The 143367-nt window shown below is 44.5% G+C and overlaps 6 protein-coding genes across 10 annotated transcripts; 2 read left to right on the top strand and 4 right to left on the bottom strand.

The window, feature by feature from the left end:
• Positions 1 to 14974: 14974 nt before the first annotated feature.
• On the bottom strand, positions 14975 to 55771 carry fnbp1a (formin binding protein 1a). 3 transcript variants are annotated; one of them, XM_086257950.1, is made up of 18 exons: positions 55527 to 55771; positions 52111 to 52226; positions 51763 to 51813; positions 50985 to 51132; positions 41367 to 41429; positions 41150 to 41245; positions 40938 to 40952; positions 40726 to 40854; positions 40502 to 40648; positions 36392 to 36568; positions 36096 to 36302; positions 35285 to 35299; positions 35092 to 35201; positions 22498 to 22630; positions 19983 to 20128; positions 19739 to 19875; positions 19045 to 19203; positions 14975 to 15950 (listed from the first exon to the last, which is right to left on the bottom strand). In XM_086257950.1, exons 1-18 carry the CDS (start codon positions 55554 to 55556, stop codon positions 15922 to 15924), a joined length of 1908 nt encoding a protein of 635 aa, XP_086114076.1. In that variant the 5' UTR covers positions 55557 to 55771; the 3' UTR covers positions 14975 to 15921. The 3 variants fall into 3 exon arrangements, with proteins under 3 accessions (XP_086114076.1, XP_086114078.1, XP_086114077.1); XM_086257952.1 differs by having other exon boundaries at positions 36105 to 36302; XM_086257951.1 differs by having other exon boundaries at positions 51763 to 51810.
• Positions 55772 to 73566: 17795 nt separating this feature from the next.
• med27 (mediator complex subunit 27) lies at positions 73567 to 79973 on the bottom strand. Its single transcript, XM_086257949.1, has 8 exons — positions 79660 to 79973; positions 78688 to 78832; positions 74546 to 74676; positions 74329 to 74422; positions 74132 to 74239; positions 74012 to 74053; positions 73859 to 73936; positions 73567 to 73774 (listed from the first exon to the last, which is right to left on the bottom strand). Exons 1-8 carry the CDS (start codon positions 79971 to 79973, stop codon positions 73640 to 73642), a joined length of 1047 nt encoding a protein of 348 aa, XP_086114075.1. The 3' UTR covers positions 73567 to 73639.
• A 4283-nt stretch (positions 79974 to 84256) lies between these two features.
• Positions 84257 to 108273, top strand: LOC147318266 (uncharacterized). Of its 3 annotated transcripts, none has more exons than XM_086257948.1 (14): positions 84257 to 84406; positions 85687 to 86053; positions 89514 to 89772; positions 90049 to 90194; positions 90296 to 90534; positions 91295 to 91467; positions 91552 to 91575; positions 93584 to 95197; positions 95730 to 95816; positions 96016 to 96090; positions 103697 to 103864; positions 105203 to 105346; positions 105424 to 105513; positions 105598 to 108273. In XM_086257948.1, the coding sequence occupies exons 2-14, from the start codon at positions 85841 to 85843 to the stop codon at positions 105726 to 105728; spliced, it is 3363 nt and encodes a 1120-aa protein (XP_086114074.1). In that variant the 5' UTR covers positions 84257 to 84406; positions 85687 to 85840; the 3' UTR covers positions 105729 to 108273. The 3 variants fall into 3 exon arrangements, with proteins under 3 accessions (XP_086114074.1, XP_086114073.1, XP_086114072.1); XM_086257947.1 differs by having other exon boundaries at positions 92951 to 95197; positions 95733 to 95816; XM_086257946.1 differs by having other exon boundaries at positions 92951 to 95197.
• A 9175-nt stretch (positions 108274 to 117448) lies between these two features.
• Positions 117449 to 121619, top strand: endog (endonuclease G). The gene is made up of 6 exons (XM_086257944.1): positions 117449 to 117655; positions 120142 to 120335; positions 120653 to 120794; positions 120876 to 120985; positions 121061 to 121142; positions 121222 to 121619. The coding sequence occupies exons 1-6, from the start codon at positions 117488 to 117490 to the stop codon at positions 121420 to 121422; spliced, it is 897 nt and encodes a 298-aa protein (XP_086114070.1). The 5' UTR covers positions 117449 to 117487; the 3' UTR covers positions 121423 to 121619.
• On the bottom strand, positions 120405 to 131846 carry LOC147318264 (uncharacterized). Its single transcript, XM_086257943.1, has 11 exons — positions 130609 to 131846; positions 129225 to 130298; positions 128878 to 129002; positions 128614 to 128799; positions 123690 to 123768; positions 123478 to 123602; positions 122974 to 123163; positions 122793 to 122882; positions 122596 to 122661; positions 122429 to 122514; positions 120405 to 121858 (listed from the first exon to the last, which is right to left on the bottom strand). Exons 1-11 carry the CDS (start codon positions 130674 to 130676, stop codon positions 121695 to 121697), a joined length of 2253 nt encoding a protein of 750 aa, XP_086114069.1. The 5' UTR covers positions 130677 to 131846; the 3' UTR covers positions 120405 to 121694.
• A 797-nt stretch (positions 131847 to 132643) lies between these two features.
• LOC147318263 (uncharacterized) lies at positions 132644 to 139721 on the bottom strand. Its single transcript, XM_086257945.1, has 4 exons — positions 139588 to 139721; positions 137824 to 138206; positions 137010 to 137207; positions 132644 to 135526 (listed from the first exon to the last, which is right to left on the bottom strand). Exons 2-4 carry the CDS (start codon positions 138148 to 138150, stop codon positions 135299 to 135301), a joined length of 753 nt encoding a protein of 250 aa, XP_086114071.1. The 5' UTR covers positions 138151 to 138206; positions 139588 to 139721; the 3' UTR covers positions 132644 to 135298.
• Between the last annotated feature and the right edge of the window lie 3646 nt (positions 139722 to 143367).

The following is a 143367-nucleotide window of genomic DNA, read 5'->3' as shown; positions in this document are numbered from 1 at the left end:
GGTCTTCCTTTCCTGGGGCATCCGCATGTGAGACAGTTTCATTGTAGAGCTTGATGGTTTCTGCGACTGCACTTCGGGACACATTCGGAGTTTTAGCAGTTTTCCAGACTGACTGACCTTCAGTTCTTAAAGTAATGATGGGCTGTTGTTTCTCTTTACTTAGCTGATTGGTTCTTGCCATAATATGAATTCTAACAGTTGTCAAATAGGGCTGTCAGCTGTGCACCAACCTGACTTCTGCACAACACAACAGATGGACCCATTAAGAAGGCAAGAAACTCCACCAATGGACCCCGACAGGCACACCTGTGAGGTGAAACCATCTCAGGTGACTATCATGAAGCTCACTGAGAGAAGGCCGAGGATTTGCAGCACTGTCAACAAAGAAAAAGGTGTAATCTAAAATGTAAGACATGTTTAGAGTTATCAATGCTTTCTTTGCTACATAGTTCCATATATCTTGCTTCATATATTTGATGTCTTCAATTTGTATCTACAATGTAGAAAGTAGCAAAAATAAAGAAAAGAAATCAAATGAGAAGGTGTGTCCAAAACTTTGACTTGTAGTGTATACATATACATACTCACATATATTTATATCTAAGCTATCTAAATAATATTTCTTCTACCTTGTGTATGTTTTGTGTATGTGTATGTTAATCACAACAACAGTTGCTCCAAGGTGCTTTATATTGTAAGGTAGACCCTACCTTGGCTGTAGCTCAGGTGGCAGAGCAGATCGGCTACTAATCAGAAGGTCGGTGGTTCGATCCCAGGCTGCCTCCTGGCTGCATGCCAAATAACCTTGGGCAAGATACTAACCCCGTGTTTGCCTACTGGTGGTGGTCAGAGGGCCCGGTGGCGCCAGTGTCCGGCAGCCTTGCCTCTGTCAGTGCGCCCCAGGGCAGCTGTGGCTACAATGTAGCTTGCCATTGCCAGTGTGTGAATGTGAATGGGTGAATGACTGAATGTAGTGTGAAGTGCTTTGGGGTCCTTAGGGACTGAGTAAAGTGCTATACAAATACAGGCCATTTACAATAATACATACAGAGAAAAACCCAACAACACTGATGTAAGAGCCAATTAAAGGTTAATTTTATTGGTACTGGTAAAATGATTAGAGGACAAATATATATGTTTGATGTTAAGAGTATAATTCTAGTTGATTTTAAAATACTGTTTGTTAAATGTATAGAATAGAGAAGTGCAACATTCTAAAGCGCTTTTTAGTATTTTGGGCTTCCGGCGCACTGTAGTTACGTAGTTGAGGAGTTGGATAAGCTGGAAGCGACACAGTTTTTTGACCGAGTCTTGCCATGTAAACTAAAAGTGTCAATAAACATATTGTTTGCAAGAAGGATACTTGGACTTGCTCGCGTTTCAATGCATGTTGCCGGACTGACTCCTAACGGCGGTACAGAAAAGTGAAATAGAGACGGAGTGCCGCCGCTACATAAGTCAAAAAACTAGCTTCACTGACATGTGGAGGATCGGCTGCACGGCGCTCGGACGGAAGGGAGCAGCCTAACGGAAAGTAAGAGGCACTGCTTAAGGATGCTGGCACCAAACCGGATAATTCTTTGGATTATTCTGTAGAAGAAGGTAACAAACTCTCTTATTACTTCGTGCAGTAAGAAGAAAAATACGTTTTTCGGAGGCTTGTTAAGTCTGGTGGAAAACGAAAGTGAAACTTAACTGCGTGCTATCGTCAAACCCGATCTCTTTTTTCTTTCTTTGTCTGTGGGACTGCATGTTGTAAAACAAGATTTGATGCGGTCTATGCGGAGTTTTTGGCATGTTATGAAGATGGTTTACACTATGTCTATTAAAGATTCTAAGCAGAAGACAAATAGTGCATGCTACTTGAGCCAATAAACCCCTGCAACTTATAAGATGGCGGAGGAAAGAGAGGTGGGAAGAACATGCAAGTTAACAGAGAAAGCTTTGGAAGAAAAAGTACACAGATGGATTGCCTTAAGAAGACGAACATTAGGAACAATCACAGGCAAAATAAAGGAGATAAAGATAATGATGAGTGATGCTCAGAACCTTCAAAATGTGAATGAAGTAATGGAAAGTGACTTTGCATTGGCTCTGAATGAGTTTCACGGTCACAATAACCAGGTTAAGAGCCTTTTGTCTGAAGAAGAAAAAATATTTGACCAGGACAATTGGTTTGAGCCCAAAATGACATCTATAAGAGAGTTTATGCAAACAACAAAGAAATGGATCGCAGAGGATCATAAGCATATGATTCCAAATGAAGCTGAGCAGCAGGAGCACATTACAGATGACTTGGAAGAAGCTGTTAACCCAGATGACAGCGCATCACAGGTTGGAGCTAGAAAGGATGCACTTCACAGCTCGCGTGGGTCTCAAGTCAGCCGAGCATCTACAACATCTAGAGTTTCCTCCACTCGTGCTAAACAGGAGGCAGAACACGCAGCCTTGCTGGAACGAGCCGCAGCATTGAAGAAAAGGCAAGAACTTGAGTTGGAGTTGGCCAGGATTAGGCAACATCTTGAGCTGGAAACAGCAAGAGTCAAAGCGGAAAAGGAAGAGTTAGAGTTGGAGACTGCATTAGCGGAAAGTCAAGCAAAATTAAAGGTGCTCAAAGAATATGAAAGATCTGAAGATGGTCTGAGCAGTTATGTGTCAATACAAAGATCGCAAGGTCGAGGAGTTAAAAAGGAAAGAGTTGGCATAATGCTCCCACAACAAGCTGATGTGAGTAGTCACGCTAATTCACAAGTGCAAAACTCACAGGTACCACTACTGTCTCATTCAGTCTCCACTCATGGGCTTAATGCTCACGTTGACAGAAGTGATGATCTATTGTCAGTCATGCAGAAACAGAATGTAATCACTGAGTTACTTGTGAAACAGCAGCAGTTGGCTCAGTTGCCATCAAAGGACATTCCTGTTTTTAAAGGTGATGCACTACAGTATAAGGCCTTCATAAGAGCCTTCGAACATGCAATAGAGCAAAAGACTGATAACGATCAAGATAAGCTGTATTTTTTGGAACAGTTCACTGCTGGCGAACCACAGGAGCTAATTCGCAGTTGTGTACACATGACTCCTAGCAAAGGTTACCGTGAGGCCAGATGGTTGCTACATAAGCACTATGGAGATGAGCTAAGGATCGCAAGCGCATTCATTGAGAAAGCACTCAAATGGCCACAAGTGAAAAATGACGATGCAAAGGCATTAAATGCCTATGCTATGTTCCTGACTGGCTGTCGCAACACCATGGAGGATGTTGAATTTTTGGAAGAGATGGATAATCCAACCAATCTACGCACAGTGATATCCAAGCTGCCCTACAAAACCAGAGAACGTTGGCGCGTAGAAGCATTTGAACTCCAAGAAAAGAGGGGCAAAAGAGCAAGATTTGCAGATTTGGTGAACTTTATAGACCGCCAGGCTAAAATAGCTATGGATCCACTCTTTGGTAATATCCCAGACAACCGTGCAGCGACAAGTGGAAAGACTGACCAAAAGGAAAAATATCCAGCAAAGAAGGAGTTTCGAGGAAGCAGTTTTGCCACCAACATTTCCGCCGAGAACAAAAGACTGCAAAAAACAAACGTTAAAACTGAGAATTCAATCAAGACAGTGAGTGCCTTTGAGAAGCCATGTTTGTATTGTCAGCAGCCTCACACTCTTGCTTCTTGTGGCAAGATTAAGAATCAACCACACAAAGAACGTGTGGATTTCTTAAAGTCAAAGGGACTCTGTTTTGGATGTTTGGTTTATGGGCATCTCAGCAAGTTCTGCAAGCGCAGAATGGAATGTAAAGAGTGTTCACTAAAGCACCCAGACATTCTGCACATGGGGAAAAAAGAAAGTTCTGTGGAAGCAGAAAGGAAGGATGTTACTGATGGTAATGAGGCACCTTGTGCTCAAGTTCCTGTCAGTCAAGAGACTTGTGGGCTTACAGGGGCCGGAGAAGAGGAGTGTGTGCTCTCTATAGTACCAGTCAAGATTAAATCTAAAATGAGTGATAAATATATAGAGACATATGCCTTTTTGGACCCGGGAAGCACGGCAACATTCTGCACGGAAGATCTACAAAGGAAACTGAATGTTAAAGGAAAGCCTACACGGATACTTCTAAGTACCATGAGTCAAGAAAAACCAGGAGAACAGAAACTCATGAGCAGTTTTGTTATATCAGACCTGGAAGTGTGTGGGTTGGAAGATTCCAAGTTCGTTGACTTACCCAAGGTGTTCACTCACACTAGTATACCTGTGAGTAGTGGAAACATACCCAAGCAGTCAGACATCCAGAAGTGGCCTTATCTACATGAAGTGAGGCTACCAGAGATAGAGGCTAATGTAGACCTGCTTATAGGAGCCAACTGTGCAAAAGCAATGGAGCCATGGCGTGTCATTAATGGACAAAATGGAGGTCCTTATGCAGTGAAGACCACCACTGGTTGGGTTGTGAATGGACCCATAAGAAAAGAACTAAATGACTCAGAAAACAAAGAACCACATTTCTCAGTGAGCCGAATCTCCTTAGTAGAAGTTGAGAAGCTACTGGTCCAACAGTATAACATCGATTTTTCAGAACGTAATTATGATGACAAAGAGGAAATGTCACAAGAAGACAAACAGTTTCTACGAGCAGTAGAAAAGACAACGACCTTCGAAAATGGACACTATAACATTGGATTGCCACTTAAGAATGAGAATCTTCAAATGCCAAACAACCATTGTGTTGCGGAGCAGCGGATAGCATGTTTGTTCAGGAAGTTTAAGAAGAATCCTCAGTTTTTTGAAGATTATAAGTGCTTCATGGAAAACATCATCACCAGGGGCTATGCAGTTCCAGTGCCAGACCACCAGTTGAGCCGTGACGACAACAGAGTGTTCTATATACCACACCATGGGGTGTATCACCCGAAGAAGAGAAAGTTACGGGTCGTGTTCGACTGTACGGCTTCATACCAGGATATGTCTCTAAACAAGGAGTTACTGCAGGGACCGGATCTGACTAACACACTGGTGGGTGTTCTTTTAAGATTCCGTGAAGAGCCAGTAGCGCTGATGGCAGACATTGAATCAATGTTTTACCAAGTCAATGTACCAGAAAGGGATGCTGATCTTCTTCGTTTTCTCTGGTGGCCAGATGGCAAGCTGGATGAGCCCATGAAGGAATATAGGATGATGGTGCACCTCTTTGGAGCTACTTCCTCACCAAGTGTCGCCTCATATGCGCTAAGAAGAACGGCAGAAGATCACAAGGAAGAAGCATCTCCAGAAGCTGTTCAGACAGTCCTGTGCAACTTCTACGTAGATGACTGTCTTAAAAGTGTAGCTACAGAAGAGGCTGCAGTGAAATTAGTCAGTGATCTTTGTGCTCTGTGTACCAGTGGAGGGTTTACATCAGGGGTGCCCAATCCCAGTCCCCGAGAGCTACCGTCCTGCAGCTTTTAGATGCATCCTTGTTCCCAAACACATGAATCAAATGAATGGCTTGTTATCAGGCCTTTGCCAAACATGATGGCATGCTGAAGAGATCAAACCATTTGATTCAGCTGTGTTGGAGTAGGGATGCATCTAAAAGCTGCAGGATAGTAGCTCTCGAGGACCGGGATTGGGCACCCCTGGTTTACATTAACAAAATGGACAAGTAACAGTAGGAAAGTGTTGATGTCAATTCCTGAAGAACACAGAGCCAACGAGGTGAAAGATCTGGATCTTAGGCATGACACTTTGCCAGTTGAGAGAACTCTAGGTGTACAGTGGAACACAGAAACAGATAACTTCACTTACACTATAAGGTTGCAAGACAAGCCAATGACACGAAGAGGCATTTTGTCAGTCATTAATTCAATTTATGACCCTCTTGGCTTTCTAGCACCAGTCATCTTGCCTGTAAAGCTTTTGTTGAAAGATCTCTGTAAAGAGCAGCATGGTTGGGACAAGGAGATCAATGAAAAGCATGCAAAAATTTGGAAAAAATGGAAAGAAGACATTGTACTCCTCTCCAACTTCCATGTGAGTAGATGCCTAAAGCCTACAGGTTTCGGATGCACTGTTGTTGCGCAGTTGCACCATTTTTCCGATGCTTCAGATTACGCATATGGAACTGTCTCTTACCTGTTGATGGAAAATAGACAAGGCAAGAGACATTGTGCCTTTCTCATTGGGAAATCCAGAGTTTCTCCGCTCAAGCAAGTCACAATTCCTAGGCTTGAGCTGACTGCAGCAGTGATTTCAGTGAGGATGGACAGATTACTGCGACAAGAACTTCAAGTTCCTCTGCAACAATCAGTCTTTTGGACGGACAGCACAACTGTGCTTATGTAACCACGGTAACCTCTGACCCCACTTCCGCCAGTCCCTTTATTGTGGCGGGAATGAATCCTGTATAAGTTCCGGGTCAATCAGCTGCATGTCCCTGCTCCTCTGGCTGCTGTTGTCCCTGTGGTTGGCGTACTTGTCAGATCACGACAAATTTTGCACTACAGGCCAGTTGACAGCGTGCAATAACCCGGCCGATTCATTCATCTTTACACTACCTCACACTCGACTCAACGGTGAGTTATTTGTTTGTTTTGTTTTGTCACAATTAATGTACATGCGGAGCCGCGATCGCACATCCTACAATGCCGGTAAGCTAATGCTAGGCTAGCGACAGTAAGTGCAATTACTAGTGTCATCTATTGAATATTGTTGTTTTTGTTTATTCCATTATGGCCTAATGTTGATTTAACGTATCTAGAGTTGAATGAGTGATTTGATTTTTGTAGTTTTGTCCGTTTTGGATGTTTTTTGTTACTTTTCTGATGAAATGCCGAAACGGCCTATGAGATTTTGCATTGAGTTAAATTCCATTTACATTATTGAATCTGTTGCGCAACACCTGTGATTAAATGAGTTTTGTAAATATATTTGATTAACTTTGGATAATATTTATTAGCTTTAACGCTGATATACTTTGATGGGACCCATGAGAATGTCTTTCTATAATAGTATTTAGAATGACATTCATTATAAGAGATGATGGTTTATTGATTGTTGTATGAAACGTGGCATTGATTACTTGACTTTGTTATTTATGGATTTATGTATTTATTTTGTCACAGCAGTAGAATGCTGTTTCATTTTCTTCTGTGAATGATAATTTCTGTTTTTTGACCTTGTTTAGGTCAGGTTTTTTTTGTTCTCCCGCGATCAGCCCTGATCAGCGCGAGATGGCGAGCCACCCGACCACCGCTACGTTGCGGTAGGAATTGTGAACCTATGGACTGAATCACAAATTGTTGACAATGACCTATCACAGGTCCATGGAACTAAACTAAACCACATACTGGACTACACCTCATCCCACCTCCTTTTGGAACCTACTAAGCTGTGTTGTATTGTCAACATTATTTTTGTTTGTGATATATATGCATATGTTTTTATTTCTTTTGTACATCCGTCTATACACTTCTCATAACAAACATAATATATATATATTTGAGCTCTACTTTTGTTTCCTGTGTTTTATTCACACCCTCAGGCTCCATAGTCGAATCTTATTCTGATAGCTCATTGTCTATGAGGCTGCAGTCAGGCGCCCTGGTCCTTTAACCGCGTTACACTTAGATACATTGATAGCGAAACATCTCGCTTCAAAACATTTGTTGCAAATAGAGTTTCACTGATTCGAGAAGCAACCAAGCCATCGCAATGGAAGTATGTGACATCGGCAGAAAATCCTGCAGATCAAGCAAGCAGAGGCTTAAAAGCAAAAGATCTGTTGGAAGGAGGTTCATGGAATCACGGGCCGAACTATCTTCTAGATGAAAACGAATGGCCAGAACAGCCAGTGAGAAAGAAGGAAAACCTTCAAAATGATCCAGAAGTCAAGACTTCAGCAACGGTTAATAATACTGACAGTTGAGGAAGGCATGGAACCAATGAAACGTGTGATAGACTACTATTCGGACTGGAATAAACTGAAAAGAGCAGTAGCCTGGATAGTGAAGCTAAGGAAGGTGCTGTGGATGTTAAAAGAAGAAAGAAAACAGTACTCAAAAATAGTCCAGAAAAACGAAAATGATCCTGAAAAGCAAAAGTTAAAGTTGCAAGGGCACATGAGGACATTTAAATCTGCAATGGGACAGAAAGCGCTTGCTTTGGAGGATCTTGAGGCTGCCGAATCAGTAATTGTTCGTTTCAGCCAGAAACAACATCATGGAGAGGAGATCAAAATCCTACAGAAGGGAGGACAGCTCAGTTGTAACAGCCAGCTGTTCAAATTAGACCCAGTTCTTCGGGATGGGATGCTGAGAGTTGGCGGCAGACTCAATAAATCAGGCTTGCCAGAAAATGCTAAACAACCAGCAATTCTTTCTAAACACAGCAAAATCTCTGAAATCATTTTGAGAGACATCCATCAACGAACTGGTCACTGCGGTCGCAATTATGTGCTGGCGCAATTGCGATGCAGATATTGGATTCCTCAAGCCAATTCGGCAATTAGAAAGATAATCAACAAATGTCAAACTTGCCGTAGGATTTCTGGAAGGGTTGGTGAGCAGAAGATGGCAGACTTACCTGAAGACCGTCTTCTACCAGACAAACCTCCGTTTACAAACACTGGTGTCGACTACTTTGGCCCATTTGATGTCAAGCGGGGCCGGGGTACTGTCAAAAGATATGGTGTCATGTTTACCTGCCTCACTCTCAGAGCTGTGCATATTGAAGTTGCAGACAGTCTTGACGCAGACTCCTGTATCAACGCGATTCGACGTTTCATCTGCAGAAGAGGTCAAGTTACCATCATGAGGTCAGATAACGGCACAAACTTTGTGGCAGCGGAAAGGGAGTTGAGGGAAGCCATTCAAAGACTGGATAACGACAAAATAGAAAGAGTCCTACAACCAAAAGGTATAAAGTGGATTTTTAACAGCCCGGCTGCTTCACATCAAGGTGGAGTTTGGGAGAGACAAATTCGAACAGTGCGTCGAATTCTCAGCGCTCTCTTGAAGGAACAAGTGCCAAATGAAGATTGTCTTCATACAATAATGTGTGAGATTGAAAGCATCATTAATGGCAGACCTCTCACAAGCGTCTCAGAAGACATAAATGACGTTGAAGCTTTAACGCCGAGCCATCTGTTGCTGCTTAAGTCACAGCCCCTCATGCCTCCAGGTGTCTTCAACAAAAATGATGCATACACCAGAAAAAGATGGAGACAGGTTCAATATCTAGCAGATTTGTTTTGGACCAGATGGACTCGTGAATATCTTCCACTTCTGCAGGAGCGCCAGAAGTGGCTGAAACCAAGAAGAAACTTCGTGGTCGGAGATCTTGTGCTGCTGGTGGACAGTTCTTCTCCACGCAACTCCTGGCTCATGGGGAGAGTGGTTGAGACGCTGCCAGACTCAAGTGGAACAGTCCGAAGATTGAAAGTAAAAACTAAAAGCAACATCCTGGAAAGACCTGTTAACAAGTTGTGTCTTCTGGAGGAGGCTTCATCCGAGCGATGAAGAGAAAGAATGTTTGTTCATGGACATTACAATTAGGTTGGCTCTTAATGATTAATGTGTAAGTTAGTAATTGTTTAGTTCTCTCGCCTAACCAATTAGGGGCCGGATGATGTAAGAGCCAATAGCTAGGTTTCATTTGACGTAGACGTGACGTCGACGTAAAGCGCGAAATTTGACTGGCGGTCGGAAGTGAAAAAGATAAGCGCAAAATCACAGACAGACAGTACGCAAAATGCCTATGTCCTGTTGTGTTTACGGATGCTCCAGTAGGTCGACCAGAGAAACTGATAAACGGTATTTTAGGGTACCAAAAATAGCCCAACGAAGAGGAGAAAAATGGAAAATTCTAACCGAAAAACGTAGGAAAAAATGGATTTTAAATTTACGTTTACAGTCGGGAGGAGCAGAGTCTGCCAATGCCCGTGTCTGCAGCGACCACTTCGTCAGAGGTAATGTTATGTTTGCAAACGAACTTATTAGCATTAGGTTGTCGTTAAATTCTCGTTTACTTAGTGCTTTTAAGTTAGTAGTCTAATATTGACTTGATTGGGACTATAGGCTGCCCAAGTGCTTTGGATGACGAAGAGTCGGAGGACTGGGCTCCGACGGTCAATCTCGGCTACGAACGAAAACCCAGATCGGAATCAGTTCTCAAACGAGAGAAAAGAATGAAGCTTAAGGCAGAACAGCATCGATGTGCAGAGGCGATTTTGGATATGCAACAGACGGCTGAGAGCCCGGATTTGAGCCTAGTGACAGTCGAGAACAGGCTACTAACCCTGCCATACAATTGCAATGAGCTGCAATCACTTCTCCATCCTCCTTTGCAATTACCCAAGTCTTCAGAGGTGTCTCGTTAGACCGCTGAGAATGGTTTACCTTGAAACAAACAACTGTCACTCTAACGAAGTCCTAAGGATGTGGCATGTTTGTTGACGTTAAAGCCGCTACCGCTAACTGTTAGCGTGTTTAAGATAAAGCAATATAAGAACAAACACTCACCCTTGCAAACACCAAACTGTATCCATCACGGAGACGTTTTGTTCCAAGGTTGTGGACCCACCCGCTGACAAAAAAATTGTACGCCTCCAGACTCTTGAAAGCTTTCATTTGCTGCCTAGTGTAGTAAGAAGTCTGGAGGACCAAGTAGTTGGTGATATCCACAGCCTCGATAGTAGGCAAATCCTTTACTTCTGTGGTGTATTCGGATATTTTCAAAGAATACGGATCACGTCCGATATATTTTTTAACTATCTGTTTATATCTCTCCCGAGAAACGGGGTCTAAAGTTGCACAATAGCTGCTCTCCTGACTCTCCACAGTGTCCTCCATGTTTACTTCCGCCCTCCACTCAAAAATCGCGCTGCCTCCGCACGTCATCAGAACCACGTGACCGCAACCCAACTGTTAAAGGTTAATTTTATTGGTACTGGTAAAATGATTAGAGGACAAATATATATGTTTGATGTTAAGAGTATAATTCTAGTTGATTTTAAAATACTGTTTGTTAAATGTATAGAATAGAGAAGTGCAACATTCTAAAGCGCTTTTTAGTATTTTGGGCTTCCGGCGCACTGTAGTTACGTAGTTGAGGAGTTGGATAAGCTGGAAGCGACACAGTTTTTTGACCGAGTCTTGCCATGTAAACTAAAAGTGTCAATAAACATATTGTTTGCAAGAAGGATACTTGGACTTGCTCGCGTTTCAATGCATGTTGCCGGACTGACTCCTAACGGCGGTACAGAAGAGTGAAATAGGGACGGAGTGCCGCCGCTACAACTGGGAAGGAGAAACTCCCTTTAAACAGGAGAGCCAGAGATTAATAACAAGAGTGATTCAGTGCAGAGAGGTCTATTAACACATAGTGACTGAAGAAACACCCAGTGCATCATGGGAATCCCCCAGCAGCCTACACCTATTGCAGCATAACTAAGGGAGGATTCAGGGTCACCTGGTCCAGCCCTAACTACATGCTTTAGCAAAAAGGAAAGTTTGAAGCCTAATCTTGAAAGTAGAGATAGTGTCTGTCTCCTGAATCCAAACTGGAAGCTGGTTCCACAGAAGAGGGGCCTGAAAACTGAAGGCTCTGCCTCCCATTCTACTTAAATCAGATGGCTCGATCATGACTTTAGCATCTTCAGTGTATCAATGATTTCATTTTAGATTTTATTCACATTGCCTTCTCATCAGTTACCAAAAACATAAAGCTTAGAGATAGGACTTCTTTGAGCAGTCTTGCATAGTATTGTTTGTAGGTATGCTGCGTGTATTTATTTACTCCTGCCCTGCCGTCTACTTTGCTACTGTACAGTGTGAATTTCACATATCTGGGAATAATAAAGACTATCTTATTGTATCAATCATCAGCTGTTGTTGTAATTATTTTATTGATATTGTTTCAGTGAGTCTCTTATGATGGCTGAGTGAAAATACTTCCCCCTGCTGGTTAAAGTCAAGTACTAGACACGAATAAAGACAGTTTTATTCTGATTAATTCTAAAATGATTCTTTTTCAACTCATATTTAAACTCTGAGAAACCCTGATATCAGCATTATTAGTCATTATTCATCATCACTAAGACATGATTGATACTTCTGATTCATCTGATCTGTTTCTTTTTTTAATTTCACCTTAATTTTACTGACCTCTTAACTTGCTGACTTTCATATTGAATAGATAACTAATGGGTTATAGGTTTTTGTGAAGGTGTTCTATTATTGTGTTTCCTGGAAATAAAAATAAACAACTGGCAGTCTGATTGGAAAGCTCTTTTTTTATTGATCATTTCAGTTTGCTGTGTCTGTGCTTCATACCATGGATAGTCAATAACTGATCAGATTTGATTGGCATTTGTTTTATCAGGTCAGCAGATTATTTACTTGCTGCTTCCACCATTCTTGCTCCTCTGGTCTCCATAATGATACAAGTAATGGAAGTTGGCTCGCATGTGCTGGGTTTCCATGGAAACCATCACTCTGCTCCTGTCTACAGATGTGTTAAAACCATGATGGCGAAACATCCCGCTCTGCAGCATTAGCTCCAAAATCTGACGGGATGTCGCTGCAAAGCAAGTCTGGAACACAGAGACGTTTAAATAACCTCAAAACAACAGTCGCCTCAAGGTGCTTTATATTGTAAGGTCGACCCTACAATAATAGACACAGAGAAAAACCCAACAATCATATGACCCCCTATGAGCAAGCACTTTGGTGACAGTGGGAAGGAAAAAAACCTCAGGCAGAACCAGGCTCAGGGAGGGGCGGGGCCATCTGCTGTGATTGGTTGGGGTGAGAGAAGGAAGACAGGATAAAGACATGCTGTGGAAGAGAGACAGAGCAGGGAGTGCAATGCAGAGAGGTCTATTAACACATAGTGACTGAAGAAGAAACACCCAGTGCATCATGGGAATCCCCCAGCAGCCTCCGTCTATTGCAGCATAACTAAGGGAGGATTCAGGGTCACCTGGTCCAGCCCTAACTATATGCTTTAGCAAAAAGGAAAGTTTGAAGCCTAATCTTGAAAGTAGAGATAGTGTCTGTCTCCTGAATCCAAACTGGAAGCTGGTTCCACAGAAGAGGGGCCTGAAAACTGAAGGCTCTCCCTCCCATTCTACTTAAATCAGACGGCTCGATCATGACTTTAGCATCTTCAGTGTATCAATGATTTCATTTTAGATTTTATTCACATTGCCTTCTCATCAGTTACCAAAAACATACCATAATTTTTCCAGGTGAACATTTAAAATGTATTATATAGGGGCTTTATTTCTTTCTGTCTCTGTCTGTTAAACTCAGTATATTTCAGGTTAGATTCTTGGTGTGAAAGTGTAAATAATGTAAGTAGAAGCATATCTAACTGTATCTGCAGCTCACCACGTTAGATAAAAGAAAAACAAAAAAATCAATCAATCAAAATTTATTTATATAGCACATTTTAAAGACCGAAGTACACCAAAGTGCTTTCCAGTAAAATCATGATACAGATTTTAAAAAATCACAATATAAAATATAAATTACAGATATAAATAAAATAAATAAAATATAAAATAATTACATAATCTAAATGCAAAGCCAGATGTAAATTACCCTAGTTAGCCTTGAATGCCAGGTTAAACAAATACGTTTTTAGATGTGATTTAAAAGACTGAATGGAATCTGATACGCGAATATGAAGAGGAAGAATATTCCATAACCTGGGTGCGGCAACGGCAAAGGCACGGCCTCCTCTGGTCTTCAGCCGAGACCTAGGTTGCACTAAGAGCAGTTGGCCCGATGATCTTAGTGCCCTCTGAGGGCTATACAGACAGAGGAGATCAGCTAGGTAGTCAGGTGCCATATTGTTTAGGATTTTATAAGTAAACAATAAAATTTTAAAATCAATTCGATATTTAATAGGAAGGTTGCCGGAGGTTTCTTCCTGTTAAAAGGGAGTTTTTCCTTCCCACTGTCGCCAGAGTGCTTGCTCATAGGGGCTCATATGATTGTTGGGTTTTTCTCTGTATCTACTGTACAATATAAAGCACCTTGAGACGACTTTTGTTGTGATTTGGCACTGTATAAATAAAACTGAATTGAATTGAATCAAGTTTTAGCGTTATTTTGAAACGAGTATTGTTTATACAGAGTTTGTAATTGCAGAAAAATACTCCATCCGTTTTGGGCAAGTCATTTTTGAGGAGGAAGCTCAGAAAACCCTTTGGTGCTCAACAGGTAAAGAGATGATTCCTTTGAAACTGATCAGTCTCGTTAGTGGGTTTGAATGGAAAGGCTCTGCCTGAAATGGAACAGCATACATTTATCCATCCTTTTGCCACTGACTGTCTATATTTTAAAGCACGGACATGCGATATTGCAAACACAACATGTTTTCACATAAGTTAGATCCAACTTCAGTTCAAAGCAGATTATTACAGCTTCAGTGATTTAAGCTGACAATCCCAGCGCTCCTGTCTGGCTCTCTGAAGGTCCTGACAGCAGCAATCCCACCACAGTTTCTCCAAACTTCCACACTACTCACTGTTTTACTTTGTTAGGTCACGGTCTCCTGTTTAAGGTCAGGTCTTTCCCTGATTACACTCACACATAATTACTGTCCTTTTACATTTCCTGAAGGAAACATTGGATTATAATCTCCTCCTGCACTTTGTATTTGGCTTTAAGGAATCTTCTATAGAACATCTAAAGTCTGTGTCTTTACCTGAGGAACATCGACAGGTTCCAGAGGAAGAAGTGCTGTTAATCAGCTGATTAAAGTACCTGCTGATGTCATTAGATGTAAATCTGTTGATCTGTTGGGTGGTCATGTCACTTACGACTGAGCATACCACAGACGAGTTTTTCCTCTTTTTCCTCTTCTGTCTGATTTAAAAACTTTGCAGGAGAGTCTCAGTGTCCAGGTCAGAGTTTACAGGGGTCAGAGGTCACACACCTCAGAAGCTGACAAGTGTGAGCAGTCTGAATGAAGACAAGTGGCACACTGATTCTGAGTGTACTTTATTTTGAAAGTTTAACATACGGGAAATTGAAAAGAGCATGATCAGCAGACTCACATCTCAATAAAAAAAGAAAAACTAAAACAATAAATAACTGATCAGTATTTCACTATAAAATAAAAAAAAAGGTTCACATTTTACACAGTCAATAACATCATCATCAATGGGTGGGCTAATAGGAGGGGCTGGGTTGTTACTGCCTGTGGTGGGGCTAATATTGGCAGGGCGATAGGGGGCAGGGCTACTCCTGCAGCTACAATTTGTATTTACATGCAGTCGACTTGTCTGTTTAAATGTCACTTTAGAGACCACGCCCACAGTGATTTCACAATAACCGTGGTGACCACAACATAGTCGATCATTCAGCTGATCAATAAAGTCCTCACATGAAGAGTTTGAAGAACAAAGTTCAAATATCAGAAATACATCTTCATCTTTTCCACAAACACAAGTCAGCGTTCAGTTATACATCAGAAATGTTTGGAACGGTGAATCATTTCTTACTACAATCATCTCCTCTGATTTATTAACTGATTGGTTTCTCCTTGATCTCCGATTTGTTTGTGATTGGGTTCTAATTGGTCTCTGACTGGGTTTTCATTGATGTGACTGGTTTCACATGGATCTCAGATGGTTTCTAATTGATCTGACTGGGTTGCATTGGCTCTCCAAATGGTTCTGGATCTGACTGGCTACTCATGGATCTGTGATCCGATTTCCCATTGATCTCTGATTGGTTTCTCATGGATCTTTGATTAGGTTCTGAGGTTTTTGTCTCTCAAAAAAAAAAGAAGAAGAAGAAAGCAGTCTTCCAGCTGACTGGTTGGTTGAGATCCTGAAAAACAACACTGTTCAATGAAAAATTGTTACCAGACCTCCTCTGAGCTCTTACATCACTTCCTGTGGAGAGACGTCTTCACTGGTCGAGTAACTCGCTAGACTAGCCGACTATTCTGCACAAAGCCTATAGGACAGACAGAGAGGGAGAGTGGAGAGAGAGAGAGACAGGTGGACAGGCAGGCAGATACGTTAGAACAGACAGAGTGAGACAGACTGCTGCTGAGAACGTCAGCTAACCCTAACACCACCATTTTATAGCAATAGTAATTAAAGCTGCAAGCAGCGATGGGAGGGCCCTCGCACCCCGCCCCGCTGAGCCATGCTGAAAACCTCCTATACCCACCAGGTGAAAACAGAGAATCCGACATAACCATATGTCACACTGTATATAGCATGCGTGGGAAACACAGACTAAACTTTCACCCAGATTGGATGATGGTTCTATCCTACTGCGTATTTCCTGTTCCCAGTAGCCGAAACTCTAAATATAGCTGACAAATAGCATATCACTGTGTTCAAGCCTAGACTATCATCATGCCTGTGAAGGTTGGGAGAAACTGGAAAACGTATCCTGGAGTTACAGCAGCGTTGTGCTTTGTGGTGAATGATAAAAACCCGGTGTGCTGCCATGACTGCAGCACTTCACAACAACTAAAAAGCTTCACAGTTTAACATCACCAGATCTTTTGATTCCACTCACCAAAGATCCCGTTGATCTGATCAGGGCCCTAGAAGGAGTTTGTTAAAGTACGAGGCCTGAAAATGGCAAACTTCCTGTTTGATTTAGAGTTGTATATATTGATGTTGCACATGAGGCTGCCAAATTTCAGACTCATACATTAAACATAGTGCAGAGACTGCGTGTTTGAAATTTTGCAGGGGGCGCTGCGGAGCCATTTTCCAACAAGTGTTTAGAGCTACAGACCTGGAAAGCGGACTCACATGGACGTGTGTGCCAAATATCACGAGTGTTCAAGCTTTCCAAGGCCCTCAAAAGCTGCTTCCTGTTTCATAGTGAATCGCGATGGCACCAGATCGCTCGGCTCAATGAAACTCACAATTTTCACAGTGAAACATCTTGAAACATGTCTGTAAGTGATAGCAAGTCTGTGCTTCATGGCGAAACACAAAAATTCACCATGCCGCCAGGGTCATGCCCACTGATGAAAGCTCACAGTTTTCAATGTATCCCAAGATCAACTCCTTAACCCAAAGTGCAGAACATGCAGTTTCCTGTTCCCTGTAGATGGCACTGTGACCAGTTTCAAATATGGCAGCTGAAATATGTTCATTTCAACAAACGAAATAGGCCCAGGTCTGTAGTTTAGACTGACCAAATATTAAGGTGAACCGATAAAATCCCCAGGAGGAGTTGGCAAAAGTGCCAGGAAATTGCCAAAATGGCATCTTCAATTCAAAGTTCCTGTTGGGTTTGGGTTTAATTGGCCCGCAGACTTCTTCGATCATCTCAACATGTTACACGTGTGTACCAAATTTCATTCATGCAGCTCAAACCATGTGCTGGTAGTACTATCCAAGGTGAGCCATTCCCGACTCTCTGTATGTCAAACCAATGAACCATGAACATTTTCGCCAGACCTGACGAACATGCAGAATTTCATTTGTTCTTGAGCAAAGACGTGAAATAATAATAAAGGGAGCAGACACTCGGGCCCTGACAGGAGGTGAACTGAAGTTCCTCTGCTGTTTTTATTCGTCTGAAAATAATCATGTTGATTTAAAAAACAGATTACAGTTTGAACTAAGTTTTTTTTTTTTCAGATCATCGATCAAGTGAGAAAATAATCAGCACATGAACCAATAAAGGTGAACTCTGGCAAGTTTATCAACGATAACATGAACATAAAACGCGAAACATAAAAAACGACAAACAGAACGCACTGAATGAATTGTGTAAACTTCAGCTGACTTCTGGTTTAAGGCATCATCTCAATTCATTAATTACTGTTTCAGCCCAACCCTGGATATCAATATAGTAGACGTATAGCACGATAACATCCTCGCCAGTGCTAACTGGCTAACAGTCCTCTCTGATTGGACGTATCACAAAGATCTGTTTACTCGTTAACAGAGAAGCTGCTGGATTCGAACAGAAAAAGGCAAAACATCTCATCCCCTTTTAAATGAGGTAACTATGACAACTGTGCCGGCGTTTGAGCGCAGTCTTCTCAAAGCCACAACAACCCCACAGTCCTCCCTGGAAAAGCTGCAGTCTGATGATCACTTTCAGTCTGGCTGAATGAGAAAACGACAGTTCGGCCTCCAGCTGCGTCCACACTCGACGCAATTCGCTCATTGTGAATTACAGACACTTCGGGGCCCCGGGTGACTCCTTAGTCACTTAGTATCAATCAGTCGTGTTCTTCACTCACACTGGTAGTCACTTTATTTCCTGACTGGGAGGTAGGAAAAGTTTATCTTGGGTTTAACTCAAGATTCCAGTCGCTTATTTTGCCTGTAGTCGCTTGAAGTCGTGGAACGTCATTTGCTTTCTGCAGCCTGTTTGCCACGCCACTGCGATCGCTTCTAGTGTGGACGTAGTCTAAGCTAAAGGTGTTGTTAAGAGATCCGCTTTCAGATTATTTGTCACGGCAGTAATAACGTAATATAGACAAACTTTAATAATTCATTCTCACTGACATGCCTCCCTGAGCATCCTCAGGAAATCAACTATTGCAGCAGCTGCCAAGGCTATGCTAAAAGCTAAGGCCTGAGGTTATGGTATGCTAGCAGCTAACTTAGCAGAGAGTTGCAAACTTGAATCCTTAAACATGTCATCGTCTGGAATATTAAAACCGAAGTAACCAAACATTTGAAAAAGTCAACGTAAAAACTGAAATCTACAAATGACACTAATCCAGATTACCGATCCTTTTGTTTTTCTCCGTTTCAGACATTACTGTTCAGACTAAATATCTTTCCAAGTTAGCATTAAATTAGCATTACACAAAGAAAACTGATCATCATCGGTGTCTGATGTGAGCCTCAGAGACACACCTGCCCTGGAGTTGTACAGGTGTGTCACACAGCTCAAGTTTGGCACACAGACAGGCAAAGCACAGCAAGGCAGGCTGCTGTTACCATAGGAACTAGCACGGTGACATTCATGAGTCAAAGGTCTGAGGTCATGTGACCCGACCTGGTGTCAGGTGAGGTAATTTAAAGGTCATTGAGAGGTCATATGTAGGTCATGGCACCTTTGGCGCTGCTGTCCAGGAAGACTTTGATGTAAGAGGTTGGCACATATCCCTCCTCCTCCAGGTTCCTGCGCACTCGGGTCCAGCCGTCACCCTTGTCTTCTTCCACCACAGAAAGTAGCTCCCCCTCCAGCATCGACAGAGTGCCCTCATTCTGACCTGAGGATGATCAACAACATGCTGATACCACAGAGAAACAGAAGTGTTTCACCTGGACCACACCAGAGTGGCTCGCCAATCTCACAACCAATCAGAATGGATCATTGCTTGAAAATTAGATCTGCAAAATACACTTTGACTCTAACGTGGAAATCTGAGTCTATCTGAGGAGATTCATCTATCAACGAAGCTTGTTACAGGGAGATAAATGAACTTTTCTGGAGTTTTGGCGCTGGGCTGTTGGATTTCGGTGATTTATATGAAAACATGTTAACTATGTATTAATTGCATTGCATGTATAACTTGTGTGTATCTGGCTGAGGACGAAGCATGGGCTTTATCCTCAGCCCATTTACCTGTCTGCAGGTGTTTCTGCTGCTCAGTGTTTGTTGCTTCTCTCCCAGCCTGCTTCAGCTGCAACTTTCTTTGTTCTAAGAGGTTTCTAACATCCCAAAGGACTGATTGGGTTTATAGTTTGTGACATTTATGAGATTTTACATGTCATTGTAAAGTGGAACGGCTGATGTTTAAATACCTTGAAATGGGTACAGAGACTTGCAGGTTCCAATACTTGGCAATGGTTCCTCATCGTCGAAGTCATCATCAAACTCTGAACTACGAGACTTAAAGTGAAGCTCAGCGCTGTGATCCTCAGTGTAACTGCCATCGGGACTGAGGAGCGTCAGGCAGAGACACAGAGAGGTGAGGAGAGAGACAGGTATGAAAAAAGGAAATCCCAGTAATGATGTCATTAATGGTCAATCATCGTCAGAAACTACCTCTCTCTGCTGGCTGGGCTGCGGTTGTCCAGCTGTTTGAGGCTGGTGCTGCCTGGTGTAGTTGCCTGGGAATTTAACCCACAGCCTCCGCTCTGTCTCCTGGTGCTGTGATCAGACAGCTTGCTGTCGGCCTCTGACAGCCACACCTGTGCGCACACACAGAAACACAATTTACAAAATGCACACGACATTACTGAAGTGCATTTTGGTGTTTTGCACTCAAGCCACTTTGTAACAGCTTCATTACTTTCCCCACAGTAATCGGGTGGGGCTTCCACAGTTTTGTTGTATATGTACAAGGACAGTTAAGGTCTGTTCTACAAAGCAAACAGACACATTGACACACACTGTGACAGGAAGTTGATCAAACTCAGCCCAGGGTGTGTGCTCAGTACAGAATGGATACGCTTTTCTCTCTTCATTTGTTGTTTCATTTCAATTGAATGAAAGCTCTCCGCCACAGCAATATTTTGATACTCAAGAGTTCAGCTTTGGTTGTTTTCACAGTGATCGACACTATCTGGGAGACTGTCAGTGTGGAAAAAGGAAATCTCTTCAGCAGATGGAAACCAAGTCAGAAGGAGGAAAATCATCTTGAGGAAGGAGGAATCCAGCAAACTGTTATGGAAATATAATTAACAAAGCCTACAGACAACAATGAGCTAACACCTTCTAATAAACACGAGCATGGTTGGGAGAGAGACGCCATGGCGTCCATGCTGACGGCAGTCTCTCTGAGGAGCCAGCCCTGGTTCACATACAGGCAGAAAAAAAGCACTCCACACTGCTTACACCCCTCGACCCTCTCCTCTTACAGGGTCACATAAAGACTCCTCTCAACCAGTCATGGGTTTGAAAAAAGAAGGTGGCTGGAGTCTGTGGTAGCCAGTGCAATCCTCTACACCGTTGCATGCTGGGGGAGCAGGCTGAGGGCCGCAGATGCCAACAGACTCAATAAACTGATTTGTAAGGCCAGTAATGTTTGTGGGGATGGAGCTGGACTCCCTTAAGGTGGTATCAGAGAGGCGAATGTTGTCCAAAATAAAGACAATGTTGGATAATCCGTCCCACCCACTCCATGACATGCTGGTCAGTCACAGGAGCTCGTTCAGTGAGAGACTGAGATTACCCATGATGCACCACTGAACGACACAGGAAATCATTCCTGCCTGTGGCCATCTCCCTGTACAACTCCTCCATCTAACACACTGTATATAGCTACACCGTTTTCGCACACACTCCTCTTCTTCTTCTCATTCAGCTATTTATCAATATGTGATATATATATATATATATATATATATATATATATATATATATATATATATATATATATATATACACATATGCATGTATATACATTGTATATATTGTGTCTATTTCTTACTTAGTGTAGTGTCTGTCTTTGTTACTGTTAAGCTGGAGCACTGTAACCAAAATCATTTCCCCTAGGAATCAATAAAGTATTCTGATTCTAATTCTGATTCTTTAAGTTTGTGAAGATCATCAAGGTGGGTTCTTCATCTTCTTCCTCCCAGGTCCCCTTTTGGGTTGCTTCTTCTTCAAATATTGATCATCATATGATGTGAAATAGAGTGCTGACGTCACAAGGACCAACCTACAGGACTAAGCCTAGAGCAAGTGGAACAATGTTTTGGATTCACTGTTGACGGCGTGTTTTATTCTTTTTTCAAACCATCAGTCTTCTCTTCCCAAAATCAGTAACATCCCCAAAGAGTGTCCCATCATCACTGATTTGATAAAGGCCCAGCTGGAATGTTTTAGAGCTTCCTTTACAAATCTGTGTTCCTTTGCTTTCCCTCCTCCGGTGCGACTCCCCTTGTCGGACATGATGGCCTGTGTGGCGGGGCGTGGTCTCATCCTGGGGGCTGGCACGGGTGCTGGAGCTGCCTGGACGTCAGCCACTCCCACGCGGTCGAGGGTGGTGGGTGTGGGTGGTGGCGGTGGCCAGGACCCATGCACGAGACGCTGCCACCAGCTCCCTCCATGTGGCCGCCATTTCAGCCACTATTTGGCCCAGCTCCTCCGCCCGGTACCGCGTCTGCCAAGCCCCCATCCCAGGTTCTAGCACCACTGTGAAATATTCACAGTTTCACGCTCTTCAGCATCTTCAGTAATACCGGCCGAAGCTTTCCCGTCACACACACTAACAACAACAGACCGACAAGACCCAGTTCAGACTTTAAGCCGGCGAGGCGTGATTGCTCAGGTGCGTCCCCCTCCCTTGCTGCTGCCCGTCACAGCCTGATTTTGGAAAGAGGTATTTCGCACTGGAGAAGGCCCCTGAAACCCACATCCTGATTTGCTCTGCTTCAGGTTGTGTTACTTTTGTAATGCTTATTGCTGTTTCTGTTGCTGTCGTGGCAAAACTGAGCCTTTTAACTAGCACATCCTCCTCTGGCTTAGTGAGCTTCCTATCGATAGGTTCTTCACCCACTAATCCAATTTCTAAGTCATAAAATAATGTGTGTACGTGCTATGTGTTTACAGAGACCTGGTTCCTCCTCAGCTCCTCCTCCAGCCTTTGCAGGTTCTGCTTCACTTCATCCAGTCGAGGCTCCAAACTGCTGGCATCGCCCATCTGAGGACTTCGTTCATAAACCTCCCTCATCTTCAACAAAGCGTCCCTGAAATGACACAGAACCATTAACACACATGCACACACACGCACAGAGTCCCCCACCAGGACCAACACCCGTCTCACTAATGAGACAGCACTTTGGATCAGCTCCAGACCCAGTTAGCTCCACCTCTGGCGCCACTAAAAACATGAAACTGCTGAGGTTCGCTGATCCAGGGAACAGGTTCAGTTGAAACTGTGATATCAAACTCCAAAGAGAGCGTTAACTTACCATCAGTTACCATTGTAACAGACTCTGTGAACTTGACCTGCTCACTGAATCGGATCCACCCAATCATAGGCTGCCATGAACCAGATCAGAGTCCAGTTAAAGATTGGGACAGATACAAAACATAACAGGATCATGGATTCACATGGGATCGGGCTGGATCCAGTTCAGCTCTGGTCATTTCCAGGTCATCCTGTCCAGCTCAGTTCTGTTTCTGGTCACAGCGGATTATTTCGATCTCTGTTCCTGATTTAAACGTCTGACACTGAAGCAGCAAAAGTGTGAGCACTAGAAAGTTTGCTCTACAAAACCTGCGCTGGCAAACAGTAGAGGGGCTGTAATCAATTTCAGATCACATTAATGATTAATTGCACTACTGAACAATTAAAAACTATCTCTTAGGTTTATCTTAGATCTCAGGTTTAAATATCTATCCTTTAAATTAAGGGAGGAGACTACGGAGCGCACACATTCCCAGACCTCTGATGTTGAACTTCTACAACTGTGCCATCAGCAGCGTCCTGACGCATGGATTTCTAGTGTGGTTCCCCAGCTGCACCAAGGCCGACCAGCAAGCACTCCAGCGGGTGGTGAAAGAAGCTGGCAGAATTATTGGAACAATTCTGCCAGAGATTAGTAATATCTTCCCCACTCGCTGTCTGAGGAGGGTGCACAGTATCCTGCGGGACCAACATCACCCTGCACGCCACCTTTTCCACCTGCTGCCCTCAGGGAGAAGGTACAGGTCTATACAGGCCAGAACATCCAGACTGGCCAACAGCCTGTATCCACAGGCTGTGAGGCTCCTGAATTCTGCCCCCCTCCCCTCTCTGCCCCCCTCTCACGGACAATAACCTAATCCAACTTCTTAAATAGCACTGAACTGGTTTGCATTGGTGCATTATATCTTTATTCTCTCTCCCCCCTCTTTCTTAAATAGACAACCATCATATCTCACAGTACAATAATATTGAACGGGTTGCATTGTTGCATTTTGTCATGTTTCTCAGGTCTTTGTCTGAATGTCCTATGAACATTACCTGTCTTGTTCTCGTGTTGTTGCTAAGGATTGTCTCATTGCACTGAAGCCACACTGGGTTAAATATTTACACTTGGGTTTTAAGGGGTATTTGTTTTCGGGTTGTACAGAAGCCCCAAACGCAATTTCATTGTTCTTTGACAATGACAATAAATAAATAAATACTTGAAATACTTCTGTTTACAGAAAAAAATTAAAACCCACAGATTCCATTAAAGTGTATCTGATCAATTCATGCAGAAAGTTTGTTCTAAGAACATGACAAGACAATTACTCATGAGCACGCAACATTCAACATTTATTGTGCCATCTTAGTCATCTGAGAAACAGAAAAATCAGTGACATAGCTCATCAGGCTCACAATCCATCAAAACTCATAGGTTGCTCCCTGTGAAACAATAAATTTGAACTTGGTCTTGAGCCCAGTTTGGGTGAAGACAGATTGGGTGATTAAGTTTGAATAAATTCTGACCAATACTCTAGAAGCAGTAGCGATTCTTGTGAATTGTGGACAGCTGGTCAACAGAATCCTCACCATGGCATGAACTCATCAGACTTTCAACAGGATGAGATAAAAACTGTTAAAATTAACAACATAAAGTCTGCATTATTGTAATGTATCAACGGGACACTTGCTATATTAGAAAAATTATTCTTTACATTTGCAAAATGTTTAAACTTCATTGTGCTCAGGCACACCTGTAAGCATAAAACATGAAATATTAAAATAGTACAAAACCTTTACTGTTAAGTGACAGTAAAGATCAGTTTATAACATGTAGACATCAAACTCTTGTATTTGTCTTCATTTACAACTGCAACAAATTCTACAGAACCAATTGCTCTGAAAATGAGTACATGCTTCTGAAACATTTGATAATATGAATATTTCAGAAACATCGTTTGAGTCTGCTCAATTGCAAAACAAAGGAAAAACTACTGACTTGCATGAGATAAGCATGTGCAGAGTCCACCATTGTATTGTTGTTCACATAAGTTTCTTAAACCATGAACAATGGAGTGATTGTCTAATCTGGAATGCAAAGTCTGGTCATTTATTGATATACAAAAGTGAAAATGGGAGCTTGCAAGTATAAAAAAAACAAACAGTAAAATAAAAACTGTCCTTAACACTAAGGCAATTGTATGCTGTGAGCATACAATTACAGTTCTGCATGGCTTTCCGCAAGAGTCTGTTTCTTAGACCATGCACAAGTGAGGAGCACTGCCTTCCACCAATGTTCAATAGGATGTTCTGAATGACTTCAAAGGTGTCCTTAAGTTCCGTTGAATAGTCTATGTTGAGGGCAAAAAGAAGGCCCATCGGCATGGAAATGACACTCGAGACATCCCTCAGATTAGACAGGATTACTGCCGCCTCAATGACAACCAACACATCGATGATGTCTTCTTCTTTCACCATCACAATGCCAACCTTCATCCTCTTAGTAAATGTGTCTTCAATACCCGTCAGCTATGAAAGGGTTCAAAGACAAAAAAATAATATACACAATTACAAATACACAATAGAAGAAGAGCCATACTGATGCTTTGGATGATGCTGATTGGCTTTGGGTAACACTTATTAGTTGTTAAAAAATTTTCAGAATGAGATATGCACCACCATGTTACAAATCCATTTCTTGCTTTAAACAAAGACCATGTTCATAAATAACAGAGCATGTCTTCAATTGCAGAATGCAAACAAAAATGTAAATTTAAATTTACTTATTCGAAATATTGGCTGTGCTCTGAGCCAAATGTGACTGAGAATACATGAAATGTGCAAACTGGAGCTAAACTACAGGATCAGAATGTGGCTCCACAGACAATGCTTCTTTAATCAGTAAGAGTTTATTTTTTCCCCTTATATTAACAGCATGAAAAAAGAGCACATAGACATGGATGGACAGGTTGCATAACTGGCACTGAATATCAGCATCCACCTTTACCCAGCTGTCCAATGACTTTGACTCTCAGTAACCTTTAATTGCTTACCCAGTTTACACAGTCTCTTTTCCAGGGTCCAGGACATTTCACCAAAGTATTGCCCCCCACAGCTGTAGCAGCCACTGCAACCCCTTAAATATCCTAATATCTCTGGCATTACAATATACAATGTGAGAAATCAAACACAAAGCAGAACAGTACAGCAGCGAAATGTCAAAGACCCTGGTGAAGACATGAATAAACACAAGAAACTAAGAATATAAATGCTAGTTTGTCAGTTAGTTTCTCTGAAACCCAGACCAAATCCAATGTCACAGATCTCATAATAACACATTTGGTGAGGAAAAGCATACATGTAAAAATTAATCGCTAGATTCATCAATTAGGAAAATCATCGCTTTGCCCAGCCCTAGTGGGGAGTACAGGCAGAATTTTTTTTAAATGCTTTGAGACTCAAATTTAAGCAAACCATCATCTGAGGCCCATTAGAGAAAACACAAACACACAAAAGCAAATAAACAAAAAGATGCACTTTACCTGCCGTTCAGTGAACAATAAGCTCTGTCTTGAAATATTTTAAAGTAGAATGAGTGTAAAAACAACTCTTATGTGATGTAAAACTTTAGTAAATGTGGGATGTAAAAGAACACTGATTAAAAGTAACAATTTTCTTATTCCTCAGATGTTTACCTTGATGAGCAATATACTGCCTCAAAGTTACACAACAGGCTTTTTACATTAAAGCCAGCAAGTCCATTACATACTCCTTCTGTGACCACATGATCTCTTAAATTAACCTGTAAGGCTTTTTTAGATCTGAAATACTGTCCACATTCTGTGTATGTGCAGGGAAGTGGACAGCAATTTCCACAGAAAAGTGCAAAGTTTGCAAGTCCACCTCATTTAAATGACAAAAACAGATGTGATCATCTAGACCTGTGAAAATAAAGTACCCTGACACTAAAATCGTTATATCATTTGTTCTACAGAGCTATTAAATTACAATATAATCTGTGGTGTTTCCAGTATGAAAAAACCCCCACAAAAGGTAACTTACCATTTGACTCCATTGGCAAGAACAAATGCCCGGCATCAAGTTTGGCTTCACAGATCTAAAATAAGTAAAATAAAAATATATGTTATAATTGTATTGTTGTTGCCATTTATGCTGTTTGCTAATTTTCTGACATATAAACAATGTTAGTTTTGTTACAATACGGGGAATGCAGTTAAATTAAAAGTTAAATTATGCAAACAAACAAAAAATCAGAAACAACCCAAGGGACTTCCAAAAATCAGTGTCTCTGATGCCAATTATTTTATCACTACAACTCTTTTAGTATGGAAACTCACACAATTTGGTCAAACTGATCACAAGAGTTCAAAAGTAAGTTAAAATGGAGCTGTTGTTAAGCATTAAGCATTTCAGGGTAAGAAATAACTGCACAATATAATTACTGCAAGAAATAAACACACTGGAGGACTATCTGATAAAAAAAACTAATATAATGCTGGTCTGTAGATCATATTGTAACGATGGTTAAGTGTTATTGTACAGTGAGATGTTGGTGATCTCTGCACACTGTTGTTGTTCCTTTAAGATTCATGTTTGGTTGTGGTGTACAGGAAGGGGTGGGTGGGACCTGGTTGTTCTGTGTGTGTGCCAGGCTGAAGAGAGGTGGAGTTCGAGAGCGCTTCCCCCTGAGTTAACAACCCGCTGGCTTATGTGCCAAATAAACGGACAAACTGAGACCCCAACCGTCTGGTTCTTGTGAAGGTTACATTGGTGTCAGAAGTGAAGAAAGAAAAAAGAACCCCAGAACGCCCGACACCCTGTTGCTGGCGACGCTTGCCGTTACGAGACGAGGATGTTGCCGGGCAAGATTAAGAAGGAGACGGAGGAGAGGGAGGTTCGTCCGCGCTCGCCCGCCCATGGAGTGAGGGAAACGGCGCTGCGGCTGTCTGCCGAGGCTGGATTTTCTCCAGGTTTGACTAGGCTCGGGAACTGTTCGCACAGCGGCCGCGATTCCGGCGGGAAGGAGTCGACCTCGCTTGGCGCGCCGTCACGTGATGTAAACAAACATGGCGGCGCCCAGCAAGCTGCAGCGAATATAAAAACGCCTAAGTTCAGCGGCAAGACGCCATGGGAAGTGTTTATCGCACAGTTCGAGCTGTTAGCTGTCGCAGCTGGCTGGTCTGAGGAACATAAAGCTCTCCAACTGGCTTTGTGCCTGTGTGAGGATGCAGCTGCATGCCTGCTGCTGCTGACCGAGGAGCAGAGGGGAGATTATAATGCTCTGGTCGGAGCACTTCAGAGGCGCTTCGGGCAGTATAACCAACCAGTGCTGCTGAGGTCGGAGTTCCACAACAGACGCAGATTGCCAGGCGAGCCCCTCCGCATTTTGGCCCATGAAATCGAGTGCCTTTGCCGGAGGGCGTATGACAGCATGCCACCATCAGTGCAAGCGGAGTTAGCTCGGGACCAGTTCCTGCAGGCCCTGAGCCCTAAAGAGCTCCGTATGCAAACTCAGCTTGCTCGGCCAGCCACACTCAGTGCAGCCCTGGAGCTAGCGTTGGAGAGGGAGATGCTTGCAGGATCCTCTGGGGGCGCTGATGACGCACACGTGGTGAGGGCTGTGTCAGCACCTGTGGAACAGATGGAGACGCCAGCGGGCTTGTGCAGTTTGGTACAGGCGGCTTCGCTGCAGTCGCCTTCCCCTCGGGCTGGCCCACACCGCCGACCACAGAGCTGCTGGGGATGTGGACAACCCGGACACCTCATCAGGCAGTGCCCCAAGCTTGCAGCGGTTCAGGGAAACGCCCACGGGCCCGTGTAGGCGGGAGTACACGGGCCTGGGAGAACGACCGCCACCTCCACCCGGTGCGGCCATCGCTGTGGGCTGGACCCAGGTTGGCGGCTTTTGCCATGTTCCAGTGACGATCGCGGGGGTGTCCTGTACGGCCCTGCTGGACACGGGGTCCAATGCAACGCTGGTCCGACCCGATATTGTCCCAACCGGAGCTGCTGTGCAACCGACTAATGTGCAACTTAAGACTGTGACCGGTGATCTGGCCCCAATGAGAGGGAGGGGAGTGTTCCAGTTCAAGGTGGGGGACCTCGGTGTGTCTTATGCTGCCTGGGTGGCTGACGTGCAGGACGCCTGCATCCTTGGGCTGGATTTTTTACGAGCCATTGGCGGTGTACTGGACTTAGGCAAAGGCTTCCTCGTAACCCCTGATGGGAAGAAGGTGCCGCTTATTCCTCCCCCGGTCTGCACAGCATCTGCCGCGGCGTCCACCTCCACCGCAGAGACCGCTGCAGACCCGCCAGCAGAACAGCGAGCGGAGGAGGAGGAGGAGAGGCTCTTAGCAGTGAGGAGTATCTGGTCAAAGAACTGTGAGGGGCTGACTCCACAGCAGCAAGAGAGTCTATGGCAGGTACTAAAAGAGTTTAGTGACATTTTTGCCCTGAAAGAAAGTGATGTTGGCTTGACACACTTGGTAGAGCACGTCATTGAGACCGGGGATGCCCAGCCTATTAAAGTGCGCCCACGCCGCCTGCCCCTGGCTCATCAGGAGGCTGCGGACAGAGAGTTGTGTGAAATGATGAAGGCGGGCATCATAGAGCCATCTGATAGCCCGTGGGCCTCCGCGGTGGTGATGGTGCCTAAGAAAAAAAGTCCTAGGATGCGTTTCTGTGTGGACTACAGACCACTCAACAAAGTGACGAAGGACTCTTACCCCCTTCCCAGGATTGATGAGTCTCTCGACTTAGTAGCCGGGTCCTCCTGGTTCTCCACCCTGGACCTGCGGAGTGGCTACTGGCAGGTGCCACTGTCCCCGGAATCCAGACCGAAGACAGCCTTCTGCACTAACAGGGGACTATGGCAGTTCAAAGTCCTGAGCTTTGGTCTTTGCAATGCTCCTGCGACCTTCGAGAGGCTTATGGACAGTGTGCTGGCTGGCGTCCCACGGCAACGGTGTCTGGTTTACCTGGATGATCTTCTAGTGCACGGGAGCTCCTTTGATGCTGCCCTGGATGCCCTGAGACAAGTGTTGGAGAGGGTGGCAGCTGCAGGCCTGAAGCTGCACCCCGACAAGTGCCACTTCATGAGGAGGGAGGTGGAGTTTCTGGGCCACAAGCTGGGTCGTGAGGGCATCAGCACGTTGGAGGAAAAAATTCACACCATTACCGAGTGGCCCACACCAGCAGACCAGAAACAGCTCAAAAGCTTCCTAGGACTGGCGTCTTATTACAGGAGGTTTGTGAAGGGCTTTTCCTCCATAGCCGCACCACTCTTCCACCTGCTGCAGAAGGACCGTGACTTCATCTGGACCCGGGACTGTCAGCAGGCGTTCGACACCCTCCGCAAATCGCTGACAGAGTCCCCAGTCCTCGCCCCCCCTGACCCCGCCCTGCCTTTTGTCCTGGACACTGACGCAAGTAATGTGGGGCTGGGAGCGGTGTTGTCGCAGGTTGGGCCGGAAGGGGAGAAGGTGGTGGCGTACTTCAGCCGGGTCCTGAACAGGAGTGAGCGGCGCTACTGTGTCACACGACGAGAGCTGTTGGCTGTGGTGGCGGGGGTGAGACACTTTAAGTACTACCTGTGCGGCACAGCATTTGTTATCAGAACTGATCATGCTGCCCTTCAGTGGCTGATGTCTTTCAGGGAGCCAGAGGGACAGGTGGCTCGCTGGCTGGAGGAGCTCCAAGCCTTCAATTTCACTGTGGAGCACAGAGCAGGGACGCACCATTCTAACGCAGACGCCCTCTCTCGTCGCCCATGTGCTGCAGCTGGCTGCCGTTACTGTGAGAAGCGAGAGGAAATAGAGCGGGAACTCACGACAATAGACGGAGCAGCACAGCTCGCCTGCAGGGCTCTTCTGATGGTGGATGCAGCGGAGTGGAGGGCACGGCAGGAACAAGACATGGACCTGCTGCCGGTCCTGCAGTGGCTGGAGAAGGGGGAGCAACCCCTTTGGGATGAGGTCACTGGGTTTTCCATCTGTACCAGGGGGCTATGGGCCAAGTTTGCAGCTCTCAGGCTGAAGGAGGGGGTGTTGGAGCGTGCCTGGAAGGATCCTGCCACGGGGGAGGAGAGGTGGCAGGTTGTGGTGCCAAGGTCGCTGAGGTCAGCTGTGCTGGAAGCCTGCCATGGGAGCACTGGCTCCGGCCACTTTGGGGTCTCCAAGACTCTCCGCCGCCTCCGCCAGGGCTATTACTGGGGTCAACAGCGGAGGGACGTGGAGGACTTTTGCCGCAGCTGTGATGCATGTTCCTCACACAAAGGGCCACAGGACCAGTCCCGGGCTCAGCTTCAGCAGCAACCAGCAGGAGCCCCAATGGAGCGAGTAGCTGTGGACGTCATGGGCCCATTTCCTCGCACAGACAGAGGAAACCGCTATGTTCTTGTGGCCATGGACTATTTTACCAAGTGGCCGGAAGCATACGCCATCCCAGATCAGGAGGCTGAGACGGTCGCTGATGTATTAGTGGAGGGGATGTTCAGCCGCTTTGGAACAGCAGAGACCCTCCACAGTGACCAGGGGCGTAACTTTGAGTCCAAGGTATTTGCTGCCATGTGTGAACGCCTTGGGACTAAGAAAACCCGCACCACCCCACTTCACCCCCAAAGCGATGGGCTGGTGGAAAGGTTTAACAGGACGCTGGCCCAGCAGCTAGCCATCCTTACCTCAGAACACCAACGGGACTGGGATTACCATCTTCCCCTTACCCTCATGGCCTACAGGTCGGCAGTACAGGACTCCACCCAATGTACGCCTGCCCTGCTCATGTTAGGGAGAGAGCTGAGAACTCCTGCAGAGTTGGCTTTTGGGAAGCCCCCGGACGCGCCAGAGGCACCACCGGGCCGGGACTACGCAAGGAAGCTGCAGGACCGGCTGGATTCTGCACATTCCTACGCCCGAGAGCAGCTGGCGAAGGCAGGCCTGCGCCAAAAGAGGAATTACGACATCACCACTAAGGGGAGGCACTTCCATGCTGGGGAGCTGGTGTGGGTCTACAGCCCAAAGAGGAAGAAGGGACGGTGTCCTAAACTGGATAGCAGCTGGGTGGGGCCTTGCAGCGTCCTAGAGCGAGTAGGGGAGGTTGTTTACAGGGTGCAGTTGCCTCCTAGGGGGAGGATAGTAGCGCTGCACAGAGACCGGATGGCCCCCTACAGAGGGCAGTCCCTCCCCTCCTTTCCAGAGGGACGTGTACAGAGCGTCCGTGACCCTGCTCAGAGGGGCCCCCGACCGGGGCTGCGTTCCCCTCCCTCGGACTCTCCACCCCAAAGCCCCGAAGCTCCGCGTCCACCTCAGGGGCTCAGGAGGTCAAGGAGGGAACGTAGGCTACCACCCCGCCTCAGAGACTGTGTCGTTCCCTCGGGGACGAGGAACTTATTGCTGGGGGGGCAGTGTAACGATGGTTAAGTGTTATTGTACAGTGACATGTTGGTGATCTCTGCACACTGTTGTTGTTCCTTTAAGATTCATGTTTGGTTGTGGTGTACAGGAAGGGGTGGGTGGGACCTGGTTGTTCTGTGTGTGTGCCAGGCTGAAGAGAGGTGGAGTTCGAGAGCGCTTCCCCCTGAGTTAACAACCCGCTGGCTTATGTGCCAAATAAATGGACAAACTGAGACCCCAACCGTCTGGTTCTTGTGAACGTTACAATATTTTGTCTCAGTCCTCAATGCACTTTCACAGCTTAGCATGCAGCAGTAAATAACAACTTAAGTGATTACATAGGAGTAAACAGATAACAACAAGCACAGGAGTCCTGCCAAATAGTTCTTTTTGAACCCAGCCAGTTATTGGAAATATTGCCAAAATGAACTTCCACCAAAATACAACAGCCTGTGAACTTCAAAGAAATTTACAAGTACAGAGACAATGTGAAATAAGCTATATTAATTAGCTGAGTTAGCTTGCTAATATCGCAACAGTGGTTGAGTGTACAACCTTAAAGCTAGCGGCACAATACTTTTGATTTGGTCAGTGCTACCCATAAAAAGGCCATATTTCAGTTTATTAGGTTAAGTTTGGTCATGACACACAAGCTGGACCTTGTCGGCTAAAGTTATATTAGCTAAAGCAAAGATTTTGGTAAAAGAAAAAAAACACACATCATGCCATAGATTCAAAACATGTTCCAACTTTTGTAGCTCTCTTTCCTTGTAATTATAACCAATGTTACTCACCTTGAAAGCAGATTCCAAAGAAGACGATTAGAAAATGTCCAAGTAAAGTGAGCATGTCGTTAACCGCCAATTCTCCATGATGCACCTCGATAGCAGTCACATGAGGCAGTTTTGAATCCTGCTGTGCTCAACTTCCCCATATTGTCAAGTTCACATAAGTTGCTGATTTAGCTGGACATGAGTTTTCGAGTCAGCTTTTTTTGGTGTAATTGGGACGTTTTTAACTTGTAATTTTGTGCTATAACAACAACTTCAGTCATCTATCATCAAACTGATATAGAATAATATGTTACAATAACAAACATCTAGAATTACATTTTACAGTGTAATCAAACCTCTGTAACTTTGCTCTGCTTCACTTCAGCAGCATCAGGTCATGTTCACATGTTGATTCATGGTTTTCTGTTGTTTTTGTTCTACTGCAGAATATTGGTTATCTGCTATAAAAAGCCAGGCCAGGAAAATCTGCTTCACGTTTTTCTGTTTTATCCTCAGTGACACAAAGAGATCTGCTGTGATGTTCACACCTCTGATAAAGTCTCACAAGTTTTTTTTATAGATCTAAAAAATATGGAGGTGTGGCACCCCGAGTATTTTGAGCATCAAGAACAAGTCTGAGATGCGTTCCTTGTGTGTTCATGTACAGCGCCCCCCCCATATCATCTTTTTTGCTATTTGTTGTGACACTAGTTTGCATCATAGCACAGAGGGAAAAGCTCATTTGCTCCCACCTGATGTGATGTTTAGGTGGGAGCAAATGGGGCGATATTTAGGTTCGCCAGTAGGTGGCAGTGGCGGTTCAAACGGGTGACTGGCAAAATTATCCCTCACAAAAGTAACGCAGGCCAGTTTTTGTAATGGAAGCCGTCAATAACACTGAACTGTTTTGCTGTGTTTCAGGTGATAGCAATATACAAGCACTACATATATTTATGTAAAGTTTGGAGTGTAATTCTTGTTTTATATGGTAAGTGAATAAGAGAGTTGTTTCAAGTTATTCGTGGGTAACACAAATAACGTTTGTGCGCTAGCTAAGTCACCACCTCATACTGTGACTTGTACTGTAAGAGTGCTGCTGTGATGTGGTGCTGTGTAAATAACACTGAGTTGAACAGAAAATGGAATCAGATCAGTGTGTGTGTCTGTGTGTGCGCGGTGTCTGTGTGTGTGTCCGTGTCTGTGTGTGCGGTGTCTGTGTGTGTGTGTGTGTCCGTGTCTGTGTGCGCGGTGTCTGTGTGTGGGTGTGGGTGTCTCTGTGTGTGTGTGTCTGTGTGTGTGTCTGTGTGTGCGCAGTGTCTGTCCGTGTGTGTGGGTGTCTGTGTGTCTGTGTGTGCGCGGTGTCTGTGTGTGTGTGTGTCTCTGTGTGCGCGGTGTCTGTGTGTGTGTCTGTGTGTGCGCAGTGTCTGTCCGTGTGTGTGGGTGTCTGTGTGTCTGTGTGTGCGCGGTGTCTGTGTGTGTGTGTGTCTCTGTGTGCGCGGTGTCTGTGTGTGTGTCTGTGTGTCTCTGTATGCGCGGTGTCTGTGTGTGTGTGTGTGTGTCTGTGTGTGCGCGGTGTCTGTCCATGTGTGTGTGTCTGTGTGTGTGTGTGTCTGTGTGTGCGTGTCTGTCCGTGTGTGTGGGTGTCTGTGTGTGTGTGTGTCTGTGTGTGTGTGTCTGTCCGTGTGTGTGTGTGTCTGTGTGTGCGCGGTGTCTGTCCATGTGTGTGTGTCTGTGTGTGTGTGTGTCTGTGTGTGCGTGTCTATCCGTGTGTATGGGTGTCTGTGTGTGTGTCTGTGTGCGTGTCTGTCTGTGTGTGAGTGTGAGTCTGTGTGTGTGTCTGTGTGTGCGTGTCTGTGTGTGTGTGTCTGTGTGTGTGTCTGTGTGTGCGTGTCTGTGTGTGCGTGTCTGTGTGTGTGTCTGTGTGTGCGTGTCTGTGTGTGTGTCTGTGTGTGTGTCTGTGTGTGCGTGTCTGTGTGTGCGTGTCTGTGTGTGTGTCTGTGTGTGTGTGTCTGTGTGTGCGTGTCTGTGTGTGTGTCTGTGTGTCTGTGTGTGCGTGTCTGTGTGTGTGTCACCTCTGCTCGCGCTCTCTCTGTATCTCCTGGTTGATGTTAATGATGCGGCCCTGAAGTTTCTTGCGTCTCTGTTCAGGAGGAAGATGGCTGCAGTCGGCCGGACTCGAGCCCTGCAGCATCAACACACTCGTTAAACATCAGTAAGTCGAAGGCTCAAACACACCTGGACGTCTCTGACAGGTGAGATACTGACCAGTTTGAGTGACAGCTGTCCGGTCAAAGAGGCGAGCAGAAAGAAAGACAACAGATGTCATCATGAATGTTCCAGGCGACTATGTGTGCGTGCACAACAGCTTGCACTGCAGCAGTTAGTGTAGGAAACAGTACGTAGTAGACAGTGCCTAACACAATTATTAGTCATAAAAACTCAAACAATTTAGAAATTTGTGATCAATGTGTTTGAAACTATTTTTTATTTTTTTAGAGAAATTGAATCAGTGTTTTAAAGCTGCTAGGGGCGACCGTGGCTCAGGGGGTTGGGAAGCGCATCTGTAACCGGAAGGTTGCCGGTTCGATCCCCGGGCTCTCTGTCCTGGTCGCTGTGTCCTTGGGCAAGACATGTTACCCTACCGTCTACTGGTGTTGGCCAGAGGGGCCGATGGCGCGATATGGCAGCCTCGCTTCTGTCAGCCTGCCCCAGGGCAGCTGTGGCTACAACCGTAGCTGCCTCCACCAGTGAGTGAATGAATAGTGGCATTGTAAAGCGCTTTGGGTGCCTTGAAAAGCGCTATATAAATCCAATCCATTATTATTATTTGGCAATCAAATAAACATCTGAGTGTCATTTGGTTTCTTCATCAATTATAAACATAATAATGATGATGATTATAATATTGTAGCATTAAAATATCACGTAGATTAAAGTGCATGCTGCTGGATTAACCATCACAGAGACATAAATATGACTTTAGTTTGTGGTGTAAACCTCACAGCAGCTTGACTCCAATATGTGTTATAGTATTTAAGATATAACGTAGTATTTCATGTAGTACAGTATGCAGTACATCTTGTACCCCTCTCTTGAGGCTGCGCAGACACTGCTTCCTGGTTCTGTAGCCAGAGGTCATGAGGTCATTCAGCCGCTGTGTGATTGGTTCTCGGGTGGCTGTGGCTGTGGGTGGGGACTGGGGACTGTTGGCCATGCCCCCGGGTGAAGGAGAGGTTGGGGGTGGGGGTGGAGGCTGGCGGGGGGAGGACAGGAGGGTCAGCAACTGAAAGGAGAGAAAAGGACCTGAGTACAGCCAGGTGATTCCTCCAGGTGTGTCTCATCTGCACCTTGTGTGTGTGTGTGCGCGTATACCTTGGTTTTTCGGATGAAGGGCCACAGCTTTCTGCTTTGTCTCCGCTCCTCTGTCCGGTTGTCGAGGTAACTGGATTCAGAGATGCTCCGCCTCATGGTGGCGCTGTAGTCTTCAAATTCGACATCACCCGGGGGGTCGAATCCTGATTTATACACCTCCACCACCTGACGGGTGTCCTGAAAGGACATTCACCACATAACATCAGCTAACCTTTGACCTTTACATCCCATATTGGCGTGTTTATGAAGGCACATTTTGGAGTTCCTTCATTAGAAACATATCTGCAGATGCACACCCTCCCGCACCTCAGTTAGAAGGTTAAAGGTCAAAGTTCATGACAGCAGAGTAAGAAAGCTGGACTTTTGTCAAAGCCGGGAAGGCTCCTAAAGACCGCTGCCTAAGCAAAACCCTGTAGTGATCCCGTACATGTCAGGAGTATCGGAGCAGCTGAGACACACTTTTTCTAAACACGACGTCTCTGTGATTTAAACACTCAAAACACGCTGCGCCAAAAACTGGTCGACCCCAAGGATCATGGTGCACGCTGTTAAGTGCAGGAGGATTGCCAGGATTTATACATCGGGGAAACCAAACAACCTCTGGCGGAGAGGATGGCACAACACCGAAGAGCCACCTCGTCAGGCCTGGACTCTGCAGTCTGTTTACACCTACAGGCCAGTGGACACTCTTTCAAGGATGAGGATGTAACATCCTGGACAGGGAGGAACGCTGGTTTGAGGGCAGAGTCAAGGAGGCCATTTACGTGAAAAGGGAAAGACCAGGGCTAATGCGCACGCAGCGACCGGCAGTGAGTGAGAGCTTGGCATCCTAAGTTTTTACGTTTTTAAGTTCTTATCGTTTCTTTTTGTTTCTATCGCTGGCATGTGTTTTGGTTGAAGGAAGTGACAGTTTTCTTACAAAGTGACGCTCCACAACAGTGAGAACGTCATGGATTCTTTTTTCTTCATTGTGGTTGGATTTCTACTGTGCTGGCTTGTTTCCGATGATGTGGGCGAGGCCGTGAGTCAGCTGAGGATTGTTTGCTCCCGCGACGAGCTGTTACAACTTAACTTACCGTATGATGGTAAGGACCTCACCTCATGTATGCCGGATTTTATACATAGAGACTCTAACAGAACGAGTGAGAAGAGGAAAAGAGGGAGACGTGGAGGTGTTAAATTGCGTCTGAGGAGACAACAGGTCAGTCTGTTTCCCCTGCCGTCTGTTATCCTTGGAAATGTTCAGTCTCTTAGGAACAAGCTGGATGAACTCCAGGGAAACGTCAGGTTCCAGAAAGACTTCAGGGACAGCTGAGTGATGGTTTTTTCCGAGACATGGCCGACGGAGCTGGAGCTGGACCAGGACCAGGACGCCGATTTTTCAGTTGACGGTTTTGGAGCTCCCTTTCGCCGGGATCGGGATGCACGGGTAACAAGGAAATCTCAAGGAGGGGGAGTATGCTTGTATGTGAACAAACGTTACTGTAGCGCTGTGACTGTTAGAGAGTGTATTTGTACACCAGATGTTGAACTTTTATCCGTGTCGCTGCGCCCTTTTTATCTCCCTCGTGAGTTTCCACAACTTTTTATTACCATAGCTTACATTCAGGACTCACCCCGCCTCCACCTGCAGCATCATCTCAGACGTAGTGCAGAAGCTGCAGGCGGTCTCTCCTGACGCCCAAACTTTATAATGGGGGACTTTAACCATGTCTCTCTTGAATCAACTTTGGGCAATCTGTATCAATATGTATCCTGTCCTACCAGACGGGATAAAATGTTGGACCTTTGTTACGGATCGGTGAAGAATGCTTATAAATCCCTCCCGCTTCCTCCTCTGGGATCTTCTGACCATAACTGTGTGCATCTCAGTCTTAAAACGAGAGAAGACAAAGACTAAGGATGTTGACATATGGTCAGAAGAATCTGTGCTTACAGATTGGGAAGTTTTTATTCAGTCTTGTGGAGATGATCTCGACGCTTTGGTGGATGTTACTAGCTCTTATGCAATATTTTGTAAAGACATGATTATACCCCGTAAGCGCGTTAAAGTCTATGTTAACAATAAGCCGTGAGTCACTAAAAGCGTCAAATCCTGTTTAAGGAAAAAGAGACAGGCCTTTAAAGAGGGGGCTGTTACTGATTTTCAGACAGCCACCAAGGACCTGAAAATCGAGCTCTTGAAAGCAAAACAGAACTACAAAAACCTTCTTGAAAGCAAATGTGCTGCAAAAAATTTTGGGTCTGCCTGGACTTGTATGAAAACCATAGCAGGGTTCCAAAATCCCCAGAGCAGCAGTCAGATCATCTTAGATGGTTTTAATTCAGACAGAGATTTGCAAACGCTTTAAACATGTTTTATGCTCGTTTTAGTTCTTCTGATTTCAGCGAGGATATTTCTGAACTGAAACAGAAACTGAGAGATACTCAGTACTTTATCATTGAACTCAGCGATGTTAAAAAGGCCTTTCATACTGTCAATGTGAACAAGAGCCAGGGTCCTGATAATATTAGTGGCCGCCTAATTAAATCTTGTGCTGATAAACTCAGTCCTATATTTCAGGTTATTTTGAATAAATCCTTGCAAACACAACATGTGCCCTCTCTTTGGAAAGAAGCAGTCGTGGTTCCTGTCCCTAAATCTAGTCGTCCAACAATTCTAAACGACTTCAGGCCTGTTGCCCTCACTTCAGTTGTCATGAAAGTCTTTGAAAAAATCATCAGAAATGTGATTATGAAAGAGACTGAACATCAGCTGGATCCAATGCAGTTTGCATATAGGCCCAACAGAGGAGTGGAGGACGCACTTTTGACTTCACTAAATCTGATTCTTAAACATGTACAGAGTAAAGGGACTTTTGCAAGACTTCTTTTCATTGACTTTTCTTCGGCTTTTAATACAAAACAGCCCCATATTTTAATTAAAAGACTTTTAGATCAGTTTCGTTCTTTTATTTTGTCCTTTTGTTTGGTGGCATGGTTCGGTCAGACCTCTGTCACAGAGAAAAACTCTCTGAATCAGATAGTGAGATGGTCCAGTCGTCTGATAGGTGAGCCACAGTCTTGTTTAGCCTCCCTGTACTCCAAGCAGGTACAGAGGATGGCTTTATCAATCCTTAAAAATGGTTCCCATCCTCTAAGGGGTGAATTTCAGCTTCTTTCCTCAGGACGGAGGTTTCTATTTCCGAGATGCAGGACAAAGCGTTATAAAAATAGCTTTGTCCCCGTTGCTGTCACTGAATTAAATAAGAACTGTTTTTGATTCGAAATATTAAATTACTATATATGTGCTACAGGGAGGTTTATATCTTTATTAGGTATGTTTGTTTTTGAAGGGATGCCAAATGCTATCATTTTGTCTGTAAAGCAAATTTACCTTGCCTATGGGTATAAATAAAGTTACCTTGACCTTGATCTCTGTATCCAGGAGGGGGCCTAAGGGTACATCTGTCACCATCTTACAATGCTGTGATTGCAGCCATTCCCCAACTCTCTGTGAATGGTAAATGATCATAAACTGACCTCACAGCCCATTGTTCATTCAGTGCTGCTAGTGTCAGTCATTGTGCAAATGTCCTGTTTATAAGGTTGAAACCTGCAGTCAGCTGAGACTGAAGACGTCATCTGATGATGATGAAACATTTCTCTCACTGAACAGAACCAGATGGACAGAATCAGCCTTTTGAGATTGAACAAGTGTGGCTGTTTGGAAGGAGAAAGCCTCTCCTCTAAGAAGAGCGTGGCAGAATTGGGTTAGGATTGCAAAGCTGCATCAGAACAAAGCACAGGACTTCTGGAACAGACAAAACCAGAGTGGAAGTCGGAGAACCCAGAGACACGTGCAAACTCAGCACACAACCTGGCCAGATGGTGGCGTTAGATATTCCCTTTCCACCCGCCATGCTCGCTGGCGTGTTTCTTGTGAGTTTACTCATCTAACCAAATTCAGTCTGAAGGGTCGATGGACTCAAGGACATCAACACGGTCACATCGGAACTTCTAGGGAGAAAACTAGATATCCAGATGTGCACATGGAAATAACCTTCAGGGCAAATTAGCCTAATCTAAATCAGGTGTTTGGTTCTGTGGGCAAAGTCCCGGGACTCTCACCTTTCTTGGCTGTATGCTTTCAGCAGCTTCCATCATGGCGTCCAGACAGCGGCTCACAACAGGAAGAACTTTTCTCTCAGCCTCGGCCAACGAACGCATCGCCTCCCCAATCCTCTCGATCCGCCGCTCCTCCATGTCCTGGATACGCTGCAGGGCAGAGGCACATGCCTGAGTACACATCGCCACACTCACTGATGACATCACTGCATAACAGGAAGTCCTACCTGGTAAATTACTGGTACCAGTGTGTGGTAGTGCTGGTGCTGATCCTGGTTAAACTGGTTTAAACTTGTCACGTAGTCTTTCCTGGACTCCTCAGCAGCTTGTTGTTTCTGCTGAGCTGTCTGACGAGCCTGAAAACAGAGAAAACTTTCACACCGATGATTGCCAACGGGAGACGACTCAAAATATGCTTATCAGTGAAGAAGAGACGCACCTTCAGCGAGCAGCGCTGTGATGGACGGACAGACAGAGAGAGACACAGGCAGACAGACAGGACTAAGTATGATGTTAGGGATTAAAATGGACCACAATCAGCTGTTTTATTCAACCCCTGGGTCATAGTTGATAAATAACGTCCAATCATATCACTGCAGGGGTGCTCAAGCTTCGCCCACACTCCCCCTGACAAGAGCTTAGTGTTCTGACCTTCTCTCCATCCGTTTTATTGTCCAGGTCGATTTTGTCGGAGACGTGCTGAGCTCGCTCCGCCTCCTTACAGTCACGTTCGAACCGCCGCTTACTCTGAAAAATAAGTAAAAAAAACCAACAAACAAACAAAAATAAACAGTCCGAACAAGTTTCCGCTTCTACAGAGTTTGGGGTGGGGACAGTGTGTTGGTGGGCAGGGGCAAAGGTCACTTACAGACTCCAGCTGTTTCCAGGAGCTCTCAATGTGCTGCTGTGCACGGCGGCCATCTTGGAAATGCTGCGACAATAAAACAGACTGGTCAGACTGGTCGAACCGGTTGAACTGACGAAATCACACTGAGAATAACTGGGTCTGCACTACAAAGCAAATTAAGCACACCCAGTTTGTTTCTCTGTGGCCTGTAGTGATGGAATTTCCGGCTCTTTTTAGAGAACTGGCTGTTTCGGTTCGACTCACTAAAAAGAGCCGGCTCTTTCAGCTCCGAACCAGCTCTTCAGGTTGTTTTGTTGCTTTAATTAATTTATTATTAACAATAATATTTATATATGTTTATATATAAATATATGCGGTGGCCCCTAGAGACAAAACATGCACAAACTCCAAAACACATTTCTAGCATGAACTGAACTTCCAAAACAGAGCTACTAGATCAGTTAAATTACACAATTGAAAGCACGAAAGCATATGTGTATTGTTTATGTATTTATACACAAGCATTCATATATAGTCAAATAATTTAAAAAAAAAAAAATCATTTACCTGTTACTACCACACACCAAATCCGGTCGTTGGTACTTGCTGGCTTGTGTAGCCACTAGGTAACAAAAGCTCAACACTGCCCCCTAGCATCCTGGAGCACTTCTGTTGTCTTTTGTACGTGCTTCAGAGTTTGTATGTGTTTTTACGTGTTTTGGAGTTTTTAAGTGTTTTTACGTGTTTTGGAGTTCGTACGTGATTTGAAGTTTGTATGTGCTTTGTCTGTAGGGGCCACCGTAAATCTCCATCCATCCTCATCCGCTTTATCCGAGGCCGGGTCGCGGGGGCAGCAGCCTAAGCCAAGAGGCCCAGACCTCCCTCTCCCCAGCCACCTCCTCCAGCTTATCCGGGGGAACACCAAGACGTTCCCAGGCCAGCTGAGAGATATAATCTCTCCAGCGTGTCCTGGGTCTGCCCCGGGGCCTCCTCCCGGTGGGACATGCCTGGAACACCTCACCCAGGAGGCGCCCAGGGGGCATCCTTGTCAGATGCCCGAACCACCTCAGCTGGCTCCTTTCGATGTGGAGCAGCAGCTGCTCTACTCTGAGCCCCTCCCGGATGGCCGAACTTCTCACCCTATCTCTAAGGGAGAGGCCAGCCACCCTTCGGAGGAAGCTCATTTCTGCCACTTGTATCCGCGATCTCGTTCTTTCGGTCACTACCCACAGCTTGTGGCCATAGGTGAGGGTAGGGACGTAGATGGACCGGTAAATTGAGAGCTTCGCTTTTACACTCAGCTCCCTCTTCACCACGCGAACAAGACCCTGAGATACTTGAACTCCTCCACTTGGGGCAGGAACTCATCCCCGACCCGGAGTAGGCACTCCACCCTTTTCCGGCTGAGAACCATGGCCTCAGATTTGGAGGTGCTGATCCTCATTCCCGCTGCTTCACACTCGGCTGCGAACTGTTCCAGTGCGAGCTTTTATACTTTTATTTATTCACTCCACATAAAATGTAATAAATAAATCATATAATACAAAAAACAACTATTCACAGTTCAACTTTTAACTATTTAAATTTTCAGCTTTTTCCTTTTACAAATTTAAAGTGAAACAACACAAAACACTGCAAACCACAACACAATTAAATATAAATTAAAATATGAAAACAAAAAGAAGATGCACATTCTCTGTCATATGGACCTGCATGAATAAACTTTCTGAATCCTTTATCATCTGCAACTGAAAATAGTTGTGGATGATTACTATACCTTTCTAATGTGACGTTGTTGTCCCTGGTAGTGATGTGCGGATCGATCCTGAAATATCGATTCCTCCGATACCAAACATTTATCTTCTAGAATCGATTCTCACATTAAAATATCGATATTTTAGTAATTTAGGGTAAATTTGTAGTTTATCATTAACAGAAACACAGTGGAAAGAAATTATAAAATTCAGATTGTCTACATTCAAAGGAACTACTTCCTCTTCCGCCTTTCATAGTCATGTGCGAAATACGGCTGTATAAAAGTCTCGCAGCCCCTTGGCGTGCGCACTCACAACAATGGCTGAGCGTAATTGGAGTCATATGCGGACGTATTTTACCTCCACAAACAGCTGAGACGTGGTTTGCAATACATGTGGCAAAAAAGTGAGGTGTTGTGGCCATACTTGCCAACCTTGAGACCTTAGAATTAGGGAGACATTCAAAATGCATTTTACAGGGTTTATTTATCGGGTAAAATATGTTAAATGTCACCGTTATTATTGGCCGGCCCGGAAACAGCGGGGGTGTCCAAATTCAGAGGCTGCTTCCACCTGAGGACCGGCTTTCGCGGTCTAAAGAAAGCCGGGTAGTACGTCACGAGCTCCCTTGGTGGAGTGAAACTGCCGTCTGCTCCTTGCTATCTAAAATATAACCGGGCGCTGGCATAAACTCTCGACCATCTCACACTTTGTTTAATTAATTTTCTGTTTGACGTTTATTCAGCTGTGTGAAAACCCCGGAGGAACCCTCCCAAGGGATTAATAAAGTTTAATTTAATTTAATCTAATCTAATAACTTTAATCTCAGCCAAACCGATTTACTCACGAACAAATAAAACACTGAAAAAGCCAAACAATAACATTTTGAAGTTATCAAAGTGACTTATATATCATGTTTAACCCGAGTAATGAAAGACCGTGGGGGTTTGTAAACGATGTGTAGGTCGGCTCAGATATTTGAAGTTTACACAGCTACATTCTCACCTGAAAATATGTTAAAAGTTTTCTTGCGAGTGATATTAAAACTAAGTCGCTGCCGCCATTGTTGGAAACTGGAATTGGCTGGGCCGCGCTATGAATTCTGCAATATGGTTTTTCAATTTTGTTGTCCGGGTGGAAAATCGGCAGGGTTGGCATGTATGTTGTGGCAACATCACTAACCCTGTCAAACACCTCAGAGTAAATCATATCACAGAATATGACGAGCGTATGTTGAGGTGAACTGAAGAGGAGGAGAGGGACAGGTGCTGCCAGGGCGAGACAGACGTCTCTCACGGAGTCCTTTACTGCTGCAGGCAGGCAAGGTGTTCAAAATGCGCACAACTTCAGTTTTTTTATTTCTATGTGATGAACTCTGCATTATTAAGTGATAAGAACAAGTAATCTGATGTCCTGTAATCATTATGATGCTATAATTTGAGATACAATAAATAAAATAAGTTTTTGTACAAAGTATCGGTATCGGATCAGTATTGTCGATACCACCCTGAATATTACTTGGTATCGGATCGGAAAGGAAATCAGTGGTATCGCACATCACTAGTCCCTGGCTCTCTTTCTCTCTCTCTCCCTCCCGCTCTGTTCCTGTGCTACTGAGTGTAACTACCGCCCCTCCCCCCTCTACCCAGCGTAAAGCACAAGGCTTGCGTGTGGAGTGAAGCGGAAAAAAGTGCGAGAGAGAGGGTAAGAGAAAGGAAAAAAAAAAAACCCACGGCTCGCGATAAGGAGCCGGCTCGCGCCGTTCACGTCAAAGACCCGGCTCTAAGAGCCATTTCGTTTGCGACCGACCCATCACTAGTGGCCTGGACTCAGGCTGGCAGTGGGATAAACAGTGACACGAAGCGGTCTGCTGCTAAGTTAACCACGGTTTGTTGATCTAGCTACTAGGGGTGCAACGATACTCGTATCGATATTGAACCGTTCGATACAGTGCTTTCGGTTCGGTACGCAATCGAACAATACAATTTTTTAAATTTATTAAATCAACTTTTTTTCTGACGATGCTGTCTGTGTTGAGAGCTCAGTGGATCTGCGTTCGACTACTCCGCCTAGGCTGTACTGTCGAGCGCAGATCCACTGAGCACAGCGCAAGCTAGCAAGACAGAAGCTAAGCTCGTTGCAACATGGCAAATTGAACCTCCCCCACCCTCATTCAGATCTGGCCTTTGGAACTATTTTGGTCTTCATGTGAAGTATGACCCCGTCCAGCCCCACGCACGGGGCGATCCGCGGTAGCTCGTTAACGGAGATTTGCCGTGTTGTGGCGTTAACGTCATTTCAGATTTACGCTGACAGCACTAGTGGGAACACAACGAATATGACTGCACATTTACACCGACATCATCCTAGTGCAAAGACAAGTGGAAGCAGACAAAAACAACAAGCACGCACGCTACAAACTTTACCCGAGTCATTTAGACAGCCGTTAGCACATGATTCTCCTTATGGGGACCTGATATGTTTAATATGCTGCTGAGAATATAGCCCAGAAGAAGCGCGTAGTATAGCTTTTATTTTGAAAGAGCCATTTCTCTGTAATAAACTCTCTTTTCCAAAGATGAGTGATTTCTCCATCAGATAGATTTATTATTTTATCCCTTTGTTGTTTCAGCAACATTAAATTTAAAAACTGAACGCTTGAGTTAAAATATATATTTATAATTTTAATAAATAGCAAATTAAAAAAGCATGAACATTTTTTTGTATCGAAAAAATATCGAACCGTGAATTTTGTGTATCGTTGCACCCCTACTAGCTACAGGAGTGTTCACTTGAAAGGGGCGGTGTTTGTAGCATCTGACCAATCACAAACATCGAACATGTTTACACAGCAGCGCATAAAACACAATATAAACTGCAGTAAATCAGGTGTGTGTGTGTGTGTGGAGGTGCTGCCACTTGGCGTTGACTCTCTCTGCTGTAGAGTGTCACTCTCTGTTCCAACACACAGTGGTGTTTTTGTGTCACCAATTTAATTAAAAACTTATAGATAACTCCTTATTTCACAGTGTAATCTTCACGTCCTTGATCTGAAGCACACTCTTTGTTGATTAACTCGCTAAATGCATCCACAGCATTCCCTCACTGTGTCTGCAGGGTTTTGCTAGCTTAGCTCAGTGGTTCCCAAACTTTTTTTGCTAGGCCTCCCTTCGTTTTACAAGAAAAATGTTCGCGCCCCCTCTTTGCTTCAATGCTTTGTTTTAATGCATGCCTCTGTAGTGCTCACCCACATTTGCGTCTAAAAACAAACAACGTATTTAGGAGCACGTGTGAGAATAAAAACTAAGACAGCATTAAGCCTACACAGCCTCCAATTTTAAACAAGAACACTGATAATACAGCAGTAGTGAAGATGACGCTGTCATAGTTTAACATGGAGCCATGGCCCATCTGCAAAAAGCAAAGAGTGAGCTCAGGTGGAGTGAAAGTTTTGTTTCCTAGCGTCCAAAACAGCAGCTGTTCCTGTAATCACCATTAAAACCTTTACTGGGAAAAAGCTGACAGAAGTCCTTCATCAGCACCTGATCAACAAACTTCAAACATGAAAAAGAAAAATCTCTGTAGCTGCTCCATCCACCACCATTTGCTTTGTTTAAATCGAATAGCACCAAATCACAACAGTTGTCTCAAGGCGCTCAAAGCAGTCTTAGGATGGTCTATAAGACACATTGATGGTTTGGAGAAAGTACTGAAGTTAAATTGGAAAGATCAATTGGCAAAGAAGAGTATAAATAAAAATGGAGAGTCCTCTTCACACACTGAGGTCAGTTATGGTGTTCCACAGGGTTCAGTGCTAGGACCAATTCTGTTTACATTATACATGCTTCCTTTAGGCAGTATCATTAGAAGACATAGCATACATTTACACTGCTATGCTGATGACACCCAGCTCTATCTATCCATGGTGGGGCGATCGTGGCTCAAGAGTTTGGCGTTCGTCTTGTAATCGGAGGGTTGCCGGTTCGAGCCCCAGCTTGGACAGTCTCGGTCGTTGTGTCCTTGGGCAAGACGCTTCACCCGTTGCCTACTGGTGGTGGTCGGAGGGCCCGGTGGCACCAGTGTCCGGCAGCCTCGCCTCTGTCAGTGCGCCCCAGGGTGGCTGTGGCTACAATGTAGCTGCCAGCACCAGTGTGTGAATGTGTGGATGACTGGATGTGTAAAGCGCTTTACTAGTCCCTAAGGACCCCAAAGCGCTTTATACAAATACAGGCCATTTACCATTTACCATGAAGCCAGATAACACAAAGCAATGAGTTAAACTGCAGGAATGTCTTAAAGACCTGGGGCCTGTTCTTCGTACCGCGCTAAGTGAGTTAGCTGGATTTGATTGTTGACGATTTCGCGTGATCTTGGATCGTTCGGTTCTCCGAAGCTCATCCGGGACTTGCTGCCATAGCAACAGAGCCGTAAGCGTAAACCTGCTCGGGAGCAGGCTTACTTTATGTAAACAAGATTAGATCGCGGCCACTCAGGTATGTCCGCTTCATTTATACGAAAACAACAGCGATATTTTACCACTGTTTCACCATAAATAAATATTATCAATGTAACTAAAGATAATGCAGCACTTGATCCTTTTATTGATGTCACACAGATACATACAGGTCATTTCGTAAAAAAAGGGAAATGTACTATTAATCATTCTATTACATGTATTTGATTATTTCAGATGTAATTCATATTTTAGAGTAGTAATAGTAAATTACTTCATGTAATCAAGATGAGAGACCACGGCTATGAAAGCGAAGGTGGATTTGGGAAGTCTGTCGCAGCCATGTCCTGTCCGTATACGCGAGCAGCCCATTGCGGAAGGTGCAAGATTGATAAGGAGAGTTTTCAGAATCCAGCGTATATTGCGGGATAGACAGGATCCTTTAGCTCAGCGCGACAGTGTGCTCATAGAGAGATATCGATATTCCCGTGAGGGTATTATTCACTTAACCAACTTGTTGACGAGGGGGTGCAGGACCACCACCTGTCTTTTTTTGCTCTGCCCTTTTCTTGGTTGCTGTTATAAACAAACAAACAGATTATTTCAGGGTCTCTTTTCAAGAGACTAAAAGCAATATAAGTGATAAATATTACCATTCTGTAAAATATTCTTATATTTCACTTTTACTTGTTCCCATGTTCTAGTGGGTCCTGTCGTGGCTCTAATGTGAAAGAGGATATAATGTAATATAATATAATAAATTTACCCTACCGCCTACTGGTGTTGGCCAGAGGGGCCGATGGCGCGATATGGCAGCCTGACTTCTGTCAGTCTGCCCCAGGGCAGCTGTGGCTACAACCGTAGCTGCCTCCACCAGTGTGTGAATGTGAGAGTGAATGAATAGTGGTATTGTAAAGCGCTTTGGGTGCCTTGAAAAGCGCTATATAAATCCAATCCATTATTATTATTATTATTAAATTACTTACGAGTTTAATTTGTCAGCAACTTTCTGCCAGCCCTCTCTCCTTGCTTTTGCAGCCTTTGCAGTGTTCCCTTGCGTTTTAATTAAACTCTGAAACTCCTGAAATCCCTCAATCAAGAGTTCTTGCTCTGCTGCGGAAAAATACTTTTTGCCAACCAATCAAAGGGTTGCCGATCAATGTTTCTACTATCGATGCGTAGCCCCTGTTAAGCCACCCAGTGATCTCACATTACTTCATCCAGCTATACTAATCGTCAACAACAGGTGTGTTCGGAGAACCGGGATAGTGAGCTCAAAGTTAGCGCGATGATTTGATCTTGGATGTAGTAAGCGAGGTATGAAGAACGGACCCCTGGATGGCCGCTAACTTTCTGCTTCTTAATTCAGATCAAACTGAGGTTATTGTACTCGGCCCTGAATAACGCTAGAAATGTGTTTTGGGGTTTGTACGTGCTTTGTCTCTAGGGGCCACCACATATATTTATATATAAGCATATATAGATAAAACCGCTTTTTTTACATTAGTAATTCCTTTTGTGCATAATTTTATATTATTGTTAATAATAAATTAATTAAAGCAACAAAACAACCTGAAGAGCCAGTTTGGAGCCGAAAGAGCTGGTTCTCTAAAAAGAGCCAGAAATCCCATGACTATTGTACTCGGCCCTGAAAACCTTAGAAATATGGTATCTAAGCAGATTCTTACTCTGGATGGCATTACCTCAGCCTCCAGTAACGCTGTGAGGAACCTTGGAGTCATTTTTGACCAGGACATGTCCTTCAATGCACATATTAAACAAATATGTAAGACTGCTTTCTTCCATTTGCAGTTAATCCAAAATGCTGCTGTGTGTTGTTTATTCGTGATCTCTGAATTTGCATATGCCAATTCACCTGTCCAGGGGCTCGGATGTGATTGGTGGACGGAAGGATCAGCCTGGTGTAACTGGCTCCTGCTGCAGACGTATCCAATAAAGGACAATGGGGTTGGGGGGTGGAAAGTGTTACGTGCACTTTCCCCAGGAAGAGGAAGTCCAGCTTATTAGTCTGTGCCTAATGTCTTTTATTTTAAAGAGAACTTCATAAATCAGCTATGTTAGTGTGACTAAGTTACTATGGTAACTTCATCTTTAATTTAGGGGTGAGAATTTAACGCGTTAATTGCGATTAATTAATTTGAAAAAAATAAGACATTTAATTGCACTTTGCCTTCCAAGGGGAACTTTTGTCAATGCACGATTTGCTGGTATACCGATTACACTGATGCACACAGAAGAAGGAAGTGCGTTGCTAGGACTGACATGCAGTTTAAATGTTTTTTTCCATAAATTAAAAGAGCTTGACTTTATAATATTCATGTCCATATCTATTAATTCATTCTGTCGCCCATTAAAACCCTTTAAATAAAAAAAAAACATTTGTGTTTTGGGTCAAATGTTCTTGTGCAATTAAATGTGATTAATCGAGATTAATTAATTACAAAGCCTCTAATTAATTAGATAATTTTTTTTAATCGAGTCCCACTCCTACATCTGTGTTATTGGCATTGTCGCACATTTAAGTACCATCAGGGTGAGAGAGGGTTAAGGACGAGTTTCTGACCAGGAAGTGACATAAGTTTGGCCCACATGTGGCACATCTGCAGCTCTCGGAATGACGGGACTATGTCAGAGCATGCCTCAGCCATGCTCACCACACGTTGCCAAATGTGGGGTGATGTGTGGGCTCCATGTGGCAGAGCAGCTGGGAGCTGGGTAACTGAGCCGATGTGTCTGATGTTCAGCTTTGGGCAGCACGCTTCCTTCAAACCGCCACATTCTGCTGAGCAGCAGAGAGGGCGGGCTTATGACACGATACCTGGAACTTGGATGTCAGAACTCACAATGTCACTAGCAATGCATCGCAATAACTTTGGTGCATAAAAACACGGTCGGGCACGTTCACGGACAGAGCATCATCACTGCTCTGTGTACGGCTTAGGAGGCAACATACATCCTGCAGAGCCACAGTGTGGACGTGGCCAACCCTGGTGACCATGGGCCTGATTCCAGTCCAGACTGCAATAATCAAACAGTAAATCAGTCACTGAATACCAGTGTCAATATTTCCCTCAGACACATTGTTGGTTTGAAGAAATCATCCTCATCATCAGCTCTCACTTTGACTTAAAGTAAATCAAAGTGAATCAAATTTTACTTCCTAGAGTTTATTTCTATTTTAGTTTGTTTGAACCTTCTGATGAAAATCACAGACACAGGTCACATGATCATCAACATGTATACACACGCTGCAGTGGGTAGAGTGATGTGGAAGCTGCTTCACTGTGTACTGTACCACTGTGACAATAAACCCACTGGACTTGACGAGTGTGTGTGTGTGTGTGTGTGTGTGTGTGTGTGTGTGTGTGTGTGTGTGTGTGTGTGTGTGTGTGTGTGTGCGTGCGCACTCACAGACTTCCTCTCAGTCTTCAGCTCCTGAGTGTATCGTGTCAGCTCGCAGACAATTTGTGCGTTCAGGTTTTCAGCAAGATCTTCTCTCTGGATGGCGAGTTCGTTCAGCTGCTGCAGAGTCGCCGCAAACGCCACAAACCAGGTGTACCTGAAACAACCAGTCGGCTGGCCAGCTCAGCTCACACACACTTCACAGGAAGCACATTTTCACCTCACGGTCAAAGCGCGCGGCCGTAGTTTGATGGTGCATGCGCGTCACTCTCCACCGGAACTCAAACCTGACCCAGACCGAGCACTGCACCCGTGTCCAGCTGACAACCATTTCCTCAGAGTTGCAGGTGCCGACTTTAACCTCGAGTCTGTCAATGTGAGGTGGAGGTCGGTGCCTGATGATGCCAGCAGAACTAACAAGCAGAGATGCGGCGACCACAGAACCCTCCAATCTATGGCTACCACCCTCTGCAGGCAGGGGACACCTCCGCCCCTTGCCTGTGCCTACAAATTTCTGAAGAGGTTCTGAAGAGACTCCGGGAGTGAGTCCATTTACTGTAGGCAGTATGGGCCGATCGACCACTCCTCAGGGAGCACGCTCAGCAAAGTGCAAGTGTTTTCATTGCAAGCAGAAACATCTGAACCAGCATTTTCTGATCAAAACTGCGATTTCACACAACGCGATCGTGTATTTGCCAAAGCTGCGGTTTTCTGCAGCGTTCCTGACTGACCCGTACTACGAAGTTTGACTCGTGGGTGAACTCGGTACAAACAGGTAAAGACTCACCTGCTCTCATCTTCTCTGTTCCTCTTGGGGTGGTACTTCTTCGACAAACTTCTGGAGACACACAGGTGAGACACACAGGTAGTACAGACTTTTGGGGTTTTATTGAAATGAGACATTAAGGTAACACTCAGGTAATCAGTTTTACACACACATCATCTTCACTGTGAGTAAATCCAGGTACTAATGATAAACTGACTGATCAGGTATTGTTATTTATTTGAAGGAGTTTAAAGAGTTGTCTCCAAACCTCCTCACAGTTTGACTTTAACAAATGTGACAAACTAAATTCAGGTTTTCCAGGAGTTTTACATGGTCGTGATGGTTCAGGTCTTGGTTTAAGGACTATACCTGATCTGTTTGGCGTAGCTCAGCTCAATGTCGGCGCGCTCTTTTACAAACTTAGTGTATCTCTCCAGGAAGTCGATCCCCCAGCTCGTGTGTTTCTCCAAGTTATCAAACTGATCCTGAAACAGCAGACTGATGTTAGTGTGACCTTTGACCTCTGACACTCACCTGAAGCACAGCATAAATAACAATTTACTCGCTGGACCCACGTCCTCATTTTATGTTTGACAGCGTTTTAGTAGGTAAAGGTGATGCTTGGGCATGAGCTGAGCTGCGGTTTGGGGAAGGCTTTGAGGCGGACTGGCGACGGCTCCCGGGCCCGGCAGATCCCCACGTACTGAACAGAAGTGAAGAAGTTACAGAATTGAAAAGGGGAGGAGCACGTAAATGAGAATGACAGCTTGCAGAACTGGGGGAACCTGTACAGATGAGGACCGGAAGGAGCATATTTGGAGGCGTGGTCCCACTCCTGAAATTTCGATACATAATCTCCAACAAGTAGTGTTGTGAGTTTGGTCTCACAGGCCCTCAAAGAAATGGGAAAAACAAACATGGACCATCAAATCTGAACTTCCTGATCCTGTGAGCTCACACACAACGGTCATGTCCAAATTCATGGGCTGCATCCTCCCGAGGCCGCATTTGTAGGCCGATTACGTCACAGCGACGCGCCGAAGGCTGTCCAAATTCGTAGACTCCTCCGAATGCAGCCGACTAATGCGTCCTCCTTTTCCCCGAATTTGAAGGATGGGTCGGGTGTAGGGGTGGGTTTTTATAATCGATTCATCGATTAAAATCGATTCTGGCTTGGATAACGTAAAATCGATTCATTAAAATCCTGAATCGATTTTTTAATATAAATTTATTTTGCCCAAAATGCCAGAATCTCAGGTGACATCTCACAAAATTTCAAGAACCACCAAACAGTTAAGACAGTAAATGAGAGAAGGTACACGAATTCTGCACATAGCCTTAAACACACAGCGCGACCCGCGGATCAGAATCAGTTAGATGTCGCCTTTCTCACGGTCGGGGCTGAAAGCCGACAGCTCGCTGACTCTGATCTGTCGGCGGGTCGGCGCTTTGTGTTCACGCCCTTTATGCGCTGATTCTAAAGCTGTTAGTTTGATGTCTCTCCAAACAATATTGACCGAACCAGCAGCAAAAGAAGATCCAAACTACGCTTCACATAAACATCGTCATGAATTCACTCTGACTTTTACTGTTTTGCTTCCACCGTGATGCACAGCTCTCTCTCTCTCTCTGTACTTCAAGATCAGTTTCGCTTTCTTCATTATTCGCTTGCTTGTTACGCACCAGTCTACTGTTGTTTACAGGCTGTCGGCTGCTGTTTTTTTCCCTTTTACATTTTCCGAAAAGAAAACCTCATTTCTGCTGTTCAATACTGAACAAATTTAAACTTTTTAAAATTATTCAAAATGCAAAACGCCGTGTCTCTAATAAAACCGCTGTAACTTCAGAGGTAATGTTCATATGTTGATTAATAATTTTCTTTCGTTTTTGATATATTTTTATAAAATCCCAGGCCAGGAAAACCACTTTCATGTTTTTCTGCGTTTTATCTTCAGCTACTTTGACACAAAAGCATCTGCTGTGACGCTCACACCTGTGATAAAGTCTTGCGTGTGTCAGCTTCCTTTTTATTGATACAAAAATATGTAAATGTACTGATCTGAATTATAATATTTCTGACTGTCAAAATTTCCCAGATTTAAATCGAATCGATTTGGGACCTTGTGAATTGGAATTGAATCGATTCTAGAAATCAGTGACGATACCCAGCCCTAGTCGGGTGTGTCCTTTGTGACCTACCATATCCCAGAATTCATAGCGCGGCCCAGCCAAAGTTTCCAACAATGGCGGCCGCTACTAAGTTTTAAAATTACTCTTATTAATCTTTCTGGGTCACAAAATAAACTTTTAACATATTTTCAGGCGAGAAAGTAGCTGTGTAAACATCAAATATCTGCTCGGTTTATCAAGATATCGCATATTTGCAAAAGCGCTTCGACGTTTTCGGAGACGTCTGTTACCCATCAGCTCCATAGCGAGCCGGGAGCTCGAGGGTCACTGAAGCCGCCGAGAACGTCACAACTCCCGGCACATCATTTTCAGATCACCGCGGACCTTCGCTACTCAGGTTAAACGTGATATATAAGTCACTTAGACAACCTAAAAATGTTATTGTTGGTCTTTTTTCAGTGTTTTATTTGTTCATGAGTAAATCAGTTTGGCTGAGATTAAAGTTATTAGATTAGATTAGATAAAACTTTATTAATCCCCCGGGTGGGTTCCTCCTTGGTTTTTACACAGCTGACTAAACGTCAAAAAGAAATCTGATTAAACAGAAGTATGAGATGGTCGAGAATTTACACCAGTGTCCTGTTATATTTTAGATAGCAAGAAGCAGACGGCCGAGTTTATTAAACTCCACAGAGACAGCGGTGACGCTAATCAGAAGGCTAGACCGTCCAATTTCCCCAGCCGTTTACTTCCGGCCTACCCGACCTTCTGAGGACCCGGCCCACGTAGACCGCGAAGGCCGGGTCCTCAGGAGGATGCAGCCCATGAATTTGGACACGACCAACGCCTTTATCCTGTCTTCCTTCTCTCACCCCAACCAATCACAGCAGATGGCCCCGCCCCTCTCTGAGCCTGGTTCTGCCAGAGGTTTCTTCCTGTTAAAAGGGAGGCTTTTCTTCCCACTGTCGCCAAAGTGCTGCTCATAGGGGGTCATATGATTGTTGGGCTTTTCTCTGTATGTATTATTGTAGGGTCTACTGTACAATATAAAGCACCTTGAGGCGACTGCTGTTGTGATTTGGTGCTGTGTAAATAAAACTGAACTGAACTGAGGCCACTTTATAAAACAGAAGGTCAGTCGGCTGCTTCTGGTGCAGCAGGAGGGGAGGCAGAACACCTGTCAGCAGGTTAGGTTCACAGATGCTGTTACCATGGTAACTCACTAGCAGAATCTGCTCCAAGGATCAGGACCGGACCCTCTCTAGAGTCTAGACTGTGTGTGTGTGTACTATGTTTACATATCTTTGTGAGGGCCAACAGTCACGGGGACAAAGCACCCGTCCCCACGAGTTTGAAGACATTTTTGAGACTGAAGATGTGGTTTTAGCGTCAGAGTTATGTTTAGGGTGGGAAGCAGCTGGGAAAGCATTATGTCAATTAGATGTCCTCACTATGATATAAAAACGTGTGTGTAAGAGTCGCGTGCTGCACCATCATGGAGGTTGTAGCTCGCGCTTCTGTCGTCATTCATCGTGTTGCTATGGCAGAGCAGACAGAAGAACGAGGCTGCGCGCGCGCGCACACACACGCAAACACACACACACACGGTTACAGGTTACCGGTGCGAAGCTCTCAGGTGCGGCTCGTGCACATACCCACAGCTCGGTGCCCCAGTTGCAGCTCATGGTTCTTCCTCTGGTCCTTCCTCGCGCTCTTCGTCTCGGTACCGGTGATCAGCTGCTGCAGCCCACGGCACGCATCCTCCACCTCACCGACCTACACACACGGAGCTCCGTCAGTCTCACCTCCACCTGTATGTCTCTGCTGCATCTGAGCAAGCAAAGAACGCGGTCACGCGCAGCACGTCCCCGGAGCACCCTTTGTCATCAGTGAGGAGATGCTCAGATTGCGAGAGTTGTGCGCATGCGTAGTAGCAGGCCCACCCTGCCTCTGCACAAAGCAAAGCGTGACGAAATTACCTGCAGCTGACGTTACATGTTCATGGTGATATTTGATCAGCAGGGGCGCTCTTCTTACAATAACTAAACTATACTTCCTGTTTGATGACGTCATGTCTTCCTTTTAGAGAAGAGGTTATTTTTTGCAACACATGATGAGGTCAGACTGCAGGATTTCCAAAATAAGTTTATAACTCTCAAAACCCAATGGAAACAACACACACACACATGATCAAATCACATGCTGGGTTTGCAGAATGAAGAATTATTTAATACAGTTTTATTTATATAGCGCCAAATCACAACAACAATCCCTCAAGGCACTTTATATTGTAAGGTAGACCCTACAATAATACATAGAGAGAAAAACCCAACAATCATATGACCCCCTATGAGCAGCACTTTGGCGAAAGCGGGAAGGAAAAACTTCCTTTTAACAGGAAGAAACCTCCGGCAGAACCAGGCTAAGGGAGGGGCGGGGCCATCTGCTGTGATTGGTTGGGGTGAGAGAAGGAAGACAGGATAAAGACATGCTGTGGAAGAGAGCAGAGAGATCTATTAAACAGTGTTGGGAAGGTTACTTTTAACATGTACTCCACTATAAATTGCAGATTACATGGCCCAAAATGTATTTTGTAACATATTCCATTACGTTACTCAATAAGAGTAATGTATTCTGAATACTTTGGATTACTTGATATATTATCATGCTTTTTACAACTACATGAATGTACTTTTGCTGTGTAATTTATTACTATTACTTAGAGTTGGATGTCTCGAGACCACTTTTACGTGGTCTTGGTCTTAGTCTCGTCTTGGTCTCGCTGTCTTGTAGTGATGTGTCGGTCGCGAACGAAAGGGCTCTTAGAGCCGGCTCGTTGAAGTGAACGACGCGAGCCGGCTCCTTACTGGGAGCCGTGGTTTTTGTCTCTCCCCCCCCCTCCCCTTTCTCTCTCTCTCTCTCTCTCGCTCCTTTTTTCCCGCTTCACTCTGCACGCAAGCCTTGTGCTTTGTGCTGGGTAGAGGGGGGCGGGGCAGTAGTTACCCTCGCAGTAGCACAGGAACAGAGCGGGAGGGAGAGAGAGAGAAAGAGAGCCAGGGACAACAACGTCACATTAGAAAGGTATAGTAATCATCCACAACTATTTTCAGTTGCAGATGATAAAGGATTCAGAAAGTTTATTCATGCAGGTCCATATGACAGAGAATGTGCATCTTCTTTTTGTTTTCATATTTTAATTTATATTTAATTGTGTTGTGGTTTGTGGTGTTTTGTGTTGTTTCACTTTAAATTTGCTTAAAAGGAAAAAGCTGAAAATTTAAATAGTTAAAAGTTGAACTGTGATTAGTTGTTTTTTGTATTATATGATTTATTTATTACATTTTATGTGGAGTGAATAAATAAAAGTATATTTACGGTGGCCCCTACAGACAAAGCAGCACGTACAAACTCCAAAAGAAGTTCTAACGCAAGGGATGAGTTTGGATTTGATACCAATTTCTTGAAGCATTATAAATCTTGTTTTTTGGTGCCTGTGACCCATCTTATTAATTTATCAATCACGCAGGCAGTCGTTCCTCTGAGTTGGAAGGTGGCAAAAGTTACACCAATTTATAAATCGGGTGATAAAACAGACCCTGCTAATTATTGACCTATTAGCAATCTTTTCAAAGATAGCAGAAAAGTGGGTTCCTAACTCTATCATCAAACATCTTAATGACTCCAATCCGGGTTTGCACCCTATGCAATTCGGATTGCGGAGAGTGAAGTCTTACTTAGACAAGAGCAGTTATGTTGCGGCTGTTTTTCTTGATTTCAAGCGTGCGTACGACACTGTGAATCATCTTAAGCTCTTGTCTAGACTGTCGACATTTAACTTTAGTAATCACATTGTTAAATGGATACAGTCTTATCTATCAGATAGAAAACAATGCGTGCAAATAAAGAATAGCAAGTCACCCTTTACTGTACGCAAGGTGTCCCCCAGGGTTCAATTCTAGGCCCCCTGTTATTTTCACTTTATGTAAATGACTTGCCTAATGTGTGCAAAAATGTGGACACGATTATGTATGCGGATGATACGGTAATTTTTACGCAAGCCAAAACTGCTGATGATGCAGGTGTATGCTGTACAGTACAGCGAGGAATGCCCAGACCTCTACATTGGAGAGACCAAACAGCCACTTCACAAGCGCATGGCACAACACAGAAGAGCCACCTCCACAGGACAAGACTCAGCAGTCCATCTGCATCTTAAGGATAAAGGACACTCTTTCGAGGATGCCAATGTTCACATTTTGGACAGAGAGGACAGATGGTTTGAAAGAGGAGTGAAAGAAGCATCTATGTCCACTGTGAGCGACCATCTTTGAACAGAGGCGGGGGTTTACGACACCAACTCTCTGCCATCTATAATCCAGTTTTGAGATCCCTTCCCAGACGCCTTAACGCCCACTCACATCCTGGGCCATCTGACCTCAGGAATTCGCATGATAAGGTGGGGCCAGGTTTCACAATGAGCTCACCCGAAACTCTGGCTGATTGGGACCCGCACCCAGTTTCACACCTTGGCTCAGGCGATTAGAGGATCATCAGGGGGTCCTTTTGTCCCTCTGTGGGTGGTCACTCCCACTAGGTTTATATCTGGGACTCTCCACCATTTGACCTTAGAACTGAAGAAGCTTCTCGGATGAGAGGTGAAACGTCTTCAAGCAACTTAAAGAAGTCCAGACGCTTTTCTTTGCAAGCTCCTTCGACTACGATGACCTGGATGACTGAGAACCTTCACAGACATATGGCTACATATGTTTTTGTATTCTTTTTTTGTTCCTGCTCTCTCCCTTCCCCTCTTTCCCTCCTCCCTCTGCCTGGGCGGAGCTCACCTGTGGGCTCCTGCCCTTGGCCCACGCACCTGTGGCTCATCACGAGTGTTCCAGCTCCTTTATAAGATGGCAGCTCTGTGTTTCTCGTTGCTGGACCGTTGCCGACCCTCGTCAGTGTAACCCCAGCTCAATTACTTCTAGAGTGTTTTCACAGCGATTTGCTTTACAATCCCTTCGTGTCTCTGTGTACAGATTCCCTGGACCAACCCCTGTGTTACCCGAGTGATTGGAGTGTGAAGAGGAGCGTGAGGAGTGGACGGAGTGTGTGTGTGTGTGTGACTATCGCCGTCTTTCCCGTTCGTGTGTGGACCCCCGGAGCCCGGCTTTCCCCTCACTTTTGTAAATAATCACCTGGTGTATCATAATAAAGACTCTTGTGCTTTCACGACCTAGAGCCTGCGCGTGAGTCCGTTCAGTCCCGTTGTGACAGTTTCTCTGTGAGTGTCACATTCCCCTGGCAGCGTGCTCGCTGCTCGCTCAGTTTTGAAGTTTAATTTTTTTTTCGCTGTACAAAGAAGTTTTCTTCCCACGCAGAGTGAACAGCGGACGCTAATGTTTGTGTCACTTTTTATACAATCAAACTCAAAGTAATGTGATTACTTCCACACTTTAAACGCTGCATGGTCATACTCTCTCCATCACTCCATATTATCCATTGTTGATCTGCACGCGTCTGTTACCATGGACGTCGCACGTTTGGACGTCATCATCATGAGACACTCACAAACAACATCACCGTTTAGTAACACGGCTGCCCCTCTGTTAGTCTTCCTTGGTCTCTTGTGTTCTGGGGGCCTCTGGATGTCTGGAGTTTTGATCTCCTCCATACCTGCTTCATGCCCTGGAGGACGGGGCTGTGGCCCCCCCACACCCTCTAGCAGATCATTACATGAAGGAACCTTTTAAAAACAAGCGCATCCATGCTCACAGGTGTACACACGGGTGATCACACCCACAAACTACACCCTTTTTGGCTCCTACCTCAAAGCACACTGTGTGCTGTCGATCTTATGTGCTGCACAATAATGTTTAACATTTAGTATTTACTGTCATATTCCCATATATCATTGTGATGTTGTTTATTCTATTACTCTTGTTCTCTTCTGCTTGTTTTCTTTTTTCTTTCTCAAAAGGTGATCCAGGAAAAGAAAAAGAGGAAAAACAAAAAAGACACAAAGACAAAGGTGATGAAGCAGATTTTCATTATCGTTTCTCTCCGTCTCTTTTCTCCTTTTTCTTTCCCTTTCCTTCGGTTAACTTTCTTCTGAACTTTTATTCTTGTTTTTCTTTTCCATCCAGTCTGGCCTGATTACAATAACTTAGAATAAAAATAACTAATAAAGATCAAATAAACTATGACAATCAACTGGACCAGTATAGCAAAAGGCCCACTTGGGAAACTAATTCTGTTGGGCATTTTTCTTGGCCTTAGACAATAATTCTGATTGCTACAGTGCCAGACAGGACACAATAAAAAGAAAAAGAGAAAAAAACCCCCGCAGTTTTCTTATGGGAAAACAACAGTAATCTAATTACTTTTTTGCAATTGTAATCAATTACTTATTACTTGAAAAAAGTAATCAGATTACCCATCTCTGCTGGCAAGGATGTTTTCAGGGTCCCTCCTGACTGAGGTGTTTCAAGCATGTCCCAAGGAAATGAGGCTCCTGGGGTAGACCCAGGACAAGCCGGAGAGATTACACTGGCTGGCCTCGGAACGCTTTGGTGTCCTGTGGATAAGCTGGACGTGGTGGCTGGGCCGTACAGACATGAAGATAAGGAGGTTAGTGAGCTGCGATCATCTGACAGATCTAAAGAAACTAAACATGTGAACATGGTTAGCGTGTACCAGTTCCTGTAGAAAGCTCAATTAGCACACACACAAACACAAAGTAACACCCAGATAAACCACTGCAGTTGACCACAGACAGGGGGGGGCGGGGTCAGAGTGCCCATGACTGTTTGTGTCTGTAGTTGAATAGTCCTTCCGCTTTGTCCTTCCTCAGTGAAAAAACCCATCAGTTCATTATAAAGGAACTGATTGGTCCTTTCACTTTAAAAGGTTTTCAGAAGGAGCACACAGCTGACATTCTCCTCCTCCACAACCATCATGAAGCAGGAGCATAGAGCCTGATCTCGGTTCATAAAGATCAGGGTGTGATTTAGAGTTCTCACCTCAAGTTTAAACCCGTCACACTCCTCATGAACATCTGATCTGAAGCTTTTCCCCAGTCACGCTGATGTTGCTATGGACAGTGTGTGAATTATGGTATGGAATTTGCTGCTCCAGAGGTAATGCTGCTTATGTAGAGGACCTGACGATCATTTCATGAACGTAAAGCGAGTCTGAGGACATCTTTCAGGTGTTCAGACCAAAGCTTAGGCATTGCCTCTGACCCTATGTGAAAACCTCACGAAACTTTTATTTTGAATTCATGCAGCTCGCAAACAGGAAGCACAACCTAATTTCAAACCAAAAACCAATCTTCTTCATCATCATCATCATCCTCTAAGCAAGGATACAGGAAATTACTCCTTTCAAAGTAAAAGTCTTGAACTAAACCAAGTGGACAGCTGCCACGGCGACAGTAGGATGATGTCATCACTCTACTTTCAGTGTCCATCTGTCCGTCTCCTGCTCCTCTTCTTCGTCTCCATCAGTGAGGCACCTCCTTGCCTGCCAGATGTGTTCGATACCCTGTAGTTATGTGTTCATTTTGTACTGATAACAGTGACCAGTACCATAAGGACATCACCTGACCTCCGTCTCACCTGTTCACCTTCCTCTGCTACTGGTCAGCCGCCATCTTGTGTCCGGCATCCCGGATCTTCTGACTCTGCGACAGCCAATGAGCATGAAGGGCGGCAGGAGGACACAGCTGACAATCACATCACAGCACCTTCATCATTATAGTCATCATCCTTCAGACTGAATCATCTGATGACATCCCAACCATCACAGCTCGTTTTCGTTCTGTGCATCTTGGGCTGGGTCTATTTCCTGGTGTTTATAATAATGAATTGCATTTATATAGCGCTTTTCTAGGCACCCAAAGCGCTTTACAATTCCACTATTCATTCCCTCTCACATTCACACACTGGTGCAGGCAAACCACATTTGTAGCCACAGCTGCCCTGGGGCAGACTAACAGAAGCGAGACTGCCATATCGCGCGATCAGCCCCTCTGCTTTACCTGTACGTTTGGGTCCTCGGCTGGGACTACTTCATGAACTGTCTCTAAGAGCGTCACCGTCATCTCTAGCACTGTTACCATGTCAACATGGCTGCCTTGGATTATGGGTAGCAGGCAACACAGCATGCTGCAGCTCTATGTGATGCGTTTCCTGTCAGAGACATGACATCATCCACATTTGTCACCTGAGGACAGAAGCTCTACCCCTTAACTTTTGTCCTCTAACCATGATTCAAAAACCTTTATTCGCATTACCTTTCAAAGGGTTAGGCACAATGTACATTTCAATTCCTTTAATTTTAAATATGTTTATATTGTCTATCCTGTAAAATAGTCAGATGTCTATTCATATTAATGTACAGAATTCACCTGCTTGCTGCTACTACTGCACATTCACCCAATGTATATATATATATTTATTTAGTATTTAGTATTTATTTATTTATTGTCATTGTCAAGAACAATGAAATTGCGTTTGGGGCTTCCATACAACCCAAAAAAAGAAGAAAATAATAAATACCCCTTAAAACCCAAGTGTACATATTTAACCCAGTGTGACTCCAATGCAATAAGACAATCCTTAGCAATAATGTTCGTAGAAATTCAGACAAAGACCTGAGAAACATGACAAAATACAACAATGCAACCCATTCAATATTATTGTACTGTGAGATATGATATCAGATATGATAGTTATCTATTTAAGAAAGAGGGGGGGGGGGGCAGGAGGGGGAAGAGAATAAAGATATGATGCACCAATGCAGACCAGTTCATTGCTATTAAGAAGTTGGATATGGTTATTGTCCGTGAGAGGGGGGCAGAGAGTTCAGGAGCCTCACAGCCTGATATATATAGTGTGTATATATATATATATATATATATATAGTATATATATATATATATATATATATTATATATATAATATATATATATATATATATAATATATATATATATATATATATATATATATATATATATATATATATATATATATATAGTACGTATATATATATATATATATATATATATATATATATATATATATATATATATATATATATATAATGTTCTTCCTCTACACCCCCCCCCCAATTTTTTTGCACATGTCGAGGAGCGTGTCAGGCTACATTTCACTGTGTGTTATACTTGTATAACTATGCATGTGACAAATAAGGAACCTTGAACCTTGAAAGGAAGTAGAAGTGACATCACAACACAGGAAGTGGCCTTCACAATAATTGTCAGTACCTGCGGTGTCTTTCTTTTTTTTTTTTTTTTTTTTTTTTTTTTTTTTTTTTTCTTAAATGACATCAGAAACAGCAGTATGCGACATTACGTGATGGCAGAGCTTCAGTTCATCCTTTGTCATTTTTTTTTTTTTTTTTTTTTTTTAATAAATAGGACAGGGGGAATGAATGAGAGAGAGAGGGGGAGAGAAAGAAAGAAAACCCAAGGGGAGAAGAGACGGTGAGAAGGGGGGGGAAGAGAGACAAAAAAAAAAAAAAAAAAAAAAACTCCTGGGTCACCTGTATGGAGAAAAAACAAACAAACAAACAAACAAACAAACAGAGGAGACAGCAAACAACAAAGAGCAACATAATAATAGAGAAAACAAAGCACCATCACAATAAACTAGCTAGTCATAGATATCAGTATTTACTAAGTAATAAACGATATTGTGCAGCACGCAAGATAGACAGCGCACAGTGTGCTTTGAGGCAGCAGCCAAGAAAGCTTTAGTCCGCGTCTGTGAATACCCATGTGTGCATACCTGTGTGGATCAGCATGCTTGCATTCCAAAGGTTTCTCCATGTAATGATCTGCTAGGGAGTGTGGGGGGGCCACAGCCCCGTCCTCCAGGGTGTGAAGCGGGTATGGAGGAGATCAAAACTCCAGACATCCAGAGGCCCCCAGAACACAAGAGACCATGGCTTCTGCTCCGCGGCTGCTGAGTGAGCCCTCATCTGGGACTCTCCTCAGCTCTTACTGGAACAGTGGCGCGGCTGCCCCTCTGTTGGTCTTCCTGCGGTGTCTTTCAAGATAGCTGCTGTCCCTCAGCTGTGGGTCTGGACCTGCAGCCTCTCCTTTAGGCGAGGCCATCAGAGCATCTGAGTCAATGGTGACCAGAGCCTCATCAGACCGTCCGGGCACAGGAGCACAGAGCCCATCATATGGCTCTGATTGAGGACCAGAACAGGGATCAAGATCAGGTTTAGAATTAGGAGGAGACAGGCTTGGCCCTGCCCCATTCCAGCCTCCATCGCCTGTGAAGCAGATGTTGGTCAGAACGTCCAAACTAGGTTTAACAAACTTCATTTGGACTTTCTCTTTACAAAAAAAAAAAAAAAAAAATTGTAATTACATTTTTAAAAATGTAATCATAAAACAAACTCCGCCAAACACATCACCTGCTGCACACCTGGCCTACTTCGCTGGCAGAGATGGGCAGCAACACGTTACTGTAATTCGATTACTTTTTTCAAGTAACAAGTAAAGTAAGTTTATTATTGCAAAAAAGGTAATTAGGTTACTGTTACTTTCCCGTAAGCATGCTGCATTACTGCGTTACTAAACCATGATCTCGTTTGTGAGAGTGTCTCATGACAGTGACGTAAGTGAGTACGACGTTCGTGGCAACAGCTGTGTGCAGATCAGCAATGGATAATATATCGAGTGCAGCGAGAGTATGACAGTGCAGCATTTAAAACGTGGAAGTACAGACCTTACATTGATTCTGTAAAAAGTGACAAAAACATTAGTGTCTGCTGTTCACTCCGTGGGAAGAAAACCACAGGAATGTGACATTCCCAGAGAAACTCCCAGATCCTTCCACTGACATGACGGCTGTGTCATACCTGCACCAGGGCAAACCTCCGCCTGCCCCACTCCTGCTAAACAGGTGAAAATAGAGCAACAGGACTGCTGTGTCTGAGTTTATTTATTTTCTGCTGTGTTTTACTTGCATCTATGTGAAAGACTGAGTGTAAACACATTTTATATGCTGGAATATGTAGAAAAGGTCGAATTGGCCTGAAAGATCTATCGCTTTTTACCTATTCAGGTTGTAAATCATGTTTTGAAAAGGTAACTAAGTATCTAATTACCTTTGAAAATAAGTAATCAGTAAAGTAACGGGATTAATTTTGGGGGGAAGTAATCAGTAATTAGTTACTGATTACTTTTTTTCAACACTGTCTGGTTATAACAATCAAACATTTTCTGAAGCATAAAACTCAAATCATAGATTTTAAAATGTTGCTGAGTTTCAAACATTTTAGAAACTTTATTTAAACCTGTAGCACAATGATTGCCACGAGAGCAGATTTCATGTTTCTTTATTATTATTTTAATTCCTAGGATTTAAATCTTTTTAAATCGTATTACTGACCACGACAGGGATTCATGGAATAAAACTGATTTTCACACAGTTTCAGCAGAAAACCTTTGGATTTGTTGTTATATTTAAAGTTTTTAACTGAAAGATGTCACTCATTTTTTGAGCTGCCTGCAGTGCACATATAATCCACCAGAGGGGAGAAGAGAGCCATAAAACAGTTTGGATTGTTGATCAAATTCAAATTCAAATTTTATTTGTCACACACAAAACCATACACAGTATGACATGAGGTGAAATGCTTGTAGCTGTGCAATGCAATGCCCGACCATTAAATGACATTAATTAATTAATGATGTGATGCAAACAGCATGAAAGTGTTGAGGATTTCCTCTGGGACGGTGGTCAGAGTGATCAAATTACATCAAGTCCGCCACTGTGTTTAGGATAACCACGAATTAGTCCACCTGAATGAGGGAGGAGTTACTGTGGGACACCTGTGCAGCAGAAACAAACACATCACCTTCACAGGTTTTTGTTCCTCTTTGTTCAAATCACAGCCTGATGACTTACATCAGGTGATCTGTTTGGAGTCCTTCTTCAGGACCTTTTAGTTTTAGACTCACATAAACACCACCCAGATTATGTCATCAACCTGTGTCCTTCATGTTTAATATCCAGGTAAGCAGCAGGTAAATTCTGGACTGATGCTTACCTGAACTTACTGACTTACAGAGCTGATGACCGCTGTCCTATGACCTGAGCATGCTGGCTGGTTCAGTGAAGCTGGATAACAAAAAACACCCTCGGGTGACTCACCTGTTTGGGCGTATGATTAACCCTGTAAAACCGATCAGAGCGGGCACGCTCCGTTTTGTGCAACTACTTTTAAATCCTGTTAGCACTGCAACCACGTGAGCTAGCGCAATAATTTTTTTTGCATATGAAACCGGAGAAGTTGTACTTACATCTTATGGCATCAGCTTGTCCTAGGTCACAGTTGCCTTCCACATATAGCTTTACAAAAACTGCATAAAAAGCGCTTGCAGCAACAAAAACATAACATAACATAACAAAAAATAATTTCCCCCAGGGATCAATAAAGTATTCTGATTCTGATTCTGATAATATTCCAGAAACAGGCTTTGCCGATCAGCTGTTCTTTTTTTTTTTTTTTTTTTTGCCGATCACCTGTTCAAAACACTTCCTACACTGGAATAGATGTCAGCACGAACTATCACAGGTCCACCATGACCTGCCCTAAACCGGAAGTGATGTCATTTTTGTTCAGGTTGCCTAGCAACCATGATACTAACCGCAAGAAATGTTACATACAGCTTTGTGTGACAGAAATGAAGGAGAAAAATGTTTTGTTGGTCATTCATTTTTGTCATGACGTCACTTTGATGAGTATCTGAGGCTGAGACCACGGGACTGTAAAACATGATTGTTGGGCTTCATTCCTCAACAGTCATTTCAAGATTAGCTAGTAAATAACAATTAGCTGATGTCGGTCATGAGACTAAAATCATCCCACTGTGGTAATGTAAATATAATATGGACAATATTATATGTATTGTCCGATTATTATGAGATATATATATGTAGAGGCTTTAAAACCAAGTTAACGCTGAAAGCACAAACATCACTAATGTCACATAACTGTGCCGACATGTGGCCAACAGCAATGTTTTAATGTTCTTCGTTATTAAACATTCGCACATAAATAAGTGACGTCATATTCAGTACTTACTTTTGACAGTTCACTCTTGGCCGCTCCCTTCTGCCGTATTTTGCGGCAAAATTATCCACACCTACCGCCGCGCTATGAATTGTGGGATATATGGGACCACGAAGCGTGCACCAAGCGTCCCTCTCACGTTTTCAGCTTGTTCAAAATGTTGCTGCTCGTCTCTCACACACAGGCATGAACATATCTCACCGATCCTGTCCTCTCTTCCTCGACTTCCTGTTTATCACAGCAGTCCTAACTTTGGCTCATGAACAGTCTTTCTCCTCCGTCCCTTTCTGATCTACTTCAGCCTCATGCTCCCTCGCGGCCCTTAGATCAGCTGACCAGCTGCTTTGTCCCAAAAATTGTCTGAAACTTAGAGGAGGATGAGCTTTTTCAGCTGTGGCTCCCAAACTTTGGAATGCGTTGCCTTTGAGTAATAGACAGGCATCTTCACTGTTTTCAAGTCTCTTTTGAGAACACTTTTTTTCCAGTAGCGTTTGATCGGTGTGAGTTGATGTGCTTTGTTTTAACATGAGTGGTTTTGTCTTTTGTTTACAATCTTGTTTTGTTTTTGTACTTTGTTTTTAAATGTGCTGTATAAATAAACTGGATCTGATTATTGATCGATTGATTGGGTGATCGGTAATACAGCTGCGATTAATATGAAGTAAATGGAAACAAGCCTTAGATCAATGAGGAGAATCCATAGAATATCGAGTATTGATCTGCTGATTTCCAGTCTGTAGGAATTAAACATGGGAAAATATGAAAGCTGTATTGAAAATGCTCAGCTGTTCAATCACATATCAGCAGGTCACCTGTTAAAGGGCAAAGATCAGAATGTATTAAATACAGGGAATGCAGAATTATTAGGCAAGTTGTATTTTTGAGGAATAATGTTATTATTGAACAACAACCATGTTCTCAATGAACCCAAAAAACTCATTAATATTAAAGCTGAATGTTTTTGGAAGTAGTTTTTAGTTTGTTTTTAGTTTTAGCTATTTTAGGGGGATATCTGTGTGTGCAGGTGACTATTACTGTGCATAATTATTAGGCAACTTAACAAAAAACAAATATATACCCATTTCAATTATTTATTTTTACCAGTGAAACCAATATAACATCTCCACATTCACAAATATACATTTCTGACATTCAAAAACAAAACAAAAACAAATCAGCGACCAATATAGCCACCTTTCTAATGATCGGCTATGTACCACAGGCCTTCAAGCTGGCTGTAGTTAAACCTTTACTCAAAAAGCCATCTCTAGACCCAGCAGTCTTAGCTAATTATAGGCCAATCTCCAACCTTCCTTTATATCAAACATCCTTGAAAGAGTAGTTGTCAAACAGCTAACAGATCATCTGCAGAGGTTTATTTGAAGAGTTTCAGTCAGGTTTCAGAGCTCAGCACAGCACAGAAACAGCTTTAGTGAAGGTTACAAATGATCTTCTTATGGCCTCTGACAGTGGACTCATCTCTGTGCTTGTCCTGCTAGACCTCAGTGCAGCGTTCGATACTGTCGACCATAATATCCTATTAGAGCGATTAGAACATGCTGTAGGTATTACAGGTACTGCGCTGCAGTGGTTTGTATCATATCTATCTAATAGACTCCAGTTTGTGCATGTAAATGGAGAGTGCTCTTCACACACTGAGGTTAATTATGGAGTTCCACAGGGTTCAGTGCTAGGACCAATTCTGTTTACATTATACATGCTTCCCTTAGGCAGCATCATTAGAAGACATAGCATACATTTTCACTGCTATGCAGATGACACCCAGCTCTATCTGTCCATGAAGCCAGATAACACACACCAATGAGTTAAACTGCAGGAATGTCTTAAAGACATAAAGACCTGGATGGCCGCTAACTTTCTGCTTCTTAATTCAGATAAAACTGAGGTTATTGTACTCGGCCCTGAAAAGCTTAGAAATATGGTATCTAACCAGATTCTTACTCTGGATGGCATTACCTTGGCCTCCAGTAACACTGTGAGGAACCTTGGAGTCATTTTTGACCAGGACATGTCCTTCAATGCACATATTAAACAAATATGTAAGACTGCGTTCTTCCATTTGCGCAACATCTCTAAAATTAGAAATATCCTGTCTCAGAGTGACGCTGAAAAACTAGTTCATGCATTTATTACTTCCAGGCTGGACTACTGCAATTCATTATTATCAGGATGTCCAAAAAACTCACTGAAAAGCCTTCAGCTAATCCAAAATGCTGCAGCAAGAGTCCTGACAGGGACTAGAAAGAGAGAGCAGATTTCTCCTGTTTTGGCTTCCTGTTAAATCCAGAATTCAAAATCCTGCTGCTCACATACAAGGTCTTAAATAATCAGACCCCATCTTATCTTAATGACCTTGTAGTACCATATCACCCTATTAGAGCACTTCGCTCTCGCTCTGCAGGCCTACTTGTTGTTCCTAGAGTATTTAAAAGTAGAATGGGAGGCAGAGCCTTCAGTTTTCAGGCCCCTCTTCTGTGGAACCAGCTTCCAGTTTGGATTCAGGAGACAGACACTATCTCTACTTTCAAGATTAGGCTTCAAACTTTCCTTTTTGGTAAAGCATATAGTTAGGGCTGGACCAGGTGACCCTGAATCCTCCCTTAGTTATGCTGCAATAGACGTAGGCTGCCGGGGGATTCCCATGATGCATTGAGTTTTTCCTTTCCAGTCACCTTTCTCACTCACTATGTATTAACAGACCTCTCTGCATTGAATCATATCTGTTATTAATCTCTGTCTCTCTTCCACAGCATGTCTTTATCCTGTCTTCCTTCTCTCACCCCAACCGGTCGCAGCAGATGGCCCCGCCCCTCCCTGAGCCTGGTTCTGCCGGAGGTTTCTTCCTGTTAAAAGGGAGTTTTTCCTTCCCACTGTTGCCAAAGTGCTTGCTCATAGGGGGTCATATGATTGTTGGGTTTTTCTCTGTATCTATGAAGCGCCTTGAGGCGACTTATGTTGTGATTTGGCGCTATATAAATAAAATTGAATTGAATTGAATTGAATTGTGGTGGTTCCCAGCCAGAGTTGCATGGACTGTAGCTCCTCTCCCTGTGCTCAATTATACATTTAAATTAGGTGGATGTTGCTTTACTAAGTATTAGTTCTGAGGGCTGAAGGTCCCCAAAGTACTTTTGATTACTTTTAATGAGAAAAAGATAGCTGCTGTTAATTTAAGACAGCACTACGAGTCAAAACATCAGGACAAGCTGAAAAACCGAAATGCAGAGCAGAAACTACAGAAAGTAGAAGAGCTAAAGAAGAATCTGACATTTCAGCAGAGGTGGGTCGAGTATCCAAAAATTGTACTCAAGTAAGAGTAGCATTACTTTAAAAATATTATTACTCAAGTAAAAGTAGTCGTCAAAAAAGTTACTCAACTAAGAGTAAAAAAAGTACTTGGCAAAAAGACTACTCAAGTAGCCAGTAACTGTTTGAAATGTCAGATTTATTTTATAAATAAATGCTATCATGAAGCCAATACAGAAGAACCTTAAAGGAGTAGAGACGAGCTGTTTGCATGTGCGTTGAACTCTAGCGTCATTAACCAGGCTAGCTGTTAGCTTATAGCTCACGCTAGCTAACCAGCGAGCAGTTAAAAGGACAGCTGAAGCTGCACAAAACACCCACAAACTTATCTCACTACAATGTAGCGCCGAAAATATGACTCGCAGCTCGAGCTCGACACAGCTGCTGTAACATAAGACTGACATCCAGCTAACCACAGCTAAAAAGATATTTAGAGAAAACTTACCGTTTCCTCAGGTTACACGAGTTGAGTTGTTTCACGCTGAAAAGTTGTTGTTTTGGCTCTCACTGAAGACACCAACACTGCAGATATAGCTGTTCATTTGTGCTGCTTTTAAGCGAAACATTCTTTGTATGTGAGGCCAAGGGTGTTCATCCTCTTCAGCTCTAGCGTAGACTCTGCCATGTTTTCATGGGTTTCTTCTTTCTGTGTGTCCGCTACTTTGAAACGCTTGGGCCGCTCTGCCCGCCACAGTTTCAAACTGGTCATGTGACTGCATGGCCACATCTCATTGGTAAAAAAGTTACCGGAAACTCCACTGGCGGCATGTTATCTAATGTGTTAAACTAATTTAAAAAAAAAAGAACGAAAAAATAACGAGTCGAATTTTGCAAATGTAGCGGAGTAAAAGTACAGTTTCCTATGGGCTCAAAATGTGGTCATAAATATTTTGTACTTGTAAATCAGTTTTGTACTTGTAAATCAGGATTTGTATGTGTAAAAAGAATTTGTGTGTGTGTAAAAAAGATTAGTGTTGTGGACTTAGCCAAAAAATCCCTGCAAGTTACAAGTACGAATTTTGACCCTATTTTTCTTCCTTTCATCTGATTGGTCAATGTCATGTCAATCACAAATTAAACAATCCAATCAGAGAACAGATGGGTTTGGCTGTCGGAGGGGCGCTTTTTTTGAACTGCAGGTCCTTGAAGGGTAATACAGTTTGAAGCTGGAGGATCTCTATATAAATATCCGATAGCAGCTAGGTCCCCTAACTTTCAGCAGCTGTTGAAAGGATAAAGTTGTGGTATATCAGTGGTTAGAAACACCATCATTACTTTAGGATTAGTTTAACACAAAGTCAGGGCTGACCCGGGACCATTGCTGTGAGTCACAGTGCGCAGCATAAAGGTCCTTTCACATCGGACGCAGCATGTGCTGCTAATGCTAACTGCTAACTAAAAGCCAAGGATCCAGAATTTGTTGCGCTGGCTGCTGAGCTCTGTGGGTTTTTGCAGCAGCTCTACCTGTAGTAGATGCACCTGCACTCCTCTACAAGAGTTTCTGGTTTTTTTGCTAGTTCTTCAAATCTTCAATAAAAACATGTATGCTAATTCATAACAAAGAAAGCTTTGTAATGACCACATTTTGAGCCCATACGTTTCTTCTTCATAAATGTACTCAAGTAAAAGTAAAAAGTATCTTGCAAAAAAGGTACTTTAAAAGTACATTTTTTTTCAAAAACTTACTCAAGTAAATGTAACGGAGTAAATGTAACTCGTTACTACCCACCTCTGCATTTCAGCAGATGACTTTCACCAGTGCAAAATCACAAAGTGAAGCTGTTGTGAAAGCAAGTTTTATTGTAGCAGAGGAGCCAAATCAGCCCGGTACCACTCTGAAGAGCTGCATGATGAAGGTGTGCGACGTCTTGGGTCCAGACAAAATGCAGATTTTGGCAAATGTGAGCCTGAGCAGAAATACGATTGCTGATCGGGTTTGTGAGATGGCCACTGATTTAAGAACACAGTTGTGTGAAAGAAGCAAAAACTTTCTTGCATACTCTCTTGCTGTGGATGAAAGTACAGACATGATGGACATTGCACAGCTGACCATCTTCATCCGTAAGGGGAGTGAATATTGGAAATTGAATCGATGCACGGGACAACGACAGGAAAAGACATTTTTTAAAAGTATTTCAAAGTGTAACTGACATGAAACTGCGCTGGGATAACAGATGGAGCGCTGGTGTTGTGCAGGATGTAAGATCTAGTAAGGATGCAGGAGAACTGTACTGGTGAGTTAACAGCATATCACTGCATCACACACCAGGAAACGCTGTGTAGTAAAGTCCTTAAAATGGAGCATGTAATGCTCACCGTGACGCAGACCGTACATTTTATCTGAGCTAAAAGTTTAAATCACCGTCAGTTTCAGTCTTTTATGTGGGAAATAGATTCAGAGTTTGCCGACATTCCTCATCACACAGAGGTCCGCTGGCTGAGTTGGGGAAAAGTTCTCAGTAGTTTTTGAGCTCAGCAAGGAAACCTGTCAGTTCATGGACATGTATGATGTGGTGAAAGCGTTTCAAGTGAAGCTGTCACAAATGCACCAGTGCAACCTGCCTCACTTTCCCTGTTGCCAAGTAATGTTGAGCCAAGTCGGCGCACTTTGCTCCGTCTACATGCGGCTGGAACCTTGTGTTTGCTTTCATTTATTTTTTCTGGGGTTTTTGCTGCATGTTCATATTTCTAACTTGCATAATTGTGACAGGATATATTTTTATGGAGAGCAAAATATTTAAAGTTAAAGTTAATTTTTTTAAGTTATTTATTCTGGAATAATATTTCTGCCTGTTTTTATTCATATTTATGTTTAAAAAACATCGATTTAGTGTGTTTAAAAAATGTTTATCTTGTTTGGCCCACGACCTAAAGTGTGCCTTGAGTTTTGGCCCCCTATGCAATTGAGTTTGACACCTCTGCTGTACACTATGCCACTATGCACTCGGTTATGGCGTTCCACGTATGCCCCGCCTGCCAGCATCTTGCACCCTGCTGCTACGTGCTGGATTGTCTCAGGGGCATCTTTACACAGCCTGCACCTGGAGTCTTGCCCATACTGGCAGTCACGTTTCCCTGGGCAATATTATCAGAATCACCTTTATTTGGCCAAGTTTGTGCACAGAAATCAATTTGACTCAACTTTGGGGGTTTTTGCATACAGAAAGCAAACTTTGTAAAAATATATAAATAAATAAATTTAAGCCATGAACAGGCTCACGGCTCAGCAGACATCAATAACAGCTTCACTCACACATCTGTACAAAACAAACTTTATTGAAACACCTTTACATAAAGAAAAACTTTACAGATAAACAGGAAGTGTCCTGTTACATGCGACAGGTGTCATGAAACGCCTCCAGGGTCCTAAAGTCCCTCCAAGTGGGAGGAAGTCCGTCCTGCAGGAAACGGCCACAACGCTGACATGACGACTGGAAGAGCTTTATGTAGCTCCGCAGCCAGGTCTGAGAGGGCGACACAGAGGGGTCAGACACAGACAGGCAACGACAGAGGGTAATCAGATTACTCTGGTGCCCGATTACTCTCACCATGAAAGACCGCACAACGACGTCTGGCATCTGAGGCAGCTGGTAGTGCAGCAGGGCGGTGGTGGCGTGGTCTGTTACCTGCAAGCACCTGGCTAATCAGGGCTCCGAATGCTAGGCCCACATATCAACTTCTATGCATCTGAGATCTCTTACCTTCTGAAACACCTGGTACTGGGACTTGGTCCAGATATCCAGCTGACGAGGACAAAAGAACAGATTACCGTGGTTACCTGGGACACATAATCAGCTGTTACCTGTCAGGCGAACACTCACCTTTCCTTCCTCGTTGTAAACGTTTTCGTTGAATCCTCGAACGATGGTTCTGTCGATAAACAGCGACCGCATCACAACGATGGCCTTCAGCACCTTCCCCAGAGTCACCTGGGACGGAGACAGGTGAGACAGACACATGTTACCTGATCTGAAAACACCTGTGGGCACAAAGTGTGTTTAAATGTGTATTCTACTACCAGCAGCACAGCCGACGTCCCGTTGGGTCTAAACAGCTCAATGGTCATATCAGGAAACAGCCTGCCGATGCGAGAGATGACATCATCCACGTACCTGTGACAGGTGTGACAGGTGCCCGTGTGTTAGTGTGAAAGGATAAACCAGGGGAACCGCAGCATAAAGGTGTGAAATAGTTTACTGTAGCACTGTTGTAGTATTTTGTGCAATAGTACTCACTGTGGAGGCAGTACCAGAGTACTGGGTTGGACTTTGGGCCGTCTCTTGGCTGATGCTCCCATCTGATTGGCTGATCGCTTCAGCGACTGCTGGTTCAACAAACTGGAGGCCAAGCTAGCGTGATACTGCAACTACACATACACACAAACACAGCGTGAGGATTTGACGGTAGGCGGGGCCTCTAAACATGGATTAAACGTTTTCCTCACACTCAAAGACGCTCAGCCTGCATCCGACCTCACAAGTGTCCACACGAGGACAATCCCAGTGTCCTCTGTCTGTCTGACTGTCAGGCAGTAAAAACATGGAGGCAGCGTCCGGGTGGGTGGTCCCTGACCAGTTTACAGGGAGTGGTTTTATCACGTCCATGTTTTTGCAAACACGACGGCGACGGTGGAAGGACTCATCTTCAGCCTTCGTAAACGAGGGCCGCCGCTGGCTTGGTCTGTGGTGGCAGCTCCATGAGCTCCAGCTGTGGACCAACATCAAAGCACCTGACACGCTCAGAGCAGCTGAAGAGTCGCGATCAAGAACTCGCTGATTAATGAGACACAGCTGACACAGTGGGTATCAGAGGCGGGGGCTGATTCTGTTGGTCTGAAAACGCTACGAACCATCAGCTGCACACAGAGGCTTGTCACAACCACGTCTGTCTGCGGTCAACACTCGACTTTAACAAACCGAAACAAAACAAACAACTGAGGTTACAAAGGTCGTCCTTTGTGCTTATAACATGTGAAACAGTCAAATAAAAAACCTCACACGACAGAAGCTGAAGTCCAAACAGCGATGATAAAACCGACACAGCAGGTTTGTGTCCCATGGCGTGTGGAAACTCCCACCGTCGCCATATTTCCCTATCTGGTATGACTGAAACACGCACGCTCAGCACGGTGTGTTAGGTAGAAGGTTTTGAGGTTTGGCGGGGGGATTAATGATGCATTCGCAGTGTGTGGGAGAAAAAAAAAAAACGTGCAGACACCGTAATATTTCCATGGCAACCCATACTCGATGGTTACGATAACGCCATTTTAACCATCGTATGTGGACAAACTCGTTAAGTATATTCGATACATGGCCCAGCCCTCACTCCAGCTCAACATCCATCTTCGACCCCGCAGTAACCACAAGTCTTTAATTCCAGTTACAGTCCCTACACATTTATCTATCACTCACCCAGCTGGCTCACATTACAGCAGCCTTCACGCCAACATGTGTAAAAACAATTGTGTTGCTAGGCGATCCAGTGTGTCGTAGCTACTTTAATTTCTGTGGCTTCTCCGGTTCGAGGTAAAAGTGGTTATATTTATTTCTTTTGATCCAACACGCCCCAAAAGCCAGTATTTGATGAATACGCCCAAAGTCATGAAATATGAGATGCACAGTGCTGATGGCACCGGGTCACCTGACTCAAACAGTCCTCATCATGACGTGTCTGCAAACCCGAACATTACAGCGAACAAGAGGCACGTCCTGCTTCAGACCAGCCAGCCAACAGAGCTACTCTCTGCTAAAGGCACGGACCGCTCATGAACGGCAGGAGACAGCGACCCCGCTACACTGACGCTCAGCTGTCGTCTCCTCCGCTCAGTTAGCTATGATGGTGCTAAACATGCCTTTCTTGAATTGTTAAATCTGTGACGGTGTGTCACAGCAGGGCTCCGTGGGGAAATGTCCAGGTTCAGGTCCACTTTGATCTCGCTGTGAACAGGGCGGTTGCTCTGAGGTCCTCATCAGCAATGTTCCCTCTAAGCTGCGCGCGTGCGCAATTGCGCACTGCTGGCACGTCTCTGCGCACAGAAAAAAAAATCTAACCTGAATTGAAATTAAAATGAAAACTTTAACAATCCTGTTCTGCAGTGTTAGTCAGTGACTGGCTGCTCCCGTATGGGATCAGAACGATGCCACCTTATCCCACAGTCCAGCCAATGATGCGATTCACATTCGTATAGATACGCAGCTAATCAACGTCGCTGACAGGCTCTGACAGCGTCCTTATGTGCCGACACCGGTGTTTAGCTAGCAAAGCGGCTGATGTGGAGTGAAGCCACGTTAATGACAACGTGTACAACCATTGGAGATGTGAGCAGCACAGACGAACAACTGACGGACAAAGTGTGGACTTTATACCAGTTTTTAAATTGTGTTGATCGGCCACGTAAAACCAGAGTTATGATAAAATATCTGCAATGTTTGTTTTTCTTCCTGAATACTGTCGTTGTTTATATTTACTGCAGGAAGAAACGGTAAAAACTGCGTTTTATAAGGAAAACCCCCTGAGCAAAAACAACACCCCTCCCCCAGCCTCTCCTATTGGTGGAAAAATGTACCATGTGGACCAATCACAAAATGATATGGCAACATGGCATTTATTGTTTAGGGAGGGGGAAGTTTTAGGAGTGATGGCGTGTTTGAGATGTGAGAGATTTGCAATGTTTAGCACTAATCTTGTGTCGTCAGTGTGTCGTCAGTGTGTCGTCAGTGTGTCGTCAGTGTGTCGTCAGTGTGTAGTCAGTGTGTCGTCAGTGTGTCGTCAGTGTGTAGTCAGTGTGTCGTCAGTGTGTCGTCAGTGTGTCGTCAGTGTGTAGTCAGTGTGTCGTTAGTGTGTCGTTAGTGTGTCGTCAGTGTGTAGTTAGTGTGTAGTCAGTGTGTAGTCAGTGTGTCGTCAGTGTGTCGTCAGTGTGTAGTCAGTGTGTAGTCAGTGTGTCGTTAGTGTGTCGTTAGTGTGTCGTCAGTGTGTAGTCAGTGTGTCGTCAGTGTGTAGTCAGTGTGTCGTCAGTGTGTAGTCAGTGTGTCGTTAGTGTGTCGTTAGTGTGTCGTCAGTGTGTAGTCAGTGTGTAGTCAGTGTGTCGTCAGTGTGTAGTCAGTGTGTAGTCAGTGTGTCGTCAGTGTGTCGTCAGTGTGTAGTTAGTGTGTAGTCAGTGTGTAGTTAGTGTGTAGTCAGTGTGTAGTCAGTGTGTAGTTAGTGTGTAAATGGTAAATGGCCTGTATTTATATAGCGCTTTTCTAGTCCCTAAGGACCCCAAAGCGCTTTACATATCCAGTCATCCACCCATTCACACACACATCCACACACTGGTGATGGCAGCTACATTGTAGCCACAGCCACCCTGGGGCGCACTGACAGAGGCGAGGCTGCCGGACACTGGCGCCACCGGGCCCTCTGACCACCACCAGTAGGCAACGGGTGAAGTGTCTTGCCCAAGGACACAACGACCGTGTCAGTGTGTAGTTAGTGTGTAGTCAGTGTGTAGTCAGTGTGTAGTCAGTGTGTAGTTAGTGTGTAGTTAGTGTGTAGTCAGTGTGTAGTTAGTGTGTAGTCAGTGTGTAGTTAGTGTGTAGTTAGTGTGTAGTTAGTGTGTAGTCAGTGTGTAGTTAGTGTGTAGTCAGTGTGTAGTGTAGTCAGTAGTGTTGTGTGTCAGAACAATGAGGCGCCTGCTGAGTGTTACAGGTGTTACAGCAGTGATACATCTGCTGCTGTCAGGCCTGCAGGTATCAGGCTGTTGTTCTCCTTCGTCTCATAGTGGACAGAAATTATTTTTTGGAGCGGCACAAATAATCTGTGTGGCATCAGAGTTGATGCAGAACAGCTGATTGTTCTGTAAATAGTTTGAAATGTTTATTTAAAAACGCTTTGGCTGCATTTTTAGGTAAACAGCTGCAAAAAGCTTTGTTTGCATAACTCAGTTACTTTTTTGAAGAAGTAACTATATAATTAACTGCCCAACATTGGTCATTGTTTACTGTATTTGCAGACAGAGTTACAGACTCTCTCCCAGACCACAGACTCATAATACAGTCAGAGCTTTATGAAAGAATAAAGAAAGAAAGCTTTGTTTTCAAACTTGGAGTTCAAGTTATTTTTCCTTCCAATAGTGTTAACATGCTACAGGTCATGAACAAGATTGTTTTTAATTGTCATTGTAAGTAGGCTGAAGCAGTTAATTTAAAGTAGTCTAACATAAATGCTGTAATTTGATTACTTTAATAAACCTATGTGACTTGGATGCTGGCGTGACCACACTGCACACGTCTGATGTTGCTCACAGTGGTCCAAGGGACGCTCAGGGAGTTTGTGTGTTCATGAAACATTAGAGGGAACGTTGATCATCAGTGAACAGGAAGTGCACGTTAGCGGTTACCTTGTTGGACCACTTGTATGCCTGCAGCAGCTGAGAGTACAGAGGAGTTTTATCCTGCACCGGGTCCAGACTCAGCAGACCGCTGTTATGGAGGGGGTGGGACTCTGAGGGGCGACCAACCAATCCGCTGAGACGCTCCAGCTCACTGACAGACAGACAGAGAGACGGATTTTCAGTCGCCAGAGAAAGTCAAACCGTAAAAACGTGTTTAGGATTAAAAAGTCATAAAATAACAGTCAGAGGTCAGGCTCACTTCAGCCTGCTCGAGCATGGCTGATTACACTTAGACTCTCAGTAAACATGGACCTAAAATCATCCTGACCATCAGCTGCTGTCTTGTCTCAAAATACACTCCAAGTGTTGCTCTGTGGCACGGAAAGTCGCCTTCAGTTTAGGATGTATTCAGAAAATGAACTTTATATTTTAATAATTCCCATGAGGAAGATGCATATCTGCTCTGAGGATCCAGAATTCCCTTTGGACAGTATTTCAAGTTTCCACACCAACGACACAGCGACAGTAGGTGCTTGGCAGCTGTTAGAATCAGGAATCAGAATGCTTTATCAATCCCTAAGAAAATTATGTATCTGAATGGACCCTCTTCTGTCAGCATGTCTTTGTGTATTAACTCTTAAATCAGCAGAAATATGAATGGACCCTGGTCCGTCAGCATGTCTTTGTGTATTAACTCTTAAATCAGCAGAAATATGAATGGACCCTGGTCTGTTATGAGTCTGTCAGCATGTCTTTGTGTATTAACTCTTAAATCAGCAGAAATATGAACGGACCCTGGTCCGTCAGCATGTCTTTGTGTATTAACTCTTAAATCAGCAGAAATATGAATGGACCCTGGTCTGTCAGCATGTCTTTGTGTATTAACTCTTAAATCGGCAGAAATATGAATGGACCCTGGTCTGGGGGTTAGTGTGTTTTTCTGTAGGCTGGATCCTGACGGACAGTGTTTGGACTCACTTGAGGTCTCTGTTGACCGCCTCTAGGTTTTGCTGGAATTCGGATATAAACTGCTTCTCTCGACCCTCCAGCGTCTCGCGATTCTTCATGCCGTCCTTCAGGAACTCGAACACGCGGCTCACGCTGGAGCGCAGCGCCTGGATGCCGCTGATGGCGTGAGAAAACGCATCCAGGTTCACTCCGACATTCACCACGTCCGCCATCTTCTCTGCTTTCCCCCCCCCCGGCTGCTGGCGCGCGTTGATGACGTTTAGGAAGTCGTTAAAAAAAACAAAAAAACGTGACCCTGACTGGAAAGGCAATCTTACAGTCATTGGATGATGATGTAAATAAATGTAAAGATAGAAGGTTAAAGGTCACAGGTGTTTACATGCAGGGCTGGACTGGAACAAAAAATCGGCCCGGGCATTTTGACTAGAGACCGGCCCACCAGGTATTATAGGAAAAACCATAAAGCCTTTGAATGGAAACAAACGCTGTTGTCACAGTGATGTACACTGTGTTGTTGGTATATATGTATCAGTCTAATAAACTTAAACCTACACCATCCTGCATATTCTGGTATTCTACAAGACATAATGTGGATTGCACAACACTGGTCACTATATTCTTCATTTCCAGTTAATACTTGTACAGCTGCTGTTATTGTGTATATATTTATTTATATTTCTTCATACATTCTTATATAGTTCTATATTGTGTATTTTAGTGTACAGTTATTTTATTTTCAACTTTAATTTATATATTTTATCTTATTCTCCCAGTTAAATTTACCCTTCATTCTAATTTGTGTTGTACAGTTATTTCATTTTTAATCTTAATTTATATTTTATTCCTTCCTAGTTAAATTTACCCTTTTTAATTTTTCATATTTATTTCCTATCTTATTCATAGCCTTTTCCCTTTTTTGTTTTCTTTAGGTCACGAGCAGTTGTCAAAGCATTTCACTACATATCGTACTGTGTATGACTGTGTACGTGACAAATAAAATTTGAATTTGAATTTAAACAGTACCTGGAAGCAGACTGCTTGGTCGAGTTAACCTCCTGAACTATCTACAGCACATGGTGAAAACCTGAAATTAAGACAGAGGAGACTAGAGGTGAGACATGATCATTACTGATTACTGATGACAGATTTAGATATATTTTCATAAACTATTCATTTGCCACATCAATAAACAGCATGGCAGGGCAAAATATGTTTTCTAACATGGCAACCTTTACAAAGTGAAAGGAGACAGAAAGACAGGTGAGAAAGAATTTTACACAGTACTGGTACAGAATCTAGAAAATGTGGGAAAATACTGGCATCATATACAGTACTTACTTCTGAAGAAATTATGATTGGACCCTTTCTGCTATTTGCACATTTTTTGCACATTTTTTACTGTAAATTTCTAAGTTAATTTTTAAATTTTGTAGTAACCTGTAAATTGTAGATACTGTAAAACTTTTTTCTGTCATTTAATGGTTGGGCATTGTACAGCTACAAGCATTTCATCCCCATGTCATACTGTGTATGGTTGTGTGTGTGTGTGACAAATAAAATTTGAATTTGAATTTGAAAAAAATTACTATGTACAATAATGGATTTCTATGCATTTTACAGCAGATCAAAACGTTTGTTGTAAGATTCAGATAATTATTTGTTAAAAGCGAGACATTTTAAATGAGAATAAGAGAGAAAAGTATTTCCTTGTGCCCCCCTCTCCCTGTTAAAGCCCTACCTGCCCCCCTGGCAACACTTTGCTAGATCCGCCCCTGCACAGTTACCAGCTGTCAGCTGCTTAGAAAAGGATCCTGGTGTTATTTGTCTCTCAGAAACAGTTCATAACTTCAACTCATCCATGTCACCTAAAAGGTAAACCTGTTTCTCCATCACCTGTTCAGCTCTGATGGTTCAGTAAGGACATCTCCTGGTTTCATCTGCATGTTTCCCTCTCACCACATATCCAAACCATCATGACCAGCAGCTTTACAGCTGTGGCTCCAGCAAACATCAGCTGATACTAGAAATTAATATTAAATAAATTTTAGCAACAGCTGATCAAGCTTAAACGTGCTGCTGAACCTGAAGTTCAGTTCTCCTGACACTCGGACCGGCGGCTGCTTCGGGTCTCTGCTCCTCCTGCCTTTCCGTCATCCACCTGCTGGCCTCCACCACTTGCTAATGTTACTGAATCTGTGGCAGCTCCGCGATAGCCACCACCAAACAACTGAGTTATCTTTACACATCTCCCAGCATCTGGCCAATCCACCACCTTTCATTGTTTATACCGTTACGGTTAAAAACGGGAAAAAAACCCCCCATCGGCCCATAAAAACGAGGCATACCGGGCAAACGCCCGGTATGCCCGATGGCCAGTCCAGCTATGTTTACATGTAACCGTGACCTTTGTTCATTCTGCTTCCCCGGAGACAAAAATCACCTGACCTCTGAGATTCTTAATGAGCACTGAAGGTCCGGGGAACCCCCTTTTAACAGGAAGTCACCTCCAACAGGCCCAGGCTGAGGGAGTGGCAGTTGGTCAGGGGTAGGCCAAACCAATCTTCTGCCATCAGTTTTTAGTTTGTTTGTTTTCTTTTGCCTATTTGATTTGGTTCTTTAGCCATTAGAATTATTGTCTGAAGGCCAAGATGCCCAACAGATTTACTTTACCAAGTGCATCATCACGGCCTTGCCATATCGGTCCATTGGATTAACCTTTGTTATTTATTTTATTTTATTTTCAGTAGTTAGAGACGGGACAGACATGACCTCAACAGGTGAAAAAAAGAAGAGAAAACAAGCAAAAAAGAGAGCAACATAATAAACACAACACCATTGCAATAATCTAGCTAAGTGTAAATAACAGTAAATGTTATTGTGCAGCACGCAGGGCTGACAGTGCACAATGTGCTTTGGGTTAGCAACCAAGAAAGGTGCCATCAGTTGCTGCCCAGTGATGCCAACCACGTGTGCAAGCTCAGCAGGTGAGTGAAACAACCCGTGGCTGAGAGCAGGAACTGGACTCCCAGGTGTTCCCACATTGACTACAATCTGGGACTCTGGGACTCAACAGCTGTGTGAGGAGCAGGGTGGGTTTAGAGTCAGGATGGACTGGATGGAGCCGAGGTGCTGCAGGAGGCCGTGCGCTCATATGTGGAGCCTCGCTGCAGGACAGTGGCCTTGATCCAGGTGTCCTGGAAGCACAGGATGGGCTTGGGATGCGTTCCTGCTGGGGCGAAGCCTCAGAGGTCTCAGATATTTGCCATAAACTAAAACATGTGGCAGTCCTAAGGAGCCGACAGCACAGCAGTGATGCAAAAGAAGCGTAGCTCTAAAAATTCTCTTCAAACTAGCCAGTAAAAGCAGAAAGATTCCTGAGATTATAGGAAGTTTCCATCAGGATCTGACTGATAGGTTTGTAGCTCGAACCTATTCGCTGGAACGTTAAGGACAATCTGCTACGCAGCAAAAAGCAAGACTCAAGGCACCAAAGTTCTCTGGTTTACTCATGCATGAGGGAGACCTGGCTGGAGCCAAGCGTCGTTCCACCACTTGACCACTGTCAGAGTCTCAGCCAGGTTTCCCCACAGCACTCCTTTTATTGTGGCTACATGAATATGCATAGGGTCATTAACATATAGCATCTTACATAGGTATACATGTAAACAAAGAATACTGTGTGTGTGTGTGTGTGTGTGTGTGTGTGTGTGTGTGTGTGTGTGTGTGTGTGTGTGTGGTACTGCTGATCAAAGGGTCATATAACATGAAGGCAAACATCCTTGGTCAGGAAGAGGGTAGACCCCCCCCCCCCCCCCCCCCGGTGAGGAAGTCCAGCAGTTCATCTAAACAGAAAAGCACTTAGACTAGAACAGACGTAGCTACGTTAATCCTACCATAAAACAATGAAGACAAGGTACGACCTCTCCCGTGCTCCCAGGATGTGGGTGTGCATTCTAGTGTGGAATACACACCAAGCCTTTGCAGCCTGTTAAAGATCACACAACCTATCACTACACAATTGATTATACACCTCTAAGAATATATGGTTAAATATTTCCTAATACAAATGACAATAATAAAATCTAAACCCAACACTGACCCTGATGGTCGTTTTTGCTGTAATGCTCCAATGATTTCATAAATTTGTTGCATATATTTTATAATTTAATCATCAGGGATCTTTTTACTGAGCAGCGATGTAATGTTTGGCTAAAAGGCTCTCACAGAGCTGCAGGTGGACCTGAACTAGAACCACCACATCATCAGCTCATAGCTCAAAGACTCCACCTCCTGTCAGACCGGGGGACGTGGTCTCCGCCCATCAACCCATTCCTGGCCATTTCGTTTATTTGTGACTGACACCTTTGTTTACCTGAGCAGGTGCAGAATATCAATATTAAATCTCAGAGGAAAAAAGTTTGTTTCCTGTCAGGATCAGATGCCAGTCATGTGACTAGCGGGGTTATTCACCCCTCGCTATCAACCGTCAGATGAACCGTTTTACCACCTGATCCAGAGAGAGAGAGCGAGAGGGAGGGCTGAGCCATCAGAGCGACAGATCTTTGAGAGAGAAAAGAAAAGGGGATGAGGAGAGGGATTAGAGGAGAAACAGAAGGAGGCTCGCTGAGGAAGAGGAGGATTAACGAGAAGAGGAAGGGAACAAAAGGAAATACAGTAAGAAGAGAGGAGCTGAGGAGGAGGAATGTTTGATTGCCCGTTTAATCAGCTCATCAAGAATCAACTTGAAGACAGACAGGTGAGTGGCTGTCACACAGACAGGTGTGCTTGCAGACAGACAGACACACGGATGAAATAACCTGAGCAGGTGTGTACGAAGGTGTCTCAGGTGAAAACTGATCTGAAAGCTTCAGGTGATAAAATTATGATTTTCTGAAAGTAAACGAGACATTAGTGAGGAGGTGTTCCTAATGAAGTGGACGCTGAGTGTGTGTCAGGCATGGTACTGATCCCGCTCCGGTTTCATCAGCAGGAAGATTTTAATAAAGAGGAAGAGTCGGAGGACCGAGCGTCTCAGTTTAATCATCTCTGCCATCTCACAAACAAACACAGACTCTGAGCCGAGCTCGGACCGTCTCGCTTTATTTCTCCAGAGGCTGCAGGACACTGAGCAACATCTACACACCTGCTCCTGCATGATGACGGCTGATTAAAAGACTTCAGGTAAACCGGCAGGTCACAAACATCTGGATGCTTTCAGTAGCTGGTCAGTGCTTCAGGGTCGCCGCTGGTTAGGGTGTTTATACTGGTAGGAAAAACTTGGCGATTGTCACTTTGGGGGGGGTGTCGGGTTGTGGTACTTCCCTGCCTGAGGCTGAGAGATGGCACGATGCTCGGTTCCAGCTGTGGAACTGGACCCCAGGAAGGCGGGGCTGGATACTGCCCCAGTTTGCAGCTGTCCGCAGTGACAGGTGGTGGGCGAGGGGCGGCGGGTCTTCTTCTATCCCCAAGGTTCACAGCGTTTCTCTGGTGGATGTGAGCCTTGCTTCCCTGCGTGTTTGGGTGGGAGAACAGGTCTCGACTGGGGCTTGTGCGGACTTGTCCAATCACAGCTCAGAGTACTCAGGTCCTGTAGGGTTCGGTTGTCCTGCTGGGAGTCTTCAACGGTCACATGAGCAGTAACAGTGAGATGTGACTGGGAGAAATGGCCTGCCCGGTCTCTGACTTCTTCACAGTTTGTCCATAATGAAGGGGCGCCTGGTTCCAACTCAGCTTAGTGACCGGTTCGTGCAGACTGAGTAGCCTCCTGTAAGGTGCGTTGCTCCTTACGTTTCCAGGCTGAACAAAAACACGTGAAAGCTCTCGGCTGAAGGCAACAATGTAGAAAATATTCATGAATAATTGGTTTGAATGCACAGGCGAGCTTCCAGAGACAACACAAGCCTGTGCCCAAAGGTGGCAGCTGCAAACAGGAAGTGAGGTCATTTTGAGCAGATTGTTTCCTGTCTGTGAACATGTTTGGTTCAAGTTCACGGCATACTCAACGTTTGATGCTCTGTTTCTGTTCTTCTACTGCAGGCCTGTGGGCGGCGAGCAAAACCTTTAGCACACCATGACAACCACACAGAAAGCAGATGGTTGCCATGGTAGCCACCTGTTTGAAGTAGGCCTGGCAAAGCTGTAACTATGGCATGACCTTCAGCTGAACTTCCTGTTTGCCTGACAGTTCATCATGTCCCTCTCACACGCCCTCGCCCTCCTCGCCCTCCTGCTGCCGCGTGGACGGTGTCAGTTTGATGTCTGTCGATCTCTGCGTGGCTCAAAGGCGGGGCCTGAGTTTTACGCCTGTCAGCCGCCCCCAACCAACATGAAGGAGGTGATGCAGATCAGAGTTGACCCCCCTGGGATCACCTGCGGAAACCCACCTGAGAGATTCTGTACACTGGTCAGTCTGACGCACCTGAACACACACACCTGATCACAAACCTGAACACACAGGTGACCTCTGAGCCGACTTCCTGTTGCCTGTGTCACAGAAAGACATTATACCTCTGCTCTCTTCATCATTTTCACTCCACAAACTTCAGTTTGTCAGATGAACTCTGTCCACAGGTGAGGGTTTCACTTCACAGAGAGCTTGTGATTGGTGCTGCAGCATCTGAACTGTTTGCTGATGAAATTATTTTAAAGTTTTCCGACTACATTTAAATTGTTGGTGTTTCACTCATTTTAAACGTGAGCAGCTCGTTATCTTTCACCAAAACAAGGAAGAGTAGACGATCACCTGTCAGTCATTGTATGACCTCCTGCAGGCGCCCCGAGCCACAGTTTGGACCCCTCTGCAAACAGACAGAGGACACGGTGATCCCGCTGGCTCTCTAATTGTTCCTTTGGGAAGCTGAAGTCCTGCCTGAATTATTGATAAATGTAACAGCTGTAATGAAGCAAAGACTAAATGCTAATTGATTTCATTTGTGTCAGTGAAAAGACCCCGAGAGTCGGACAGGAAGCGTCTCACAACATACGTGAAACACGCTAAAGTTCAGTGGGTTAGACAGGCGCAGTAACGTGATCAGAACATGAACAAGGACGTTCAGACTGTGCAGCAGATGGACTCTGGAGCCACTGGCTCCACTGAAAAACAGACTCAGCTGTAATCACATTGGGTGGAACAGTGGTTATGCCTCCAAGCAAGAAGGTTCCTGGTTTGAATCCCAGCTGTACCTGCACGGCTTTTCGCCAGCTTCCTCCTGAGACTTGCGTGACTAACTGATCTGAAATCAGCTATGAAGTGTGGGAACAACTCATGTTAGCGTTTAGTTGACATGCTCACAGTTCAAAGTGTCGACGGAGCTGTTTACAGTTTTTGAAAGTGAAGAGTGGGCGTAGATACCTGCTATCTGTGCAGGTATCTACACCCCCCAACATTCAATGACATTTCTTATCACACAGGATCAATAATGAGTTTACATTCAGACCACCACACATGCTTTGAGTCAGACTACTGTAACAGTCTTTTAACGGGAATTAATAAGCTTTGCTATCCAAACTTTCCAGGAACCCTGAACATGTTACTCCAGCTTGCTGCTCTTCAGATTTGACTCAGTAAAGTTAAATCCCATTTCAGAGTATCGACCTGCTCTTCCTGTACCAACCGCTGCGAACCCTCAGATCCTCAACACAAACCTGTTTCCTGTTCCCACCTCATGCTAAAGGTGATCGAGTGTTGGCTGTTTTTCACACTCAGCTCTGGAGTGAGCGGCCCGAGGAGCTCTGGCATGCTTTGTCGGGGTTTTCTATAAACTGGTCAATTTGAATGTAGATTTGATGTTTTTGACATTCTTAGTTGAACTCAGTATTGTTTGTAACTTCGTTAAAGTTATTCATTACATTTGGAATAACTGTCAGGTAACTTTGGAGTCTAATTGGCTTATATTACATTGTGGTCACGCTGACAACTAAATACACAAGGATTCATTTTTAAAAACCTTTTTATTTGGAACAAATTAGGTGATATTACTGAGACGTAGTAGTGAGTTTACTTCTGTCGTTGTCACTGGTGCTGATGTCGAAACTACATCTAGTCAGGTGACCAAGAAAGTTAGCGACAGATCGAACAGATTTCATGAGTTTACCCAATTCCTTAAAACTCCAGAGAGGCCTGTAAGACTGCACCTCTGCTTCCTGGTCCCAACTCGGGTCACGTTTTGGGGGGTTTAATAAATTTGGCGGGAGCTGCTCCATCCAAAGCAGGATAGATGCCGTCTCTTCTAACAAGACCAGGGTCCTTCCGAATGTTTCCTAGTTATCTGATGTTGGACTCTGAGTTTGGATATTTTGGTGGAAACTGCATGAAAATTTAAACACTTTCATGATCATCTGACAGGAATGAGTCTAACACGTCTCCTTCAGCATGTATTTCAGGTTTTCGGCCCTCTTCGTGTGATTAGTTAGTGCTGGTTAGTTAAAGCCACATCTCCTGCACACGGCAGCTGAAGTTAAAGGATAAACCTCAAACCCTAATCAGATTAGCATCAGTGTTAATCCCTCTCTGCACATGTTAGAGTCTCTGTAAAGGTACAGCATACTGACCTTTAATGACTACACAAAGTATGTGTAAGTATAACGGAGGCCTAGGTTAAAGGTCAACATTAATTAAACACAGGATAACAGAAGCTGTGAGAATACCGCACAGTTTGTGTTTGCAAACGTCATCGGTATTAACCGCCTACAAACAGCATGTCAGACCAAATCAGGAAGCACCCGCAACAATAAAACTAAAAACACTGGCCATGAAAAGCCACACTGGTGCTGGTCCATGTTCACCATTAATACTAGCACTTCTGCGCTGAAGTTATGGTCTTTCCTCATCTCAGTCCACTCTGACTACCTCGAACAACACATTTTTAAATTAAATTAAATTTTATTTATATAGCGCTAAATCACAACAAAGGTCGCCTCAAGGCGCTTCATAGATACAGAGAAAAACCCAACAATCATATGACCCCCTATGAATTTAAACCTCAAAAGTCCCCCTCTTCATTTCTCTCCTGAGAAATGAACTAATTCCTTATTTATCCCTTTAAATTTACTTGCAGGTGAAAATAATAACTAGAATGTAACGAAACAAATCATGCCCACAAATCAAGCTCTAAACCCACTTCTAATTTCTATTTTTGGCCACACACCGTCTACGGGTAACATAAATCCAGTCTTAACACTATTTCTTTGGCAATTTACATAACATACAAATCCTGCAAACTATCACTAAAGTTGCTCTCATTACTCTCCATTACTTTCACAGTGTTACTGGAGGCCAAGGTAATGCCATCCAGAGTAAGAATCTGGTTAGATACCATATTTCTAAGCTTTTCAGGGCCGAGTACAATAACCTCAGTTTGATCTGAATTAAGAAGCAGAAAGTTAGCGGCCATCCAGGTCTTTATGTCTTTAAGACATTCCTGCAGTTTAACTCATTGGTGTGTGTTATCTGGCTTCATGGACAGATAGAGCTGGGTGTCATCAGCATAGCAGTGTAAATGTATGCTATGTCTTCTAATGATGCTGCCTAAGGGAAGCATGTATAATGTATGAGGTAAAAGTAAAAAGAACAAATTCCTGATAAAACATCTGTTTTCTGTGGACTTCCATCACACTCACCCTCTTTTCTCTCAATCAACCTTTGTCTTCGAGGGGCTCCTGCAACACCATGCCTGGGATTATAATGACTGTCTCTGAAATGTGCAGAGTCGCTGCTTTGAAGAGGCGTTGGAATTCTTTCAATTTTTCAGGAGTTACGGGAGCTACAGATGTTAATGTGACAATGACATTCTTGATTGTTTATAAACTTACAGCCCGTGTTCGTGCTTTATCAAATATTGGTGCTCAATGTGGTCTTTCCTCAGGAGAACCCGTACCTGTGCAGCGATGAGTGCGACGCCTCTAGCCCAGACCTGTCTCACCCTCCTCAGCTCATGGGAGACAGGGAGAGGGGTGGGCTCATCACTTACTGGCAGACAATCACATGGTCCAGGTTTCCTGAGCCCCTATTGGCCAACATCACCCTTACCTGGAACAAGAGTCTGGAGGTGGTCGATGACATTGTTGTTACCTTCGAATATGGCCGTCCAACCAGCATGGTGCTGGAGAAATCCATCGACAAAGGTGACTGGAAACCTGTTAAACACCTGTTCTGACTAATGTTTGAGAGATTTTCTGAAACATTCAGCTGATCAACTTCACTGAAGAGTAATTAGCTGAGTGCAGAGTCTGAGGGGTATCATTCAGAAACCCTTGTCTCCTCTGATCCATGGATGTGGGTGAAACAAAGTCATTTATGAAGCTTTTACAGATGGATTTTGTCTGGAGATGATTCTGAAACCAGGAAACAGGAAGTCACAAACACCGTGAACTGTCAAATAATCAGCGTTTGTGTTTCAGGTGTCACTTGGCAGCCGTATCAGTATTATGCCGATGACTGTCTCGAGGCGTTCGGCATGTCGCCCAAACGAGTCTCTGATTTAGCACCAAGTAACATTACCCGGGTCATCTGCACCGAGCAGTACTCCCGCTGGGTCGGCGCTAAGGTCTGTAACTGGACCCTGATGCTGGTCCCGCACAGTATGCAGAACACATTTGTACAGCTTATATTTATTTGTGGTTATCTGAAACTTCTCCTCACCAACAGGAAGAGAAATCTGTGGTGTTTGAGGTGAGAGCTCGGTTCGGGGTGTTTGCTGGTCCAAAGCTGATCAACATGGACGCTCTGTACACTCGGATGGAGACCACAAAGGGACTCAGAGATTTCTTCACTTTCACCAACCTCCGACTGAGGCTCCTCCGCCCGGCACTGGGAGGAACCTACGTCCAGAGAGACAACCTGCTGAAATACTTCTATGCTATTTCCAACATTGATGTTTTTGCCAGGTAACCAACAAAGACCTACCATAATCTAACTATAACTCAGCAACAACTGGCTACATTCACAAATGAGACAAACAAGTCCTTGCCCTGAAAAGACCAACATCCCTACTGGGTAACAAACTAAACAACCACAAACAAACACTAATGTACCATTTCAATGCCAAAACCAGTTAACCAACCTCTATATCACAACCAAGACGAGCCAAAAGCCAGCCATCATCATCAGGCGTTCCCCAACATTACAGCTAATCACAAAAAGTCATGTAGGGGGGCAGAACAGAGAGGGAGGCCAGTTTAAGAGGATTAGGATTTGAGATTTTGGAAAGAAATTGGACTACATTCAGAAGAATTTTCTTTTAAAGCTTACCTGACATCAGGGGGTTTTCAGCAACTTTTGACATACACAGAGGATAGATGATCCATGGTCAAGCTGAACACTGTCACCATCTTGACATGACAAGCAACTCAACCAGTCCCACTGTAGCCCCGCCCTAAATCCTGGCCTGCTTCGAGCAGGACAAACTGTTGTATTCAGTCAGACCTGAAAGTACTCACTGCTCAGATCGCCTGAGCGATCTGAAGGCTCGTACACTTCTGTCCAGTCAGACTCCTTCACAGCCAAGAGGAGTCACTCCCTGCTGGACATTAGAAAGAATGCAGGTTTAAGGAGCAGCGTCCATCTTAGTGGTCTAGTTTCAGGAGTTTCATATGAGTTGGTAAAAGTTCAGGTGAAGCTAAGCCCTTCTTTGTGTGTGTTTCTCAGGTGTAAGTGCAACCTACATGCATCTCAGTGTGCGCTGCGCGATGCGACACTGCAGTGTGAATGCGACCACAATACGGCTGGACAGGACTGTCAGAGCTGCAGCCGAGAGTTCACATCTCGCACCTGGAGACCAGGATCATACCTGCCCCTGCCCAAAGGCACTGCCAATGCCTGTATGTAGCTACACATGCACACAGACACGCACCTGCAAACAGCAATATAAACTCTACACCTGTTTCCATTCATGTCCTTCTCAGGTGAAGCAACAGAACCTGCAGCCAGTAAGTACAGCTCAGCTGATTAGCTGTCTTAACTGTCTGTCTGCTCACCTGTCTGTGTTGCATCATGGCACTTTACACTTGTAAGCAACTGTGCGTTTCTGTGCAGCTTGTCTAAGGTGAGCTTTTAGCAGCTGAATTCACTTCACGTTACATCATCCCCGTCAGTCACACGATAGCAGTCTACAAGGAAAATTTGGATGTTAATTATGTAGTTAACAGATGAGCCGCTCATGCTCTTAGTCTGTGTAAGTTGTTTTAAGTTGCTAGTTGTCACACACACACACTCATCCTAAGAGATGCAACCCTGACTGAATAGAGATCAACAGATAAGCTATATAGATCAGTAGATCAGCTAGTGACTGACTGACTTTTTTAGATCTGAGGAGTCAGCAGCTGAATTCTCAAATTTCTGGACAAACGCGATTCAAAGTTTCTGAGACTAAAGCACAGGGTGGAAACAGTCTCGGCTAAAGAGAGGATTTGTCCAGCAGTCTGTGGATTTAGCTGCATTAGAAATTGTTAGTGTCCATAAAGCCTCTGCAGGACACAGACCGGGTGTTTCTTACAATCACAGGAGATGAGATGTGGCTGGATGGGCTGCAACAGACTCCAAACTAAACCCAATGTTATGGCCTCAGCACCCTATGCAGGAAGGACCAGAGATAATAACCCCACCCAAGCAGAGCAGAGGCTGATGAGCCATGGCAGAGATCAGGTGACTGAGGATGAGCTAGATGCATAAAAGAAACCCAAACTGTACGAACCTTGAGATCCAGGTTCAGTTGCAAAAGGAGCCTCTGCGCTGTGGTTCATTGTACAATGTTGACCTGTTGATGGTGTGAACACATCTGTATAATTTCTAAAATAGCGCTGCTGTTCAGACTGTTAGGGGACAGGTATAAACATGTTGATATTTGGGGTGCTGAGAAGGAGGTTTGGTCTCAGATTTAAAGACAGGACTTGAAGAAAATAAGCATCAAGACTAGAAGATTAATGGCTCAAATGGTTTCTGTTGTTGGTTAGGGATTGCATGAGGGATGGGGTTGATTGCAGTTCCACTAAGACCAGGTTTTGGTTCCAGGGAGGCCTTTGAGAGCAGGTGGTTTACTCTGGAGTCTGTCAGCCTGACCATCTGCGTGGCTGTTATGAGAATGTTCATTTATTGCACTCCCTTTCATTAAAACCTCCCTGGAGTCTCTTAGCTGTAAAAAGATCTTGTTTTCATTCTTTTTCTGGTCTGGCTTCATGGTGGGACACACCCAGCTCACCAGTTTATTTTTACAGCCAGAGAATTAGACTGGAAAGCCCCAGTACCCTGTTCTGCAGACTGTAGAGAAAAGATTACTAAAGAGACGTAACTCTTCTTCTCTGACAGCAGGTGGTGACTCTAACTCTGAAGCATCTGATAGACCTGCCACATCAGATGGAGTGACTGACAGTACTACTACTGCTACTATTACTACTGTACCTGAGAGCAGGACGCCAACCGACACAAATACTGCTGTTGGCATTACTACAGCCACAACTGACAGAACTACTACAGCTACTGTTCCTACTAAAACTGACTTTGGTACCCCAGCTGACAGTACTACTACTACAACTACCAGTGACAGTACTACAGCCACTTATACTGTAACTGACAGTACTACTAAAACTGATACTAATACAGCTTTGAGTACTACTAACCGCATGACTGATAAGACTTTGAATGACCCAACTTCTCCTAAAGACATTCCTTTGACTACATTCATGTACACATTAATGTCTGATAACAGCACAGAGGGTCCTCTTATGGTTTCAGCTGATATTTCTACTAATACTGGAGGCAATTCAAGTACCAGTACATACATGACTGACTCTAGTACTGTGACTTACTTTACTAGTAGTAATGATTCAGCTGACCTTCCTTTAACTGCTATTGACTCTACCTCAACACTCACAACTGGTACAGTAGTTCTTACTGCTGTCCGTGGTACTATTAGTACTACAGGTTCTGTTGCCTTTACAGACTCATTCAGTACAGCTGGACCTACCACAGACACAGCTCCACCCAACAATCCACGTCTGAAGACTGGAGAAAAACCACCTCCCAGAGTACTAGACAGTACCACCAGCCGTCCTACCAGTACCACCCCCACTGTCCAAGGCAGCAGTACTGACACTGGAGGGTCTATCTCTGACCCACTGGGTCCACCCTATAACTCCACTTCAGACGTTGGTGTGCTTGGGACTGATATATCGAAGGTGGTGAGCAGTGCTGTGTCACCTACTGTCCCAACACCATCAGCTGGAATTCTGCCTCTAACAACCATCCCAGAAACGTTTTCCCCAGGTGACGGGTCTCAATCTGAAAACTTTCTCCCCACTGGATCTGTCCGTATCAGTCAGGCTGGAGATACTCTCTTTACAACAAAACGTGATGGAATTTCTCTTCGTCCTGATATACCTCCTCTGGCTGTACCTCCTCCAGATCTACCACTGGAAGCTCCCTCTGTGGATATACCTTCTGCTCTTAATGAAGCCCTTCCTGATGTAATTTCTCCTGATGTTTTACTGGATATACTATCTCCGGATACACTTTCTCCTGATGCATCATCTCCAGTTACACTTACTAATAATGTACAGCTACCAGAAATGCCCCCTCTTGATCTATCATCTCCAGATACACTCACTCCTGATGAAATAGTTCCTTTTGTTCCAACCCCCAATGTACTGTTTCCAGGTGCACCATCTCCTCCTGCTTTATCTTCCCTCAATGTTCCAGCTCCTGATGGAGCTCCTACTGATATATCTTTCCTTGAGGTACCTACTCAAGAACTTCCTCGTCCTGATCTCCCTCTGGAAGGACCACCTCCTGACAAACCTGCTCCTGATGTACCTCTTCCCGACCCGCCTTCTCGTAATGTATTTCCTCCCGATACACCTCCTCCTGACCTACCTTTTCCTGATCCGCCTTCTCCAGATGTACTTCCAGATGGGCCATCCATTAAGACTCCAGATACTTCAGTAGATTTTCCTCCTCCTGATGTACCTTCTCCTGATGGGGCATCTCCAGAAATACGTCCTCCTGATGCTACCCCTCCAGCTCCAGATATTCCTGTGGACTCCGTGTTGCCTCCCTATGGAGGTGGTCCTGTATCAGACACAAAGTCCGCTACTATAGATCAGTCTGACCCTGCTGGTGATTTAGCACCTGTTGACTTTACCTTCCCAGTTCCAGAAAACCCAAAGTCAGTTGGCCCTGGACAAGATTCAGGATCTGATTCTCAGCCCATGCCTGTGGTTGAACCTGGCAATGTTTCAAGTGACAATATTGAAACGCCTGGATCTAATTCTATCAATGCTGGACAGGAATCTTTTCCAGTAAAGCAAGGCAGAGGAGAGACAGGAAATGAAAAATCTGAATCAAGTGGTCCAGATTCTTCTGTGCCATACAGAAACATTCCTAATGTGGATCCAGGAGTGGATCCAGGCAGTGAGAATCCTGCAGTAGATTCTACAGCAAACAAAAAGGAAAGAACGTCTTCTGGAGAGGAATCTGTTGAACCATCAGGAGGGTTGAAGTTTGAGGAAAAGAAAGACTCGAAACAAGAAATGACAAGAGAGGCAACAAAGGAAAAAGGTACAAAAACAACAGATTAGGATTCACAGTCAACAGATATTAGTGTAGAAAGTATCCTTGTTGTTAATAGATTACTCCACCCATCAACCCATCCATCCATGGTAAATGGACTGATTCTTATATAGCGCTTTTCTACTTTCCCGGAGTACTCAAAGCGCTCTATACAACATGTCACATTCACCCAATCACACCCATTCTCACAAGCACTGACTCTAAACTTAGTGCTTTCTAAGTACATGCACACAAATTCAAATTCTGATGGAGCAACTTAGGGTTAGTATCTTGCCCAAGGGTTGGGTACTGTTTCCATGGCTGAAAGTTTCAGTGTTAAGTGGAACCTTTGGAGATTTCTCCATCATGGCATGATTGGTCAGATTACTGACACTGGGCGGATTGTAGGTTTATGCAAATTTGAAACCATTTTCTATTGAAGCATTAATGGCAGGTTTTTAGTGTTTTTTAGAAGAAATGTAAACAGAAAACATCAAAATCCTCATACAAATTAAGTATTTCATTTCCTTTTTGAACCAAGCAGTGCCTGAAGCCAAAGAGGAAACTAAAGAAAAATCTAAAGCCGAAGGAGAGAAGGAGAAAGAGGACAAAGGCTATGAGAAGAAAGGTACAGAACGCAGTCACTGTACTGCCATACTGCCACCTACTGGCAGGTAGTAGTAATGTAACCCTCATGGTAAAAATCCTAACAGGATGAATAGATCCAGTAAACGTTGTGCTGATCCCTGATTGGTAGATCATGCAGTGGTGACCCTGACTTCATATTGCCATGCTTACTGGTTACGCACCTGGTTTTGTGTCTAAAGCAACCCAGAAGATCCTGATTCCAGGAGGACCAAAGTTCAGTCAGCTGTCCAAAATTGCCTATGTGAGCTTCCAGGGTAAGACCTCTGTGTCCCACCCATTGACTGTAGAAAACATGGACGACGCGTCAGGTCCCCAAAAATGAAGCCAAAACGTCTCTATCGCCCCCTGGTGTCTGGCTGCAGTATAGGTCATAAACCCCGCCTCCTCCTTGTTAGCGGATGGGACGGGGGTCAGACTAAAATTAATTAATTCTCCTCAGATAATCTTTTTCCATAGATTCTTTCTTTTGTTATCAATAGTTGCTGATTTATGTCCAAGGGGTCTCCTTTCCCATAAGTTTGATTCTAATTCCTACTGCGGTGATGTTAAATTGGGGTGAAACGTCATCATAGCAGCTTTGACTGGCAGCTGCAGTCACGGAGAAACTTGCGTATCTCTGTTCGGGAATAGCAGATAGAGCGTAGGCTCTGAGAGGAGGACCGGCGTTTACGTTACGAAAACACGACCGAGTGTTTTAACCTGACAGCCTGAGGTATTCTTCAGTAAACTGGACTACCCGACAGAAGGACCCGAGGCCCCGCTGCACTTTTTCGGTAAGTTAAACGTGTTTGTAAGCTAATCCGTAACTACCGTCCTTAGCTAGCTCCTGAGACCTAGCTAGCTAAGATGAGCACTCGGCTGTCAGGGTTCGTTTAGCTAATCTGTGCAGGTGAATGAATTTACCCTGACTGAAGAAATCAAGAGAAACGCTCTGCGCTGCTCAGTCACTAATTACCGTTACTGTACTTTTATTACAAGTGTTATACTGTAAAAGCAACAGGCTGCATCCTGCTTCAGCTCCTGTGCAGAGCTGATTATTAAATATCTTAAAACAGCTGCATGTTTTCAGTCTCCACATGTGTAAAGACAGTAACACCATTTTTTTAAGCTTGTACTTCAGTAACTCCTCATTAATCTGTAACTATGGATTAAACTGTAGAACTGAAAAAATGTAAGAGAAGAGCTTCAGATCCTGAGTGTGTGAGGACAGAAGGATCAGCTTTATTTTAGATTTAAGAGATAAACTTTATATTTCAGTTTGTGATGGTTCTGTTCTGTTTGTGATTACAGGAGCTGCCCTCAGATTCAGACCTCAGCACCACCCAGTGACAGCAGACAGATCATCCAACATGTTCACATGTTAACTGCAAAATGAACTGATGAAAACAGTACAAAGGTTAAAGTGCCACATGTGCTGTAGTGAAAGCTGCAGCTGTTTTATTGATAAAGTTAAAGACAAAAAAACAAAACGATTAATCACTCATGTAACTGTGTCACTGTATATCAGCATTAACAGGACCTCAGTTTGGTGTTTCACAAAGCTGCTGATAGGGATGGGTACCGGTGTCCGGTGCCATGATGGCACCGGTTCTGACATAAACGGTAGTAACCAGACCGAAAAGCAGCGCACATTTTGGTGCTTTATTTCGGTGCTTTTTCTTCCTGAACTTCTAGCCAATCATTTTACGTTTCCGAGGATAGTAGGCGGGCCCAGGTACGTACGTTCTTTTAGAGCAGAGCTACAGATTAAAAACGCCCAGGGCGAAGCGGTCAAAGTCGGGCTGTACTTCACAGCAAAATATGCAAACTCAGCAGCCTGCAACTAGTGCTTTAAGCTGATACTGTGATACTGTCAAAGGAGGTAACACCTCGAATCCGATGAAACACCTGGCGACGCATAGCGTTTTTTTTAAAAGCCCAGAAATGCGCCGTATTTGATAGCTTGCTGCGAGACCTCACACCGAGCGCATCTACTGCGGGTGGGTTGCCTGTTATGCAACATCCCCCAAAAACTCAGAGAGGAGAGTCCTGGCCCCTAGCCCTGCCAGTGTAGCAGAAATGATGAGGATGATGATGCAGCAGCAGCCGTTCTTCTCTGCGTGAGTAGCTTCATGTTGTTCGTGTGTAATTTACGTTGAGTAGGCTAACCACGTTATTACGTTAATGCATGTAAGGTGAACTAGCAAACATCATCATAGCTACATGCGGCTGTCTTCCTGTTTGATGGCAGATGCTCCCTTCACCCTGGCCAAAAAGGCTAAAATGACCAAAGAAAAAGTGGGAAACAGTTAAACATGAGAGGTTTTGGACAAAGTTTATTTTTTCCATTGTTTAAGCACTGCTTCCAGCCAAGAGTGATACCATATATGCCCCATAGCTGCAGAAAAGGCTAACATTGTTATCTTTTTACAAAAAACAGCTAAACATGAGAGGTTTTTGGACCAAGTTTGTGTTCTCCATTCTTTTTGTTCCTAGGGCGACCGTGGCTCAGGGGGTTGGGAATCGCATCTGTAACCGGAAGGTCGCCGGTTCGATCCCTCGGCTCTCTGTCCTGGTCGTTGTGTCCTTGGGCAAGACACTTTACCCTACTTGCCTACTGGTGTTGGCCAGAGGGGCCGATGGCGCGATATGGCAGCCTGGCTTCTGTCAGTCTGCCCCAGGGCAGCTGTAGCTACAACTGTAGCTGCCTCCACCAGTGTGTGAATGTGAGAGTGAATGAATAGTGGTATTGTAAAGCGCTTTGGGTGCCTAGAAAAGCACTATATAAATCCATTATTATTATTATTCTTTAAGCACCGGTTCGAGCACCGTTTCAGCACCGGCACCGTTTCAAAAGTACCGATTTGGCACCGGTATCGGATAAAACCTAAACGATAACCATCCCTAGCTGCTGATCTCAGACCTGCACAGCTTCCGTTTTAAACACTTGATGTACTCAGCTGCATGAAGAGCACGTTTGAGTTTCTCTGACACAATTAAATAAAACCTGATGAAGGTCAAAGGTCGTCACTTGTATGTTTAACTACAAATTTGTCATCTGGAATTCTTTCAGTTTTTTGCAGATGGTGGGTTATTTACCATAAAGTGATTCAGAGTTATTCATACCAGAGTAACCAGAGAGGATCATATATTTTTAAATATACAAGTTTCTACAGGACTGAATATAATATCTTTATGTAAAAGCCTGGAGCCTCTGGGGAGTATCCGAGTATTTATAACATTACACAACCCAAAGGTCTCCATCACAGTGTTCATGAAATGCTGGGTTTATCCATCTTCTGGGGCGGGCCTACGGAGGAGTGCTGAAGATTTCCCTGTGAGGGAGCTGCTGGTGAAGATCATGAGTCCTGCTTGATCAATGCGATGAGCTTCAGTCTTCCAGGGGCCTGTTCTTCGTACCTCGCTAAGTAAGTTAGCTGGATTTGATTGTTGACGATTTCGCGTGATCTTGGATCGTTCGGTTCTCCGAAGCTCATCCGGGACTTGCTGTCATAGCAACAGATCCGTAAGCGTAAACCTGCTCGGGAGCAGGTTTACTTTATGTAAACAGGATTAGATCGCGGCCACTCAGGTATGTCCGCTTCATTTATATGAAAGCAACAGCGATATTTTACCACTGTTTCACCATAAATAAATAACATCAATGTAACTAAAGATAATGCAGCACTTGATCCTTTTATTGATGTCACACAGATACATACAGGTCATTTCGTAAAAAAAGGGAAATGTACTATTAATCATTCTATTACATGTATGTGATTATTACAGATGTAATTCATATTTTAGAGTAGTAATAGTAAATTACTTCATGTAATCAAGATGAGAGACCACGGCTATAAAAGCGAAGGTGGATTTGGGAAGCCTGTCGCAGCCATGTCCTGTCCGTATACGCGAGCCACCCATTGCAGAAGGTGCAAGATTGATAAGGAGAGTCCTCAGAATCCAGCGTATATTGCGGGATAGACAGGATCCTTTAGCTCAGCGCGACAGTGTGCTCATAGAGAGATATCGATATTCCCGTGAGGATATTATTTACTTAACCAACTTGTTGACGAGGGGGTGCAGGACCACCACCTGTCTTTTTTTGCTCTGCCCTTTTCTTGGTTGCTGTTATAAACAAACAAACAGATTATTTCAGGGTCTCTTTCCAAGAGACAACAAGCAACATAAGTGATAAATATTACCATTCTGTAAAATATTCTTATATTTCACTTTTACTTGTTCCCATGTTCTAGTGGGTCCTGTCGTGGCTCTAATGTGAAAGAGGATATAATGTAATATAATATAATATGATATAATGTAATATAATATAATAAATTTACCCTACCGCCTACTGGTGTTGGCCAGAGGGGCCGATGGTGCGATATGGCAGCCTGGCTTCTGTCAGTCTGCCCCAGGGCAGCTGTGGCTACAACCGTAGCTGCCTCCACCAGTGTGTGAATGTGAGAGTGAATGAATAGTGGCATTGTAAAGCACTTTGGGTGCCTTGAAAAGCGCTATATAAATCCAATCCATTATTATTATTATTATTAAATTACTTACGAGTTTAATTTGTCAGCAACTTTCTGCCAGCCCTCTCTCCTTGCTTTTGCAGCCTTTGCAGTGTTCCCTTGCGTTTTAATTAAACTCTGAAACTCCTGAAATCCCTCAATCAAGAGTTCTTGCTCTGCTGCCGAAAAATACCGAGTGCGCTCCTTCGACATTTTCGCCGACCAATCAAAGGGTTGCCGATCAATGTTTCTACTATCGATGCGTAGCCCCTGTTAAGCCACCCAGTGATCTCACATTACTTCATCCAGCTGTACTGATCGTCAACAACAGGTTTGTTCGGAGAACCGGGATAGCGAGCTCAAAGTTAGCGCGATGATTTGATCTTGGATGTGTCATTCGATCTTGGATGTAGTAAGCGAGGTACGAAGAACGGACCCCTGGTGTTTCTTAAATGAAACCTCTTTCAGTGGGTCAACAGAACAGCTGGCACAGGACAGCTGTGATGAAAGAAAGGCAAGAAGTTTCTCCAAACCTTTGGACCCAGAAACCCAGCTTGGTCCTGATGGTCTGCCTCACTAGTTTCTCTCCAGGGTGAATGTAGCTGTTGATATAATATGGACTCTATTATTAAATGAAAAGAACAAATTAGACTACACTACTGAAACCTCCTGCTGATGTTTTTAAAGTTTCCATGTTACCAGGCTATAGAGATTTAAACAGTTTTAGATCCATTACACTCACAGTCTTATGTTAAAATCTCAAAGGACAGCGTTATATTTTTGATATTAACAGTAACTCTGGGCGTCTGTGGAGTGTGCAGCTGATCTCATCACTGTCTAAAAATGGAAACAAAACCTAAGGAGTCCTGAATCATTCAATAACAGACTATTAGAGTAACAGGTGTGTAACATCGCTAGCTAGCTAGCAACAAGCCTCCAACACAGTGCGTATGCTAGCGGCTAATCTAGCAAACTAATTAACAACAGAGTGATTTTAGATGTTGTAGAACTATAAGATGATAAGCTGTGTTTCTTTCTCATAACAGTGACGTGGTTGTATTTACCTTAATTTAACGAGTCGTCAGTCGCGGTAAACCAGCTAAAAACTGGAGCAGCCGGGCTACGTAAAAAGTGTAGGGGGCGTGTTTCCGGCCATGTCCAGCGGGTGTGTGGGCGGGAGCGTGACGCAGTCGCTCCACCTCAAGTCACCACTGCGCAGACTCTGGCTCCAAAAATGCAAGATGGCAGCCTCCACAAGTGGGATATTTTGGCTTCATTTTTGCACACTGTCAGTCTTTTTTTTTTTTTTTTTTTTTTTTTTGAAACAAATTTCCATATACAAAACAAGTCAAGGAAACAGACCAGAATTGTAACAATTTACATTATAAAGATGGTGAAGCAAGTCATCATAACTTTACAGGGAGAAAATAAAAGTTTCTAGAGTAAAGAAATAAGGAACATAGACCTTTTGACACAGGCAAGAAAATTAGAAGAGCAAGTATTTTTTGATTTTACAGTATAGTACAGCAGTTTTTTTGTTCATATTTGAAATAAGCTTAAGTGACTTAAAGTATTGACAAAAGTAATTCAAGAAGACGGTAAACATAGGAGAGGCATTCTTCCACTTACATAAATGAATGAAAAACTTACATAGCACTATTACAAAATTGACAACATCTGAGATTTCAGAATCCAGATTGTCCATAAAGTAAAGAATATCCTTAGATGTGAAGGCAGGTACATTGGAAATTCTGAGTGAAACCCAACAGTGTATTTCAAACCAGAAAGCATTAACATACTGACAAGTGAAAAATAGATGCTCTAGTGTTTCTGGATCGGAAGAACAGAAAGCACAAGAGTCAGCCTCAAAATTAAACCTTTTATGCAGGAATTCTCCAACTGGATAAATGCCTGATATGATTCTGAAGTGTGTTTCTTTCATTTTAGGCGCAAGTGGGTATTTTAAGTAAAAAGAAAATGACTTGTCTTTCAATATGCTATCAAGGTCATGTCTGACATTGACATTGTAGTTGCAGAATACTATTTGCTTAAAGGTATTAGAGATGAACTTATTATTAAATTGTTTACAATGTCACTGTCACTACCCGATCCGTACCGGAAACCCGATCGGTACCCCGCATGCGCGAAAGGTTTCTACTTCCGGTCGTAGCGTTTTACGATAGTTATGGGTCAGAGTATCTGTTAAGATGTTAAGAATAACAAGTATATCTTAAAATGTTTGCAATAATGAAGCGTTTCAGTACAATGTAGACAAAAACGAAAAATAAAAAGAAAGTTACGGATCAGGACTCTCCGATCCTTACTGCGCATGTGTAAAGTCTGACCGTACAAATCGGGTCTACCTGATCCGTAACGCGCATGTGCAGATGTTTTCTTCTTCTTCTGTTCGTTTAATGGCAGTTTACTCCCCAGTGTACGAGGATACCGCCACCTGCTGACCGAGCGAATAAACCCTATTATAAACTGAATTATCGTCATTACAAACGTGTGTTAAATCTGATTTAGCGATAGTCGAGTGTGTTTATGCTTGTCTGTGAGGAGAGGATTGTTGGAATAGTGATGATGATGTCCGCTATCACTGTCAATTGTCAGTAAACACTTAATCTGGCTGATGAATCTACACGTGAGATATTACAAAGTCTGCATTATTAACTCTGTAATTAGGCGCCATTCTTCTTATTTTACGGCGCTGTTGCTCAATCGGGGGACGCTCTCTGTTGAGGAGAAAAGCATGAATTTCTTTGCATACGGATTATCCATTGTTTAAATGTCCCGGGCAGTCGAAAAGGAGGCAGAGCTGTTGAGAAATGCTAGGAGCTAACTGGGCGCTAACCGCATCATTCAAATATATTGAATGTCGCAAAGAGAGGAAGTGACGTAAGATTTGCGCATGCGGGGTACCGATCGGGTTTCCGGTACGGATCGGGTAGTGACACACAATGCGAGGAGGCGCTGTCACGTCGTCCATGTTTTCTACAGTCATTGGTCCCACCCTATACCTGACCCCACCCACCAAACAGACCTCGCAGTGAAATAGACTCCCCCCCCCCCCCCCCCCCCCAACCACCTCCAGATACACTGATCGTGTCCAGAAATTTTTTTTCACAAACTTAAGTAGACACTGACTCCTTCCTATCAGCACTGGTCCCGCCCCTCATTGCTCTAACTCCTCCCCCTTTATTTCACTACGTACCATGATGAGCACTAATAAAACAATGTCTCCCCATCAAAGTTCATGTTGTGTCATCAATCTATGTTTGATGTCCGGGGGGTGTGGGTGGGGCTGTGGGTGGTCCTTCTTTGAACACAGGTGTGTGTGTGTGTGTGTGTGTGTGTGTGTTTCCTTCAGACTGTGAGTGTAATGGTCACTCCAACCGCTGCAGCTACATCGACTTCATCAACGTGGTCACATGTGTGAGCTGTAAACACAACACGCGGGGGCAGAATTGTCAGTACTGTCGCCTTGGATACTACCGAAATGCCTCGCTGCCGCTGACTGACGAGAACGTCTGTGTTGGTCTGTAACATGCACACAAACGCAGAGATAGAGCTCAATGTGAAGTTAGAAACCTGTAAAACATCTAAAGGTTGAACCGTAGCTCTGGTCTTGAGCTCTTCTATGACAACCAGGTCGAACATGTAAAAATCTCCTCAGATGTCTTCACACAGCTCTGACTTTATAAGATACCAAAGTGTATTCTCATCAAACGGCAGCACAATGTTCCACAGGTCAGAGGTTGTCTTATCACATTAGTTTATGTTAATATCTCACAGTGAGTAACCCATCTGAGCCAGACCTAAAAGGTAGAATGGAGATCATATATCTTTCAGGAGCAGGACCACACCTCTGTACACGCCCCGTCCAGTTCTCTGTCTATAAATGACCAACCCCACTGCCGCACTGTGGCACTACAAGCTATTCATACGCATTTTTGTCAGTATGTGGGGATCTGCCCAGGAGCCACTGCCAGTTCCCAAACCACAGCTCAATTCATGCTCACGTCATCCACTTATCTACTAAAAACACAATCTGTTACGTCCCAGTCTAGGAATACAGGTGCGCAACATGAGGGTTAAAAGGAAAGTGACCCCGCCTCGCTCCCCAGAGCCATATCCAGAAGCCAGTTTACAGGTTAAGGTGCTTTCATTGCTACGAAAAACTGAAAACTTTAACTCTGGGGTGAACACAGGCCAAAATAACAAACAAAGCAAGCTATTCCAAAAAGGGAGGTGCTACCTAAACCCTGGGAAAAACAAAAACCAACTCCCTGATTTAATAAACAAGAGCAAAAAGTACAGAAAATAATAAGGCAGCTTCAGTACAGTGTCTACAACCGACATACAAAACTTAATGATTCTCTAAAGTCACACACGGACGTTTATCAAAGATGGTTTGGAAGCCAAGGATGGTCTGCTGCTGGAGAAGGCTTTTTAAAACAGGCACTTGGCACAGGACACTCGGAACAAAATCCAAACACCGTGATCCAAAATATGGGCGGGGCCGTAACACTGTCCAACCTGAGGATGTGGTCCCAGCTAGTGAATAGATAGATAGTCTATTGATCCCACAGGGGAAATTGTCGTGTTACAGCAGCATGACAAAGAGGAAAAATGGTCCACTCCACAATAAACAACAAATAACACAGTTGGAGTGCCACAGGTGAGGGCCTTCTACTATGACACAGCACAGGAATTTATATATTTTTATATTTACAACAGCGACACAAACAAAAGTAAGAATGAAGTCGGAAACAGTAAGAGTCAGACTGACATTGTGCAAACTGCATGAATAAGTCCTGTTTACACTGTACATGTAAGGTGTAACACAGACGTGTTTGGGATGTTGTGTCCTCAGAGTGCGAGTGCCACGCAGACGGCAGCGTGTCTCCTAGATGCTTGGACTCGGGTCTTTGTCAGTGTAAAGATGGAGCCACGGGGAGGCGCTGTGACTCCTGTTTACCTGGATACACCTGGAGAGGAGGCGGGGCCAGCTGCACAGGTACACAGAGGGGCTGAATATGATGCGCCTCATGTTATCGATGAGCTAATTGGTGATCGATGATCTTTCACCATCAGCAAACGTGTGCGACAGTGAGCGTTTGGTCTGTCGGAATGGAGGAACCTGCGTCGACTTCCTGCGCTGCATCTGTCCTGAAAACTTCACAGGTAAACACAGCTCAGGTGGTGTAGGTGGGTTGGGAGATGCAATGATGTCACAGAACAACTTGATGATGCCACGTGCCCCTTCAGGTTTATTCTGCGAGCAGAGGGTGTGTCTGAAGAAGAACGGCTGCCTGGAGAACGCTGAGGACTCCGCCTCCTCTCTGGCATCACACCTTTACCTGCTGACCTTCGGTCTGATCACCGCCACTTTCTGCTGACCCCGCCCCCAGGCACAATGTCCCATAATGACATTACCTGGGACGATGTGATTGCAACCAAATGTTTTTCACTGAACTTCATGTTTTTTTACATTGTCGTACAGGATATTACATCACAATCTTATGACATCACATAAGGCCCTGCACACTAAGACGATCATCACATTATAATTTTAGGAGATCAACAACAGGTCACTTTAACCTGACAAATCAGAGACAGCCGAACTCTGCAGGAAGAGAGCTGCCTCAACCCTACTCTCCCTCCAGCCCGTCTTCTCCACATTGTCTTCTCCACATCGTCCTCTCCACCCCGTCCTCTGAATAATAAAGGTTTATCTTATCTCCTTCTCCCCCTCCTCCTGTGCAGTTCAAGGACTCTTTAATTTGTATGGATGAAGCTCTGCAAAAACATTGTCACCCATACTGCACTTGGAGCTCTGACTGGTGCATACGTCTGAAGGTCAAACTGAGTGAAATCAGCTGATCAATACGTTACGTGTCCTCTCTATTTCATGCAGAAATGTGATGAAGTTTATTGACAAAGCCGCTGATCGCTCGCCCAGCTGCAGCATTGATAAATGGTGATTCTTTTTGTGGCAACATTTTAGCTTCATACCTTTTTTAAAAATATATATTTATGTTTTATATTCCCAAAGGTTGATTCTGTTCATCTGTTCATCAGTGGGAGAAACATTTCATCATCATCCAGGTGACTTCTTCAGTCTCAGCTGACTGCAGTTTTCCCCAAACCTTATAAACAGTACATTTGCATAATGACTGAAACTAAAAAACTAAACTAATACCAAAAATTGGTCGACCCCAAGGATCATGGTGCACGCTGTTAAGTGCAGGAGGATTGGCAGGATTTATAAATCGGGGAAACCAAACAACCTCTGGCTACAACACAGAAGAGCCACCTCATCAGGCCAGGACTCTGCAGTCTGTTTACACCTACAGGCCAGTGGACACTCTTTCAATTATGAGGATGTAACATCCTGGACAGGGAGGAACGCTGGTTTGAGGGCGGAGTCTTTCCCTTTCATTTACATGAAAAGGGAAAGACCATCTCTGAATCGAGGAGGGGGCCTAAGGGTACATCTGTCACCATCTACAATGCTGTGATTGCAGCCATTGCAGCCAGATTTAAACCCAGTGGGAGTTTTAAATCTGGGACTCCCCACCATTTGACCTTAGAACTGAAGAAGCTTCTCGGATGAGAGGTGAAACGTCTTCAAGCAACTCAAGAAGTCCAGACGCTTTTCTTTCCAAGCTCCTTAGACTACGATGACCTGGATGACTGAGAACCTTCACAGACATACCTGGATGATTGAGCATGCATTAATATGTTTTATATTGTGTTATATTTTATTATTTGTTTTAATACTGACACGTTTAACTATATGTAATCCATTATGGTGAAGCTCAGGGATAGATAAGATAGTAATTACAGGTAGTTTTCTTAAACATGGCCTCTGATTGTGTTCCACCCTGTTAGGGACGTTTACATATAGACCATAAATAGTTAAACATGTAAATATTGATCAATAGTGACTTTAGACAAATTATGTCCCTTTTGGTAATATAATGTTTTATTCTTGAAACTGTAACAAGTTATTTAATAACATATACCACAGGTCTGTATTATACAAAAACCAGTTTATTTTAACCCATGTTTTCTGACGGCATGGAAAATACTTGCAGTTTTAAAAACATATACATATGTGTGCATTTAATGTTCCTGTCTTCTCAACTTGGCACAAAAATTTTCACAACGCTTATTGGTACTGTTCAGTAATCTTTTTCATTTCATTTCATTTCAAAAAAACATTTTTCCAAACAGGATGGAACATCAGTGTTTTCAATTTTAACATCTGAGTAAATGTAATGGAGACCAGGGGTTCCATTACCTTGGTGGCATTGTTAATGATAAATGGGTGGATTGGGAATTTAAAATAGGGTAATAAAGAAAACACATTCGTTCTTATGGAGTCTTTTATTAGGTTTATTTTGACATACGATTAAATTGACAGCTTGTGAAGGTGAAGAGACAGGGGGACTGGCCTACCTGTGTCAGAGAAGAGCCAAAGTTAGAGCTGTTTACAGTTAATCATATGTCAATAACCTAAATATATGTGAAATTAGAACTTGTAAAGGTACTCACCTGTCCTGGTTGCTTCTTGCAGGATGTGGAGCAAAAGAGTGAAAGCGGCTCAATCACCTGTTTAAGAGCTCCTGGAGCAGACCAGTGTGCCAGGTTAGGGAGTGTGGTTAAAGAGGGTTTTAATTTATAAAGTAACGGATGAAGCTTATGTTATTGGTTTGTTTATAGTACGTGTTGGAAATATGTATATGTTTGTTATGTGCTTTAATGTTATTGTATGTTTGTTTGTGTGGAGGGCTATGTTTTCATGTTGATTAGTTAACCCCATACTTGGGCTATTCCGGATGCTCACCTGAAAAGGTAGAGTATAAAAGGAAGGCATTTTGTTTAGTTGTAGTTAGTGTTTGTGCTCTTATCATGCTCCTTCTTTAATAAAGTGCCAATCCATGGATGTATTTTATTCCAGTCTCGCATCATATTATTGGACAGTGTAATGTGTAGGCTGTGTGCAGACAAGAATAGGACCCAAGGTGCAGACTCCGGAGCCAGATGTGAACTCAAAACAGCTTTAATGTTAAACTCAAATATAACATAACTGGAAAAAAATCAAAATAAACTTACACCGGAGGACTGACAGAACACACAGCTAGGTAAACGGTAGATCGCGACACAGAGAAACACAGGGCTCAAATACACAGAGGAAGCAATCAGGGAATGGGTAACAGGAGGGAAACACAGCTGGGGCAAATCAGGCCTAACGAGACAAAGGAAGCAAAACAAGACACATTAACATCAGACATGGACTTTCAAAGTAAAACAGGAAACCCATAACACAGACTGAACAAAAGACACAGACTCACATGCAGGCACTACAACAGAGGGAACAGAGACGTGGGACCAGGGCAGACAGACACTGACCGGACACGGGGATATAGCAACTAAGGATACACAGAGACGCGAACTAGACAAGGGGATACAGCTGACAGGGGAGACAGAGCAACTAGAGAAGACAGAGACATAAACCATAAGACAGAACTCAAAGAAACCAAAGACTAGAAATAATAAATATTAAACTCAAAAACCCTGGGTCAACGACCCAGGCATCCTAACAGACAGAACCTATGACCGCCAGCCAAAACTGACAGTAAACATCTACGGTTCATCTTTGCTTCTTATATGTTTGTTCATTAAAAAGTACGTCAGAAACAAGAAACAAAAAATCATTAACAAAAAACAAACAAACATGCAAGCAGCTGTAAAATACCAGAATGGAGCACACAACATCAAACATGAACAAGGACCAGTAACATAATTCAAGGAATACGCCACCTTTTCATAAAAGCACAAGTTGAAAAGTGGAACAAACCATTTAGGAACAGGTCCATACCATTAGCTTAGCACAGTTAGCAAGTTGTTTGCAAAAGTGAACCAAAAATATCCTGAATAAAAAAAGGAAAGTGAGAGTGACCGTTGAATCTTACCTCATTTTCCACAGTTGAATTCCCTCCAAAAACAAATGATGTCACTTCCTGTTTTCTCCCACAGGGGCTGTAGTTTTTTAAGGCAATAAAGCACATTCTAACAGGGTGTAAAATTACTACTGGGACAAGTACAGTATGAAGAAAGAAATAAAGAAATTTTACCAGATTCAATTGCATAGCAAAATAAAGTTTAGTATAGTCATCAAATGTGTGTGTATATATATATATATATATAAAATAGTGAGAGAGAGAGAGAGAGAGAGAGAGAGAGAGAGAGAGAATAAATTATCCTCTCGCACCTGTGGGTGGTTTATCCTTCAAGCTCGGGTCCTCTACCAGAGGCCTGGGAGCTTGAGGGTCCTGCGCAGTATCTTAGCTGTTCCCAGGACTGCGCTCTTCTGGACAGAGATTTCCGATGTTGTTCCCGGGATCTGCTGGAGCCACTCGCCTAGCTTGGGAGTCACCGCACCTAGTGCTCCGATTACCACGGGGACCACCGTTACCTTCACTCTCCACATCCTCTCGAGCTCTTCTCTGAGCCCTTGGTATTTCTCCAGCTTCTCGTGTTCCTTCTTCCTGATATTGCTGTCATTGGGAACCGCTACATCGATCACTACGGCCGTCTTCTTCTGTTTGTCTACCACCACTATGTCCGGTTGGTTGGCCACCACCATTTTGTCCGTCTGTATCTGGAAGTCCCACAGGATCTTAGCTCAGTCATTCTCCACCACCCTTGGGGGCATCTCCCATTTTGACCTCGGGACTTCCAGGTTATACTCGGCACAGATGTTCCTGTACACTATGCCGGCCACTTGGTTATGGCGTTCCATGTATGCCCTGCCTGCTAGCATCTTGCACCCTGCTGTTATGTGCTGGATTGTTTCTTCTTTACACAGCCTGCACCTGGGGTCTTGCCTGCTGTGATAGGCCCCAGCCTCTATGGATCTTGTACTCAATGGCGTGTCCAGCGGGGTGGCCTGGGGGGGCACAGGCCACCCCCCCCCAACCAGACTGGCCACCCCAGGTGCCACCCCAAAGGTAAAACAATAAAATTCAATCAAATATCAAATGTCCGATTATGTTTTCACGGTGAAGCTCAGATATCCGAGTGTAAGTGAATGCAGCACCGGCTTCTGCGCTATGTGCATCACGTTAGCAAAGGTAGGAGAGCCAAGCAGAAAGACGGCACTGCAGGAAACAATTTTTCAGTGAAAGAAAATGAGGACAGAATAAATGTCCCAGTAAGTAATATTAAGTTTGTTGAGTTTAGTAAATTTCGGTGAAATTAGAATACCAAGGAAAAAATAACACTTAAAGAATTATTGCAGCCGTGGAATATTTCAGACAGTATGCTACTGAGGGGAGCTAACATAAGAGTTATGAGTTATAAGATGTAATCTAAGTCGTAACATTGCTGTATGGAGCTGCAGATTTGGTTGCAGGTTAACATAGCTGGACTGGCCATCGGGCATACCGGGCATCTGCCCGGTGACTTATTTTTTATTTATTTTTGTAACGGCATGAACAATGAGAGGTGGTGGATTGGCCAGATGCAGGTCGATGTGTAAAAATAACTCAGTTGTTTGGTGGTGGCTATGGCGGGGCTTCCACAGAGGCCAGCAGGTGGATGAGGGAAGGGGAGGCAGGAGGAGAGCCCCGAAGCGGCCACCAGTCCGAGTGTCAGGTGAACTGAACTTCAGGTAAGAAGTTATGACCTGCAGTCTATCTGGGTCAGATACAAACCAAGTTTAGGTGGAGTTTATTTTAGCTGTGCTGACTTTTTACAGTCAGTTACAATAACTCGTACTGCGTTCTAGCCAGCTTGACGGAGTTTTTATACAGCTGGGTGGTGCTATGATGTTACTGATAGTGAACTTTATTTTATTCATAAGGTTAGTTAGTAGAGTTGCCAACGACTCCTTAAAAAAATGGAATGGTCCCTCATTCAGAGAAAATATTACACGTTTCATATTGAGCTGAGACGCAGTTTGTCCCGAACTTCAGCTAGGATGGAAAAAGACACAAAACTGGAGTTATTCTGTCGTTACGCTGCACAGCTGCCTCTTCTTCTCTCGTTCTCTCCCCCTCCCTCTCCTGTTGCTACTTCAATCATGAAACTGATCAATGATCAGCTGATCGGCTCTCTTGTTTGTTTATCGCCCACTTTGCGCCAGAAAGAGGAAACCAGCGGATGTCGCGCTAAACAACAGCAGCACGTTTAAGCTTGATCAGCTGTTGTCAGAATTTATTTAATATTAATTTCTAGTATCAGCTGATGTTTGCTGGAGCCACAGCTGTAAAGCTGCTGGTCATGATGTCGGTTTGGATATGTGGTGAGAGGGAAACATGAAGATGAAACCAGGAGATGTCCTTACTGAACCATCAGAGCTGAACAGGTGATGGAGAAACAGGTTTACCTTTTAGGTGACATGAATGAGTTGAAGGGAAGTTATGAACTGTTTCTGAGAGACAAATAACACCAGGATCCTTTTCTAAGCAGCTGACAGCTGGTAACTGTGCAGGGGCGGGTCTAGCAAAGTGTTGCCAGGGGGGCAGGTAGGGCTTTAACAGGGAGAGGGGGGCACAAAGAAATACTTTTCTTTCTTATTCTCATTTAAAATATCTAGCTTTTATTAAATAATTATCTAAATCTTACAACCAAAGTTTTTATCTGACGTAAAATGTATAGAAATCATACATATACCAACAAGACTGTACATCACTGTCACAACAGCATTTGTTTTCATTCAAAGTCTTTATGGCTCTAATACCTGGTGGGTCGGTCTGTAGTCAAAATGCCCGATTTTCTGTCCCAGTCCATCCCTGCAGGTTAATACTGGCAGTGTCACCATGCCAGCTGTCTGTACTTCATCATCAGCCAGTGTTGTTCTTTATCAATATTACCAAAGTTTACCATAAGGCAGCAGAGAAAGTATTTACTTGCTTTCAGGTTTTATTCAAATGTTAGTCTTTTCATTTGTTTCCCCACTTTTTTCCTGTTTCAAAATCAAACACCAGTTTGTGAGAAGATTATCTTCTTTTTTTAACAGGCAGATAAAGTTTTGCATTGTCATTGGCTAATTTGTCAATTGTTTGTTACAAATGATCAACTAGCACCGGTGTTCACGGAGATCTTCAACCTCTCCCTGGCCCAAGCTGTGGTTCCCACGTGCTTCAAACGGTCCATTATTGTCCCTGTTCCAAAGAAACAACAGCCCGCTTGCCACAATGACTACTGTCCAGTAGCACTGACTTCAATTGTGATGAAGTGTTTTGAAAGACTGATGAGAGATCACATCACTTCTTCACTTCCTGCCACCATCGACTCACTTCAGTTTGCTTACCGGACTAATCGTTCCACAGACGATGCCATATCTCACCTGCTCCACACATCCCTGAGTCACCTGGACACTGGCAGAGGGAATTATGTTAGGATGCTGTTCGTGGACTACAGTTCAGCATTCAACACAATAATTCCCTTTAAGCTTTTCACCAAGTTGACGGATCTAGGACTCAGCTCATCACTGTGTCAGTGGATCCTCAACTTCCTCACAGACAGACCCCAATCAGTGAGGGTAGGAAAACAAGTCTCCCCCTCCATCTCACTCAGCACTGGAGTGCCTCAGGGCTGTGTTTTAAGCCCCCTGCTGTACTCACTGTACACTTATGACTGTGTAGCCACATCCGACACCACCTCCATTGTCAAGTTTGCTGACGACACTGCTGTTGTGGGCCTGATCTCCGACAACATCGAGACGGCCTACCTGGAGGAGATTAGGAACCTGGAGACCTGGTGCCAGGAGAATAACTTCCTCCTAAACATCAGCAAGACTAAGGAGCTGACCGTGGACTTCACTACAAAGCAGGCGAGGAATTACAAACCCCTCATCATCAGTGGCACGCCAGTGGAGAGAGTGGACAGTTTCCGATACCTGGGTGTCCACATCACTCAGGACCTGTCATGGTCCTGTCACATCAACACCCTGGTTAAGAAAGCCCGTCAGCGTCTCTTCTTCCTCAGAAGACTTAGAGACTTCCATCTGCCACTGAAGGTGCTCAAGAACTTCTACTCCTGCACCATCGAGAGCGTCCTGACGTCAAACATCTGCACCTGGTTTGGGAACAGCACCAAGCAGGACAGACGAGATCTGCAAAGGGTGGTGCGCTCGGCAGAACGCATCATTCAATCAGAGCTCCCTGACCTGCTGTCCATCTACACCAAGCGGTGCAAGTCCAAAGCTAGGAAGATTATGATGGACCTCTCCCATCCCAACAATGGACTCTTCTCACTGTTGAGGTCTGGGAAGCGCTTCCGCTCCCTTAAGGCCAAAACAGAGAGAATGAGGAGGAGCTTCTTCCCCCAGGCTATTCGGGCCCTGAACCAGGTGTAGGACTGGACTCTCCCAAACACGTCACTATAAGACTGGACTCTCACACACGTCACCACATGCACCACCACACATTTCCTATAATCCTATAATTCCTATAATTTATAATCCTTATCTTTATAATCTCTTCTGCTATTTGCACATTCTTTACTGTAAATTCCTAAGTTAATTTGTAAATTTTTGTAGTAAACTGTAAATATTGTAAAACTTTTCTTTTGTCATTTAATGGTCGGGCATTGTACAGCTACAAGCATTTCACCCCCATGTCATACTGTGTATGGTTGTGTGTGTGTGACAAATAAAATTTGAATTTGAATTTGAAATGTTCGTATTTTAATATTAAAAAATGTTTTTGCCCAAAACATATGTGCACTATATGTCAGTAAAAATACTATGCAAATATTGATGTCCTTGAATGCTGAGTAAACACTGACTGATTGTATCTCTTGTACTTTATCAACGCAGTATCTAAAAACTTTGCACCGTAGTGGTTAAAATCTCATTCTAATAAGAGTTAAAAGCGCATTCGGTTATTAGGTTTACAGGGTTATTGAATTATGGTTAATGGTTGGTAGAATTTTTTTTAAACATTATCTGCCAATTACATCTGCCACCCTTCTCCAAATCTGTGCCCCTACCTGGCCCCCCCAACAAAAATTTTCTAGACACGCCACTGCTTGTACTCAGAGCTTGTTCCTGTGCTGCCATGATTAGTGCCTCTGTGCTGTCTTTCAGTCCAGCTTTGTCCAGCCACTGGTAGGACTTCTGGATATCAGCCACCTCCTCTATCTGCCGGTGGTACATACGGTGCAGGGGCCTGTCCTTCATTGATGCACTCAGAGCTTTGGGGGTGCTGAGCACCCAGACAGCTGCCCAGCCAGTCAAGATAAACTTCTTCCTTCTGTCAGTCCCTGCATCCTTAAATGTCTCCAGTTGTCCCGAGTTCTCTCTGACTGTCTCCTTGGTGCATTTAAAGCCCTGTTCCTCCCTGTCCTCGTCGCCTGTTGTCTTTGTCTCCGTTATCAGTCATAATTTTACCATCTCTGTACAAGTCTTCAAACGTCTTTATTAAATCAAAAGATTCTTAAATTCATCAAGTCTCTCTGTGCCTGGGTCCTCGTCACAAAACACGACATCACTGTTTTGTACATTTTAACACTATTTAATCCCACATTTGTGAAAGAAAAGCAAAACACTTTTTGAAAAGTTTGTAACAAAACCATCAAATCTGATAAAGGTTATTTAAATGCTGCAAAATAAGAACGGATTGGAATAAAAACAAAAATACATGTCCTAACCTTAATAAGTGGGGAAGAATAATGAATGATGCTCATAGTGAGTAAAAAGTAAACTGAGTGCATTTTTGGACAGGGATTCACTTTTAATGTGTATGTGTAATATAATACAGACACATAAAAATACACTCCAAAAATAGAGGAGTCCTTATGATATACAAATGTACAAAATATTAATATTAATATAAATTATAGAGAGAGACAACAGGAGTTATAAGGCTAATTAGCATCCAGTCAGTTAGCTAGTTAGTACCTTGGGCTTAATACCGGCACATGCAAATAGGACAAGCTTCTCTCCTTCCATTCCAAACAGGACAGTAGTAACAACAGCAGGCTACTGACAATGTTAAGTTTTAGCTTTTAAAAAGGCTGTATAAATTTCAATGGGAGCAACAGGACGGTCAAATGCTGCTGATTTTACTACAGAGCAGGACGGATTGTAGGTCAGCAAACATTGTCAGAAAACACGTTTTCAATACTGCAGGTTAGCTGGGTGTAATGTTTTTCAGCTAAAAAGAAACATGGCCTGACTCCTACCTAACGATATAAGAGTAACTGAAGGCTAAATGCAGCTAGCATGTCCTGTTTTAAGCCAGGCACTCACACATCCGCTCCGCTGCGTCTCAGCCGCCATCGCTCTGGCAGAAAGGATGCTAGAGCCAGAGCAGGGCAGAGCTGGAACAAACCATTTTGGGAGGCTCTATACTTTTGTTGTTAAAGTGTTACGTCTCAACCAAGTACTGTATGCTTTTTATACTTTTAGTAGTGTGACACACAAACAGCAAATATTGTCAAAAAAAGTAAGAAATCTTTGGGGGTACTTTGATTCATAAAAAATGGGCTAAAAACGCCCCTGCATTACTCAATGAGAGTAACGTATTCTGAATACTTTGGATTACTTAATATATTACCTTGTTTTTTACAACTACATGAATGTCCTATTGCTGTGTGATTTATTACTATTACTGAAGGTTACTCTCCACACCAATACCAGCTAGATGTTTAAATCTTAATATAATGAGTAACAGTAGGTGGACATTAGGTAAGGCTGCACTTTTTGCAGCGATCTCGTATAGAAAACTATTCGGCGCGTATAAGATAAGATAAGATAAGATAACCTTTATTAGTCCCACACGTGGGAAATTTGTTTTGTCACAGCAGGAAGTGGACAGTGCAAAAGTTATGAGGCAAAAATTAGAATACAATAAGAATAAATACAGTACACAACTGTACAGAATAGAATAAAATAATATACTATATACAGTAGAATAAAATAAAATAAATATACAATAAGATAAAAAATAGAATACAAATACAAATACTATATACAACTGAGTAAAAATACAACGATGACAGAAAGGATTATTGCACTTAGTATTATTGCATATGTATGGATGTGTGTGCTTGATCAGTTAAAGTCTTTATTATGGAGTCTGACAGCAGTGGGGAGGAAAGACCTGCGAAATCTCTCCGTCCCACACCGTGGATGCCGCAGTCTCCCACTGAAGGAGCTGCTCAGTGCTGTCACAGTCTGCTGCATGGGGTGGGAGATGTTGTCCAACAGGGATGACAGCTTAGCCGCCGTTCTCCTGTCACTCACCATATAAAACAGGTCCGCGGCTCTGAACCGTAGTAAAGGGACCTCTGGCTAATACGTCGGGTTCGTGTCGGGCTCGTAGCTGAAAACTAGCTTTACTTTGTTGTCTGGGTCGACTTTGCTAGCGAGAGACAGAGAGAGGCGTTGAAAGACTCCAACGGAGCTTATTGTTTCAGAGGAAACACGAACACAGCGTACAGTCGAGTCTTAATAGCTTACTTACAGCTGGACTACACTGCCCACGAGGCTACATTCTTCAGGGCGATGCCTGTAACACTCTGCCTGTTGCCTTCTTATTAAGTCATTTTTTGAACAGTAATTTTTAAAAATATTTCTTCATGTCAGTATGCGGCCACATGTAGAGGTGACGTGGGCCGTGAGATTGAGACACAGACATTGGAGCCTCTTAATGCGTGTTTTGTTTGGGTTTCCACCGGCATGGAAACCAAAAACAGAGAGGGCATAGCCGAACATATGAAACGGGAAAAGACCGCCGTGTAATCCTTTATTTCAACAAAGTAACTGTATTCTGAATACCACCTTTTTAAACGGTAACAGAATACAGTTACTCATATTTTGTATTTTAAATAGGTAACGGTGGTTCATGTACTCTGTTACTTTCCAACACTGACTGTGGGACGCAATGAAATTAAAATTGAGGGTGTGTCAACAAAAAGGTGTGTAATAAATAATATTTAATTTGCATTTGATTTATGTTTAAAGAATGGCAAACAATCACATAATTTAGGACTTTGTTGTACATATTTGGCACAAAAATCACTGAAAGTGAAATATGTGGACACGAAATGTTGCTGCACACACACAGACAGGTAGACGCTTATTAAATACATTCCTGTGACGTCATCACAGCGCGTCACCAGCAGCTGACCCGGCAGCATGTGGCGGACCGGGGCGACCTTGGTGTTCGGAGCGGGACTCGGAGCGGCGGCGAGCCGTCTGTTGAGCGCCGGAGGCTGGCGTGAGGAGGGGGGAGCCGGCCTGATGAGCCGGGTTCCGGTCATCCCGGTACCGGGAGTCCCGACGGTGCAGGCATCAGAGCTGCAGGTGAGTGTGCGTGAGGTCATAGACTTCCGGCATTTGCTTGTGTGTGCTCCAAAAGTGTCTTCTATCTAGTTTTCCTAACATTGTTTCCTTGACCCGATGAGGAAAACAAGTTAGGAGACGCTTAACGTCTCTGCTTAACGACGTGACGCCGGATCTCCGAAGTGTTAAAAACTACAACTTGCAGGAGACTGACTACAAAGCGCGCATCTCACTTTAGCTGTTTGTGAGACCCACAGCAGACCGGCTCTCCTTCAGCCTCCTCTCATTTATCGGAGCTGCTGTTTTCACAGCGAACACTCGAGCCTGAGCTCACACTGGAGCCGCTGAGTCTCTCTGCTGGTTCTCACTGACAGACCCTGCTGCTGTATGTCGGTAACAGCCAGTGGCGCTTCTAGCCTGTATTGCGGCCTGGGCGAACACTCCCTCTGGCATCTCTGTTTTGGACAGTACTATCCTCTATGCTGTTGTTGTATACAGAGGCAGCAGGTTGAGTGAACCACTGAACCACAAGCCCAGTAATGTTGTGAGGAGGATGGAGCTGAACTCCGTTAGGGTGGTGTCTGAGAGGCAGATGTTGTCCAAGATAAGGACAATCATGGATAATACCTCCCACCTACTCCATGACATGCTGGCTAGTGACAGGAGCACACTCAGAGACTGAGATTACCCACAATGCACCACTGAACGACACAGGAATCATTCCTGCCTGTGGCCATCTCCCTGTACAACTCCTCCACCTAACACACTGTGAACACTGCAACAGCTACAGCCTTTTTACACACGCTCTTTTCTACTCTGGAATATTCTTGTCAATTTTCTTGATATTTATTTATCATCACCTCTGTTAATCCTTGATATTTAGAATTGAGTGATCTGTATATATTAGTGCTGTTTCTTAAACGTGTAAAATCTGTAACATAATGTATTGTTTGGAGTTTAGTCTGTTACTGTTAATATTTTTACCATTTCTTCTTGGAGCAACTGTAATCCACATAATTTCCTTAGGGATTAATAAAGTATTCTGATTCTGATTGTTTCAGGATGACCTGCCATTATCCAATCACACATCTGCTTACCTGGATCTGTTGCTTGTTTCTCTTCTTTTCTCTATTTTCTAAACTGAGCACCCGATGGCTTTGAACTTTTCTTGTCCATCTTACATTGGTTTTAATTTTGCTCTTCAGTATGAACACAAATCCCCCAACTCAAGGGTCACCACAACATAACCTAGACCTACACCTTAGTTCACAGATTTACTTTGTCGAGGGTTTATTTCTGGGATTTCACACAACCCAGGATTCAAATCATGAATACATGATGGGCTTGGATTTACAACATGCTGAATGAAATGTGCTCTATTTGGAAGCAGCCGGCCCCTCCCCTTTCAAAGGGTCGTGTGTGAGACTTTAAATCGTCAAGCTTAATTATAAATTTGTTATTGATCCTTTACTCCGAGTCCTAAAGTGTAAATTTATTTTCTAACTCTTCTTATATTTATTGTTTGTTTACTTGCACTGCTGTAACTGCAGCCTCGTCGTCTCGTCTCTATATGCTGGACTGTCTGTAGCGGAGATGACAATAAAGTTTACTTTGACTTCAGCACCGCGCAGGCGCACCGAGGGCTCTCGCGCTCACTTTTCGTGTATAGAATTATGAAGAAACATCGGTGCAAATTATAAGTTTGTATCATGATGTCTGGTGTTTTTGTGTTTGTTGCTTTGTTTTATTTTGCGAGTTGGTTATTAGACGCTGCTCCAGCCAGCCAGAGACTCCGCCGCAAGCAGCAGGCGCACCTCGCAAACGGAGGGCGCTCTTACTCCCAGCAAATAGGTGATAGAAAACCGATCGGTGCCTCTGCCATTCCCAATATGCGCTGGCTGATGTCGGGGCAGCATGAGTACGAGCAACTTTATTTTTTCTTTTTTGCCGATGCCCGTGATGCCGCCGCGGGCAACCGCCCATATCAAAAACCGCTACTGCTGACAGCACATCCTCCTGTGACTGTCACGTCACAATCATTTGGCTCACTGGGTAAAAAAAATGAAATCCATGGTATGTTCTTCTATCTGGCTGCTGTGGAACTCGTTTCCTCCGCCCTGCGACTGCATTTCCTCCATCATCACTGATCCTAGCTGACCTGAAGCAAACATGAAGCTGTAACATAACAAAGGACATCAATGATCACTGGGCTCATACGGCATGCTTCATGCAGCAACTCAACAGGAAGTAGTTTTTATTCACTCAGGCTCCAGCTGTGACTTTAACAGCTGCTCATAAAACTAGGAATGTATCAAAATGCAGTTAGAAGGAACACTTACACCATCTGCTGCACGCTGTTCATGTCGATGCTGCAGCAGCTCCTTCAGGTGTGTGAGTCCATAAAAACACTGAGGAAGAAGACTTCCATATACTCTGGATTATTGATCAATTAGTGGGAGGAGTCTCTGTGTTCCCGATTGGCTGATTGAGTGTGTCTCTGTGTCTAGGTGAGTCCAGGTAGCTCAGGAGCTGTGATGAAGTATGGCTTCCCCTCACTGGGCAACATCAAGACCAGAGAATCCTACGTCACCTCCTACGACCCCCGCACGCGTACTGCAGCCTGGGTAATAGAGCGGCTAAACCCCGCCTCCCTGAGCGGACTGTCAGACAGGAAGTACTGCGAGTTCAAAGAGGATGACAGGTGCGACAGGAACAGGGCAGGTAAAGTTCATGTTCACATCAGTGTTCTCCCACCGGGCTGTCAAACACAGGGCACGTGGGCCAGAACCGGCCCTCATGAGGTGCGAGCTGGACTCGCCTTTCTGCAGCTCTTATTGAGATGCTGTAAAAATCCAACTGTGCGAGCAGAGCTGCAGATAAACACCGTGACCCCAACTTTCCTTGCTTGAAAATTGTGGTCCGTGCAGGTTAACGAGGCGACAGGTGAAGGACGTTCTTCTCTACCTGTGAAGTTGTTTGAATTCTTAACGTGTAACATCTGTTTACATTCATTGGCAGCGTTCATGTTTTCCACCGAGCGACCAATGCCGACTACAAGGGGAGCGGGTTCGACAGGGGCCACCTGGCCGCAGCAGCCAACCACAAGTGGAGCCAGAAAGCCATGGACGACACGTTCTACCTGAGCAACGTGGCTCCACAGGTGAGACTTTTTACCTGGACAGGCTCATCCAGAGTATTGATTACCTGATTGATTCTATGGATCTCTGGTGTTTGTGAGCAGAACCCTCACCTGAACCAGAACACCTGGAACAACCTGGAGAAACTCTGCCGCTCCCTCACCAAACGCTACCTCAACGTCTACGTCTGCACTGGCCCGCTCTACCTGCCCAGGTAACCTGCTGCCCATCCTTCTGTGATGACTGAGGGGAGGGGCTTGGGAATGACATTGTCAGGTGCGTGTTTCAGGCAAGAGGCTGACGGGAAACTCTACGTTCGATATCAAGTGATAGGACGAAACCACGTCGCCGTGCCGACACACTTCTTTAAGGTGAGGGCCACCCACCGGATGGTGTCAGCACTCCTGCCCGTCAGCTGGCGATAAGTTCTCCTGTCCCATGTGCCCTCAGGTGCTGATCCTGGAGCAAGCGGACGGCAAGGGGGTGGAGCTCCGTTCGTACGTGTTACCAAACGAACCTATCAGCGAGCAGGTTCCTCTGGAGCGTTTCCTGGTTCCCATAGAAACCATCGAGCGCATGTCAGGACTCCTGTTTGTGCCAAACATCATGAAGAGGACCGCCGGCGGCGTACGGGCCATCGCTGACAGATGAGCTGCATTACCCACAATCCTCTGCTTCAGACTTCCTTTAATCACAGATCAATAACGTTCGAACGTTTATGAACTTAATTATTTGTGAACTATCAGTGTGAGCATTGCTTCTGATCGAACAAACACACAACATACCAAAACAATTTTATTTAATGTTACAAAGCATCTGCACCTTCAAAATAAAAGTCTTTTTTTAACCCACTCCCTGTCCCGATTTCAAAGTGTTTTTATAAAGTCTGTCCACTGGGACACCACATGTTGATTGGCTGCAGGTCAGCTGTTGTCCAGCTCCACGTCGTCACTGAGCTCTGAGAAGATGTCAGAGAGCTGATAAAGTCTCTCCTTCTCCTCCTCTTCCTGCGCCTCCTGGGGCTCACACTTCTTCAGTCTCTCCTCCAGGACAGGGACGGCTCTGCTCTGTAGGAAGTCGATGATCTCTGAGAGACAGGCGATTACAGATTACTGCAGGCTCACCTGAACACGACACTTAAACCTGAATTACTCTGAACAACTGAACCTGAGAGCTTGCATGCTGCATCCAGGTGCTCAATGAAAACTGGGAAATCTGAGGGGTGTACTAAATGCAAGGACCACACATCCAGGCTTTGTTTGAGCCCCAGTCTGAGTAACGCCCGGGGTGCTCATCGCCTGTCTGTCCGCTCAGTTTGAGCTGCACTACAGCGCAGCTGCTCCTGACCAGGTGAGCAGTTTAGTTACCATTGTGATCGAACAGGTAAGAAGACTTCAGAGGGGTCGGGCTGTCTCAGGTGTGCTCCGGTTGGAGGTTTCTTCGATGCTCGACATGACACGACTTGTTTGTGTGGTTTGGTTTTGGAGAACAGATTCGGCGTGTCCTCGTGTTTGTGTGGTCGGAAACACACTGCACACAAACAGCTGAGGTCATGTGACCCGACACTCGGGTCACATGATCAAAGCTACACTCTGGTTTAATCTGACAGTGCGACACAAACAGGAAGTGGAACACACACCAAGCTCGAGCTGCTCACCTGCGTACGACAAACTCGTCCAGTTTGGAACTCTGGAAACCTTCAACCTGTAAAACATCTTCTGCACACACATCGGCGTCACAGTCCTGAAACACACACACAGGTGTGACACCACAATACTGCCTGTAGTACAGTCTATTGTGTACTTAATACTAGTTTGACCTCACCCGATGAGTCCAGCCACCTCGTCCCAGTCGATGTCCGCTGCGTCGTCCACATGCATGTTATAGAGCCTGAACACACACACACACACACACACACACACACACACACACACACACAGTGATGTCCATCATGACCGAAGGTTTGTCCTGCATTCTCATTGGCTGATCAGCGAATGCTCTGATGGGTTCGCGTCACTCACGTGTTGATGAGGTGGATTTTTGCGGCGTACCCCTCGGCACCTCGGTTGAACACTCCCTTTGAGGACAGCTTAGACTTCAGCAGGTAGAACCTGGAAAACACCAACACCTGAGTTATACCCGAGGATCCGCTGCTGGCGTGGAATGTACCGGTCTGGTTCACGTGAGCAGAGGAGCACCGACCACTTGAGACGACACTGGATCCAGGACCGGGTCTCCACCTGCTCGCTGATCCTCTTCCAGGGCAGGTTGTTGCACAGCTGGTTTCGGCTCAGACCTGCAGGGCTCTGCTGGACCAGCATCTCCAGGTGAGCCCTGACAGCCTGCCAAAGGCGCAACTCTTCCTCTGCAGTCCAGGTACCGCGACCCTGAGCTGGGTGTGAGCGCACAGACAGGAGAGCATTTTCACGGCTGAGCAGAGAAATCTGTTCTACAGATCAATAACCGATCAATAACCTGCTCCGTCTCAGGTCACAATGAGCAGCTGGAACAAATCTGCAGAATTCTGACTCGGCGCCACGACAGCAACCAGATCAGCCCAACAAATGAACTTTCAAAATAAGCATGGGGGTCGTTTACTTTAAAAAATTAAAACAAGTCACTAAAGATATCTGACCAAGTCGTCTAAGTACAGTCTGTGATTGACCACAGTGGAGTTCAGAGGTTAGGGGTCACAGGGAAGCTCACCGATGGTGTTGAAGCGTTTCTCCAGCGAGTAGATGCTGCGGTCCATCTTCTCTGAGATTCTCTTCCAGTCGTTGCCGTGGAGCTTCTGCAACTTTGTGAGAGAGCATAGCTCATCCTCAGAAAACCTGAATGAACACACCCAAATTGTGTCAGGTGACCGTCAGGTTAACGAGTCAAACATAAACCCATGAACATGCAACGTGACCTCTGACCTTCCCATGTTATTCCTCTCATCAAAAATCTTCTTGGCTCTGACGTAAACCTGATCACATGTCCGAGGAATCCCCTCAGCTGCAGACAGACAAGAAGATCAAAGGTCATACTGGGATCACTGATTTTAAAATCACAGCAAGACTTAATTATGGAGTTCCACAGGGTTCAGTGCTAGGACCAATTCTGTTTACATTATACATGCTTCCCTTAGGCAGCATCATTAGAAGACATAGCATACATTTACACTGCTATGCAGATGACACCCAGCTCTATCTGTCCATGAAGCCAGATAACACACACCAATGAGTTAAACTGCAGGAATGTCTTAAAGACATAAAGACCTGGATGGCCGCTAACTTTCTGCTTCTTAATTCAGATCAAACTGAGGTTATTGTACTCGGCCCTGAAAAGCTTAGAAATATGGTATCTAAGCAGATTCTTACTCTGGATGGCATTACCTTGGCCTCCAGTAACACTGTGAGGAACCTTGGAGTCATTTTTGACCAGGACATGTCCTTCAACGCACATATTAAACAAATATGTAAGACTGCTTTCTTCCATTTGTGCAACATCTCTAAAGTTAGAAATATCCTGTCTCAGAGTGAAGCTGAAAAACTAGTTCATGCATTTATTACTTCCAGGCTGGACGACTGTAATTCATTATTATCAGGAAGTCCTAAAAACTCCCTGAAAAGCCTTCAGCTGATCCAAAATGCTGCAGCAAGAGTCCTGACAGGGACTAGAAAGAGAGAGCAGATTTCTCCTGTTTTGGCTTCCTGTTAAATCCAGAATTCAAAATCCTGCTCCTCACATACAAGGTCTTAAATAATCAGGCCCCATCTTATCTTAATGACCTTGTAGTACCATATCACCCTATTAGAGCACTTCGCTCTCGCTCTGCAGGCCTACTTGTTGTTCCTAGAGTATTTAAAAGTAGAATGGGAGGCAGAGCCTTCAGTTTTCAGGCCCCTCTTCTGTGGAACCAGCTTCCAGTTTGGATTCAGGAGACAGACACTATCTCTACTTTCAAGATTAGGCTTCAAACTTTCCTTTTTGCTAAAGCATATAGTTAGGGCTGGACCAGGTGACCCTGAATCCTCCCTTAGTTATTGTTAAGAGATATATTCTAAAACACTTCTTCAGCTGAGAATCAGAGAGGAGAAACACACAGTTTTCTTGCTAGGAAGGGCAGTCACCAGAGTGCACGCACAAGAGTGAGGATCAGAGACTCGCAGCTCTGAGACTGCCCTGGTCTTTATTTATACTTTAGTGGGCGTTTGTTCCTTACATTGGAATGTGGAGGTGTGTATGTATGTTTGTGTGTCAGAGTGTGACCCCACAAACGACTTCCCTTAACCTGCTGGTCTGGAAAATCTGGAAACAGTTCATCTATATGTAAAAAAGGGCACTTAGACTAAGACTGACATAGCTACGTTAATCCTACCGTAAAACAATAAGAGAAGGTACGACCTCTCCCATGCTCCCAGGATGTGGATGTGAATGCCAGAGCACTCTGGAATGCACGCAAAGCTTTTGCAGACTATTAAGGATCGCACATCCTATCACTACCATATGTAAACTTATATTATTAAAAGATTATACTGACTACTAAATACAATTTTCTATTGACAGTTATGCTGCAATAGACGTAGGCTGCCGGGGATTCCCATGATGCACTGGGTGATTCCTTTCCAGTCACCTTTCTCACTCACTATGTGTTAATAGACCTCTCTGCATTGAATCATATCTGTTATTAACCTCTAGTTGTGTTCAAATTCATGGGCTGCATCCTCCTGAGGACCCGGCCTTCGCGGTCTACGTGGGCCGGGTCCTCAGAAGGTCGGGCAGGCTGGAAGTAAACGGCTGTGAAATGGGACGGTCCAGCCTTCAGATTAGCGTCACCGCTGTCTCGTGGAGTTTAATAAACTCGGCCGTCTGCTCCTTGCTGTCTAAAATATAACAGGACACTGGAGGAAACTCCAGTGTATTTGTGTGTGTGTATATATATATATATATATATATATTAGGGGTGCAACGATATTCGTATCGATATTGAACCGTTCGATACAGTGCTTTCGGTTCGGTACGCATATGTATCGAACAATACAACATTTGTAATTTATTTTATCAACTTTCCTTCTGACGATGCTGTCTGTGTTGAGCGCTCAGTGAATCTGTGTTCGACTACTCCGCCTAGGCTGCACTGTCGAGCGCAGATCCACTGAGCGCTCAACACAGACAGCATCGTCAGAAGGAAGAGCGCAGGGCACCTCCCCCACCCTCATTCAGATCTGGCGTTTGGAACTATTTTGGTTTTCATGTGACGTATGACCCTGAAGGTAAGCGCGTCATGGACTAAAGTAAAACAGTATGTTGGATGTGCCACGCAATGCTCAATTACATGGGTGGGAGCTAGTGTGCTAGCGCAGTTAGCTCGTTAACGTGTTGGCCGTCTAGCCCCATGCACGGGGCGATCGGCGGTAGCTCGTTAACGGAGATTTGCCGTGTTGTGGTGTTAAGGTCATTTCAACGAGATTAACCTGAAAGCACTAGTGGGAACACAACGAATATGACTGCACATTTACACCGACATCATCCTAGTGCAAAGACAAATACAACAAGCATGCTACTAACTTTAGCCGAGTCATTTAGACAGCTGTTAGCACATGATTCTCCTTATGCTGCTGAGAATATAGCCCAGAAGAAGCGGATAGTATAGCTTTTATTTTGGAAAGAGACATTTCTCTGTAATAAACTCTCTTTTCCAAAGATGCATGATTCCTCAATCAGATACAGGGCTCGCAAAATCGCTAGCCCGACGTCCCGGAGCTAGCGATTTTTTCAGTCGGGCTACCAAAATCTATCTCTGCCCTGCCCGTCGGGCTATTGTAGGAAAAATATATGTCAATGCTTTTGCATTCTTTCAGAAATGTAGCTGGGTAATTATGTCATTGGCATCGGTGAGCCACTGTCAATATGTGACATATTGAAATCGCGTTTGAATTTGCGCTTGTTTTTTGCTTTCACTTTGCAATCGTGCGAACTGTGTATAGAGAGCGACAGCACTGATCTGTGAGTGATGATAATTTGTGCACCAATTCCTCTGACATCGTCTTATTAATCGTTAGCTTACTATGCAAACATGACAAGTGAAATCTCCCGCAGCTTAAACATGTGAGAGGTTGATCGCGCAGAGAATCGCTGAGCTTATGTGAGTCCGTGTGTAAAAGCAGCAGGATTTATATTTGACTACGATGACCTGGATTAGAGCTGGGCGATATGAGATTTTTTCATATCACGATATGTTTTTTTAATTTCAGGCGATAACGATATCTATCACGATATCAGCCAAATAACTATATTTGTAAGATTTAAATGTGCCGTTGCTCACAAGTAAAATGTGAAATAATCAGCAGCTTGTTTTTATTTAAATATTTATTTCCCATAATAAGTTCAACAGGGTAGATGTACTTAAGGAACATGAGACTTTTTCAGATAAATAAAGGCAAATATTGCAAACTACACAAAAGGCAGCCGCTAAAGCGTTTAAGTTTCAAAACAGACTAAACTGTCAATTCCACTTAGAAACAAAATATTAATTCTAAAAATAAATCTTAGTTTGTTTTACAGAAGAACAGACAAAACTGACTAACTTTTGTCAATATCAAATAAACTGAGAACTAAAAGGAAATTCTCAACCTCTCCTTGTTGTATAGCTGAGCTTTTCAAACAGTTTTAACAGTTACTTTAGTCTGACAAAAGCCGAATGAAGAATTAGCGCTTCCAGTCAGAGACTGAGGCTACGTCCACACGTACACGGGTATTTTTGAAAACGGAGATTTTCCGTTTTCGTTTTAAAAAAATAATCCCGTCCACACATAAAGGCAGAAATGAAGGAAAACGCTGCTATGAACATGCCAAAGCAGCAGGTGGCGCTAGATTCCTAACCGTGCAGAAATGTTGGCCAATCAGAAGTCTAGAAGCCTCGGTGGGAAAAAGTAAACAAAGCTGGGGCATAGAAGCAGAACCGAGTCGTATGTGTGGAGGGACAGTAACTGTGTGTATATGTAAGCATTTAAACACTGCAGAGAGTAGAATTAACAGTAACAGTATTGTAGAAATTCATTTCACCGAAACAATAACGCGGCGCACAGTGTGACGCATGCACCAGTTTATTGTATTTCCAGACTTGCTTTCGGCACATTTACAGTGCACGCTACTCTGTTTTTTGTCAGACTTGAAATAGCCGAAATACCTTCACCCTACGGAGCTTCTATGGCTCTTCCGTTCGACAATCTCTCCGGCATTGCAACCATCATCTGTTTTCTCTTCGGTCACGCTCGGTTGATTTTTCTAGTCGGCACACTCATTTCCTCCATTACCCGCTGGCTGCTTCCCAAACAAACACACGTGCGGCTTGGCACTTGTGCTGTACGTAACAAGTCACGCGACGTGACGCTGCGGCTGTGATTGGTTCGGCTCTGCGCTGCTTAATTTGGATTGGCTGACCTTTTTTTTTTTTTTTTTTTTTTAAGAGGACAAGAGCGGCGAAGTCTATCGCGATAGTTTAATTTCTCTATCGAGTAAAAGTTATATCGCGATACATATCGTTATCGTTCTATCACCCAGCTCTAACCTGGTTAGGGTTAAATTTAAAAACTGTACTTTTGAGTTAAAATATATATTTATAATTTTAATAAATGACAAATTAAAAAGGCATGAACATTTTTTTTGTATCGAAAAAATATCGAACCGTGACACCAAAGTATCGAACCGAACCGTGAATTTTGTGTATCGTTGCACCCCTAATATATATATATATATATGAAGTTTATATGAAACGCGCCCTGAGGTGACTGTTGTTGCAATTAGGCACTGTATAAATAAAAGCGAACCCAACGTCGTTCTGCATTGGTTACGTACCGATGTTCTCCAGGAAGTGATGCTGTGCTTTCAGCCTCCTGATCTCCAGCTCCTGCTCTTTGAACCTGTGAGGAAACAGAAGCTGCTCCGCTGAGCTGATTCCCGTCAGAGCCAAGAAGTCGGCCACGTTCTGTTCGATTTGCTGGTTCTCAAGCTGAGAGTACCGCCCCCAGCGCAGAGACACACCTGGAGGAAGACAGGCATTCACAGGGTTAATGCGCAGTGCTCGTACCTTCCTGCTGGTGGCGTCTGCAGCAGCGTTACCTTTCTTTTTGAAGGCCTTGAAGCGTGCCAAGTCGTACCGCAGCAGCTTGTTGATCTGATCGGCAGATTTCTTCTTCACATGAGGAACAAATTCCTGAAGTTCCTCCAACAACTTATGGTCAAACCTGAAGCACATGACATCATCATCATCATCAGCTGACATCATCATAAAAGCAGAGACAACAAAGATGGACGCCGCATGAGGAGCTTTGCGTCCACGCTGCTTCCTGTCTGAGCGTGCGGAGCCGCAGGTGGTAAGGTGTCACGGCTCCCCAGCTTTGTTCAGTCTCTGATCTTTCTGTGTTGTGTTCACTGACGTCTCGTTAACATGAACTTTATGAACTCACTCTTCAGGATCAGCTGCCGCCTCCGTTCTCCTCTTCTTCTTCTCCTCCTCCCCGTGACCCCCCGCTGCACCTCTCTGCCTCTTTGCAGGATTTACATTCTTCGTTGCCTTCTCTCCATTACATGATGTCACTTCCTGCACACTTTCACTTCCCCTCTCCTCCTTCAACCTGTTCTTGACTGTTTGAACCGACACATGTGCATTTGCTGTTGCTGTGGCTACACTCGCCATGCGCGCCGCCTTCTTCTTTTGTTTAGTCTCGCTGTAAGGCTCCCTTTCCTGTGATGTCACTTCCTCTTTCTTTTTCTTCTTTCCTCCCTCGCTGCTCTTCTCCTCTTTTCTGCTCACCTGTCCATGAGGAGAACAGAACACCTCCTTCTCCTCCTTTCTCTTTTCTGGCTCTTTGTCCTCCTGTTTTTTCTTCCTTTTCTTCTCCCTGCTCACCTTTTCATCCCCAGTAGGAGGTGAGGGAGGAGCCAACAGTTCTTCCTCCTCCTCTTCTCTCCTCTTTTTTCTCTTTTTCTTCTTCTCCTTCCTGCTCAGCTGTTCACCCAGACCAGGAGACGAGGGACCCGGTTCCTCCTCTTTCTTCCTCTCTGCCTCGCTGGTTTCCTCCTGTTTGTCCCCCCTCTGCTCTTTCTCCTCCTTCTCCCCATTCACATGTGCATCTTCAGCAGAAGAAAAAGGAGAACTGAACACCTCCTCTTCCTCCGCTCTTCTCTTATTTTTCTTCTTCTTCTTCTTCTTCTTCTTCTTCTTCTTCCCCTCGCTGGTTTCCTCCTCCTCCCCGTTCACCTGTCCATCTTCAGCAGGCGAGCTGAACACCTTCTCCTCCTCTCGTCTCTTCTTTTTCTTCTCCTTCCTGCTCACCCGTTCCTCTTCAGCGGGAGGACTGAACAGTTCCTCCTCCTCCTTCTCTCCTCTCTCAGGAGTGTCGATGTCGATGGGAGCAGGCGACTCCTCGCCCTCTGCGAGCCTCCTCTTCTTCTTCTCACAGGATGATGGAGGTGTCATGATGGGAGGAGCAACAGGAGGAGGCGATGGCTCGATGCTGCAGGTCAGTTTGTGACAGAAGCTGCAGAAGAAGAAGAGGAAGGTCAGGTCAGGTGTGGCCAATCAGGACAAATAAACAGGACACAGGTGTGAGCTGACCGCCTGGCACAGGCGAGGCTTCAGTGGGGGAGGTGTACCCGGCCACTTCACTTTACGCCCGCTGCCAGGGCGCAGGAAGCCGCTGCAGGATTCTCCTGAACAACGGGTATTGCCGCTCAGACAACACATTTTGAAACGGCTCTAACATCACCTGTGTGTCTCGGAGCGCCCCAGCCAACATTCATTATCAAAGTGTCCAAGCTCACATGTGACAGCGACCAGGTGTGCTTCACCTGTGATATGATCTCCTCACCGCAGGAAGAGACGCTCGTCTGTCTGGCTTCAGATCACGTGACTTCATTAGAGAGGGTGTGCGCACGTCGTCAGGCCGTAACAGCGATCAGAAACATTATCAATCAGCAGAAAACCCGATAACGAGTCAGAGCTTCACGTATCACCACCACGGAGCCCCCAAGGACGGCCCCCACCTGTGGCTTCCACCCGGCAAGACTCAATCAGCTCCAACCGACAGTCAGGACACATCTAGACCCCCTTCAGCTGGTTTAAAGTGGCGTCAGACAGGCGGATGTTGTCCGAGCTGGCCAGTCAGAGGAACGTGCTCAGTGAGAGACGGAGACTGCCCATAATGCACCACAGAACGACACAGCGTGCACACTGCAGCAGTTACAGCCTTTGGCACGTCGTCCACACCAAAGTGCAGCTCAGTGTGAGCGGTTCAATCTGTGACGTGTGTCGTCGATTCACACCAGGATTCAGGGTGCTTTTATTCAGCTGTGACATCACGTCCTCTGAGATTAACCACACAGCTCTCTATACTCCTCACTGTACTCCTTCACCTCTGCAACTCCCTCTATTCTTCCTCTGAATGCTTTCCTATACTTCCTCATTTCTCCATCAAGCCTCCTTGTCTCCTGTTCACTGTGCAGAGGAAACAACTTCTCAGCTGGTTCCCTCAGCACCCAACCTGTAGGTAACTCCTCCCACAACCAGGAGCCCCTCAGCATTCCTCCTCTTCCTCCTCGGGCATCTTCCAAAACCATCTGCTCTCCCTAACCTCTTTTCCTCGAGCCCAGTGAGAAAAAGAGAAGAGTGGCCTTCTGTTCAAAGGAGGAGGAGCAGGTAGGGTCAGATGACGTCACAGAGCACAAACACGTGATCTGTCCTGTGCTCACAGCTGTGACACGCGTGTACATGTTTACAACAGTCACACAAACTGCTGCGCTGTGGCTGTCGTGGTTGCGTGTAATCGGCTCACGGGTCAAACTCTGTTACAGCTAAGAAGCCACGGTATCGGCCGGTAGCTAGCGTTCTTCCTAAACTCCGTGTCCGGGGTCGCTCAGGTGTGACGACCCCAGCAGCGCGTGGAACACGATCAGCTGATCAGCTGCCGTCTACCTGAGAGGAGACTACGGCAGCGGGGTCAGGGGTCAACCCGCCTCAGACAAAAGACGAGCTCGAGCTGCATCGCGAATTCGCCGCTGAAACCAACCTGGCGCTCATATGTGACGTCACTAAAGAGCTCTTACTCTGTAAAAACCGAACCGGTCACACTGAGGGTTAGGGGTCAGGGCGAGTTCAATTTAACGCTAACCTTAAAGAAAGAAAACGGAAGTGCTCCTACCTGATCTGGTGTGATCGATCTTTCTCGCGCTCTTACAGCCGTTAAACTTTGATTCTCGCCGACTCGCGCTCTTTGGCGGATGCACGCGGACGGCGGAACTCGCGCTACTTGTTTACGTCCTGTGTTGCAGCCGCGCATGCGCAGTGATGGACATGCTCAGTGGAGGAAGTGAAGCGGTCCCTCTGAGTTTCCGGATTCGTTTGAGGGTTAATTTTTTCTATTGGTGCACGAAGAAGAGCTGATAGGAGCAGGCGCTCCGTAAAATACATGTGCGCTTCCATAAAAATAAAAATATATAAAAACTAAAATCAAACAAAAGCAAAGGGCACATTAGAGTTTACTAACTAAACCAGTGGTTTAGCAGTGTGGGTGTGATCAAGTTCCTTTGAATACATGTGAAACAGAGCTGGAGACTGATTTAGTCAGAGATTAAAAGTGTCAAAAGCGCCAAATGTGAATTTTTCATCTGATGAAATACATCCAGTAATATCCCCTAGGAGTAACACTGACCTCTGTCCATCCACTCCTTGTTATACTGTGATACAGCGAGTAAAATTATGATTACACAGCAGTTTCCAATGTATGAGGTAGAGATGGACCGATCCGATATTCATCCAGGCTGGAATATTGAGTTTGCAGCAGGCTGTGAGTAAGTTTATTTCAGCATGAAACACATTTGTTGTTTCAACTCTTGGAGCTGATCAAAGTCTTAAAATAAGCTGCAGAGAAAAAAACAACAACCAATGCACTTATGTTGTGATGAAGCTGTGCTGGAACAACCAGTTTATTTCAGAGTTACTAAAACAACGCATTTATCAAAACGTCTTTTAAAAAGCTCAAAGGACACAACAGTGTGTTTGTTTTAGTATTATTATTTTTATATTATTAGTCTTTGACGATAGCGTCGGCTGTCTCAGGCTGTCAGCAGCTGCGAGTTTCATGATCACGGTGTCCAGATCTACATCTTGTTAATAATTTTACCTCTTCACTACGTACGACTCTGGATACTGTAGCTCTGGTGAAAACTAAGGCCTAAATAATACTAAATAATCAGGCCCCATCTTATCTTAATGACCTTGTAGTACCATATCACCCTATTAGAGCACTTCGCTCTCGCTCTGCAGGCCTACTTGTTGTTCCTAGAGTATTTAAAAGTAGAATGGGAGGCAGAGCCTTCAGTTTTCAGGCCCCTCTTCTGTGGAACCAGCTTCCAGTTTGGATTCAGGAGACAGACACTATCTCTACTTTCAAGATTAGGCTTCAAACTTTCCTTTTTGCTAAAGCATATAGTTAGGGCTGGACCAGGTGACCCTGAATCCTCCCTTAGTTATGCTGCAATAGACGGAGGCTGCTGGGGGATTCCCATGATGCATTGAGTTTTTCCTTTCCAGTCACCTTTCTCACTCACTATGTGTTAACAGACCTCTCTGCATTGAATCATATCTGTTATTAACCTCTGTCTCTCTTCCACAGCATGTCTTTATCCTGTCTTCCTTCTCTCACCCCAACCAATCACAGCAGATGGCCCCGCCCCTCCCTGAGCCTGGTTCTGTCGGAGGTTTCTTCCTGTTAAAAGGGAGTTTTTCCTTCCCACTGTTGCCAAAGTGCTGCTCATAGGGGGTCATATGATTGTTGGGTTTTTCTCTGTGTGTATTATTGTACGATCTACTGTACAATATAAAGCACCTTAAGGGGATTTGGCGCTGTGTAAATACAATTGAATTGAAATCTACGTCGCTGTCACACCACTCCGAACAAATCCAATTATTCTGGATCGGGACATGTGTGGTCCTGATCAAAGGTCGCCTGCAGACAGCAACAGGAGGCGGCTTCGTTTGTCTGCAGTCAGCTGACTGAAATGTGAAATCTCTGGTCAGATTTGAACCATCGTCGCTTTTGGGACTGGGAGGGTGAGAAAGGTGTTACCAGGCAACAAGGAGGAGGACAAATAGGATCAAGCCTGATGAAACTTTATTCAAGCCTCCAACACAGGAAGTGACATTTCTCTTTACGATCAGACTTTTCCAGCTTACAGAGGTCAGAGGTCACAGAGAGGCTTCAGCTCCAGACGGACACCTGTGATTGGTAAACATGTCAGGTGGGAGAGCCTGACATCACGTCTGTGAGCTGCATGTTTGAATAAAGTTTGACAGTGAAATACAAGCTGAGATGTTTGTTAGAGAGATTATTTAAATCAGCACCACGAGGTTAAAGGTCACATTTCTGCAGTTACTACAGAATCAGGTGAGTACAGGTGAAACAGGACACAGATCAGGTCACAGGTTCACAGGTCCAGGGTGACGTTTACATGCAGAGTGTTTATCATGCGGTCAGTGAGTGCATCGTCAGTTGGTCTGCATTCAGTCACCTCGTTAGTTTGGGTTAGGGACCACAGAACAAACAGAAAGTAAACAGCTGTTTCCTGTACGGCATTGTGGTGGGAGGAGCAACAGCTGATGGATATGATGACCTCATTAAGGCTGTGTCCTTTTAAAGCTGAAAGTATGGGTTACTAAACTTCACTACATCTACCAGAATGCTTTGCATCCCCCCCCCAGTCATGTGACTTAATGAGTCGTGTCCTGCGCCCCCAAGGGTTTCAGCAGTCTCTTCAACCTCGACCACTTCTCGTTAACTTGTTAACCATCACTACATTTGCCCCTCACACTGACACGCGTGCTTCACACCTCAGACCCACACCCACCCCTCAGACCAAGGACCTTACACCCACACCTACGCCTCACGCCTCACACCTCACACCCACGCCTCACGCCCTACTACACCTTCCCTACCCCAGCATCACAGGGATGCCCACGTTCACCTTCTAATGCAGTCAAACCTCAGCTTGCCCCACCAAACATGCCTCTCTTGGCCACTAACGTGGGTTTCCTGTGGGAAAGCCCACACCGGCATCCCCACTAGCCTTGAAGGGCAAATATGCTGCGGGCGCTGTGTGAGATAAATATGGGTTTGCCCCACCCACATAGCCCCACTTACCCATCCACACAGAAGTGCTTGCAGCCCTAAGTTTGATTAAAACAAACTTCCAAACATCAAATCAAACCTCAGAGTCCATCCAAGCATTTTTTTCTTCTTCCGTACAGAAACCAACCTGTGATTCCTGATCATGTGACATGTGTTACAGGTGTGTTAGTAAAAATTAAGATTATTTCTGACAGCAGTTTGTCCTACATGCAGACGAAAACCCTCATGGCCCCAAGTCCAGGATCACTGCGGTCCTGGTTTCAGTCTGAGGAGCCAGAGCCACACTCAACAACAAATGCTACTCCTTAAAGGGAACTAGAATTCAGTCGCTCCACCCGATCAGACTTGGGGCTTCATCAGTGATGATGATGATGATGATGATGATGATGGAGGGAGGAGCTAGCAGATTGTGCGTCCGGGTCCTCCTCACTGTTCCTCAGCAGCAGTGAAGCTCGCTGCTCATTCATCCTCCTGGACTGGACTCTCTGGACCAAAGAGAAGAAGTTCTCCTGACCGTCAGGAACCGGAGTGAGCACGTCATCCAGGTCTGGGAGGGAACACCTCTGGTCCTCCATCCTGTCAGACTGCAGACAGAGAGACAGGTGAGGGCTGTTCTACACTATCCTGTTCCTGATGACGAGATCAGTGTTGATCCAGGACCATCCCTGAGCAGCCGCACTGTTGTGACATATTGACAGAAAGTACTTGTTTGCACCTTACAGAGAGCCATCTTGTCATGGGGTCTGGAGGTCAGTAAGTGGGAGTGGACCCAAATGCAGACACAGACAGAAGCTCACGTGGGTCATAACCCGTCTGGTAGCTAATGTAACACAACAAACATGGATAAAATCTTTTTATCCCCATAGCATCATCATCTGTTCTGATGAGCTTCTCTTTCATCCTTCAGGTAAAGTGTAGATTTGACTGAAAATGCTAAAATCAAGTCCTGCCCACAGCACCTTTACTGATTAATGTTAAAACAATGTGTACAGATAGTGAGGTACAAACGAATTTTTCTTGTTGTTCATTCGTACACATGCAGGAGCTGCACTATCATATTGCTCATAGATCAGAGTGAACTGGAGTGAAAATGGTCGGATACTTCAAACAGGGCCATTCTGACCACTGACAGGTGAAGTGAATACAGTCATACCACCTGTTAGTGGGTGGTATATATCAGGGAGCAGGTGTACATTTTGTCCTCAGACGTGATGTTAAAAGCAAGAAAAATGCACAAGAGGATTTGAATGTGTCTGACAGTTTGGGTCAGAGTGTCTCCAAAGCTGCAGCCCTTTGGTTGGTCTGCAGGGCTCAGTAACCTATCAAAGAACCAACCAGGTTCACTGACGGCTGGACCGGGTGGCCCATTCTGATAGAAAGGTGTCAGCATACACATCATGTGGATGCCCAGATGCATGTGTACTGCTTACCTGGGGAACACCTGGAAGCACAAGGCCAGATTGGAAGAAGATGAGCCGAGGAGGCGGCACGATGTTTTGGGTGATGTTCAGCTGGGAAAAGTTGTGTCCTGCATCCACGTGGATGTTACTGTGACAGGCCTACCTAAGCACTGTTACAGGCCGTGTCCACCCTTTCAGAGAAATGGTGCTCCCTGATGGTTGTGGCCCTTCAACAAGATAAGCCACGCTGCTAAACAGGTTCAGAAATGTTTTAGAGCACATGAAGTTTGAGGGCGGACTTGGCCTTCAATCAGGGATCTGTGTGATCTCCCAGACTAAGCAAATCCAGTCTAGGAGGCCTCAGCTCGCAGCTTACAGGACTCAAAGGATCTGTTGCTAACATGTTGCTGCTAACCCTAAACCAAAAGTAACCAAAGGCTTTATTATTTACCTTTTCTCTTTGCTTTAGTCAAGAACAATACTAACTTAGGGAGGTCTCTGTTTTCAAAATTAGAGGTAAGAAAGCATTTCTAATATTTCTGTCTGACATCACAAGAATCTGATTGGTCAGGAGCATTGATACTCCCGGTGTTGTAAAAACCACACCAACCAACCACACCAGTGTGTCCAATCTTTAGCTAACAGTTAACCCAGTAAAGATACAGACCTGGTAGTGTATGAGCATGTAGTAAAAGTCCAGGCTGGGCACAGGGGGTTGATCTGGACTGCAGGCCCCACAAAGAGCAGCTGGTCCCGGATCGGGCAGCAGGCTGACGCTGGCTCTCTGGTCGTCCAGCCTCTGACACTGAGACTCCAGGATCAGGTCCAACAGGGCCTCTGGCTCCCCCTGCTGGCTGCTCCTACGCTGCACCAACAACACAGGTGTTACAAGTGGTTAACAGGAGTCTGAGTTAAAGATTTGAGTTCCAACACACTTAATGTGACAGCATCTGAACACCACGATGTCACCATCTGTCCTCTCCGCTCTTTCCAAAATCACCAAAACTCTTTACTGCATGTTGAGTTTTCACTTTGATCTGCAGTTTCACACCAATGTTTGTCAAATACTACAGACCAGAAGAGTCTGAGGCAGCTTATGTCAGCCTATTGCTTCTGACTGTCTGTAGATGTCTTTGATTGGAGTTCATCCAGGTGCAGAGCTTCACCTCAGACAGGTGATGATTCTTTATAAGCTACAGCTAAAAGGCTGTTTGATCCATTCATCGGGGTCTCCCCTGAATCTGTGACCTCTCTTTAATTATTCAGGCTGTTATTAAAAATCACATGAGGTAACTCTGACCACACATGTGGTCCATCCAGATTTTTAGGTTCTAACTCGTCTCATCAGACCTCTGTCTGATCAAAGCTACCCAAAGACTGATCAACACCTCCCTTCAGATTTGGCTCCACCTGGGAGCTCCTGTCTCTCCTGGACTTGTGGGACCAGCTCAGGTGTGTCTTTCACTGCAGGTGAGAGTTACCTTACTTCTGGGGGTCGTGATTCTCATTCTGGAGCTGAGTGCAGAGCTAAGGCTCTGTCCCCGAGGTCTGGCGGTGCCGCCTTCAGGACTGGGACCGGCTGGACTCACAAGGCCTCGGAGAGTCCTGAGGGTCCTCAGGGGTGAGGTGGAGGTCAGCGTCCTGCTGCTGACTTTACTGGGATTGTGGGATTCTGGTCCTGGATCCAGACTACCATTTTGATCAGGGGTCATGGGACTTTTTGACACCGCCCCCCCAATCCTGCCGTTGTGGTGAACATTTGAAGAGAGCGAGGGGGAAGGCACGCCTGGGTGTTGGCTGTCCGTCATGATGGAGGTGTGGGAGGTGCTGAGGGAGGAGTTCTCCTCAGGCTGTCGCGGTGAACCTGGACACAGAGGAAGTGACAGATAGTACTCTGTAGTATTCTGTATACTGCATTTCATTTTTTCAGACTTAAAGGCTAAAACGTCCGTTTGAGCCCCACGAGGTCAGAGTTGGCCTGCAGCCTTTTTTACTGTGTGAATTAATCCTTACCTCCATCTCCACCTACCCCTCCACCCCTTGCATCAAACAGTGTGAAACATATACCATCACCCTCATGTTTTCGGACACTAACAGTTAACAACCCAAACACCTGGAAGGCAGCACAGGTTCTCTAATGACATGAAGGTGATGCTCAGACGTTTCCATCCGCTCATTATCAGCACCACCGTCAGGGTGATTTGGGGCTTTTAATCACTCCTTTGAAATGTTTGTTTTTACCAGGGTGGAGTGATTGTACAGAAATACTAATTTTTTAAAAATTGTACTTTCTCTGCAATCCACACAGAGTGAAGAACACACCCCACTAACATTTGGTTCAACGTCCCTCAGCAAGCTTCAGCCTGACCCGATGCTTTGGATGTTTGACCACTCCTCTTGGCAGAAGCGAATCGATGCTTCAGCAATGTTGAGGTCCGGGCTCTGCGGAGGCTGATCCATCGTATGTTTCTATTCAGGATGCTTTCACTGCACTGGCAGTGTGTTTGAAGATCTCCATCACCTTTGGCTGACATGCATCTGGAACCACGATGGAGACTCCGCCATGTTTCACACAAGGCTGCAGACTCTCACTGTTGCACCTCTTCTGACCTCCTCGTACATGCTGACCATGACGTGGACAGTTCCTCTGATCTTCAGTCCACTTCCGGTGTGATTTTTATACCCCAGCTTTCAGCAATAGTATGTCTTGGTTTAAAACCGGCCCCCTTCATGAGATCAGAATCAGAATAGTTTAAGCAAATGTAGATTTGTATATATGAAGGTTTGTGTGTGTGTGTTGTTTGCAGCAGTGTTTAAACTCTGATTTATCTTTAAAATGTTGCCTGCAAATGAGAATGAAGCTGAGCAGTTGGGTTGTGTGCGCTCCACATGAAGCAGAAACAGTAAAGTTAGCCGAGTGCGCCCTCGGAGACGATTTCAGGTTAAAGTGAAGCTACAGAAGTAGGTCAACAACAACAGGAGCAGAGCTGCCAGTGTCTAATCGCATTTACAACACAAAGACAGCCACACACACGAATGCATTAATGAGCAGTGTCACTGCGTTCATCTGCCCCAGGCTGCAGCTCCACCCAGAGGCTGTCGGGGGAACTGCGGCAGCCCACAATAAAGCGGCAGAGAAAATCAGAGAAGTCAGAGGTGGTTCAATCTGGACTCTGAAAACGTCACGAAGGGGCCACACACACACACACACACTCCCCGAAGAACAAAAGCTCCTGTTCCCTCACCTCTACATTACAGACTTCCTCCAACTTCCAGCTTCCTGTCTTCGACCCCGTCAGTCGTCACGCCGCTCTGCTGCTGGGTTCTTCGTCTTACTCCTCCATCGAGTGAGGTCTCTCTACCAGCCAGTCCACACAAACTTTAAAGCAAGCACAAAAGGACATACACATACTCACACAATGAAAGGAGAAGAACCCCGCCCCCTCGCCCTTACATCATGTTTCTATGGAAACCAAAGAGAGTCGTCCAAATCCCCCGCCTCACACACATACACACACATTCCTGCATTGTTAAACTCCATTCAGCTGAACTCAGAGGACGCTCTTCATCAGTGGGCCTCACACACACACACACACACACACACACACACACACACACACACACACACACACACACACACACACACAATCTAACACTGTTGGCATAGACTTTTGCACAGTTGAACCAACAGTTTCAGGATAAAGCTTCTGTACCTGTGCCCAGACTCAAACATCATTAAAAATGCACGAGTATAATTGTAAAAAGAACCCAAAGACAGTGCTGTCATCATGTGACTGACACATCTTTAGCCAATCAGTGTGCAGCATTCTTCAGTCAGTCATCATGTCCTGTTAAAAACAAAAGTCTGTGATTCCTCAGCTCAGGAGATCAGAATCCTGATCCAAGGCTGCTGGGGATTCCCATGATGCACTGGGTGTTTCTTCTTCACTCACTATGTGTTTATGCACCTCTCTGCACTGAATCATTATCTGGCTCTCTTCCACAGTCTGTCTTTGTCCCGTCTTCCTCCCCTGAACCCCACCAGGCAGCAGCTGCGAGCTGAGGCAGCAGACAGCAGAAAGTTTTTCCTTCCCACTGTCACCTGCTTGCTCATGTGTGGGTTCGCTCCAGGTACTTGGGCTTCCTCTCAAATGGAAGTAGTGGGGTTGGGTTAATGAACGGTGTGAGTGCGAATGGTTGTCGGTCTCTGTGTGTTAGCCTGTCCAGACCCGACCTGTCCAGGATGTCCCCCAGCTCCTCCCGGGCCCCCCTCTCGTCCGATGGTAGCTGGGACAGACTCCAGCGAGCATTTCTGAGAGCTCGAAGCAAAGCTATTAAATCTGTGGATCCTGCAGCTTATAGGAAGGAAGAACCCGTCACAGGGGATCAGAGAAGCGAAGAGACTGAAACTGAACACTCACTTCATGTGTAGCAAGGATCCACAGTGTCTGTGGCAGGGCTTTCAACACATCGCTGACTACAAGCCCCCTCCCCCGATGATGAGCCGGGACAACAGCTCTCTACCAGATGAGCTGAACAACTTCTTTCTACGGTTTGAGGTTACAACACCACCCAGGCACAAACAGTTCCACTGCCACCGGGCGGGGCTCTCCAGCTGTCAACAGCTGGAGAGAAAGGCTTGAGCTGAGCTTTTAACACAATCATCCCATAGCAGAGTGTGGAAAAGCTGATGTTTCTAGGCGTGGACACTGCAACCTGCAACTGGCTTCCTGAAAAGCAGACAGTGAAGGTGGGCAACCGCACATCAAAAACACCTCAGTGAGCTCCTGTGAAGATCAAAAGAGGATACCAGTACAAAATCCATCCATCCATTCAACTGAGTTTACTTCACTTCAATTCAAAACTTCCCAGGAAAAAAACCTGTGGCAGAGGATCAGGAAGGGGTGGCCATTTCCAGTCTCACTTTTATCTGAGACTGGAAATTAGAAGCAGGAAATTAGCAGCCCCAACCTGTCCATGGTATCGCTGTCACCCTATGGCAGCTGGGATAAGCCCCAGTCCCACAGAAACCCTGAACTGGATAAGAGGAAGAGAAGGGATGGATGGAAGTTAGCAGCCATCCAGGTCTTTATGTCTTTAAGACATTCCTGCAGTTTAACTCATTGGTGTGTGTTATCTGGCTTCATGGACAGATAGAGCTGGGTGTCATCTGCATAGCAGTGTAAATGTATGCTATGTCTTCTAATGATGCTGCCTAAGGGAAACATGTATAATGTAAACAGAATTGGTCCTAGCACTGAACCCTGTGGAACTCCATAATTAACCTCAGTGTGTGAAGAGGACTCTCCATTTACATGCACAAACTGGAGTCTATTAGATAGATATGATACAAACCACTGCAGTGCAGTACCTGTAATACCTACAGCATGTTCTAACCGCTCTAATAAAAATCCATGTGTCGCGTCTTTGAGGATTTGTTCCCGTCTCTAAAGGAACAGATTTTCAGATACTGTTTATCTGTTAGAAATTTTGTTTTTCTTTTATGTAGAAAACGATTGCTCAAGAGCACTTCAAAAAATACAGGAAGTCTGGCAAAATATAAAGAAATGAGTTTAAGGTTAAGCCTTTTGCCCAGTACTTAGTACACAGTATCAGCAGTATAACTGACTCCTGTTAGAAGGCGATACAATCACTGATCTCAAAGTTCAGAAAGGGTTAAAAGTGAGGATCCACCCCCACATGTCCTGCTCCCCGAGTCTCAGCTCGTCTCTTCCCGTAGCCGGGCTAAGAACACGGACCCACATCGCTGCACGTGTTCACCTTTCCTTAAAGCTGGAAACCATCAACTATCATCTGATGAAGATTTAACTGTTATCATTTAGAAGGTTGAAGGAGTCCACTCTCATCTCCACAAACTTTTCATTTGCAATTCACGACTTTTCCATTGTTTTGATTTTGGTGGGTATGAAAATTTGAGAACTTCAGGATGTTTCATAAAATGTGTGAAACATCAGGAAAAATCAGCTTTAGAGGTTTTTTCTCTACTGAACTAAAATGAGGATGCGTGTATGTCTGAGAGGCGTCCACATAAGGAGACAGTGAGAGGTGTGTAATTCTCTGTTTTGCCATCAGGTGTCACTGTGATGTCACTGTCCTCAGTCTGTCATTGCTCAGCAGGTCGCTACCATGGTAACCGACGCAGCCACCTGATGCTGCTGTTTTGTCCACAGCATCGTCCCTGCTGCAACGACAGACAAGAGCAAGCTTAAGGTGAGAACAAGAAAAGAAGATGAGTGGAGGAGAGGTGAAGGTCCTGTCTGAGCATCACCTCAGCAGGCTGCTGGAGGTGAGACACTTTCATATTCATCTTACTAATCCAGGTAGCCAAGATGGCGCCGGTGCGTGTGGCTTGCCGTCTATCACTGCCAGTGTTATGTTTGTTTGTTTTGATTTTATTGACTATTGTAATAAATGCCAACTCTCTCTTGGTGTATGATCGCCTAACCCTACTGGATCTCCGACCTTCTGTCAAAGGCTGGGCAAAGTGGAACCAAGCTGAACATAAAACTTTGCCCCCGCTAATATCGGAGATCCCGGCTCACCTGTGCCGTGTTCCAGATCCACCACTCCGGCAAAAGTGCCGTCGCCGGGGTCGAAGGGCTGGCTTCCTGGTGAAGCTGAAAGCTTCTTTAAGGTATTCTCTTAAGCCCTTGTCCAGAAAACAAGGAGTGGTGCCAAACTTCTGTTTCTCTCGGCGATCGTTGGAACCTGTCTGTGCCTGGCTGGTACCTGTCATCGGCACTTGTGTCAAGCCAGCCTCCAATTCGAGACTTGCAGTCAAGCCAGCCTCCAGTTTGTTTTACGTTCCCTGTGTATTCAAAGTATTACGGGAATGGATGTGGAAACCGGATTTCAAAATAAAAGCCAACTTCGAGTGAATTAACAGATATGTTAAGAACATAATAACATATAATTAAGTTTTTTTTTTTTTTTTTACAAACTCTAATGTCAGATCTATATGACACAGCCTTGTACCCTAATTGTGCCCTGTCACTATCAAGGCC

Source organism: Aulonocara sp. 'chitande type north' Nkhata Bay, linkage group LG12 (genome assembly GCF_057382095.1).
Source record: "Aulonocara sp. 'chitande type north' Nkhata Bay isolate Kocher_YH1m ecotype deep benthic linkage group LG12, A_spYH_male_GT1.1, whole genome shotgun sequence".
NCBI lineage: Eukaryota > Metazoa > Chordata > Actinopteri > Cichliformes > Cichlidae > Aulonocara > Aulonocara sp. 'chitande type north' Nkhata Bay.
Note: the sequence above shows the minus strand (reverse complement) of the source record. Positions and strands in the feature narration are given on the sequence as shown.

Excerpts from the sequence above, each read along its gene's own strand:
- fnbp1a (XM_086257950.1), bottom strand. The coding sequence starts at position 55,556 with ATGAGCTGCAACTGGGGCACCGAGCTGTGG. Across the intron at positions 36,569-40,501 it reads AAAGCATACAGCCAAGAAAG|GACACCCGTCAGGTGGTGGA; the intron begins GTGAGAGTCCCG and ends ATGTCCTTTCAG. Across the intron at positions 19,876-19,982 it reads AGCCCAGCCAGCAGAGAGAG|TCCCGATGGCAGTTACACTG; the intron begins GTAGTTTCTGAC and ends GACGCTCCTCAG.
- med27 (XM_086257949.1), bottom strand. The coding sequence starts at position 79,973 with ATGACTGTAAGATTGCCTTTCCAGTCAGGGTCACGTTTTTTTGTTTTT. Across the intron at positions 74,240-74,328 it reads GGACGTCGGCTGTGCTGCTG|GTGACTCTGGGGAAGGTGCT; the intron begins GTAGTAGAATAC and ends TCTCCGTCCCAG. Across the intron at positions 74,054-74,131 it reads TTTACAACGAGGAAGGAAAG|CTGGATATCTGGACCAAGTC; the intron begins GTGAGTGTTCGC and ends TGTCCTCGTCAG.
- LOC147318266 (XM_086257946.1), top strand. The coding sequence starts at position 85,841 with ATGTCCCTCTCACACGCCCTCGCCCTCCTCGCCCTCCTGCTGCCGCGT. Across the intron at positions 89,773-90,048 it reads GGAGAAATCCATCGACAAAG|GTGTCACTTGGCAGCCGTAT; the intron begins GTGACTGGAAAC and ends TTTGTGTTTCAG. Across the intron at positions 96,091-103,696 it reads TGCCTATGTGAGCTTCCAGG|ACTGTGAGTGTAATGGTCAC; the intron begins GTAAGACCTCTG and ends TGTTTCCTTCAG.
- endog (XM_086257944.1), top strand. The coding sequence starts at position 117,488 with ATGTGGCGGACCGGGGCGACCTTGGTGTTCGGAGCGGGACTCGGAGCG. Across the intron at positions 120,986-121,060 it reads GGCCCGCTCTACCTGCCCAG|GCAAGAGGCTGACGGGAAAC; the intron begins GTAACCTGCTGC and ends TGCGTGTTTCAG. Across the intron at positions 121,143-121,221 it reads TGCCGACACACTTCTTTAAG|GTGCTGATCCTGGAGCAAGC; the intron begins GTGAGGGCCACC and ends ATGTGCCCTCAG.
- LOC147318264 (XM_086257943.1), bottom strand. The coding sequence starts at position 130,676 with ATGAAGTCACGTGATCTGAAGCCAGACAGACGAGCGTCTCTTCCTGCG. Across the intron at positions 129,003-129,224 it reads GCGGCAGCTGATCCTGAAGA|GTTTGACCATAAGTTGTTGG; the intron begins GTGAGTTCATAA and ends CATGTGCTTCAG. Across the intron at positions 123,769-128,613 it reads TCACTTCCTGGAGAACATCG|CTGAGGGGATTCCTCGGACA; the intron begins GTACGTAACCAA and ends GTCTGTCTGCAG.
- LOC147318263 (XM_086257945.1), bottom strand. The coding sequence starts at position 138,150 with ATGACGGACAGCCAACACCCAGGCGTGCCTTCCCCCTCGCTCTCTTCA. Across the intron at positions 137,208-137,823 it reads TCACGACCCCCAGAAGTAAG|CGTAGGAGCAGCCAGCAGGG; the intron begins GTAACTCTCACC and ends TTGTTGGTGCAG. Across the intron at positions 135,527-137,009 it reads ACATGCTCATACACTACCAG|TCTGACAGGATGGAGGACCA; the intron begins GTCTGTATCTTT and ends CTCTGTCTGCAG.